The 129,025-nt window shown below is 41.4% G+C and overlaps 2 protein-coding genes across 4 annotated transcripts; both read left to right on the forward strand.

The window, feature by feature from the left end:
• Nucleotides 1-29,874: 29,874 nt before the first annotated feature.
• On the forward strand, nt 29,875-84,443 carry il34 (interleukin 34). Of its 2 annotated transcripts, XM_034236007.1 has the most exons (9): nt 29,875-30,104; nt 32,652-32,756; nt 37,816-38,097; nt 64,357-64,460; nt 65,379-65,456; nt 66,228-66,305; nt 66,643-66,750; nt 79,201-79,384; nt 82,651-84,443. In XM_034236007.1, exons 3-9 carry the CDS (start codon nt 38,040-38,042, stop codon nt 82,707-82,709), a joined length of 669 nt encoding a protein of 222 aa, XP_034091898.1. In that variant the 5' UTR covers nt 29,875-30,104; nt 32,652-32,756; nt 37,816-38,039; the 3' UTR covers nt 82,710-84,443. The 2 variants fall into 2 exon arrangements, with proteins under 2 accessions (XP_034091898.1, XP_034091908.1); XM_034236017.1 differs by lacking the exon at nt 32,652-32,756 and having other exon boundaries at nt 29,877-30,104.
• A 1,828-nt stretch (nt 84,444-86,271) lies between these two features.
• On the forward strand, nt 86,272-121,404 carry lonp2 (lon peptidase 2, peroxisomal). 2 transcript variants are annotated; one of them, XM_034236142.1, is made up of 19 exons: nt 86,272-86,352; nt 86,604-86,842; nt 91,165-91,300; nt 91,910-92,023; nt 104,557-104,688; nt 105,627-105,749; nt 105,837-106,000; nt 106,316-106,410; nt 108,610-108,728; nt 108,862-109,001; nt 110,496-110,637; nt 112,386-112,536; nt 113,114-113,240; nt 116,122-116,261; nt 116,972-117,057; nt 117,306-117,513; nt 119,292-119,482; nt 119,561-119,802; nt 119,898-121,404. In XM_034236142.1, the coding sequence occupies exons 2-18, from the start codon at nt 86,610-86,612 to the stop codon at nt 119,789-119,791; spliced, it is 2,532 nt and encodes an 843-aa protein (XP_034092033.1). In that variant the 5' UTR covers nt 86,272-86,352; nt 86,604-86,609; the 3' UTR covers nt 119,792-119,802; nt 119,898-121,404. The 2 variants fall into 2 exon arrangements, with proteins under 2 accessions (XP_034092033.1, XP_034092027.1); XM_034236136.1 differs by having other exon boundaries at nt 119,561-121,404.
• Nucleotides 121,405-129,025: the final 7,621 nt, after the last annotated feature.

The following is a 129,025-nucleotide window of genomic DNA, read 5'->3' on the forward strand; positions in this document are numbered from 1 at the left end:
AGATAATAAAGACGTGGAATATTTGTCAAAATTGGGGCTTGTTTAACATTTTTGAAAGCATACCACCTTAAACAAATTCTTAAGTAAGGCTCTGTTCGCTAATCGACAACAGGAGAGTTGGTTTTACTTCCAGAATGAAGGCAGGATTTGAGCTTCCTCAATGGCTTGGATAACACACTGATCCACAGTTGTGTTATGAGGTATGAAGAATAAGTACAGAGTGTAACAATCGTTACTTGTAATGCCGGAGCACATTGCAAATATAGACTTTAAACTGATCATGAAACTCACACCCCTTTTTTACCCTTGCCTTTACAAGACTGTGGAAACAAGCCTCCAAGTGCAAATGTGTGGTAATGCAGTGAGATCTTTCAGGACCTTTACTCTGAGACGATCCTTACCAAAAAACTACTTCAGGGTCAATGAAATTCAGGCGGTGCTACCTCAGTCTTACAAGCGTGTCTGACAGCTCCGCCTAAAAAAGTAAGTAAAGTAAGGATACTTAGTTGCATGTGATTAAACAAATATGAAATATAGTTTTATAATCCATTTATGATTACACATCCTTCTAAATACAACACACTTGCCCCTATACCACATGCATTAAAGTGTTCTAGTCACACATGATGTTTGGCAGTTAGACAGTGTCAAAGACCACAAATGGACCCCCAAGGTGGGACTTAAACTGCTCTGTTTCTGCATGCATGAATACTTATTTAAATCTATGAAATTCTTAAGTTAAAACTACCCTTATGCAAATGAAAAGACATGCTTAGGTCATTTTTGAAGGATCTGAAACTCTGATACACGATGGGATTGTATTGCTTTAAGATGCCATGTTTGTTGTCTTAGCTTTTTAATTAAGGTATTTGGGTGAACAATGTGTAAATTGTGGTATACTCAGCCACAAAGTTTGAAGAATTGTGAGTGGCATATAAAAGCTATATTTAAACACCATTTGGTATTTCACCTCAGTGTGTTTTCAGATTGTCTGTGGTATGAGGACTTAACCTACATTTAGGATAACCAACACATACAGTGGGGCAAAAAAGTAGTTAGTCAGCCACCAATTGTGCAAGTTCTCCCACTTAAAAAGATGAGAGAGGCCTGTAATTTTCATCCTAGGTACACTTCAACTTTGAGAGACAGAATGGGGGGAAAGAATCCAAGAAATCACATTGTAGGATTTTTAATGAATTAATTGGTAAATTCCTTTGGTCACCTACAACCAAACAAGATTTCTGGCTCTCACAGACCAGTAACTTCTTCTTTAAGAGCCTCCTCTGTCCTCCACTCGTTAACTGTATTAATGGCACCTGTTTGAACTTGTTATCAGTATAAAAGACACCTGTCCACAACCTCAAACAGTCACACTCCAAACTCCACTATGGCCAAGACCAAAGAGCTGTCAAAGGACACCAGAAACACAATTGTAGACCTGCACCAGGCTGGGAAGACTGAATCTGCAATAGGTAAGCAGCTTGGTGTGAAGAAATCAACTGTGGGAGCAATTATTAGAAAATGGAAGACATACAAGACCACTGATAATCTCCCTCGATCTGGGGCTCCACGCAAGATCTCACCCCGTGGGGTCAAAATGATCACAAGAACGGTGAGCAAAAATCCCAGAACCACACGGGGGGACCTAGTCAATGACCTGCAGAGAGCTGGGACCAAAGTAACAAAGACTACCATCAGTAACACACTACGCCGCCAGGGACTCAAATCCTGCAGTGCCAGACGTGTCCCCCTGCTTAAGCCAGTACATGTCCAGGCCCGTCTGAAGTTTGCTAGAGAGCATTTAGATGATCCAGAAGAGGATTGGGAGAATGTCATATGGTCAGATGAAACCAAAATAGAACTTTTTGGTAAAATCTCAACTAGACGTGTTTGGAGGAGAAAGAATGCTGAGTTGCATCCAAAGAACACCATACCTACTGTGAAACATGGGGGTGGAAACATCATGCTTTGGGGCTGTTTTTCTGCAAAGGGACCAGGACGACTGATCCGTGTAAAGGAAAGAATGAATGGGGCCATGTATCGTGAGATTTTGAGTGACAACCTTCTTCCATCAGCAAGGGCATTGAAGATGAAACGTGGCTGGGTCTTTCAGCATGACAATGATCCCAAACACACCGCCCGGGCAACAAAGGAGTGGCTTCGTAAGAAGCATTTAAAGGTCCTGGAGTGGCCTAGCCAGTCTCCAGATCTCAACCCCATAGAAAATCTTTGGAGGGAGTTGAAAGTCTGTGTTGCCCAGCGACAGCCCCAAAACATCACTGCTCTAGAGGAGATCTGCATGGAGGAATGGGCCAAAATACCAGCAACAGTGTGTGAAAACCTTGTGAAGACTTACAGAAAACGTTTGACCTCTGTCATTGACAACAAAGGGTATATAACAAAGTATTGAGATTAAATTTTGTTATTGACCAAATACTTATTTTCCACCATAATTTGCAAATAAATTCTTTAAAAATCAGACAATGTGACTTTCTGTATTTTTCTTTTCTCATTCTGTCTCTCATAGTTGAGGTATACCTAGGATAAAAATTACAGGCCTCTCTCATCTTTTTAAGTGGGAGAACTTGCACAATTGGTGGCTGACTAAATACTTTTTTGCCCCACTGTATAAGTAATGAGACTGTGTCAGTTTTTTCAGTCCAGGAAAATAAACGTACTTCTTTATGTATTTAAACATCTAATATATTTCTTGGTCAGTGTTCAGAGTTAGCAGTATGTAGATTGTCCCTGACATTCACCTTACACAACATGTCTGGTAGATTTGAGTTTAGAATCAAAAACTCTTGCCAGGAATGTTTTGTTCGAAGTTAGAGGTTTGGGCCCTCATAGAAAACGGTTTCTGTGCTCTGGCTGAATACATGACATTTACAACGGAAATGGAATCTAAATCCTTTTTCACTGCTAGTCACTATGTTTGCAGCTAATTGGACAAGTATGTTTTCTTAGATAACATGATATAGATTTAAGTAATGATGGATATTAATTTAGTTAAGAAAATAAGAGTTAAAGAATCACATATGAGGACCATACGCTTAAATAAAGAATTATAATAGTATGGGGTTCCTCAAGTTTTCAATATTAGGTCATTAGGGAATAAATGATCATATTAATAAATGGAAAAATGAACATGTCATTTGTAATCAATTGTTAAACAATAAACAAAACTCCATTAAAACTATTTTGGAATTCACATGTTTGGAATTAAGGGTTCATTGAGTTATTTATTTGACTTAGAAATGCATATTTTCAAAGACTCTTTTAAAAGATATTTCCCAATGCTACTTTCTTTTTATTTTCATAATGCCTTTTTTTACTGTCTATACTAATAGGAGGTCACTTCTGATGTAAGAGCTTGTTTTATTTATATCATAAGAGTTTTAGTAATGCCTTTCTTAAATGTTTTGCTAAATTGAATGTTTGTATTATTAGTTTGATAAGGTTTGTCTATTTAAGAGTTAACACTGGCTATTACAATCTCGGGAAGACAATATGGAGAACAGCGCATCAAAATGAGCTAACATGTGATGGATGGATTATCTGACCAAGATGTTTACGTGCTCTCTGCCCTGTGCATGCTGGGAACGTCTCAAACCCCTGTGTCAAGCAAATGTAACAAAGAACCAAGAGAGCATTCAAAATCAGGATATCAAAGATACATACCAAATATGCCATGGCCAACGGAGCCACCAGGGTGCTCGCCTTTTTTAATAAAAGGGAAGTTGGTTAGAGTTTCTCCTCACTAAACTAAACATCCAGTGAATAAGCAGTATCTAGTTCTGGTAAGCCAAAGCATGCTAGAGCTCATGGAAAACTTAACTGATTCGTTGTGTCCTGCAAGGATTTATTGAATTGCGATTATAATACCAGCAGGAGAATTAACCCGTAAGCATGCCACTGTCACAAGTTTCTTTTCATCTTCACTTTATTTAATTTCACTCTCATTATAATAGGTCAGTCCAATGTAACAGGCAAAACATACATTCTGTTTTTGGACCTTTTTCTTTATTGAATCATTTGCAGCTGTGCATTCTGTGAACAATGTCTTTGATATGGGGTTATATTTGAAGAGAGAGTATGTTATATAACTGTACTGTTTCTAAATCTGAAATACTTCATTTATCACAGGGGGAAACTGAAAGAGGTTTATTTGACTGTTGTTGGATATTGTTGGAACGGAACAAGCCAGTTACATGTTCAGCTGAAATATAAATTATAATGATGGACAGTAAAAAGGCCAACAGTTAACTGATAAACAAGAAATCCTCCAGGACTAACATCTGCCAACACAATATTACCATTCATAAAAATTACTTAATTATTTCCCCTTTTTCACAACACTTTAGCTCTCAGTTATCTTTTCTAACTTCAAGGAAAGGCAATGCAAGTCTATCTATATTGCAAATTTGACTACCCAGTCTCACGGCATTCCGTGTTATAGTCACAACATTTAATCTATTGATTCGTGTTCACCAACACGATTTTCCCCTTTTTTTCGTGTCACACAGAACGATTTTAAAAGCAATGTATTTCTATTGGTAGTATGTTTCGTGCCTGCAGCACGTCTTTTTGTCCGGTCGGGTCTTGGAAAACCGGAAGCTGTGGGGTTCATAAAAACATTTTCTTACACAATATCAAGCCACGATTATTGTTTTTATTTTAAATGGTATAATGTCGGACTTTTTTTGCCGTCCGTGAGGAAAAGAAATGGGGCTCAGAGCCTCAGAATACTGAAATCTGTATTTCTTAAATCTTTTTTTCCTTCTAATGTGTTATTCTTTTCGAAAAAACACACTGTTATTTTTGTATTTGTACCGAAGGAGTGGCAGACCGGGGTGGTGGTTCCCCTTTTCAAAAAGGGGGATCAGAGGGTGTGTGCCAATTAGAGGCATCACACTACTCAGCCTCCCCGGGAAAGTTTACTCTATAAGGTACTCGAAAGGAGGGTCAGACCGATTGTCGAACCTCAGATTGAGGAGGAACAATGTGGATTCTGTCCTGGTCGTGGAACGACGGATCAGCTTTTTACTCTCGCAAGGATCCTGGAGGGGGCCTGGTAGTACGCTTATCCGGTCTACATGTGTTTTGTAGACTTGGAGAAGGCATATGACCGAGTTCCCAGGGAGTTACTGTGGGAGGTGCTGCGGGAGTATGGGGTGAGGGGGTCTCTACTCAGGGCCATCCAATCTCTGTACTCCCAAAGCGAGAGCTGTGTCCGGGTCCTCGGCAGTAAGTCGGACCCATTTCCGGTGAGGGTTGGCCTCCGCCAGGGCTGCACTTTGTCACCAATACTGTTTATAATATACATGGATCGGATTTCGAGGCGTAGTCGTGGGGGAGAGGGTCTGCAGTTCGGTGGACTAAGGATTGCACCACTGCTTTTTGCAGATGATGTGGTTCTAATGGCTTCATCGGTCTGCGACCTTCAGCACTCACTGGATCGGTTCGCAAACCGAGTGTGAAGCGGCTGGGATGAGGATCAGCACCTCCAAATCTGAGGCCATAGTTCTCAGCAGGAAACCGATGGACTGTCCACTCCAAGTAGGGAATGAGTCCTTACCCCAAGTGAAGTAGTTCAAGTATCTCAGGGTCTTGTTCTCGAGTGAGGGAACAATGGAGCGTGAGATGGGCCGGAGAATCGGAGCAGCGGGAGCGGTACTGCAGTCGCTTTACCGCACCGTTGTGACGAAAATGGAGCTGAGCCAGAAGGCAAAGCTCTCTGTCTACCGGGCCATTTTCGTTCCTACCCTCACCTATGGTCATGAAGGATGGGTCATGACCGAAAGAACGAGATCGCGGATACAAGCGGCCGAGATGGGTTTTCTCCGCAGGGTGGCTGGTGGCTCCCTTAGGGATAAAATGAGAAGTTCGGTCATCCGGGAGGGACTCGGAGTTGAACCGCTCCTCCTTCGCGTCGAAAGGAGCCAGTTGAGGAGGTTCGGGCACCTAGCTAGGATGCCACCTGGGCGCCTCCCTAGGGAGGTGTTCCAGGCACGTCCAGCTGGGAAGAGACCAAGGGGTAGACCTAGGACCAGGTGGAGGGATTATATCTCTTCGCTGGCCTGGGAGCGCCTTGGGATGCCCCAGACAGAGCTGGTTGATGTGGCCAGGGAAAGGAAAGTTTGGGGCTCTCTGCTGGAACTGCTACCCCCACGACCCGACCACGGCTAAGCGGGAGAAGATGGATGGATGGATGGACACTGTTATTTACTCAATAACACACAATTATCCTTGTTTTTATTTATTTGTTTAATTCTATAATCTCTGGCTTTTTTGCCGTCCGTCAGGAACTTAATTTCAAAATAAAGTCATTAATAATATTATGTATGATATTATTTTGTAGTGGCGCTGGGTCATGTTATGACCGTCTTTTCTATGTTGCTGCGGGGTTTTTCCATTGGTTTGGGATTTAAAATATAAAAACAGTAATAAGCCAATAATTAATAAGCCTTATCAGCCATAACTATCAACAGAATTTCGTTGCCAGGCAACAGCTTGGGGTGAAAACAGTATTTCCGGTCTCAAAGTTTTCATAGTAAAACCGGAAGTATTCCCCTCACTGTCAAATGATTTTACAGTGATATCTGCTGCTCATCAACTAAAAACATCAGTTTATCCTAGTTAATTACACAACATTGATAACATTAAAACATTAAATTACGTACAATGCCTTTGTGTTTTTCGCCTTCGATTCGGAGAAACAAATAGTTTTTTCGGAGTTTAGGATGGCTGAAGACACTACACTACCCATAATCCTCAACTATCGTTTGGGACTACAGTCCCTTTGCTTGACAAACCCCGTGATTAGTCTTCAAGCTCTGTGATTGGATGTTGCGCCAAGGTTACGCCAAGCGTCAAACAGCTCATTGAAATGGAATGAAGCCACTGCAGACTATCCAAAATATGATTTGAATGAGTCCACTCCCCCCCACTCCCCAGTACTACACATGCTGGCCAGAGCCCTGATGCTGACTATTGTGTTTCGCATAGGGCTGTCAGTCGATTAAAATATTTAATCGCGATTAATCGCATGATTGTCCATAGTTAATCGCGATTAATCGCACATTTTTGATCTGTTCTAAATGTACCTTAGAGGAATATTTTTCAAGTTTTTAATACTGTTATCAACATATGAGTGGACAAATATGCTTTATGCTAATGTTTATTATCATTTGAACAATGACAAATATTCTCATGAATATTAAACACAACAACCTCTGAACATTACAAATATTCGCCTCAATTCAACCTGGAACCTCTCTCATACAATAATACAATACAAATGGTGTGTGTGTGTGTGTGTGTGTGTGTGTGTGTGTGTGTGTGTGTGTGTGTGTGTGTGTGTGTGTGTGTGTGTGTGTGTGTGTGTGTGTGTGTGTGTGTGTGTGTGTGTGTGTGTGTGTGTGTGTGTGTGTGTGTGTGTGTGTGTGTGATCGTTGGAGCTATGTGCAACTCAAGGCATATGCTCGAACGGGAGCTGCCTGGACGCTGCAATCATGATGCACTATCCGTGCTGAGTGTGCTGACTTTTCGTACAATGTCCCACTGTCTGGCTTCCTGCATAAAGTCAAGTGCTCGGCGCAGTTGTGGCGAAATGTCGCTCCTCTGTTTTCATTTAAACAGCTCCATATTCGTTAGCGCAGCTAGCTAGCACCAGATGCTAACAACAACAATGCACGTAAGGTCTCTCTCTCGCTCGCTCGGACCACACATACACACACCCTCCCGGTCCTCCCAACAGCCAGTCGGTGCCTGCCGGTGAGCGTGGAAGTGTGGTCTGCCACAAGCGGGCGGCAGGAGCGGGGCTGTCAGCATCAGCTTGTAGATGGTATTTTAAACTCGATGCGCTCTGAAACTACGGGGCGGCCGAGGAAAAAAAATACACATGCGTTAATCGCGTTAAAATAATTAGTGGCGTTAATTTTTTTTTGCGTTAACGCGTTATTAACGCGTTAATTTGACAGCCCTAGTTTCGCAACATGTTCTATGGCACGTCTCTACTCTCTACTGGGAATTGTAGTTTTAAAAGACGTTTTCGTTTTCCCCACAATTAGAAGTTGCCAGTATTAAACTGTGTAGGCCTACACCCCTGGAGGTTTAGGGGATAGGAAACACATTGGTGTTTTCAAATTTAAAACATATAATTAATAAATGGGTTAAAATTGCTAGGGCGCCGGGTCATGTTATGACCGTCTTTTCTATGTTGCTGTGGGTTTTTTCCATTGGTGGGTGGAGGACGGGTTTGGGCTGACAGCCCAGGGGCACGGCAAAGGACCAGGAAGGGGTCTCGGGCGGACGGCCTGGGGGCAAGGCAGAGTTCATTGTGGGGGTCTCGGGCGGAGGGCCCGGGGGCAAGGCAGAGTTCGTGGTGGGGGTCTCAGGCGGACGGCCCGGGGGCAAGGCAGAGTTCATAAAGGGGCGAAGGCCACAGCGGCGAATTCAGGGGGCCGAGCATGAGGGCGAAGGCAGCGGCTGGAAGAGTCAGGGGGCCGGGCCCTAGGGCGAGGGCAGCGGCCGGGAAAGTCAGGGGGCCGGGCTCGAGGGCGAAGACCGCGGCACTCAGGGGGCCGGGCTCGAGGGCGAAGACCGCGGCTGGGGAACTCAGGGGGCCGGGCACAAGGACGGGCAAGAAGGCGGCGACGGGACATTATTTTTACTCCACTACATTTATTTTAGTTACTTTGTAGATTCTGATTAATGATGTGAAATATAAACAACCCTTAAAGCAGTCTTTAGTTACACCTGGGTAAAATTCAGTGAAGGTGATTGTCAAGTGCCAACAATCAGGAGAGATATTAGATAGTTGGTGCTTGAGAAGACTAAACATTTATCTGCAGATCTCTATAAAGTATATTAATTACTCGTTATTCTCTACTAATAGTTAATTAAAAACTGTATATAATGGCTATTTTGCACATCCCTTTCAAGATTGTCTAAGGTTTATTGACATATCATATTATACACAACTATGGTATAATTATGCAATGAATGAAAAACTTGGGTCGCAGGTTCCTTAACAGTGCATTACAAGACATCTATCAATATGTGTGTACCTCCACCATTAAACTCTCATATTCTGCACATTTCTTATACTATCCACATACATCTTATAAGAGTATAATTAATATGTATAATATCAGTTAAAATAAGTGATTCAACATAGTTAAACATTACAGGAAAGCAATATATTAGACGTTAAGTACTTTGTCAGGCTTAATATTTATCTGTAGATACCCCCAAAGCTTTTGTCTTATTTAAAAGAAGACCTTAACCTGAAGTATTCTTTAATGTTTAACCCTCCTGTTGTCTTCGGATCAAATCTGACCGATTTACTACTTTCATCAATCATAACTTTTTTGTTTTACATTCGATTGCATTAAGGCTTTATGATATCCTTCACAGTAGACATTTGAACATATACAATTGCTGATCACCACTTTCATAGAATTTTGGATGATTTAGTAAACTTTGTAACACCTGGCACTCACAAACAAACAAACACACACACACACACACACACACACACACACACACACACACACACACACACACACACACACACACACACACACACACACACACACACACACAGAACAATTTGACACATTTCCCGCTCTTATGTGCCCATCCCCCCACATGGATTACACCTGGCACAGGCAATACCTGTTCAGTGTCTATTCTTTGTATATTTACTGCAGTTTTTCATGTATACCAGTCTGATACAATATTTAGTTTGAAAGGGTGTGCAATGAAATTTGGTGATGATTAATGGTTTTTGTGTTAATGTAATAGCAGTTAAAACAGGACCGGTCAAATTTGACCGCGAACACCAAAGTAAGGGGGGGGGGGAAACGAAGACAATAGGAGGGTTAAATAAAGGTTAATTAGTTTGTCTGTTTTGCACATCCTCCTATTAATATCTTTGTACATCCGGCACTAAACTGTTTTATTTTAGAGATCACTTACAGTATCTTCTTGATTTTTTATATTCTATATTTCTATCATTGACCTTCTACTTTCCCCCTATTTTGTCTGTACTCTTGATATCTTTTTAATCAAATATAACATGTTCAACAAAAAAATGCAATAACGTGCTTTAACCACTAGGTGGTGCGGGTTTAAAAAACTGTCAAGTTTAAAGTGTTAAAGGTCCCATGTCGTGCTTTTCTGGTTATTACCCGTCCCCTTGTGTGTTATGTAGCTTTCTCTGCATGTAAACGGTCTGCAGTGTCACGTTTATCATGTCATGTCACATTTCTATGTCTAGGTTTGGTTGTTTTTGCTGTTCTCTCTGTCATGTTTTCCTCCTGGTTTATTGTCTGGTCCTTTTTCCTGTGTTTTTCCTCTTGTCATTAGTTTCCCTGGTGTGTCTAGTTATCTGATTGTGTTCACCTGTGGCCCTTGTGTTTCTCCTCCCCTGCCCGGCTGTTTCTCGTCTTGTGATTACCCCTCCCTGTATTTAGTCTTGTCTCCTCCTGTGTTCAGTGTTGGTGCTTCTTTTGTTTGTGACCTAGTTCACCGTAGAGTGTTTTGTCTGTCCAAGTATAATTAAGTCCTTGAAATAAAGGTGTTATCAAGTGCTATCTGCGTTTGGTACCTGCTTCACTCTTCGTATCATGCAGGGTCACAAACCCTCAAAGTACACCCTGTAGCGAGTAAAACTCTAACACAGAAAATACCTCGTTGGAGATTTTTCTTTTTCCATTTTTTTCTTCCTGGGTACAGTGACAAAACCATACCCAAATGGACCAATCCGTGGAGCTCCTCGCACACACACACTGTCTCAGCGGCAAAACTATGACGCGCTGGGGGGGTGCTAGTGGAGCCTCGCAGCAGCGAAACTGTGGCGCGCTTATGGCCCATCCACACAGCGGCGTGTGTTGAAGCTTCAACGCTTCTGCCCATTCACTTTGAATGGGGTGACGTCACGTTTCGCCGAACTGCATTGTGGGAGCGAAGCGTAGATTTGCTCGTGTTGCTCGCAACGAAAGTTTAGCAATGTTCAACTTTTGAAGCTTCGGCGGAAGCGTCAGCCAATCGAATCATATGCCAGTACAAGCTCTAGCCAATCAAACCGCGTGCTTGTGTGTCCGGGGCGGGAGATTCATGTGATTGGTTGTTGGTCGAGTTTCAGCCTCCCCCCCAGCCGGCAAGCGACAACGCACGCCGCTGTGTGGACGGGCCGTTACACTGTAGGTGTGCCTAGAAGATAATAGGAAATTCAAAATCAGAAAACAAATAATTGATATATGTAATAATAAAAAAAAAAGTATAATAATGAGAAAAAGCAAGCATTAGGAAAATATTAAAGATATAAAAAGCAAAGTAAAATAAAATCACAGATTCAAAAAATAAGCTTGACAAAACAGATTAAACCAAGAAACAATAACAAATGTTGTTTAATACAGTGCGTGGATGATTTATATAACCATTTTGTCCCCTTTATTTCTCATGCAGATTACAATTTAACTGACATTTACTATATGAATATAAAACAATTGAACAGACGTCTTCAATGGGCATTTTCAAAAATTCATTATTTCAAATAATATACATTTTTTAAATGTTGGCGTGAATTAGAACAGCCTCAAGAATATACCTGATCCTATAAAATAATATGAAGTCGGAAAAGCTGATTGAAATTCAGAAAACAAATGAATATAATTACTTAAATATAAATCTAAAAATATATTATACAGTAGTATTCATGTGTTAATAAGACCACTTTTCATAATAACTTCTGTCAATTAAAGTTGGAAAAAGCACAATTACTTATTTACATAAGAAGCTTGAAATACACCTTTACTATTTCTCCTTATTATAATCAATCTGAGGCTTCTGTTTTAGGGTTGAGCTGCCAACACTCACAAGCATAATTGACCTACATTTGATTAATTTTGCTAACTTATACCTTAACTTTTGAGGCAATAAACCTCACCTCTAGTGAGGGGCCCAGCCCGTTGTATAGTTTTCTGTATGTGGCCCTCGGTGAAAAAAGTTTGGGCACCCCTGGTCTACACGGTTCATGTAGCAACAGTTCAGAAAAGTATTTAAAAACTTTAGAAAATCAACAGTAAACATTTTATTTGTGAGAAATCTCACAGCTGGAGTGTGCGAGCACTTTTCTTGGTTTCAAGTCTTGCTGCTGAGGTGTAATTATAAGGTAAAAATCCATGGCATTACATAAGATTCATAAATCCATAAGAATAACATTTCAAAACACAATAAAAGCAAGGTATCAGTTAAAGTAGAATACAATGAGTTACAAAATGAGATAAAATCAAATAATAAAAGACCAAAATTAATCATGCTGTTATATTGTCGCCCCAGTTAAATATAGGAAAAACAATTTAAATAAAGATCAGTTTTGTTTTAAAATGGTTTATAAGTGTTGAAAGTGGAGGCCTATCTTTGGCACCTGTCAGGTGGGGCCATCTGTTTCAAGCATTGTAGCTAAAACCTATACAAGCATGATTACTGCTTGTAGGTTAGTTTGGCCAGGAATCACTTGAGTAATTATAATAATTCAATATTAGATAAATAATATTAGTTTGTTACATTTAGAGTTTGTTTTTAAGTCTTTTGGTAAAATGTTTACGATCGTCTGACTCCCAGCAATAAATCTAATACATTTCTTTTACTATGCCTCATATTTTCTCGAGTGTCAGCTACCAGTTGACACTTTTGGTTTGAAACAAGATATGCCAGCGTTATTTTGGATACAGTCTTACAAGCCATGGGATGACCTTCTGACCCTTAAATTCCATCAGAAATCCCTCTTATATAATAGTTCCATTAAATTATAAAACAACTCCTTTCACGGTCATTCTGTTGCCCAAAATAGACATGTTTGGGAGCAATAACTGCTATCAGTTATGGGAATAAGCTGGGTGTAGAATACAGTAAGTTCATTCTTAATTTTTTTTGACATTTACCAGAATTCTGCAGAGCGACTTTACCAATAACACCCTCCCTCTTGTGAACTCAGCCTTATGTTTTTATTCTGTGCCAGACTACATCAATTCTGATATGAATGTTTTATGATCTTGACAAATGTTCTAGGGATCGATTTTAAAATTGGCCTCTTCATATCGTAATTTTTGGTATATTTTGAAGTTTTTACAGCCAGACACATTTGCCCTAACATCTCTTTTGGCACGACTGTGTGAAGCGCCCTATATTTCCCTGTAGATTAGAGATATTATGTATTTTCTGCATTTACAGCTCCAGAGACCACTCCAAATTGTTATTAAATCTCTACATTTATCCAATCCAATCCAACTTTATTTATAAAGCACTTTAAAACCTCCAGACCAAAGTGCTGTACAGAGAGATACATCAAATGTAAAATCACACAGCTCAGCTCACAAAATATGAAAATAAGTATAAAATCACATAAAACGTACGAACACAAAACAAACCAGAATAAACGTAACAATTACAAAATAAAAACAAAAACATCCATATAGTAAAAACAATAAAGCAAATAAAAGCAACAATCTACTTGGTTTCGAATGCTAAGGAAAAGAGGTGGGTTTTAAGACGGGATTTACAAACAGACAGTGTGGGAGCCTGTCTGATTTGCAAGGGCAGGTCGTTCCACAGTTTATGGCAGCCATTCCATTCCAGTGTCTGTTTAATTCCAACACAGAGAAATGTTGTCAGTAGTTTTTATGGAATACAAATAATTCATTTTTAATTGTACTCAACCCAATACATATAAATATTCAAACCAGAGAAACAGATAATGCTGCAGTGGTCTCTTAATTGAATTTTTTCCAGATCTGTATATAATCGTCTCAGTGAGAGGATAGTTTAATTATTTTAGACATTACCTTAAATTCCTTAGAAACTTTGACTTGATCCCCTTACAAACTGTTTTGTATTTATTGAGTCTTTGCAGGGATATAAACAGAACGGCACAACAACTACAACACAACAAAACAAGATCAAGATACATCAACGAAAAAACAAGTAAATCAAAATGATTGGTTGTCTGGAAGAATTTGAATATTGCTACTGTATTAAAATGATAGTGCATTTGTTTAGGGGTGTAAACAATACAACCTTAATATTACAATATAACTGTTACTTATTAAGGAGTAGGTAACATAACACCAAGCACAAATGACTTGCCTTGTCAGTTTAGCTATCTTAGATAGCAATGCTTATGTTGTTAGCAAACCGGTAAGATTTCTATAATTTTCCTGTTGTTGTTATTTTCCTGTTGCTAACGACATTAGCTAAGTACCCAACTTCTTCAGTTACAGTTAAATACAAATATTAAGATTGTATTGACACTTTTCAATTCAAAATTCATGTAAGGATTTGATAATGTAAAAATACTGAACATTGTAAAGTCAGATATACAGCAAAACAGTCAGGATATCTTGTCCTTTCTTTTTTTTACCATTCTTATTTTTAACCTGTCTATTCAAAGTCCCCCAGCTTTGTAAGATAAGATTACTATATTACTACTAATACTTCATTATACAATTGTATTGCTACATTTCTGGTATGTCCCACTTTTTCTTGAAGTTACAATTCAACATTTTGGGGAAAATGCACATAACTGTGAAGCCCCAAAGCCCCCCTCGGAGAGGGCTTTTTTTTTCACTGTGTCTCAGGCATCTTAATATTTAAGAACCTATTGATGTGTTATACCAGATTAACGGGAAGAATCTCAGCTAACTGACGATACAAACCATTTTTACCAAAACAAAACACAAGTCTCATAAGAAGCATCTAAATGACCTCTGAGCGAACGCACTTTGGCACAGAACTCAAGATAAAAGATACCCTTATTACTTATCGTAGCTGCACATACAAGATATCCGATTAAAGCTGAGGTTCCACAGATTATTTAAGTATTAGTATAATCACTGAGTGATCCGAACTCGAGACAGGGGAAGCAAACACAGACATCACAACACGTACCTTTACGGAGCTTTTACGGGAGATCTTCTCACCGTAGCTGTCAATCTGATCAAAAGACTTGTTCAATGGCATTAAAACGAGAAAAAACGCGGCTGAATCAATTAATCCATAGGTTGATAATGTTTCTGTGGATTTGAAAAAATTATTTATAATCCATAATTCCATTTTTATGTAAAAATCGGAGAGTAAAAGTTAGCTGCTAATGGTAGCCACCAGAGTTATCGTAGCTTCCGGTTTTGGCTATGCGTGAGTCTCACACACACACATTACCAAATAAGGAGTATGTGGTAGTTCCCCTCGATTCCATTGGCTCTGACAGTTAGAAAGAGATGTCAATCAGCAAAATCGAGCAAGGGGGGCCAGAGATATGGAAAATCCACCCAAATGACCCCAGAAGTGTTTTTTGTGTGCTAAATCTCTCTAAAAAGGTCAAATGTCACTTGTTTTGCATCAATCTTGATACAGGGTACTTATTATATGTTGTAGTTTGGATTCCTAAAGCTTTTAGTCTACCATCCCATCATTCAAGGGTGGTTTTTGTAAGGGAAACTTCTGTGTAGCAATGCAGTGGGAGTCACCGACTCAGGAAAGAGACACGGGAAGAGCAGGAGCTTTGATGTCAAACACTGATGGTTTATTTGGAGCTTCGGCCGGAGAATTCACATCACAAGTCACAGCAGCCACGATCTGACTGCACGGTAGAGTTGCCACGTCAATTCTGAAGAACTCTACCCCAGACCGTATTTAGCTAGTTCCGAGAGAATCATCAACATGCTGCATAACAAGATAAAAAAATCATAACACCTCTATCAGCTGACACCAACAGGCAGGAACAGGGAGACAGAACACTGAGAGCACAGCAGCCAAGGTTACGAGGTGCGTGTGCTCCAGTGACGTGCGGTGAGGTTCATGGCTGGTGGTGAGGCACTGACTCTTTCAGTCAGATTTACAAATATTATATTTTGACCTTAATCGAAATGTTCGGTTATTTTCAAAAGCTTTTTTAGTCTAATGCTTCGATTCATTTTAAACAGACCGTTCAACAAAAGGATACCCAAAATCTAAATATTTGATTGTTCTTTCTTAGTAAGATCCCATGCTCATTACAATTGTGGTCTTACCTTGACTTGAAGATGAAGTCCATGCTATCCTTCTGGACAACAATCTCCATTACATTTTTGTAAAAGTCCTCCTTATCTTCCTCTAGTTTCAAAAGTCTAGCTTGTTGTTTGCGTCTGCGTAGAATAACAGTAGCAACAAGAACCTGTGGGCTCACTTGCGCCCCCTTCAGTGCGGCAGAGGTTATGGCTGCCTCTCCTGGTGCTTTTTTCATTGCCGTTGTATGATGAGACCAGCGGGCCTAAATATCATATATACGTGAAATAAGTTATTTAGAGACTATGGATGGCGAGGATAAATGTAATAAAGGGATCTACAAACATTACATTGGTGACATACAGTGCGATGGTGCAGGCATGCGCTTAGGGTCCGCTTTCCAGCCAGTTTCTGTGGGGTGACGCATTCTGAAGAGAGGCCAATCCAGTCTCATAAAAAAACGTGTAATAACTACGTTGGTCCACAACGTAGGACGTAGTATTTCTACAAAAACGCCTCTGAAATTGTAAGATCCCTACGTTTTTTTTCACCATTCATTCCAATGGCTGGCGTCTATGTCACGTGATCTTCACATTTCTCCCTGCAGAAAAAAAAAACATGGCCGAACTTCGTTTTATTCTCGGTGTAAAATGCCTATTTTAAAGTTAGTTTGGCCATTAAAATGCCTTTTGATGTCATTTGATGCGAGAAATATGAGTTGTTATTTCAGATTATGTGTGCAGTGGATGTACATGATCTTTAGTTTGCTAGTTATTACGAAGATTACTTCAGGAAATTGTGTCGATACAACATTTTCATTGTTACCAAGGTGGTTGCTAGGGACGCTGCTATCGATATTATTTCTGTTATGTTGTGTAACTGTTTAATGGTGTTATCTTTATTGCTACCCCCTTCCCCGTCAATGTATAGTGTTGGTCCACAGCGCAAACTTATTAGTTTAACAAAATCCGCATCTAAAATGGTGGTATGGATATGTTATTTTCCCTTGTGCAATTCTCCATTTACTCAACAATAACACGTAATTATCCTTGTGTTTATTTATTTGTTTGATTAATAAACACAAGTTGGAGTCCGTCAGGACCGAGGGTCGGAGCAGCTCATTTGCTTTACAGAATATTACACCCGGAAGTAAGTATTCTCTCCGCTTCGCTTGACAAACCCCGTGATAGTCCTCAAGCTCTGTGATTGGAGAGTGTGCCGAGCGTCGAACAGCACTTGAAATGGGATGGAACCACGGCAGACTGTCCAAAACTGGATTTGGCGTACGCCAGTTTCTACGCAATGTTTGCGATTTATAAAATACTAACTTGACGGGAAAATGTGCGGTCCTCCACGCAAACTCTAACCCATGCGTACGCACTAAGCACAAATACGGGAGAGACGAGAAACTGCGACACTGTTGGCAGAAGGAAGAATGGAGAGAAATATGTGGAAATAATACCATAAATAAAATGTTACCTCTCATTTATCATATATGAAGAATTCATTTTCAAACATTGATTAAAGCCAATCTTAAAATGATTAAACAAATGCCTGTTTGCAACTCCTCAGTGCACACAAAAACATAACTTGGAGAAAGAAAGAAATACGGATATGTTATTTAAAACCACCTCGAATATGCTGTGTTAATGTTATGAAATGTTTTCTCATGAATGATGCGGACAGAATTACGTCTAAACTGACGCCGTGTTACATTTCTATACTGTAGTTATACGAGCATGGTTTTATATACTATCATGTTTAATCATGTTTTATGCCGTTCGCCGCCTACTTGATAAGTCGGTCGTAAAACACAGGAGGTATGGAAACTAAGAACACCATATATGGTAAATTGTACAGCTTATATAACACAACACATTAGTTGTATTTCCTTTAACTGGTGGATTATGGATATATAGTTGCTGATCGAAAGCTGGAACACAAACCACCAAATACAAACAAATAATTCAGATCCAGTCGTCATGACTCCACTCCGGAGGGATTCCCCGATCATTTCTTACAGTTTCTCATCAAGGGGGTGTCTCCTGTCCCCGGTACAAACCAGGTACAAACACACTGCCTGAGGAAGGCTATGTGTATTTATTTTTGTCATTAACCTTTTTCGGACCATTTATTTATTTATTTTGGTGACGATCCGACCTGCATGCTGCTACTCTGGTTCAAACTGCATCCACCAAACAATATGATTTATTTCAACCTCCCCAAAATAACCAAAATCTGACACGGTGTGAGATGTCTTTTTTAGCTGTTCTGTCGTCATTTCCTGCGATCTTCTCCATGCAGTCAGTCAAAATGAATGAATGAATGGGCGTTTCTTTGACTATTTACTGTATAGGCAAATATGGGCGTTACGTGAAGCCCGCAAAAGCTGCACCGCATTTCGAGTCGATTGGGATTTATAAAGGGAAACCGGCGTAGGATGTGCCTTACGCACTTTCCTCGCCGATACGCAATGTTCGGTAAATCGAAAAATGTCGGAAAATGTATGTACCTATTTTTCGGATTTCTACTACGTAAGCAACCTTCCCACGTGAATCCTACGCACGGCATTATACATGAGGCCCCAGGGGAGCACAGGTTCAAACCCCACTCCAGTCAGCATGTCGTTGTGTCCCTGAGACACTTCACCCCAAATTGCTCCTGTGGGGATTGTCCACAGTATTGAGTATGTAAGTCGCTTTGGATAAAAGCGTCTAAAAACATGTAATGTAAAATATTAACCTTATGCCGGCAGAAAGTAACCTTAGCTAAGCATACAGACAGGAGTTCCAATATCAACAATCTTAAAAGTCTGAATATCTGTTATTTTTTATGTTTTTCTCTCTTTCTGTTATTTCTGCTATCATGTCAATATAATGCCCCAATCTCAACGACAGACGTCATTCCTTTTAGTTTTTGCTGCATTATTTTCGCAGGTTCAAACATTGGTCAACGTCCAATAAATAGCATTTAGACATTTATATTTGTATGCTAAATGGTTGAACAGATCATGACAAATCCATCGTCCTTCCTCCAATGTCATTGTGTCCCTGCACTTCTCAGTGGTGAAGTAGTTATTAACTAACATCTGACAAATGGTGTTGCCACCAAAATGTCCCAGTCTGAGTTCCCAGCTTGGTTTGGAAAATTCGGCCCAACAGTAAAGAGGCAATAAAGCACTAAACTGCTCCAGAAATTCCCTGATGACTCATCTATCACGTACCACTGAGGGCAGTGAGAAGAGTGTGATGAAGAGTGTTCCAACATAACAATGTAAACAACCTGTCACGATCTGTCTGTGTTGTGTTTTGTCTTGTCTTTTTCTGTCTTTGGTTTCCTGTTTTATTTTGAAAAGTGTTCACCTCCTGTTTTGCCTGTTGGTTTCTGTCTGTTTTCCCTCCCTGATTACCCGATTGTGTTCACCTGGTGCCCCTGTGTTTTCTCCTCCCTCCTCACCTGTCTCTTGTTTGTTTGATTAGTCATGTGTGCATTTAGGTTCTGTGTTTTCTGTTAGTCTTGGTTAGTTCCTTGTTGTAGTTGGACGTTGTTCACGGGGTGAGAGTTCTGTTTTGTCCAAGTTTGTTTAATTTTAGCCTTGAAATAAAGGTGTTTTTTCTGAGAAATCTGCATTTGGGTCCTGCCTGCTTCGCTCATCCCTGACAGAAGGAACTAACCAAATATGGGCCCAGCAGAACCTTTTGAGCAGGAATTATTGGATTTTTCCTTTTTTTTGGCTAACTGCTCTGATCGATGGAGGGGAGCGTCCGGGGTTCAGCAGCGAGAGGCAGCTCTGGCAGAGGCGCGCCAGATGGCTATAGAGAAGCCAGATTTAGTGAAATTCTTACCTGGCTGGATTTTGGATTTCCTCTCGGTGTGTTATCCCCTGCCTGCTAGCCCCAGCCATGCTGGCTCCCTGCCTCCCAATTCCCATTATGACACCACACGCATCGGTGTGTTCCGTCTGGAGTCAACCCTTGCTTCTGCCCCAGTTCCTGCTCCTGTCCAAGAGTTGTTCTCTGGAACTCGTCTGGCTTTTGGAGGTCCACAGAGCCTCCAAAAGGCTCAGAAGAGAAGGAGTCGCAGGTCCAGGCAAACAGCCCTAGCCACAGAAGCCATGCTTTGGGCTCCAGTACAGGCCCCAGCAGCCATGGTTCCGGCTCCAGTACAGGCCCCAGCAGCCATGGTTCCGGCTCCAGTACAGGCCCCAGCAGCCATGGTTCCGGCCCCTGTTCTGGCCCCAGCAGCCATGGTTCCAGCCCCAGTTCTGGCCCCAACAGCCATGGTTCCGGCCCCAGTTCTGGCCCCAGCAGCCATGGTTCCAGCCTCAGTCCTGGCCCCAGCAGCCATGGTTTCGACTCCAGCCCCTCGTCTCCAGCCGACGCCAGCTCCCCGTGTCCTGTCGGCGTACCGGCCGACGCCAGCTCCCCGTGCCCTGTCGGCATTCCGGCCGACTCCAGCCCCCCGTGTTCTGTTGGCGAACCGACCATCTCAAGTCTCCTCTCAAGTTCCTTCTCAAGTCCCCCCTCGAGTCCACTCTCAAGTCACCTCTCGAGTCCACTCTCAAGTCACCTCTCGAGTCCACTCTCCAGTCACCTCTCGAGTCCACTCTCAAGCCTCCTTTCGAGTCACCTCTCGAGTCACCCCTCCAGTTCCCTCTCAAGGCACCCCTCCAGTTCCCTCTCGAGTCCCCTCTCGAGTTCCCTCTCAAGTCCCCTCTCGAGTTCCCTCTCAAGTCCCCTCTCGAGTCACCTCTCGAGTTCCATCTCTAGTCCCTCCTCTAGTCCCCTCTCTAGTCCCTCCTCTGGTCCCTTCCCGAGTTCCTCCTCTAGTCCCTTCCCTAGTCCCTCCTCGAGTCCCCTCTCGAGTTCCCTCTCTAGTCCCTCCTCGGTTCCCCTCTCTAGTTCCTCCTTGGTTCCCCTCTCGAGTCACGTCTCAAGTCCCTACCCAATGTCCTGGTCCGTTGGAGGTTCTGCTGGGGGTCCTGCCAACTCCATGTCCTGTCCCGTTGGAGGCCCCGCCGACTGCTCCTCTGCTGGGGGTCTTGCCAACCCTATGTCCTGTGCCGTTGGAGGCCCCGCCGACTACTCCTCTGCCGGGGGTCCTGCCAATCCTATGTCCGTGCCGTTGGAGTTTCCGCTGGAGGTCCTGCCAACCCTATGTCCTGTGCCGTTGGCGGTTCCGCTGGGGGTCCTGCCAACTCTATGTCCTGTCCCGTTGGGGGTCCCGCCGACTACTCTCCTGCCGGGGGTCCTGCCAACCCTGTGTCCTGTCCCGTTGGGGGTCCCGCTGACGACTCTTCTGCCGGGGTTCCTGCCAATCCCATGTCTTGTTCTGTTGGAGGTCCTGCCGTCACCTGTCTCGCCGGGGGTCCTGCCAACTCCTGGTCCTCTTCCGTGGGGGTTCCTGCCGAAGCCTGTCCCACCGGCTCCGGTTCCTGTTCTGCCGACACCGGGTCCAGCCCGGCCCCCTGAGAGCCGTGGTCTTCGCCCTCGGGCCCGGCCCCCTGACTCTTCCTTGGATTCTGCCTTGCCCCCGGGCCGTCCGCCAGATTGGGACCGCACTCCTAGGACCCTAACTTTTCGTGACACTGCCACCTAGCAAGTAGGAAACATGAATATGAACGACAATCAGAGTGTGAGTAATGTGAAGTGCTTTTAAAGTTTTATTTGTTTAACATTAAAAAAAAATCCGGTGTCTTGAAATGAAGTGTGATTAGCTAACGTTAACTATGATAGTCTTTAGGCAATACAATCATCTGTTAGCTTATGATAACTGGCACAGGCTACCGGGGAAGTGGACGGCGACGAATCTTGGAGGGTTTTTACTTCGAAGAGGGCTTCCCGGGGTACTTTAGCTGGAGCTGTTTTCTGGTGGCTGAGGGAACAACAGACCCTGCCTCACCCCAGTGAAGAATCCTCAGTGTCCTCTCCACTTTCAGAGGAAGGGTCAGAGGAACTCAAAGACATGCTGGACTCCAGAGGTTATTCCATGTCCATGTTAAGGAAATTGTGCCCGTCTTCTAAATAAATAAAATGTGATTCTGCACTGAAATGCCACACCACTCCGCTCCTCCGCTCCCTTCACTGTCTTCCGGTAACTGCTAGAATCCACTTCAAGACACTGGTACTTGCTTACCATGCTGTGAATGGATCTGGCCCTTCCTACATCCAGGACATGGTTAAACTGTACACCCCAGCGCGTGCACTACGCTCTGCATCAGCCGATGCCAACGACTCGCTGCACCCTCGCTGCGAGGGGGACCCAAGTTCCCATCAGCAAAAACACGTGGGTTTGTTATCCTGGCTCCAAAATGGTGGAATGAGCTCCCCATTGACATCAGGACAGCAGAAAGCCTGTACATCTTTCGGCGCAGACTGAAAACTCATCTCTTTCGACTCCACTTCGAGCGATACAATTACTAACAAAGTACTTATATACTAATAAAGGACTGGCTTATCTATAGCCAGTTGAGTAGCACTTGAAATGTTTGGCTCTATGAAACCTGATGTACTTATATGATTCTGTTTTCTTCAAGTTTGTGTCTTTCTGGTCGAATGTACTTATTGTAAGTCGCTTTGGATAAAAGCGTCAGCTAAATGCAATGTAATAAAAATGCCTCTTGGTCAAACTGCATGTTTATCTTTGGCAGCCAGATGCATAAACACACTGAACAGTTGTTTTTGTTTTTGCGTAATCAAGCACCTCTTCAAAGACACATTTGATTTGATTTGATTTATTTCGAACGTGTAATACAAAACAATTTTTTTTTTAATAATGAAACAAGAGAATTATGATACTGTGGAAACGTAAGCAGTATCAAATTGATAAACTAAATATTATCGACTTACAAATTATATACAGTGGGGCAAAACATATTTAGTCAGCCTCCAATTGTGCAAGTTCTCCCACTTAAAAAGATGAGAGAGGCCTGTAATTTTCATCCTCGGTACACTTCAACTATGAGAGACAGAATGGGGGGAAAGAATCCAGGAAATCACATTGTAGGATTTGTAATGAATGAATTGGTAAATTCCTCGGTAAAATAAGTATTTGGTCACCTACAAACAAACAAGATTTCTGGCTCTCACAGACCTGTAACTTCTTTAAGAGCCTCCTCTGTCCTCCACTTGTTAACTGTATTAATGGCACCTGTTTGAACTCGTTATCAGTATAAAAGACACCTGTCCACAACCCCAAACAGTCACACTCCAAACTCCACTATGGCCAAGACCAAAGAGCTGTCAAAGGACACCAGAAACAAAATTGTAGACCTGCACCAGGCTGGGAAGACTGAATCTGCAATAGGTAAGCAGCTTGGTGTGAAGAAATCAACTGTGGGAGCAATTATTAGAAAATGGAAGACATACAAGACCACTGATAATCTCCCTCGATCTGGGGCTCCACGCAAGATCTCACCCCTAGGGGTCAAAATGATCACAAGAACGGTGAGCAAAAATCCCAGAACCACACGGGGGGACCTAGTCAATGACCTGCAGAGAGTTGGGACCAAAGTAACAAAGGCTACCATCAGTAACACATTACGCCACCAGGGACTCAAATCCTGCAGTGCCAGACGTGTCCCCCTGCTTAAGCCAGTACATGTCCAGGGCCAGGCCCGTCTGAAGTTTACTAGAGAGCATTTTAGATGATCCAGAAGAGGATTGGGAGAATGTCATATGGTCAGATGAAACCAAAATAGAACTTTTTGGTAAAAACTCAACTAGACGTGTTTGGAGGAGAAAGAATGCTGAGTTGCATCCAAACAACACCATACCTACTGTGAAACATGGGGGTGGAAACATCATGCTTTGGGGCTGTTTTTCTGCAAAGGGACCAGGACGACTGATCCGTGTAAAGGAAAGAATGAATGGGGCCATGTATCGTGAGATTTTGAGTGACAACCTTCTTCCATCAGCAAGGGCATTGAAGATGAAACGTGGCTGGGTCTTTCAGCATGATAATGATCCCAAACACACTGCCCGGGCAACGAAGGAGTGGCTTCGTAAGAAGCATTTCAAGGTCCTGGAGTGGCCTAGCCAGTCTCCAGATCTCAACCCCATAGAAAATCTTTGGAGGGTGTTGAGAGCTTCATATGAAGTGAATACTTAAAACGAAAGTTAATTATAAATCATATATGAAGTGAATACTTAAAACGAAAGTTAATTATAAATCATATATGATCAATTATATTCTTGTATGAACCCATAATGAGAATGCTTCATATTTTAGGTTTTTCTATATTTACAGCATAAACAAAACAAAGTGGTTTGTTTAGGTTGAGTGTGTAAGGTCTATGATTTATGGGTGTCACTGATAAGGAAGAGGGCAGTTTCTTCCCCTTTTTTCTCACAGCAGATCACAGGGAGGGGGGCTCCTGCCTTAAACGAGAAACACATTGAGGCCTCAAAAATGGTTATGTCATAGCTGAGAATAATATTTTTCAAGTCCTACAGGGGTCATGTCCTTTTTACACAAACATGGGAAGGTGTGTCTTAGGCCATAGCCAATAGAAGATGTTGGTTGGTAAATAGAGGAGGTGTTTTTTGGGGTTTCGATCCGGTTTTTTGAGCATAAAGAGACTGGTTTTTTGAGAGAGCGCGAGAGAGGGGGGGAAACCCCTGGTATACTCTTTCCGGGTAGGCTCTGTCCTTCAGGGCTGGGTAAATGGCTCTCGGTAAGGTTATCCTGGAAGGCGTTATTAGTACGTACAGGAATCTTAGAACTAATAGCTTTATTTAGGCTATCCTGGAAGGCATTATTAGTACGTACAGGAATCTTAGAACTAATAGCTTTATTTAGGCTATCCTGGAAGGCGTTATTAGTACGTACAGGAATCTTAGAACTAATAGCTTTATTTAGGCTATCCTGGAAGGCGTTATTAGTACGTACAGGAATCTTAGAACTAATAGCTTTATTTAGGCTATCCTGGAAGGCGTTATTAGTACGTACAGGAATCTTAGAACTAATAGCTTTATTTAGGCTATCCTGGAAGGCGTTATTAGTACGTACAGGAATCTTAGAACTAATAGCTTTATTTAGATCTATCCTGGAAGGCGTTAATAGGACGTACGGGAATCTTAGACCTAATAAGCTTTATTTAGATCTATCCTGGAAGGCGTTATTAGGACGTACGGGAATCTTAGACCTAATAGCTTTATTTAGGCTATCCTGGAAGGCGTTATTAGTACGTACAGGAATTTTATAACTAATGGTTTTATTTAAATCTTGGATAGATGAGAAATATGAATTAAGGTTTTAGATAAAAATATAACCCCAGCATGATATGTTGCATATGATTATAATGTGTTAAAAGGTAAAAACCCTGTATTAGTTTGGACCTATTTTTCTTCAAATAAACTGATCTCACCTGTTGGATTGGGACAACTAAAAGAAAATATGTGCTCTCCTCTCCTGCTTAAAAGGTAAGACTGCACCCTGCCACTCACACTTAGGTAGGAGCACACTCCATTTACTGATATCAAAATCCTTCGGGATCCCTTAAACAGATTAAAAAAGAGTTGTCTGAATTGAAACAGCAGTTAATTGAACCTGGTTCTTCGGGGAGTTAATAGAGGTGAGATCTTGCTGACGTTGGTGGATCTGAGCCAAGCAGTAAACTTACATAGACTCAATAACTTCGGTCAGGTCAATTAGTAGGTCAGAGTAATTTACCGGAATAAATTATCAGGACCTCGCCAACTCTAAACAAGAGAGTTGAAAGTCTGTGTTGCCCAGCGACAGCCCCAAAACTTCACTGCTCTGGAGGAGATCTGCATGGAGGAATGGGCCAAAATACCAGCAACAGTGTGTGAAAATCTTGTGAAGACTTACAGAAAACGTTTGACCTCTGTCATTGCCAACAAAGGGTATATAACAAAGTATTGAGATGAACTTTTGTTATTGACCAAATACTTATTTTCCACCATAATTTGCAAATAAATTCTTTAAAAATCCTACAATGTGATTTCCTGGATTCTTTCCCCCCATTCTGTCTCTCATAGTTGAAGTGTACAGGATGAAAATTACAGGCCTCTCTCATCTTTTTAAGTGGGAGAACTTGCACAATTGGTGGCTGACTAAATACTTTTTTGCCCCACTGTATAAACAAATTATCTACCTAATTACACATCCGAAAAGGCGTGGGAAGGAGTTTACACGTATTTAACCCCACCCCTTCTCCCAAAAACAAAATTAACAAAATATACATCTAAATGTATGTCTACATACAATATACATTTACAATTATAATCATTATTAATACTATATATATATATATATATTTACGTTGTATGTCAAATTTGATAAGACAAATATAAAAGACTATTTTTACATCTGACATACAAAATATATTTGTTATTAAAAAACTAAAACATAATAACAACACATTTTTGTTAATAATAATAATTACATTTCTGTAAGGAAAATGTATTTTCATGCATTTTTAGATCGTTAATAACAAGCATTACAATGTCTAAAGAGACTCGCTGTGTATGAGACTCAATACTCGCTCGTTGTACTTTCACCCCCCAGAACTACACATGCTGGCTATATGTGTGTTTCGCAACATGTTCAATGGCGCGTCTCTACTGGGAATTGTAGTTTTAAAAGACGTTTTCGTATTTCCCATAATTACAAATTTCCAGTATTAAACTGTATACATCCCTGGAGGTTTAGGGAATGGGAAACACATTGATGTCTATATACAAGTGATTGGAATATGATATATTAGATTCATAATTTGTAAATTGCAACCAGATCAATGTTGTGGATGTTGTTTAAAAAGTTCAGGTGTTTAATAGTCTTCTGGCCTGTGGGATGAAACTGTCCCTGAGTCTGGTGGTTTTAGTCCTGATGCTGCGGTACCGCCTGCCAGACGGCAGCAGACAGTACAGTTTGTGGACGTTTCACTGTGTGAAAAGAAATCTAAGATGTTGTTTAATTGCTGATATATTTATGATCCACGTCACGTTTTCAGTTTTGGCGGCAGTTCTTCCTGTTTGTCTCGAAGTCTTCTCATCAGGGCTCTATAAGTAGAGAACTACGGCAGATATGTAATATTTAATGCAGCCGAACCGTGTATTACAATGCCGTTATGTGATGACGTTCAAAGAGAAAAGCAAGCACACTCGGAATAAAGTATTTTTAAAAAAAAAATGTTTTCGGATTTCATATTGCATAAACACCATATCCCAAGGTGCATTGCGGCTCAACCATCCAATCACCGAGCTGAGGATCTTGCCTACTCTGTTTCCGGTATTGTTTATGACGGATGCATTTTGTTATACACACAGTCCTTCACATTTTAATTTACTTTAAATTATTTCATGAGGCCTTTTAAAAATGTTTTTAAATATAACTACGGTTCTAGTTGAAGAGTTTGTAAATTAACTTGAAGCCAAGTTGTTGCCTGGCAACGCAATCGCACAACGTCACGTCCGTTAATTCCACAACCGCACACATGGATTAACATCGATTTAATACATTAATGTAGCCTTTGTTTCTGCTAAAAGAGGTGTCGACCAGCTGGGGCAACAAGAAAATCGGCGAAATCGAGTGTGACTATTACAAAATAAATAATTATTATATTAATATTGACAATAACAACCGACCGTCGTGGTACAGCATTTGCTTGGCATTTCCGGGTATTTCTCCACTGGTTGGGTGGGCCATGTTAACAATACCGTGTAACTGTCACGTTTGAAGGGATGAAATCGTGACATCTTCACGTCTCCCAGCATGGTAAATCGTCACATGTTCATGTCTTGCTGTGATACCGGGTTGTTTATAAGTTAACAGCTGGACATAGATACATTACATTGTCTTGATAATGACAATTAGATAAATAAGAAAGGCCCCGGGGCTGCAGCTAGATGACAGATGGCAGCTGATGATCAGAATCAGGTAATCAGTCACTGAATAAAATTAGACCTGGTTCTGGTCTGTCTTGCAGTATATAGGCTGGAGTCTGGAAGGACGTTGTTGGCCGAAAAAGGACCCGTGAAAGACCCCGCACGGGCAATGTGTTTTTGGTTGGACAATAAACCCCTGTTTTGCACCCAAACCCTTCTCCTTCCGTCCCTTTTTTAACCCTGTGTGAGCGGAGAGGCTCACAGTCAGTCTGTTAGACAAATTAAACACTTGAAGTTTTAACGACACTAAAGTGTTGCATATTAGGGTAATGGGTGTTTATCTAACCATTAAACTACAAAGTAAACCCTATGTTTTATTAGTTGTAAATGAAGCCATTAATTACAATGCATACCTTCATATATAAACCCTCATAAAGGCTGTCTTTTTAGAAAGTGTCACCATTGAAAAGATCTTGAACAATCTTACTTATTCCATTCAAGATTATTATTGCAGCTGCTTTTTATGCTTTTCTTGAGCAGCTCCTTCTTCAAATATGACCATTCAGATATATGACTAAATGGAAATAGGCCTACTTAAACAAAGTGACCATGCCCCTGCTCTGCTGCGGGCTTTCCCCTCTGAGCTCAGTAGCCAGTCTGGAGCGACACATGCGGTTGTGGTGGAGGTTTGGCTCTAAACGTTTTGGTGTGATCTGGCTTCGGTCTATGATAATGAAATAACATCCCTCCAACCCACCAAGTATGCTCAGAGTCAGCCGGATATCCTCAATAGGTGTGCATTTAGTGATATAAATATAATAATGTATATCCAAAGATAGATAGACGGACAGATTATGCCCCCAGTCCACAGCCCAATACGACCCCCTGAGAATGGGCTGTTGTTAGCAGATGTAGCAAATCATCTTCCAGCGCGTAAAGAACACAGAAGGGCACAGCGTGGACCGCTACGCGTAGGGCCGTGGCGACAGGCGACTCGACGTACCAACACAAACAAACCCAAAACTTCAAGGACAGATGCCATTCTCTCGGTATGTTATCTCATGTTCTCCTACCACACGGGAATGCAATGTCATGGCTAAAAGCAGCACTTTAAACGCGTTGTAATGCAAAATGAGAACCAATTACGCATGGAGATTTGAAAGCCATTCTTAGTCTTTGAATCGTCTTTTGCCAGATTTTTATTTTTCTTAACTAATTTGTCCAGTTTTTGGGAGTCCACAGTCCTCATTTGCCCTTCCTTGTCCTTGCCATAGCCATAGAATTAGATTTGTCCCCTAGTTCAGGTTGGAATCAAGCCATTATGATAAAACCTTTATACGTTATAAAAACAAGAAATTGAGCCCTACGTTTCTTTAAAAAAAACAAACAGATGAATTAATAAGATGGGCAGCATATAATAACGATTGCGGTGCTTTGCTGCTTGTTGGGAATAGTTGTACAACGGCTGTAAAGCTAAATGAAAGGTTATGGTGAAGGTTGGGTAAACACACACAACAGGTTAAGGCTAGGGTCATTGTTGGAAAATGCAACACATGGTAGGACAATGACATTGGAGTCTCAAACACTTGAATCAGATTTCTTCAATTAAGTTTGCAACAGTGACCCAGACAGAACTTTGATGAACTGCATCTTGTGTTTTATAGATTTAATTTGAAAATAAAGTTCATACTTTTAAATTGAAAATTTACATTAATTTGGTTAAATAAAATGGGCAACTGGAAAAACTTGTTTTTGTTTAGGATATTTTACGTATGTAAATGCGATTAACTGTTGGTGTAATTCAGCTCTGATAAAGAGAAGATGATTATTTTAGGGGCGGACATAGCAACAGAGAGTGATGGCGATGAGGGTGGACCGCAAACAGCTGGAGAGAGGCTCCGAGCTGCTTTTATTTTGAAGGTAGGCTGTATTTATGCGTGTGTGTGCAGTTTGAATTGATTGGAAGGAGCTACAGGTCAGCCGGTTGCGCACATTACGGCACACACAGACAGAGCGCACCCCAACTGCGTGGATGGACGGAGCAACTTAAGGACTTCCCTTCCTCACTCTTAAGGCACATTTATGATTGGATGCCTACCAGCTCGGATTTTCTTCTCATTTATCAAGGGCTTTTTACAACGTGCCAACACTGAGCGGATATTGCTATTGCGCATCACGGGAGCTGGAACAAAAGGGACTCTTCAGGTGCGTGTATAGCCATATGTGTGTGAGTGTGTGCGCTCCTGGGTCTACATTTTTATTTTACTCTTGCTCTCACACGTGTGATTTTGTGTCTGGCGCAGGGAGCTGGTAGCCTTTACTTGTGCAGCAGAAGGTACTTTCACTTTCGTTAGGTGCGTTAATGTTTTATTACAAACGGCTTTCCATTTATGGGGTGATGATATCGTTCCACTGGTGAAATAAACCATGTTGCATGAGCCTGCAGAGAGTTGTGTGACCAGCAGCCACTTAATAGAGTTTCCTGAAGCTATATAGACCATGAAGGATAAAATGAGAGCTTATGATCCCACTGCCTTACAATAAGAGGCCCGCTAGAATAAACACCCGCGTCAAACAATTCCAATACACCGAGAGCGAACGTTGGAGGGAAATAGTGCAGGTTTCACAATTTGGAGTTGTGCGGCTCGTTGAAATGACTGAGACACCAACCTTTTAAGAGCTGCATGAAACAGGTGTAAAGACTCAGTGGGCAATAACCCGGTTTCCAGAGTAGAACTGAGGTTAAAGGACCTATTCAGGGCCGTTTCTTCCTATAGGCGGGGCCCCTTTGTTATTCATCCGAAAAACAAAAAAAGTTTAATTCATACACACCAAGATGAACAAAATTAGTAGAAGCGGGAGGGCTGAATCATATCTTGTGGAAAGTAGCCCTCCCGTGCATCATCCTAATACAGCGGCATTATTGCGTCAAAAATGTATAGAAATGAAGGAGTACAAAGAAATAAAGAAAACAGGAGAAAAAATTAAATTAAAGTTAGGGCAGGAAAACAATAAATGCATATATACGAAAACTAGATATAGGGTCATTTTCTGCACATGTCAATAGCAGTTTCAACTATCTTTTTTTGGAAATTAAAATAGCCTACTATATATAAAGCCAATGAGTGACGTCTGAGGAAGATGAAACATGTAAATTAAACATTGTTGAGAAAATGCTGCATCTCTTGCATTTATTGAAGTAGAGGTGCCTTATTGTTTACCTTTTTAATATCATTTTTTGTAATTTTCAATTGCTTGGTTTTTGTGAAATTAGCCTGTTTTCCTATTAAAGTGTAACAGATTGATGCATCTCCATTCTCCACAGATCATCTTAAAGGCTTCGGAATCCCCCCCATTGTAGTTAAACAACTGTCAAAACTAGGGCCCCCAAACAGCATCTTGCATAGGGCCCCCAAAAAGCTAGAAACGGCCCTGGACCTATTCCCTAAAGGGTTAGGCAGGGTTAGGGTTAGGTGGTGTTAGGAATAATTCTGAATATTCATATTTGTCTTCTTGTTTTAATTTGTATAACTAAACAACTAAAAACAATAGCGTTAGCAAGTAGAATATTTGTGACGTTATTGCAGCGGTAACGTTAGCCGTAGTCAATCAGATTAACGTTATTCTGACAACGAAAGATGTATTTATTTGCTATTTTAGCTGCCTTGAATAAATGTTTTTTTAATCGATAATCAACTCTAGTCTGCCGGCACCGTTTGAAATAATGAGACTGTTAGGGATTAATTTTGTCTTTACTCCTAAGTGTCAAAGAGTAATTCTCCTTACTCCTAAAATATTTGACCTTTCGGCCTGTTGACGTTTTACGACGAAGCCGAAGTCTGTTATCTGTCTTAAGGAAAGGGAACTGTCAGCTATTGCTGACATTATGAGTTTTATGACCGGTCAACTCTCGGTCACAAGAACTATAAAGTCAAATAAGTAATTCAGTACCTCCAGGTGGTCATGTACACCTTCCCCCCAATATGTGAGTTGACTCTGAGTGAAGCTAATTAAAGGTCTGCCAAGATGAGAAGGGATTCAGAATTGACATGGCAACCCACCGGTGCAGTCAGAACTTTCTGATGCTGTGACTTGTGATATGAATTCTCCGGCCGATGCTTGTAATAAACTGCCAGTGTTTGATATCAGAACTCCTGCTCGTCCCGTGTCTCTCTGAGTCCTGACTCTCCATTGCTACAGAAGTTTCCCTTACAGAGACCGTTAACGTTAGCAGCTGTTAGCTTAGCTACCGCCAATTTACGTTACTCATGTAGAATGAATGATTTCTAAGCTCTCGCCTCCCGCCTGATATAATGCTGTTAACAGTTAAGTCTACCTCTTCACACTACATTTGCTACTGTACATGTGCAATAGACCAATTCCAGTTGTGGAGGAAGTTTCATATGATTTAAGTTAAGTAAAAGTACAAATACCACCCTGTGAATATACTATGAGTAAAAGGCCTGCACTTAAAACCTGACTTAAGTAAAAGTATGCAAGTATAATCAGCTAAATGTACTTTAAGTAAAAGCACTCATTGTGCAGTGAAATTGTTCCTGTCAGTGTTTTACTATTTTTGGGATGCTTTTAGGTTTTATATTACTGCTGCATTAATGTGTATGTTGCATTTGACTTCTGTTCATGGTAATGGCCGAGCTGATCTGATTTGCTATCAAAGTTTTTTGTCAGTGTCTGACCCATCCATCAAAATATGACAGTGTAGTTATATTTGTGTTTATTGTTATCTTACAGTCATCTCCAGCCTTCAGGAGTACTCTGGTCCAGTGGAGGCAACCCTACATCCTAGCAGTTGGGACCACAAGAAACAGCTCCATGAGTACTACATCGCGTTGGATGGTGAGCTCCTTCCCTGCAAGGCCAAGTTTTCCCTGTCAGTTTTGATGAACTTTTTAAAGCACATTATGTGTTTGGGATCTCCTATGACCAGGCCTCAAACGGCATGTACACATTTTTGCAGACCACCATCTACAACATTGATGTAAACTGGTTGCCATGTACACTTTTAGATGTTGGTCATCCTGCTCGGTGATTGTTAGTCTTTCAAAACAATATTTTTTGTCAGTTTACTTTGCACATTAGCACTAGTGTATTCCACGTTGTCCATTTGTTGTAACAGGATTTTGGAATGATGACCTCTAAAGTGTTTCCCCAGCCTAAAGAGGCCTAATGAGCAAATGTACACACATTTCCACCTATGACCAATGTATTTTGTGGGTTGTTTGATGTTGCTACTGATTAGATGTTATATTTAAAACATATCAAAATCAATTTTTTTTTAAATAAACGCATGTTTTCAAGAATCTGATGTGTACTTTAATTCCTGAAGTGTTAATGATTCACCCCAAAATTGTTTGTTTGTGTTTGAAAAATGACCATGGAGTACATTTTCTCTCTCAAAGTGTTGAATAATCAGCTCTGCACAGTGACACTAACAGACTGACTAAGAGTACATTTTAACTCTCTGCGGGTTCTAGGTTTACACTGCACGTGTTGGAAAGCACTCAAACCGTGTCAAAAAAGTTATTGTGTATATTTTGAAGTGTTAGAATCTAACTCTTTATTTGGAGTTTATATTTTACACTTTTGACAGTGTTCAGAGAACACCAAACTCTTGGACCTATATACACCCCTAAACTGGTGTTAAATGTACTCTTATAGAGTACAATGTACACTGTGATGTTTGCAGTGTAGGCAGTAGTTTGTAAACGTCTGTAATGTATTGCTCTTTTACTTGTTTAAACCTGAGAAAAGAGCATCAGTTTTAAGACCTGAAGGCATTGATATGACTTACCATTGAGCTACCAACTGCACGCGAAACTCTCGAGACAGTATATTTTATAATAGTAAATAATGTGTGTATCTAAATTAATTGTTAAAATGTGCCAATTTGGACCCTTAGGAATTTGCACAAAAATCTACTTATATCAGAGATTTTTATTTCTCTCAATGCTAAAGTATCAAGGTTGAAATTTCCATTTCCTGCAATGCATAGCCCTCAACAATCCACAATAAATCTCAGAAACTATCACGATTAGTTTATTGCATCATATATGAGTGTTTTTCCCAGTGTTTTCCTTTGACTTTGTGCACTTTCAGAGCTTTTTTCACAACTTAATAATAAAGACATTAAAATGATATGTTATTGAGGATAAGAGTTGAATCTCTCGGGTGGACTGAGCGGATCTACCATAGAGTGGTTGACACAAATTGAAGAGACAGATCACGTTTTGTTCAGCCAGATAATATCCACTTGTCTACCCTACTTTTATAATTTATAACTCTTCAATTTGTTTCAACCACAGACCTAATTTCGATCTATTTTCCAAAATCCTATGGAGAAATTGCATTGGTTTTTGTCGAAGGAACCGGAAGGAGTTTACTTCCGGGTTTTAGGATGCGTCACTGTGGCACTCTATTGGAGAGTAGTCAGATTTATGCACACATAAACACACGTTTGATTCCCTAGTTTAACAAAAAAACAAAACAACCATGACATATTCAGATCCATGCTAACAAGCCTACTATAACTACTCTGCCTCCATCCTCTCTGATATACCCAACATGCCTTGTGATTCATTCAGATAATTTGCACCTTCTTTAGCCTTCGGTTGCAGATTGGTGCTTTCTAGTTTTCTTATTTTTCTAAACTGAGCACTTCAGCTCAGCCTGACACACTGCCTGCGTAAAGCCTTTTTCAAAATGTTGTAATTTATTGTTATTTCCCAACAACTATAGCTTTCTCCAATTCTTCGTGAGATGTCCACACATGATGTAGTTAGACCCAACAGTTGGATTTAGTCATTTCTTGATCCCTACACATTGGCTGCCTGCCACAAAGACTTAAGTGAAACTGTGGAGAGCTGGGAAGAGTTTGACAAAAGATAGATGAAGTTGGGGGGTATTAGAAAAAGAAGAGGAGGTCTTTTAATTTAGCTTACATTTTTTAAGTGAGTTTTCCAAATCATTAACATTAACCAGTGAATATATATAGCCTTGCTCCTGTGTGTTTTCTGCTAAAACATGAGAAGCATTCTTCCTGAGCATTGCTGGATTTTACTTGAGATTCAAACTTGTTTTTAAACAGAAGGAATGCGATGGGTGTGTTGCTCTGTAAGTCTCTGAATCATGTGGGGAATGCCTGTGCTCTCCCTGAAAGCTTCTAATATTCTGCTCAACGGGGATTTACACATATTGGAAACACCTTTTAATATGTTACGCACTCCAGTAAGACACCACAAACCACAGCCTCCAAAAGATCCCAGAAAGGACAAGCTCTCTGAAGGTGGGAACTTGATACATTTGGCTTTTATCTTGATGGTCTTCATGATATGTCTGCTGCCTGCTGTGAAGTTGCACTGAGCTCAAGAGTTACATCTGAAATGACCTTATAGTTGGTCAGTCGGTGCAAGTCTATATTTTGCAGGGGATAGGGCAGACATATTGTATAAATTAGGGGGGTGTTGTTTAACCATATATGTGAAGATGGTGCCCGAAAGTAGGTCCGAGTTTAAGATGTGCCAGTGAGGCTGCACTCCTCAGAACTGCAACTAGATCTTATGCTACAAAATCATAACTGAGAAGAAGTGACTGTAAGGATGGAAGCTGTCTGTGCTCAGTTGAGTTACATGTAAGTATCTGCACTGGCGTTTTGCAGATTGCCTAGTTTAATTAGTCATGTGCCATGTTTGAATGGACACCAAGGCCTTGAGTGATTTCCAGTTTGTGGAGTTGTTGCCTCAATGGTCCACTGAAACACTGAAATTCAAAGTATACTGAGAACATAAATGAGATTTAGGTTAGATAAATTCTTAGTTGAAATATTTAATTCCAAATGTAGAATTTCGGGTTACTAATTACAAGGTTGGGCCTTTCTTGGATCAGGGATTACGATTGACCATGAATGTTGAGATTGTACTGTGCAGATGTACAGTAGATATCAGCTGAAAACAAATAGAAAGATAATATGACAGTCTCACTATAGTGTAAGAGCGCCTCACTAGGAAGTATCTATAGAAAGGATCTCACACACAGTGATTCATCTGCGTCTTTCCAAATTTCCTCACACCCTTGTCGTGACATTGGCATGGAGGTGTTTTGAAGATGAGTTTGTATGGATGCAAGTGTTGTCACGGTTAAGGACTGAGTCCTTTTCCCCCCTACACCTAACATTGTAGTTCTGTTGCCAACATCTGAATACATTTTTTTAGCATTCACGTTAAAGCTTTATAGGATATTTTTGGTCCGTCTGACGCAGTAGTATGGTGAAGACAGGGCCGGCCCTAGACTTTTGGGGGCCCTAAGCGAGCTTTGGCTTGGGGGCCCCCCTCACTCTAGCGCGTTCTCACTTCACACAACACGGAACCAACTTTTGTCTTATGATGTTAGCATAAGCACACATATTGTATAAATAAGCATGTAAACACCGTGGACCTAACATCCTCTAGGGGTGTCCGGGGGCATGCTCCCTCAGGAAGATTTGTTCTTAAATATTGAAGTTAAAAGCATCAATCTGGTGCACTTTGAGAGCAAAATTAAGAGATCTATGGATACATCTCTCAACACCCATATGAAACAGTCAGTGGCCAAACAGCCACATTTACTGCTGCACATACGTTTAATCATGCTGTCGACATGTAAAGCAGTGGCAACTATGCCACCATTTCAGCTGAATTTTTCTCAGGAATACTGTCACATAACATCCATATATTTCTGTGCTAGGTTGATGCTTAGCTAAGCTAACTATGACACATTTTAACTGACAGGACTCAGGATCAACTGTGTACTGTAAGGTAGCTTCTAGCTTCATGTCGAACAGTAAGTCAACATTTCCCAGAGAGCTTTCTTTGAAATCACCAGGTAACTCTAAAAAACATTATATTTAGATTGTATGACAAAGTGTTTATTTAATATATCTGGCTAGCTATAGCTACTTGCTAACAGCTTAGCTTACCCCCGCGATTCAAAGTAACGTCAACGTAGCTGTAATTTCTCCTGGCTGAAGTGCTGGCTCTGGGGTTGTTGTGTGAACCACCACTTGAGAATTGTCGTCTTTTTTAAGAACAAATGTTTTTATGTCCATCTTCAAAAACTCTGAGTCTGAGACTGAAAGTTTATTTTAAACATTGTCGCAGCTCACAGGATAGGTACCTGTCAGCCAATAAGACAGATGTTTATTTCCATTAAACTCTCTGGTTGGTCTGGTGCCTTGCCTCTGTTGCATTCACTGAACACGGGAAATTACAATCCTGCCGTCCTCTCTAGTGTCATGATGAGGTTCAGGTAAAGCACGGTTAATGTATTATATGATTGACTCAATAATATAATACATGACTTTGAGAGTAGGCAATCTAGGCATATTAACAAAATTAATTAAACATACTTATCACGGCGACGGTGTGCTGAGATAAAAAACGGTGTACTGAGATTTATTTATTTATTTTTCATTTTTTGCTAGGGGGCCCTTAGTGGCTGCGGGGCCCTAAGCGGCCGCTTATGTCGCTTAATGGGTCGGGCCGGCTCTGGGTGAAGATAACCATTCATAACGCAGATTTAATCGGTTGATAACATTTAAGATAGGTGATTTTTTTATTTTCATTTACCGACTTCACCTTTCAATATGTGCTGATATAGCCTTTAAAATAAATACTTTTAGTATAAAGCACCACTATGCAGTACAATACTGCCTTACAGAGCCATTATGATTGCTGCAGACTGCGAACCCCCCCAAGTGCATAAAACCAAACTTTTAAGAGTTTGCCGTTGTTCCTTTTTAATTTAAGAAATGTTCAGGCTTGAACTCATCAGTGGGGTGGACTGCCAACTTTTGAATCCATCAATTATATCATTTGCTTATTGTGTTATCCTTGCGCCTGACTGGTTTTGTCTCTTGTTTCAGTGAACATCAGGGAGCAACAGAAGTACAAGAGCCTCAAAAACCAAGATCTGCTGGAATGTTCACGATGCTCAACAATGAAATGAAGACCTAAAGCCAGATAACCCATGTTTGACCCACCGAACACAGACTGAAGAGTTGCAGACACCAGTGTTGTGTGCGTTGCTGGCCCTGTGTGTGTGTTTACACACTGTGCTGAGATTAAAGCACTGTGGAGTCAGGAATTTATGTTCAAGAGCATGGTCCAACTGTCCACCTCAGTCTACCTGCTGGGAGGCCTTTTGGGTAAGACACATTTCTCTTTGTGTGTATGTGTGTGTGTGTGTGTGTGTGTGTGTGTGTGTGTGTGTGTGTGTGTGTGTGTGTGTGTGTGTGTGTGTGTGTGTGTGTGTGTGTGTGTGTGTGTGTGTGTGTGCGTGTGTGTAGTGGCCCATGCCACCATAATTGGCACTAAGCTGTTTTTTTGTTTGATTCCCTGTGCAAAAAATGTATGTGTATGTGTCGGTGCGATACATCGTTTGCAGAAGCTGATTTCTTTCAAGACTTTAGGGTAGTTTTTTTCAGTTTTCCAGTTCCAGGGTCTTAAATATAATGTATTTATAGCTAGTACTGTTGCAGTCTGGTCAGTGACCCAAACAGACTATTCCTAAATGTGTTTTGGCAGCAGTTGATACCATTGTTGCATAAAGTCAAACACTGGTAGTTTGAGAACTTTGTGGCATAGCCATTTAAAAATGTCCCTATATGCCGTGAAAGCAACATTTTCCTACTGTACAATATGCTTATTTTTAGGTTGACCAACGTATGAGAATAGCAGGTTGCTTTTAAGAGAGGCTGCTTGTTTCACCGTCATGTAGATATTATATAACACATCCATGTATTGGTAAAAAAATACAATTGTGGACATTATCGATTAATCTGCTGATTATTTTTACATGAATCAATTCATCCTTACGTTAAGTATTAAACATGAAAGACTTATTGGCATTTCTGAATAAGACACATTACATTTCATTGCAAATTGAGTCAAACTACGTCTATTTTAATATAAGTTGCTATTGCTATTGCTATCCTGGCTCCAAGATGGTGGAATGAGCTCCCCATTGACATCAGGACAGCAGATAGCTTGCACAACTTCCGGCGCAGACTGAAAACTCATCTCTTTCGACTCCACTTCGAGCGATAGAACTATTAACAAAGCACTTATATACTAATAAAGGACTGGCTTATCTAAAGCCAGTTGAGTAGCACTTGAAATGTTTGGCTCTATGAAACCTGATGTACTTATATGATTCTGTTTTCTTCAAGGTTGTGTCTTCCTGGTCGAATGTACTTATTGTAAGTCGCTTTGGATAAAAGCGTCAGCTAAATGCAATGTAATGTATTGTAAAACAGAGAGTCGGCTCAGATATCGGAACCCCACAATGCTGGGCTCCCCTTACAACAAATCCTCACTCTAAATGATTTCCCATGGGAAGTTCAAAAGGTTTCACTCACAGGGGTCTATCACTGAAGTGTACGATGACTCAACACAAACCTTATGCAACCCTAAAGAAAATCAAGGCACTTATTCAAGGTACAAAATATAATAATGAAATGTTTAAGTATTACATTTTATTTTACACATGTTTCATCACTATTTATCTATCATTACAGGTATGTCTTATGCTGCAGCCACACGAGAGCGGTAACGGTCGTATCCGCTACAGTTCTCTATCATATAGACGGTTCGGCCACACAAGGCCGACATGGAAACGCAGAAAACGATAGCGATAACGAGGGGTTACGTATGGTAACCCTTGTTATATAAGCACAGGCGGAGCCCTCTACTGGACTCTATGGGTACTACCCCTTGATCATATCATGCAAGCATTCATCCACTGAGACTTCTATAAAGGTAGCCGTTTATACCTGAATGTGCGCGCATCTCACCGTATAAAAGGAGGCCTCGCCTCCTGACTGTCGTCCTACACCTCTCTTCAGCGAGCGGCATAGGACAGACAGTGCCCCGATTAGAGGGCTCCGCCTGTGCTTATATAACAAGGGTTACTATACGTAACCCCTCGTTATATCTCTCACAGGCTCCGCCCTCTACTGGACTCTATGGGTACAGTGGGTGGAGCCCCAATGTATACACACACGCGCTGTCGTCCAACTACAACCGTTCTATTCCACTGCCCCTGACCGGCTTTCTGGTTAGTAGCCGCTGCACCGCACCCGCAACGGAAACTCTGCCGCACGGTTCCCTCGTCCCTTGGAAGAGGCGGAGAGGTGGGTGTTTTTCATCTGCTGGTGGACTACCGGAGAGATTCACAGCAGGAGCACATGCTTGCCTCGGGGAGGGAGAAAAAGAGCCAGAGCGTCCACCGCTGAGAATAAACAGAAGGGCAACCATGGAAACCATGCGCGGGAAGTCTTCTTTTGCTGTATTTTGTGGCAGAAGTACAGCGCCACTTACAGGCTACTACAGCGTCTCCACCACTTTCGAGCGGTCTCGTGTGAACGGACACGTTTCTGGTGCCTATTGCGTGTGGACGGAATACTTTTTTGATATAGAATTTGGTTCGTTTAAGTTACCGTTCTCGTGTGGCTCCAGTCTTAGGCAGTGCTTGGGTACTCCCTGTAATCAATCAGAGTGAAACCCTGTAATGGAGGGGGAAAAAAACAATGTAATGCTAGATTAAGATTGTCAGCTTTTTGTTTATTATCTGCGTATTTGTCTTTCTGAAACGAGATCAATTCAATCTCTTTTATGATTCGAAAATTATAAAAGTAGGGTAGACATGTGGTTAAACATCTGCAGCATAGGGCAATATCTATCTTCATCTGTAAGAATCATTAATAATTGTTTGGCTTTAAAGCATTCTTTCAAACTTAATTGAACATGGCCATTTCTACTGATCATAATTCCATTGTTGAGGTATACTAAAATAGATTTATACTGTGCAATTTTCCAAACTCACATTGGTTTCTCATACAGCATCTCTGTATAGTATGTGTATTCACCGGGGCTGAAATCGAATAGTCCATTTAGCTTAGGAACCTTCCTAACGGAGTGAAATGACACGGAAGTCCCTCAGTGGCAGCCATGATAAGTGCCGTTCCAATTCTCTAGAATAGATGATAGGAAAGGAGGTTTCAAACGTCCTTTATAACCTCCTTTAGCTTAGGAACCACTGGACCTCCCTTTATGAAAGGAGAGGAGAAAATGCTGCCCCACAATGCCTTGCGGCCGCAGCATTTGCAGTCACACAACAGTCAACAGAAATGATATCATGAAAGTTACGGTGCTTATTAAGCATTTTAAAACGTATGTGGTAAGTTGCCAAAGTGCTTTGTTTTGAACGTTCATCAGTATTATAATCAAAAAGAGAAATATGAACATTAGTTTTTACTGAAATTATCAAATAAAGTCAACATTTCACAGTGTTTACTGAGCTGTGTGGGGGTTGTTCAACTTTTAAAAGATGTTTGAATGGTGATATACACACTGATAGATGTTAAGGACTTACGTTTATAATAAATACATCTGTATTGGTTTTAAGATATTTTCATAGTTCATACAATCATACGTATTGGGATCATTTGTATTAATGTGGACCGGAGGGAGAGGGTGACGAGCATAAGTTTCACTTTCCTTTTTTATTTCAATTCCAACTTTGGTCATGAAGAATATGTTTCTCTGTTGTTCATAAAGCATAAAACAACAGCATCAGAGCACGGTGCAGAGTCCCTAGATTAGTTTACAGTAGTCCCTCCTCCTTATTATACATCCATGTTGTAGTCCGCTGTATAGAAAACTGTAGTTTCCATAGTTTCCCCACAGCAGCAGACGCACATTTATGACGTCCGCTGGCGCATCATAAACACGTCGGATAGTGAAAGTAATTAGGCTTGTTTGAGACCATGGATGTATAATAAGAACTGGATACAGCGTGGGAGGCGGGGCCTCATTCATTCCTATGAGAGCTGCTCATTAGCGCATGATGATAAAATGGCCCAACTTTTGAGAGAGTGAAACGTCACAGATTACCCAGCATGCCTGAGAAGTACCCGTATGTGCACTCATAGAGCATGCGCAACTTTAACCAAAATGCTCTTTCACATCAAGCACGTCAATTTGCGTACACGTAACAGCACCGCGCGTTCATGACAGCATGGTAATGGATTGTTGTTATCATGGATTTGATATGAACGAGGCGGCAGTTAGCAGCTAGCGGCTAGCTAGTAATGATGCTAATGTACACATCAATCGTTATGTACTTATATTACGCTGTAACAGGATCTAGTGATATCCAACAGAGCTTCATTTAGCATGAAATAATTATTGCACTGTATATATATATATATATATTTATATATTGTAGTGCCGTGAAAAGCAAATCGGAGGCGGTGTATTAAGAATGGAGTTCCAATCTTTATTATCCATTACTTTCAGAGAGGTTAACACATGCACTGCTCTGCCTGATGAGCTAGCAGGAATGGCAGCTAAAGCTACAGGTGTTCCCCACTAAAGGGTCCGTGTGGCAACACAATAAGCAAGGTGAATTATGTCCAATAACATGTCACCACACAAGCCCCCCCAGAATTCACACATAAACAAAATCAGCATGGCGGGGAGGAACGACACGCCGACCCCCACGACTCCTGAGTACGGGAGTCGGAAAAGTGACTCCCGCCTGTGCGGCCCCCGGAAGGGGAGGGACCGGAACAACAGGTCTTAAATCCGTGACAGGGGACGAAGCCGGGGGGCGGCCCCGTCGCGGAGGTCGAGCCAGCACCACAGGCTGGTCCAAGTCCAGGTGAGCAGCCTTCACCCGGTCCACCGAGACGTGCTCGGCCTTGCCACCCAGGTCGACCACCAGGTGCTTGTCCCCGTGCTCCAAGACCCGGAAAGGCCCATCATAAGGGGGCTGCAGGGGGCCTCTGTGCGCATCGTGCCGGATGAACACGTGCTCCGCCGAGCGGAGCTCTGCGGGAACCTGGGACACCTGAGTACCGTGCTGAGTAGTAGGGATCGGAGCAAAGGCCTCAGCGGCGTCACGCAGGAAAGCCCGCTGGGCCGACGCCGACCAGGGAGCCGATGCATTTGGGAGGAAATCCCCCGGAACTCTCAGCGGCTGACCGTAGACCATCTCCGCTGTAGAACACTGTAGATCTTCCTTAGGTGCGGTCCTCAGGCCCAGCATCACCCAGGGCAGCTTGTCGACCCAGTTACCGTCCGTAAGGCCGGCCTTGAGGGCCGCCTTCATGGAGCGATGAAAGCGCTCGCAGAGGCCGTTAGCCTGAGGGTGGTAAGCGGTAGTCCTATGCAGCTTAACCCCCAAAACCGCCTGCCACAGCGTTCCAGAGCTCGGACGTGAACTGAGAGCCCCTATCTGAGGAAATGTCTGACGGGGTGCCAAAATGACACACCCACGTTGCAATGAAGGCCCGGGCAACGTCTGCGGCTGATGTCGAAACGAGCGGAACCGCCTCCGGCCAACGGGTCGTTCTGTCCACCATGGTGAGGAGGTAGGAAAACCCCTGAGAGGAAGGCAACGGACCAACCAGGTCAATGTTGACGTGATCAAACCTCCTCTCAGGCACCAGGAAACGCTCCAACGGGGGCCTTCGTGTGGCGGGTGCACCTTAGCGCGTTGACAAGCCACGCACTCCCTGGCCCAAGTCCTCACGTCCCTTTTCAGTCCTTGCCAAACGAACTTCGCCGCTCCCAAACGCACCGAAGGTTTAACGTCGGGGTGTGACAGGCCGTGCACAGCCTCGAACACAGGACGCCTCCAGCTGGCAGGGACGACAGGCCGCGCCAGGCCCGTAGAGACGTCACACAGGAGAGTAATGCCCGCGTCGCCGAACACCACGTCCTCCAAGCGCAGCCCCGCGCTCTCCACCTTCAGGGCCTGGACGCCGGGATCTGTGACCTGGTCTGCCGCCATGCGAGTATAGTCTAGGCCCAACTGGACGGCACCGATGACGACCCTGGAGAGGCAATCAGCAACCAGGTTCGACTTGCCAGCCACGTGCTTAATGTCCGTAGTGAACTCCGATATGTAGGACAGCTGCCGCTGCTGACGTGCCGACCAAGGCTCCGCCACTTTTGACATGGCGAAGGTGAGCGGCTTGTGGTCGACAAACGCCGTAAATTCACGGCCTTCCAGCATGAAACGGAAGTGCCCGCACGGCCAAATAAAGTCCGAGGAGCTCCCGGTCAAAGGCGCTGTATTTGCGTTCTCTAGGCGTCAGCTGGCGGCTGAAAAAGGCGAGCGGCTGCCAAGCGCCCTCCACCCACTGCTCGTGCACTGCGCCGACCGCGTAGTCTGACGCGTCCGAGGTGATGGAGATGGGAGCCGTAGATGATGGGTGTGCCAGCAAAGCCGCCTGAGCCAACGCGGTCTTGACCTCAGCAAAAGCGCCGTCCGCCTCTGCTGTCCAGTCGATCTCCTGGACGGGGGTCTTGCCTTTCAACGCTTCGTACAGCGGCCGCATGATGTGTGCGGCCCGGGCGATGAAACGGTGGTAGAAAGTCACCATCCCCAGAAACTCACGGAGCGACCGGGCTGTGAGCGGGCGAGGAAACGCCGCAACAGCCTCCACCTTCGCTGGCAGAGGTGTCGCACCGCCCTTGGTGACGCGGTGCCCCAGGAAATCGATGTCCGACACCCCGAACTGGCACTTTGCAGGATTGATGATTAATCCGTGTTCGTTGAGCCGTGTGAAAAGGGCTCGGAGGTGGGACAGGTGCTCCTGCACTGAAGCCCTGCCGACGAGTATGTCGTCGAGGTAAACAAACACAAACGGCAGGTCCCGCAGCACCGAATCCATCAGGCGCTGGAACGTCTGAGCGGCATTCTTGAGTCCAAAAGGCATCCGCAGGAACTCAAAAAGTCCAAAAGGCGTTATCACTGCTGTCTTGGGAATGTCCAGGGGGTGCATGGGCACCTGGTGGTATCCACGCACCAGGTCCACCTTGGAAAACACCCCCGTACCGGCCAGATGCGCCGAAAAGTCCTGAATGTGCGGCACCGGATCGCTATCGCTATGTCAGGCGTAGTGGCGTCGTTGAGTCGGCGGTAATCCCCGCACGGGCGGGAACCCGCCGTTCGATTGGGAACGACGTGCAGGGGGGAAGCCCAAGGACTGTCGGAGCGGCGGACAATGCCCAGGCGCTCCATGGTTGCGAACTCCGCCCTCGCTACAGCCAGCTTAGAAGGGTTCAACCGCCGGGCCCTGGCGTAGACAGGAGGCCCCCCGGTAGTGACGTGGTGTTCCACGCCATGCTTAGTGGTAAGCGCAGAGAAGGTGGGTAGAGACAGGTCTGGAAACTCGGCCAACAGTCTGAGAAACGTGTCTGCACCTGACAGCGAGCCTGACAGCCCGTCGTACGCTGCGCTGCCAAGTGTGCACACGAGGGAAGAAAACGTGAAGGCATCAACCAAACGCCTATTCTTAACGTCCACTAAGAGTCCATGAGCACACAAAAAATCCGCTCCGAGGAGGGGAAAATAAATGTCCGCTGTCACAAAATCCCAGCTGAAACGCTGTCCTCCGATGCACAAACACATTGCCTCACGCCGTACGTGCGAATGGGACTGCCGTTAGCCGTCGTTAATCGCGGTCCGTGCCCCCCACGGGCGACGTCTTCACTCGACGCTGGAACTACGCTCCGTTGAGCGCCCGTGTCACACAGAAACAAGCTCCCCGAAACGCTGTCGCTGACGAAGAGGAGCCTGCACGTGCCGCCGACGCTCAGAGCCACGACTGAGCGCCGGCCCCTCCGTTTCCCGTGGGTTTGTAGCTGCACGGAGCGATGCATCTCTTCGCCCTTGTCCCGAAACGTTCGTAGTAAACGCACTCTCCGGCGTCTCCACGCCGGCTAGCCACAGCCGTGTCCGGCCTCCGCCACGCTTTCTTGACTGCCGGTGGGCCGCTGAGCGTCGCGGCTAACGTCTCTGCCCCGGGCTGTTGCGTAGCCAGGAAAAAACAATCCGCTTCCTCAGCCAAAGCACGGGGCTCCGTGACAGGCGTGTTGGCCAGCGCCGTCTGTACCCGGGGAGGCAAGTGACGCAGGAAAATCTCCGTGAATAAAATCCGGGGATCTTCCCCCCTAGCAGATTTAGCATTTTCTCCATTAGCTGGGATGGCTTGCTGTCTCCTAGGCCTTGAATGTCAAGTATCTGGCGGGCCCTCTCCTTAGCAGATAAGCTAAATGTCTTAAGGAGAAGGGCCTTAATCGCCTCATATTTGCCATGATGTGGGGGGGCTGCGATGAATCCCACCAACCTGGACGACGTGGAGCTCCCCAGCGCTGCTACCACATGGTAGTATTTTAGGTCCCCGTCACGGACCTGTCGGCAGGCGAAATGTGCCTCCACGTGTGCGAACCATGCCTCCGCGGCGTGCTCCCAGAAGTCCGGCAGCTTTATGAAAACATCGCGCTCAGCCATGTTCGTTAATTTTCCGGAAACTTTCTCGGAAAAGTCAGGGTCACCAGTGTAGTGCCTTGAAAAGAGAGTCGGAGGCGGTGTATTAAGAATGGAGTTCCAATCTTTATTATCCATTACTTTCAGAGAGGTTAACACATGCACTGCTCTGCCTGATGAGCTAGCAGGAATGGCAGCTAAAGCTACAGGTGTTCCCCACTAAAGGGTCCGTGTGGCAACACAATAAGCAAGGTGAATTATGTCCAATAACGTGTCACCACAATATAGCCTATTTATATACAGTGCAATAAGCTTCTTAGTGCAATACGAAGCTACAGGGACGTTAATAATGTCGGTAATATTAACTTTATTTAATACAACATTTACGGTATGATAATGAATTACAGCAAACATGTGCAATATATCCATTATTACAGCTCCGTGGGATGGCAGTAAGACGATATGGATCCGTTCTTATCCATGGGTAAAGATAAACGCAACTCACATTGGTTTCTCATACAGCATCTCTGTAAACTACGTGGATTCACTGAATTTCACTCTCTGCCTTTAACGGCTCGTTGTAGCTCCAATAGCTCCAGCCCCACCCTCCCTGTGAGCACAGTGTGCTCTGATTGGTCGGGACACGTAACATGAACGTGCCGGGTGGTGCGGTCCCGTGGGTTAGATGCGCGTTCATAATGCAGAGGGAAATAACTCTCAGAATAACGTTATTAGCACATTTTTACAACTTGAGGAACGGATGTTTTTAATAAGGGCTATACAAGTGTTCATACTGGGTAGTTTATTTAGTTTAAAAAAAATTATCCAACGAGTTACAGACCACTCTTTCCCCATGTAAGTCAATGGGAAAAAGTGTTTCCGGGCCTGGCAACCAAACGGAAGTGTAGTACCGCCATTTGGCCAGCACGAATATTTTCATCTGAGTCCGGCGCACTTCCTGGGGGCTTGTTTGAGACGCGTTGCGGCTCGCCTCGAAAGTAGACGAGAATAGCCGATCGCAGCCGGGGGAGGTCTTAAAAAGCTCGCCTGAAGTTGGACAGCTCGGAGTCGGCTTCGTCTTGACGTCTTCTTCTTCTTCTCTCGGTTTTTTGGCGGATTGCAAACAACTTTAAGGTGCATACCGCCACCTCCGGAGTCGGCTTGACTCGGTTTGCATTTATAAAGAATGTACACGTGTTTAATCGTTAATGTACTAAGTAAATACATTTGTTCCTGCTCAAGATTAGATTCAACTGTATTGTTATTGCACATATTACAGGTACTGAGACAACGAAATGCAGTTTAGCTCCTAACCAGGTGCAACAAGCAGTAAAGTGAAAAGTAATGTACACAATAGACAGAATAAAATATAGAATGAATTGAATGATGAATAAACAGTGAGGGGTATGAATACACTAGATATCAGCCTGTGAGCAGTATGAACAGTGTGTATGAATATGCTAAGATATATAAAGTATGAAAACGGTAAGCAGTGCAAGTATAGTATAAAATATATAGATATTAATTTCATGATGATAAACATTGTGGAACAATGATGAAAAATGGGAATGGATGTGGCGACGTAAAACTGACACAAAACAACAACAAACTTTTGCCGAGCCAATTGGAGAGTTTCATCAGCAGCACGGTGTAAAAACCACCAATGAGCGCTCGGCTCGAGATATCAGCGAGTCGTTTCCCATCAACCATTTTGCTTCCGCAGCCCGTGGAGAGGAACTGCGCCGCCTCGCCACGCCTCGCTCTCAAGGCTGCGGGCGTCTTTGTCCCGCGAGATTTCAACGTCTCATGTAGGCGAGCCTCCAGAGCAAGTCGGACAAAATGACTAACCATCATGCAACGCACTAGCAAGACGTTGATCGAAACTGCGCAGGTCTCGCTTGTCTCAAACAAGCCTATTCTCTAAAGTACCACAGTCTCTTCTCCTAAATACTTTTGAATTCTCCTATCCACTATCCCTTAACCCCGTGACGTTTCACTCAGATATCAAGGAATAGACGATAGGGTTAGACGTTAGGAGCTGATTTTTGGATTATCCGACCGCAACCCGGTATTCAGTAGGCTTGTTTGAGACGCGTTGCGGCTCGCCTCGAAAGTAGACGAGAGTAGCCGATCGCAGCCGGGGGAGGTCTCAAAAAGCTCGCCTGAAGTCGGACAGCTACGAGTCGGCTTCTTCTTCTTCATCTTCTTCTTCTTCTCTCGGTTATTTGGCGGATTGCAAACAACTTTAAGGTGCATACCGCCACCTCCGGAGTCGGCTTGACTCGGTTTGCATTTATAAAGAATGCACACATGTGTTTAATCGTTAATGTCAGATATGTACTAAGTAAATACATTTGTTCCTTCTCAAGATTAGATTCAACTTTATTGTTATTGCACATATTACAGGTACTGAGACAACGAAATGCAGTTTAGCTTCTAACCAGGTGCAACAAGCAGTGAAGTGAAAAGTAATGTACACAATAGACAGAATAAAATATAGAATGAATTGAATGATGAATAAACAGTGAGGGGTATGAATACACTAGATATCAGCCTGTGAGCAGTATGAACAGTGTGTATGAATATGCTAAGATATATAAAGTATGAAACGGTAAGCAGTGCAAGTATAGTATAAAATATATGGATATTAATTTCATTATGATAAACATTGTGGAACAATGATGAAAAATGGGAATGGATGTGGCGACATAAAACTGACACAAAACAACAACAAACTTTTGCCGAGCCAATTGGAGAGTTTCATCAGCAGCACGTGGTAAAAACCACCAATGAGCGCTCAGCTCGAGATACCAGCGAGTCGTTTCCCATCAAGCATTTCGCTTCCGCAGCCCGTGGAGAGGAACTGCGCCGCCTCGCCGCGCCTCGCTCTCAAGGCTGCGGACGTCTTTGTCCCGCGAGATTTCATATAGGCGGGCCTCCAGAGCAAGTCGGACAAAATGACTAACCATCATGCAACGCACTAGCAAGACGTTGATCGCAACTGCGCAGGTCTGCGCAGGTCTCAAACAAGCCTACTCTCTCTCTTTCACACCAGCGCTTTTCCCTTTCTAGCTCCGAGCTAGAGCTTTTCTGGTTCAGCTCCGGTTTCCCTTTTCTGCTCCCGCTCTGTTCACACCGCCCAGCACCCGACTGGTGCTGCCGCTGCTGCGTCATGACGTCATCGTTTACATCGCTGATTTGCTCCCCAACGGCATTACGGCGCTCACAACAACAACAACAACAACAACAACAACAACAACAACAACAACGGGGAACTGCGTCGGGTCGATGATCGTGTTGCTTTTAATCACACGAAGCCAGATTAAATTGAATAACGACTTCTCCAACCTTATACTTTGCTCCAGAGTGCCGTGGTTCATTGTTTATTAATGTGTTTCTGCAGCATTTACCGACCGCTGCTCTTCCACGGGAGTTTATTCTCCTCCGTTAGCTCCCGGTTAGCTCACATTGCTGCGGCCGCTCTAAAGTATTCACTGTCCGACTCACACAAGCAGCTGATACATATCCCCAGTTCCCCTTAGCCTAAGTGAATGTGTGTCAGTCTGAATTGACGCTGTTTGGTATCACAACGCTGTTATGAAAGTTTCTCTGGTATAAAATGAGTGATGTTAGCATAGCAACCGAAGCTAAACTGACTACTTGCTATTGCTATCCTATTGTGGCATACACCGTTTTCTACAGGCACATTTTACCGGCGTATTTTTATTATGATTCTACTTGTGATAGTCGGACACGACAACCTGTGCAGCCCATGTATTGATTCCATCCGATAGCTGCTATAATACAAAACAAAACGTCTGCCTCTCTCCACAATGATCAATAACAGTGAACGGATGTTCAAAGTAAGGTACAAATAAACAGAATCACACGAAGCCTGGTTAGTGTTGCCTGACTTTATAAAGTGTGTTTATAAGCACTACTGCTTGTAGGCAGGCATGACAGTCGACCCATGTTCAGGGGAGGAGGGTTTAGTTTCCTGCACGCCTCGACGTAAGAGAGACGTAAGCGACGCCACCTCTTAGCTCCGAAGCTCTTGCCTCTAGACCGACAATTTTTTGGAGCTGGAAGTGAACCCGATTCCGGAGCTAAGAGCCGGCGCCGCTGCGGTGTGAACAGGAAAAACCGGCGCTTTTCAGGCTCCAGCTCCGAGCCGGAGCTGAAAAAGCGCTGGTGTGAAAGGGGCATCTGTCCTAAACGGCTTGTTGGAGCTCCTGCCCCCCTCCCTGTGAGCCCAGTGTGCTCTGATTGGTTAAGTGACGTGCAGCTGCTCGTAAGGCTCAGCGCCATATAGATAGAAGAGTTACGACAACGGAAGTCCAAAAACGATTATCGTCACGTGGTTCATGTAGACGAGGATCGTTCCCCGGAAGTTCATGGCGGGCAATGTGAATGCATTGATAACAGGAGATAGAACTACGATTTTTGGTAATTATTAGTGAATAAAGGTTTTGATTTGCAATATTTATACAACAAATCGATATGTGTATGTATTTACATCAATATGTTTAAAAAAATAAAATAGAATTAGCTAATATTAAGTGATAATATTAGTATTAGTGTGAACAAGGAGTTTACATGTTAGGCTAACAGTGCCTTGGTTAAAGAGCCTGTTGCTGTTTATTTATAGCTTTGAATTCTTTAAAACAAATATTATCTTCTTAAACTTGTATGGTAGTCAGGAGCATCACTTTCTAATGTTTATTGATATATTTAGAGGGAGGGGATCTAAAGTAATGCTTTAAAATTCAGATTAGATTAATTGCTACCATTTTCTTAAATTCATGGTAGTTTCAGTAATCCCATGGTCATTGAGGACACAAGTTATCTAAATGACTAATGTCATCTTTATGGCTTTCAGAAAGGACAGGAGATCGACAGGTGACTATCAAAGGACTAGCAGCAGCAGCAGCATGATGATGATGATGATGATAAATGTGTTGTTTTAGGAACATCCATTGCAAATACATGGAATTCAATAAACATTGAATAGCATATCATGCAGTTTGTCTGTGCCTTTTCCTCCGTGTTGTCCTGGTTTGCTGTGCTGCCTCCTAGTCGCCACCATGGTTTGCTGTGCTGCCTGGGGATGCTCAAATCGCTCCGAGAAAGGAGTATGAATGTACGGCTTCCCCACTGACACAGAGCGGAGGAAAAAATGTCTGGCTCAAGTCAGGAGGAGCAATTTCACGACCAACAGCAAAAACATATGTGATGTAATTATTAGGGCTGTCAAGTTAACGCGTTAATAACGCGTTAACGCAAAAAAAAATTAACGCCACTAATTATTTTAACGCGATTAACGCATGTGTATTTTTTTTCCTCGGCCGCCCCGTAGTTTCAGAGCGCATCGAGTTTCAAATACCGTCTACAAGCTGATGCTGACAGCCCCGCTCCTGCCGCCCGCTTGTGGCAGACCACACTTCCACGCTCACCGGCAGGCACCGACTGGCCATCGGGAGGACCGGGAGGGTGTGTGTATGTGTGGCCCGAGCGAGCGAGAGAGAGACCTTACGTGCATTGTTGTTGTTAGCATCTGGTGCTAGCTAGCTGCGCTAACGGATATGGAGCTGTTTAAATGAAAACAGAGGAGCGACATTTCGCCACAACTGCGCCGAGCACTTGACTTTATGCAGGCAGCCAGACAGTGGGACATTGTACGAAAAGTCAGCACACTCAGCACGGATAGTGCGCAACATGATTGCAGCATCCAGGCAGCTCCCGTTCGAGCATATGCCTTGAGTTGCACATAGCTCCAACGATCTATCACACACACACACACACACACACACACACACACACACACACACACACACACACACACACACACACACACACACACACACACACACACACACACACGCACGCACGCACGCACCATTTGTATTGTATTATTGTATGAGAGAGGTTCCAGGTTGAATTGAGGCGAATATTTGTAATGCTCAGATGTTGTTGTGTTTAATATTCATGAGAATATTTGTCATTGTTCAAATGATAATAAATATTAGCATAAAGCATATTTGTCCACTCATATGTTGATAAGAGTATTAAAAACTTGAAAAATATTCCTCTAAGTTACATTTAGAACAGATAAAAAATGTGCGATTAATTTGCGATTAATCGCGATTAACTATGGACAATCATGCGATTAATCGCGATTAAATATTTTAATCGTAGTTTAATTTTAGCCCTAGTAATTATATTAGGGCTGTCAGTCGATTAAAATATTTAATCGTGATTAATCGCATTATTGTCCATAGTTAATCGCGATTAATCGCACATTTTTGATCTGTTCTAAATGTGTGTGTTGGATCGTTGGAGCTATGTGCAACTCAAGGCATATGCTCGAACGGGAGCTGCCTGGACGCTGCAATCATGTTGCGCGCACTATCCGTGCTGAGTGTGCTGACTGTTCGTACAATGTCCCACTGTCTGGCTGCCTGCATAACGTCAAGTGCTCGGTGCAGTTGTGGCGAAATGTCGCTCCTCTGTTTTCATTTAAACAGCTCCTTATATCCGTTAGCGCAGCTAGCTAGCACCAGATACTAACAACAACAATGCACGTAAGGTCTCTCTCTCGCTCGCTCGGGCCACACATACACACACCCTCCCGGTCCTCCCAATGGCCAGTCGGTGCCTGCCGGTGAGCGTGGAAGTGTGGTCTGCCACAAGCGAGCGGCAGGAGCGGGGCTGTCAGCATCAGCGGGGCTTTCAGCATCAGCTTGTAGATGGTATTTTAAACTCGATGCGCTCTGAAACTACGGGGCGGCCGAGGAAAAAAATACACATGCGTTAATCGCGTTAAAATAATTAGTGGCGTTAACGCGTTAACTTGACAGCCCTAAATTATATACAAACACTGCATTTGCACTTTTTCACAAAACGAAAACCACACCATTGGGAAAGCTTAATGTTTTGTTTAATACAAAAAACAGGGAAAGGCTTGAAAAACACAGAGTTGAGACTCAGGGTGCAGGGTGAGGGTCTCAGTGCAGGTATTCAGGCTCCATTGAATCCCCCTCTGGTTCTTGTGCTGAAAGAGGGAGTAACATACAGAAGAAAGGGTTATACACTACACCTATATAGCACACCTATTGGATGGGAAATTGCCTTGGGGAGATAAGGTGTTTACTTATATTAAATAGTAGTATTAAACTTACCTTGTGTTTTCACTCTCACTTAAGTCCCTCTCCCTTTGCCATCAATCCAAAATCAGCTGAGCTGCAACATTATACAGACAGGTAATAATCAATATAATCACAAGGACACAATATGGCTCTGCTAAAAACACTCACTCTTACACGCACTAAAGTTAAATGTGTCTAATATTTAACTGCCTCCACCCCCGCATACAATCCCGTTTAGAAGCCCCTCTTCTCTAATTCAACAACGTTGGACGAAATGACATTAAGAGAACGGAATTTACAATTAAAAGGCTGTTCAACGTGTGTTGCTAACTTGCTTCGGTATCCTAGCTTAATCTGTTATCTGTAAACGTTCCCTAAATCTACTAATTTAGGGATAATCCACTGACATCCTTTAATACACATGTTAATTTGAATCAGATGTACTGATAATATCCGCAATATAAATCTTTAAACTTCTTCTTACCTTTAAAAGTCCGTCACGAACGGTCTATTATGCTGCAACTCTATAGCTCTGCTAGCCTTGGCGCTAACTTCCGGGGAACGATTGAGAGGCTCCACGATCCGCCATTGCTGTAAAAAAATGGTCCATTGGAGTGAACGGAGATGACATAACTCTCAGTCTATATGGCGCTGGTAAGGCTGTGAGCCGAAGTAAAAACAATAAGTGTGGCTTGATATTGAGTAAGAAAAAGGTTTATAACGCTGTGAGCATGGGTCTGCGGAGAGCATTTCTCCGCGATTCCAACTTAGCAGTCCGAAAAACGTTTACCCATTTAAACAGTCGTGGTAGATACCTTGTTTGTTTTAAACATCATAAATACACAAACAACAATGGTTGTTGTACAGGTTGTGTAGCCGAATCTCCCGCTGGTCCAAACAAAGTAGGAACAGCATCGTTCTTCAGTGCCCTACGCTGTACATATCCGGCATGAATCGCTGAAAGGTTTTGGGAAGCTTTGTTTCGTGAAAGGCTGGCAGAGGGTGTGGCCTCTGGGTATCTCACGTCACATTACCCAGAAAAAAATGAGAAATCTCCAACGAGGCGTTTTGGTGAGGTCAAAGTTTTAGAGTTTTACTCGCTACAGGGTGTACTTTGAGGGTTTTTGACTCTGCAGACCGTTTACATGCATAAAAACCTTCATAACACATAAGGGGACGGGTAATAACCAGAAAAGCATTACATGGGACCTTTAACTTACAATTGCCAAACATATTTAGGTTATGATTGATGTTCAGTCCTTCTAAAGCAGGGGTGTCAAACTCAAGGCCCGTAAGAGCTTGCAAAGAATATGAAAAGTTGGTTACATGCTGCTTTACAGAAGCACGTTGTCCATAAACTACTAGTCCCACAATGCATCTCATTAATTGATTATTTGCCCTAGACTTCTGCTTTCAGACGTAGATAATTATGAAGTTATTACCCTATCCAATAATAATCCAATGCAGAGGCAATAATGTAATATATTTCATGATTTATATATATTATATATCTATATATGTATATATATATATTATATATATATAGTCTTAACCGGTCCTTTGAGTGCAACCTTAATGCTAATGTGGCCCACGATGAAATTGAGTTTGACACCCCTGTTCTAAAGGATACTCCCCGTCAGCCAAGTGTTTTTAGCTGCTATATCTCACATTTTTCCTAAAACTGTAATATATAGTATGAACCATTGATTACAAGGTGTGTGCCAAATTAAATTGAGAAGAAGTATATTTAGATGTGTTTCATGCTAAATACATGTCACATTTTAATTACGCAGGCATTTATTTTAAACTTTGGGCAGGTAAATGCCACAAAACATTTTCTGTTCAATTTTTCTAAATCCGGCTATACTCAACCTTTATCAGTAATATATATCTTTGAATTCCCCAGAATCTTATTACCATAGCATTACAGCCAGTAGAAAAAAGAAGCAGACACAGCGTACTTTACAGATGATTGATTTCAAATGTCCAGACAGCAGCCAGTTTACTACAAACACTGTTGGACATCTGTTATATATTTGTTTAAGATGTTCTGTGGTAATGCCAGAACACAGTGTACAAAGAAAATATTTTTCAGTAAAACTGTCGCTGCATATATAGACCTTCAAGATGACATGCAACTGACAGCTCTGATCATGTATTGCTACACTTACTTAGACTAACATCTGAACAATAACAGAATAAGCTGTTCAGATACTATGCTCTTGGTAAAGCATTTACTGTTTTTTAATGGAGACAATGAAGACGGATGGGTTGCAGCAAATAACTGACAGCTCTTCATGATAAGTTTGTAGATAATGTTCAGTAGGTATTTAGTATACATCATTACATATGGCAGTAATTGTAAATGTAATGGTATACACTGGAAATTACAGTATTATATCTCTTAGCCAAAAATAAACCAAAACAGTTTAAGCTGAAGCTGAAGCTGCTGTGAGAGGTGGGGTCCATAAACTGGAGAGCAATAGTCTATTAGGATTTAATAAGCAAACAGAGTCAATAATTAAGGGTTTATTTTTCTATTTATGTGAACAGAAATATAGTATTTAGTGTGATATAATAACTGGACTTGCATGTTTTCCTGGCCTTTTATAAATGCATATATAATTAGCTGTGCCGTAGCCCTGAACAAGAATGAAAGAAGGCTAAACTTCTATGTTTAGTGTTGGATGGTCGTGTGTCTGAGATGCAGGTTCCCACCCGGCTCTGCATCACTTCATACCAAACTTAGAGTTTTAGAAGGGTGAATTCATGGATATATAATCAGTGATAGATCTTTAAGCCTCCCAAACGAGGCAGCCTTCTCCCACCTACAACAGCCTCATACGTGTGAGATACTGCAGAGGTTCCAAGAGGTCTCTTTGTCAAAATGCTTACACTCTTTGTCAGGGACGTGCACAGACATGTGGAGGGGCTATTGCTCTAAACTGGAAAAAGGTCCTGCCCCAAAAAAAAAACATAAGACCTTTTGAAAATTCTAACTTGTTTTTAATGTAAAAGGTTCATAAAATAAAACACTATCATTGCAAGTGACACTCAGTTGACTTTTATGTCCTACTGCTAAATTCGTCATTCAGGCACATTTTTTGTTTTGCGGTCCATATCTCATTAAAATATATATATATAATATATGTTAGTAACTATTAAAGAAAAAATGGGGACAATCCTGTTCTAATGTAGTTTGCCCTTTGTAACTGCTGTGCAGGCATAGTCTACTGATAAAATAGGGCTTCTATAATTACTTTAAATAAACTCACTAATTAATTAAACCAGTTCAATACGCATTATTCTTATTCTTATCATTCTTTGTGAGCGCAGTGACAGTTTGAGTGAATGTTTTTCCCATTTGGACTGGTTTCTTTGGGTTTTTCTACATTTTAAAATCAAAGAATAATTGGGCCAGGGCACAAAAAGGCAATACTCTTATAATAATGGCACACCAGCCTATGAAATATGTTTTGGTTTATTTGTGAAAATGGCTGTTATGTGGATTTTGGTAAATGTGAAAAAATGTTCTACAGAATGTTTTCCCAAATAAGGCATAACATACAAAACAGGCGGAGGCAGCGGCCATTATAAAATCAGTTGGCATGGCAGCCTATTAGATTTTAAACACTAAAACCCTTTAATTATCACATTATTGAAAACCTGGATAGACTGACTGACAGGCTTGGATTTTCGTCATTTTAGGGGCAAGGCCATTTGGCCTTTGGTGTCACACATTTTTTCAGCGTGCAAAGGCCACATGCCAGGGCACAAAGGCCATTGAGGAACAAATTAGGATTTGGAGCTTACAAATAAATAACTTCACTTTCTAATGACAAAAAACAAATCACTTTTTTAATATCAATAATCGTATCATCATATAGGCCTATGCCTCCTTAGTATTACCGTATATAAAATGAAATACTTTACTTTGAATAATTAGTGTTTGGTATGTTTTCCATCTACTACTTCTCCCATTCACAAATCCGAAATGAAATCTAAAAATCAAAAATTCTATTTATATGTAACAAATATATTCCATTTCAGAGCAGAAGAAACAGCCTTCAAAGGTCAAACTCTGCACATACATCATTCAGCAGTGCACAGCAGGGTGGGATTTTCACGGCGGCCATGACGGCCATGGCCGTCATAGCCCCTCGGTCTGGCCGTTATGCCCCACAAATAATTGTACGTCCTACCATGGCCTTTGGGCCCCTCACACTGTTAAAAGTTGCTTTAAAAGCGTCAGAACAGTGGTTTCTGAACTGAATTATGCTGCGTTCACAACGGACGCGATGCGAATATTCGCATTGCTCTAACCGCTGGAGTTTCACCCCGGCTGTCAGCTGTGTTTACTCAAACAGGACGCGCCGGAGAGGGGGGCGGGGCTTATATCCATGTAAATACTGTGGTGGAAACCAACTACGACCAAATTAACCTATGTTACCGTGATTGAATTGTAATACACGTTTCAAAAATGATGCCGAAGTAACTAAATACTGATAACGGTTAGTAAAAACCATGCTTTAATGCTTTGACAAGTGTGCAGACCAGACGGCTTAGAGTAGACGACAGAGTACAGCTACTTGCAATGGGCCTGGTCTACAAGATCCACTACACCTCTATGGTACCCATGTACATGTCAAAATTCTTCCCAAAGGTCAAGGAATACCATGATCATAACACCAGAGGGAGCTCCACAAATCATGTGAAACCCAGATTTGGCACAAAAAAGGGGGAATACACGTTTCGCAATTATGCCACATCAAGGTGGAACGCTCTTCCCACAACTGTAAAGGAAAGTAAAACTATACTTACCTTCAAAACCTCTCTTAAAGAGCACCTTCGGGGGAGAGCATTGCAAAACTGGCCCCGGTAATGGTACAAATCTCAACCTGTCGTTCAATGGACAGCTTCCCCCCCCCCCCCCGCCATCTATGTATATACTCGCATTTTAGACTCTGTTACTAACTGTATATCTGTAGACTTGGTATGTCTTAAATGTCCGGTTAGGATGTATTAGAACGAAATCTAAAATGAAAATTGTAAACAAGCAATCTGTATGTAAAAAAAACCACCTGTATGTAAATTGTAAATAAGCCATCTGTATGTCAAATATGTCTTATATGTCTTAAATGACATGATGAATTGGAAATGGGGGACCCTGATGTAAACAAGACGAAAGTCTTTCTCTGGTCTGCATCCCCTTAACAATTGTATGTTTTGAGCTGTACTGTACTGTACCCAATATACAAGCTGTTAATAAACTTTTCAATCAATCAATCAATCAAACGGCATGCAAAATCTTTTAAAATGCGCGTTTTGTGAATGGAGATTGGATCGATCAGGCTAAACTAACGTTGTAGCTGCTCCGTCCACACTCACAACAACGTCCTAAAGACAGAATTAAAGCAGCGACTGTATTCGTCATGACAGAGACAGTCTGTGGTTTGTACTTGTTTAACTTTTGTCCAGTTTCTGAACAGATATGGGGAGCTGTGAGTGTGAGGAGTTGATTAAAGACAACACACACACACACAACACACACACACACACACACACACACACACACACACACACACACACACACACACCCACACACACACACACACCACACACACACACACACACACACACACACACACACACACACACACACACACACACACACACACACACACTTTTGCATTTCAAAGTATTGCTTGTTCATGCAGTTGGATTATTTATTCCTTTTCTGAGGACCAAGATGGCCCTGACAGTTGCCCTCTGCATTGTCTCAGAAAGATCATGGCATAAGAGCTGCAACACATTCCAACCAGGCTTGTGGGCTAGCATAGCTATTTCGAGGATTATGTAAGCAATTGCTAAGGCTTGGTTAGGCCTCTGTTTGTGAGATCTTTGTATGTTTTGCAGCGTATTGTGTCATTTTTAAACCACCGACAGTGACTCCTGTCATCCATTCTCCTAACCTGGGCCTTACGCTTTGTGTCTTGAGAAGAAAGCAATCAACTTGTACTCCCTTGGGTGCTTACAGTGGCTTCACCCCATCAAACAAGCCATTTACTCCTGTACTTATAAACAGGATAATTTGTTGTACATCTGCTCTCTATAATTGAGGTCGAGGTCAAACTAAAATATCTCAGCAACCACTGGATGTATTGCCATAAACAGGGGCGGACTGGGAGGAAAAAGTGGCCCTGGGATTAATTGACAGACAGGCCCACTTAATGCGCGGCATGTATCGGCCGGCCGGCAACGAAAGTATGTTATGTTACTTAACAAAAAACCCTATGCATTTAATGTTATTTTGGTCCATTATTCATATAGTAATCACATTACCTGAGCCCTTGAGTTGCCTAGAGCAAAAATAGTTACAGCATATATTTAGTGATTTTAATGTTAACAGATCATTGATGCAATAACATTTGGACCCAATTTGCCTGACTTGACGCATGGAATAAAACATGGGCGTAGGAATTATCCTCAATGTGGGTGAGACAATTTAACAGGGGGTGTGGGCAGGTGGTGGACCTCACCTCCTCTAGGGGGGTCCTGGGGCATGCTCCCCCGGGAAGAGATTTTTAAATGTTGAAGTTAAATGCATCAATCTGGTGCACTTTGAGAGCAAAATTAGGCACTAAATCTATGGATACATCTCTCAACACCCATATGAACAGATTTACTTTTTCTTTCAACATTTATTTGAACAGCAAGTGGAGGCAAAAGTGACTGCACCCAAAACAATAAACCTGCTAGCTAACTAGCCTAAACTCAGTAACAGAATGTGGGCAACACGTTCTTCTCCACAGCCGCGCGACCTCTGAGTCAGACGTCACTTCCCCCTTTTCTATCCTACGGGTACAGCCACTCCCCCTGAACTCCGTTTCCCTGCCAACCCCCACCCCCCTCCCTATGCAAGCCCCTCCCTCTGAACCCAGGGCTTGCTACAATACTGTATACTGTACTGTATACACAAACTATACAAAAACGCCTTTACGCTTTGGAGCTTGTTTATCCATCTGTAAGCAACTGCCAGTTAGGTCTCTCAGTCACTCACTCCTGATCGTTCACTGCACAGTGACAGCTGCTACGGGCCTGATGTGTGAAAGTGAAACTATCTGATAGAATCTGTTATATGATATGTTCTATCTACCTGATGATAGCCTATCAAAACGGCCCAGCCCAGCCCAGTGGGGTGTGGGCCACACCCCTCCAGGGAGTGGTTGGAACACTTACAAATGTGGGCCGGTAGGATTTTGGCCCTCCGGCCCACGCACAGCACCGGCCCACCGGGAAAACTCCCGGTATATAAACATTTGTTAAGATATCCATCATGGCTGGTGGATGAGTATTATTGAATTTGGTGAGCCCCAGACTTTACTCGTAGCATCGCAATGAGGTTGAAAGCTTTGGTTTTTTAAGTAAAATGTGTGTAAAAAATTAAAATGTTGGATTGGATGGATTTCCATGTTTGTACCATTGTTAATTTTGGCATGTATTTTAGATGTAGTCTTTAGCAAAGAGAGAGCGAGAGAGAGTGACAGAGAAAGATGGTTAGGTTAGAAAAGGTTAGAAAAATAAAGAGGGATTCCTCTAAAGTTTTCACTTTTGAATCTTGCCCTGTTTCGTCATCAATATTGCATTTTAATATTGTTCTCGTTGTGTAAGAACATGAAAAGAAAATTACGTTTTTGGTTAAAAAAAAGATTTCATGTTAGCATTAAAGCATTTTTTATTGTAAGCATGTTAAATACAGCCCTAATGAGTCGCTAGTCAGACTAGATTTGTATGCCTCAAACAGACTGACATTATCTTTGTTATAAATTCCAATGGAGCCAGTCACTCGGCACAGCAGGGTTACATAAATGTAGGGTTTCTGGTGAAAGAATGCGTTGTTTGGCAAAAATGGTCAGGCACTGTGTTTGCCAAATTAATATTAGTATCTCAAGCTAGACCTCTTGGATCACATTTCCATGTCCCATTAGTACCATGAACAGATTCCCCATCACTGTATCCCCCTGCCCTGATGAAACCCAGCTGGCTTTGGTCTCATCTCTGCGTAGTCTTGTTCGTTGGTAGCTGAGAGTCCTGGCCTCCCATGTATAAAGATGACTGCAGTGTTACGTGTCACAGCAATGCTGACAGTAATCACAGTTTATGGAGTACATTTGCTACAGGCTATCACTCACTTGGTACATAGGAAGAAGTACAATGCTAAACTAAAGCTTGCCCTTATTTATTACTGTACGCACCTTTGCTATTTTGAGTGCATAAGCGCATTCACACTGAGAAGTATGGCAAATTGCAGAGCATGATGAGTTTTGGATGGTGCACTTATTTTAGTCAAACAGTTTAATGTGGAATGCTTGACACTTTTCACCCTCAACAATGGCTTTCTTGGCTAAATCACTGAAGTTATTCAAGCAACAGCCGTGGTGGTTGCTCCAGTAAACACTGCACTTTACAAATAAACGAAGAGGTGAGACACAGCACATCAAAACTTGTTTGTCCCCTGATTGTGTGTTTTTGGTGAAATCTGCTCCAACTCGTACCACAAACATACTATGAAAAGTTATATTGAAAAGTATAAATAATATAAGGTCTTACAGTGGCAATGAATCTATTCTGACCCTCACGCGTACAACCAAACACAGACACAGTTTGCACAGACAAACATGCTGACATAACGGCTGAGTTTTTACTTCCAATTTACCATTAATATGACTTGTGTTTTACATAGCCTGGATCTCATAAGCGGTCGACATTTTTGCTCAAAGGTCAACTGTAATGTCTGTACTTCTATATGCTGCTTTTGCATGCTACATCTTATAGTGATGAGTTTTCTGATCCATGAGTTGTTCCTTGATCTTCACACACAAAGACTTCCAGATAGTATAGCAGCAGTTTCACACTCCCACCTGTGAGACTTTCTCTTTTCCTCAGTCAACACTCACACAGATGTGTAATACTCTACATTCAAAAGGACATGTGTTTCCTTTTAAAGAAACCTGAACAACACTGTCAGGAGTCTTGCATCCTATTTTTCAGATCACACATGTGAAAATCTGCCACATTCATAGCTGTCGCAGTAGCATTACTAGTTGTTTGACCCACACCTGAAGGGCTGGAGGCTAGATGGTGATCTAGTTTGGGGCTCTTAGGAGGGGACCTGGGGCTAGATCCTTATTTAAGGTGGAGCGGTGAAGCATCTATAGGAAATACTGAAATGGCAGCTAAAAGCATAACAGAAGAGAACAGACTGATTACTGAATTTAACAAGATGATTGGTTCACTGATGTCAGGGTGAAAGCGGATAAGTTGAAGTAAATAAGTAAAAAAACAAGCTAAGCCCCATGACAGCCGGTTGGTTTGACGTTGCAGGATGTTTATAAAAAGAAAGAAAGCTCTACCGGAGTAGAGTATTGCCGTATGCAACAACATAATTATAGTATTAAAGGTCCCATGTCATGGCCATTTCTACTGATCATATTTCCATTGTTGAGGTTTACTAGAATAGATTTATATTGTGCAATTTTCCAAACTCACATTGGTTTCTCAAACAGCATCTCTGTATAGTATGAGTATTCACTCTGTCCTAAACGGCTTGTTGGAGCTCCTGCCCCCTCTCCCTGGGAGCCCAGTGTGCTCTTTGGTCGGAACGTTGCGAGGCTCGTTGCGAGGCTCGTTGCGAGGCTCGTTGCGAGGCTCGTTGCGAGGCTCGTTGCGAGGCTCGTTGCTGCTCGCCGCTGCTGCGAGGAGCGGACAGGCTTCCGGGTCGGCGATACAGAGAGAACAAGCGAAACTCATCCTGAGCACACACAAACACTCACAGCCGAAGTAAAAACAATAAGTGTGGCTTGATATTGAGTAAGAAAAAGGTTTATAACGCTGTGAGAATGGGTCTGCGGAGAGCATTTCTCCGCCATCCCAACTCGTCTATTCCCTGTTGTGTGAGGTGCTCCGCGGATTGGTCCATTTGGGCCAATCCGGTCATTTGTTGTTGATTTGGGTGTTCACACGTCACAGAACCCAGGAAGTAAACAATGGAAAAAGAGAAATCTCCAACGAGGCGTTCTGGGGCAGCATAGACAGGTCTTCTCTGTGTTAGAGTTTTACTCCCTACAGGGTGTACTTTGAGGGTTTGTGACTCTGCAGACCCTTTACATGCAGAAAAACCTTCATAACACACAAGGGGACGGGTAATACCCGGAAAAGCATGACATGGGCCCTTTAATAAAGAATGTCAGGCAATTTTCTAAATATTCTAGTTTGACTCAATTGGTGGTTGATTTAATCGCACTGGAAGTTTGACACGTGTCTGTGGTTTACCAGGACGTTTTAACATAAGGTAAATTATAAAGTGTAAAAAAACACAGCCGTTGCTTGAAAAACGCTAATAATGTCCAGAAAAACGAAAGGCAATGTCTGAATGGTCATATGACCTCTGTTGAGGATCAGTAGTAAAGGCAATACAATAATATTACATCGTTAACACCTTTAAGAAGAGGTTGGGGTATTTGCTGTCAATTTTTTATTACCTTGTTACTACTAGACTTCAGAGGTGCCGGGAGATATGTTTACCCAAGAATGGTAATGTCAGTTGATTGGTCCTCCACTTTGGTAAAAACTGAAATATCTCAACAGATCATTGGATGGATTTGCTGTCCAAATGTCATTCTCCTGGTTGAGATTAAAAATGATATATCTCAGGGAATAATTTTTGTAAATGAATAGAATAAAACCCAGATTATTACCTATAATTCCTGGCAATAAAATGTTCAGGAAAATTGATATGACACGAGACCATAGACGTTTATATTGTGGTTTTGTTCTTAGTTTTAGAACTGTTACACCTGTAGTACTTTAACTGTATTATTTTTACACACATGGTTGGGACATCCCTGAAAGGGCCATGTGAAAAGAGTATACATGACTGGTAATGCAGTTCATCTCATTATTTGTTCTGGTTTCCGTAGGCCTGTTTCTGCTATCGCCTGTTATGATGGCCCCAACACCAGCCAGCATGTGCACAGCCTTGAAGACACTCAACGGTAGCCTCAGCAACAGGCGGCGGTACATGGTGAGAGAGTGATGACACATTTGCAAGCATGTCTCAGTCAATATGGAGGCAAGCTAGCTAATTTGACCCTCAAATAAACACATGATTTGGTTTATTCTAGAGGTAATCTTTTAGAACCTTTCTCTACTTCTAATTTGAGGTTCTTTTGTATGTCCCCAGACAAAAAGATAACAATAATTAATGATAATGATAACGATTAGACATTTTCCACAAAAAGGGAAACCTTGGTTTTCTGTATCAATTAACCTTAAAAGGGGCACTTCAGAAACATTGGGCTTATGCGAGAGACACATTTCTACAGGACAGGTTGCAGAGATAGCTTTAGTTTGAGTCCTTCCATACAGGTTCCAAAAACACTTGTACCTTTAATTCCCATAATGCAACTCGAAAGTATATTTTGTATACCTACTCTGACTTGTAAATGGCCATGTCTTAAAAATTATTCTTTGCACAGGTCTCTTTTTAGAAATGAAGTCAAAGCCCAAGTTAATCATAATCAAAGGACATCAGTATGATTTACCTTGACAAAGGTCGAGTAGAGCAGCAAAGCACATTATAGAACTGTTATCACAAGCTGAGAAGTACTCCAAGTTACAAATAAACTGGTGTGTAACTTTAGTTGAGCTATCCTTAATCGTCATTCTAAGTTTATGACTGCTCTTACGACAATTGGACCACTAAATGAATCAGTACTATCCCTTTATCCATCATGCACAATATCTTGAATGCTGTCTGACATACTTTTAGCAACATTCTCATTAATGATTTTCCAGCACCAACCACAAGTTTATATGTGTACATCTGCTAACTCCAAACATAAATGTAACAACCAAATTCCTGAAAGACAAACAAAGTTTACAGCTCTCTGATTGATGAAAGACACATGCTAATGAATCTCTCCTTTTCCATGTATTACAGAAGCACAACTTCCCCATCAACTACACCATCAGGGTCCATTATGAGGAAGTCTTCAAACTGTCAAACATTAACAGAATGGTAAAAGTCACAATTCTTGTTCTTGATTCAGTGACTTATTTAACTTTCCTGCCAGAGGACTTGGCTCAGGAGATTCCTCAGATGAAGCTTGGCATGTGTCTTACAAGCCAACATGTCAACCTACTCGGTTTTTTCAAGGCTTTGTCCATTCTCTCCCGCTGTCCCAATTAAATATTTTCCCCTAAATATTTTCTAAGAAAATTAAATAAAACTTGGCTGCCACTAAGATGTATTTGTTTGCTCCCGTAAAGTAGTTTGTTGAACATTAACTGTTCCATCTAGAGACATTAAGTCTTTCAAATAAAGATCAGCAGCCAATAAAAGGGGAATAAGAAGAAATACAAAACAAATACTACACTGAAGTGCTGAATCTATAAGACCTTTTGTGTTTTATATATTGCGCTTGCAGGAATTTACACAGTATTTCACTTTCAACCTGGCATATGATTTTGACTTCCCTATATATGTCCAAAAATCTCCTTAACTGAAAAATGTGTATGTTCCTGTAAGTGTCTGACCTTGACTGTGCTGACTTGATAGTTGTTTTCACATTACTCTTCTGAAAGGGGAGACATATACCCCTGAAGGGCTAGATATATCAAAACTTGGTGCCGTTAAGCTTTTTGCATTTCTCTTGTAATAAACTACTTATTACTAACTAATTACAATTCAGTGTATCATCAAAATGATTTTGGATTATCTTCGGTTAAAATTGTTACATAATTATGTTTAACATGATTCTTACACTTCTCTCCTCTGCTGGTCCATCAGAGGTTACATGTGGAGGGATTGGATGAGCTAGTTCTCCAGAGGTTGTGGTTCCAGGTCAACCGAGGCGTTTTAAAAAAGGTAGGAATATTGTCTCCTTAAAGATGCAATTTGTTAAATTTGTCCAAAACCCATGATCATACCATATGCAATTATGTGGTAATGAATGTGTGTAACACAAAGCATGTGTTATCAGTGATATCAATGATGTTTGCCGGGAAACACAACACAAAAAAAGTAAACACAGGGTGCATTTTGTATAACTCACATTGTATGGCAATGATTTGGAACCTGCACATCTCTTTACTGCCAACTTTTCCATTTCAAACAAAGTTTAGAATTGAGAAGACAGTTGAATCCGGTATATGCTGCCTTTAAGTTTATTGTCTTAAAATAAACACGTTTATATTTTTCTCAGATCATCCGGGTTATGCCAGAGAGACATCCTTCACGTCAATACACCACTGAGTTGGAAAGGCGCTTCAGGGATGCGGAAGGCGTGTTTGTACAGTCACATCCGGCTGAGGTAAGCCAGAGTTCATGAATGTGTACCACAGTTGTACCTCTTCAAACTAAGCAATTAAGCCAGTAAGTGAATTTCCCTCAGACTGTAAGATATTTGACAGGAGATGGTTGTCACATTGATCCTATTTATCAATACTGGGAATGAATGTGATCATTCAATCATTGGGAAATGTGGCTTCTATTGATGGTACAACAAGATTTCAGTTAAGCTCAAAGTTTAGTAAATTCTTTGATCTGACAGGAAAGTGCATATGAAAGACATCTTAAATTATTCTTTTGGAATAGGTCCTGCGACTGTTCACTATATTTGGTGAACGGTCCATGTACTCATTTCAAGAAAAATCCTGTAATAAAGTTTCCCTTGAATGCTGACAGTTCTTTCCTGGTGTTTTATCAACATCGGTTATTCCATGTCCTCTTTGACCTCACACTTTGGACTTGGATTTTTCGATAATTAAAATGAATGCATACCGTTGTCCTTTAACAGTCATTTTCCACATACTCAGTATTTTCTGTTGAAGTACATAGTTGGGTCTAACGGACTTTCATTCAAACAAATTCAGGGAAAATACAAAGTACCTCGCTCACAATTCCTCCGATTAAGTTAAACAAGCTAACATTGGAGAACATTGGCTCTTTGTAATAGAGAAAACACTTAGACAATCTGAGAACAATCTTTCTACCAAGAGAAAACAGGACATTTAACATGAGGAAGACATTAATGTGGAGACAAGGTCGCAGACTTGTGTAAGGATACATTCTGACTCGTATAAATTGAAACACTAGCTCTTACAGTTCATACTTAAACTTAATTGAGCAAACTGAATACTATGCATTCAGAAATGTCCTTGTGTTGATGCAAGAGATCTAAGGGATCCTTTCTGCCTATGCTATAGTGTTGTTTAAAACATACCCTTTGCTGGGAGGAAATATGTTCCCTTATTACATTAAGCTTAGAAAGCAATTATTTACCTACTCCACATCGCTGTCACTTTAAATGTTGCCGATTGCTATCATAAGAGATACAATTATCTGGTATTTATGGCCGCAATGTTTATGTATTGCTGTCAAAGGACCCTGAAGTCATCTGCCATTACTAATATGCTGTATACAGTGAATGTTCTTTGTTTGGGGTAGACTAGCCCAGGAAGTGACCCATTACCATGTAATGCTGATTCAATGTCCCCATTGCTAGCAAACATATTAATACGTTCATTCTTACCCTAACCCTGTTTGTCCTAGAGTTTCCCACGTATACCCAGGGGGCAAAGTCATTTTACAGACATGGAATGTTGTAAAAGGTTGTCCACCAGAAATGATATCTAGGACCTTCAAGGATCACAACCTGGGTGGACAACCCGGTTAACTAGCTACTGGAAAGCTACAGTGAGGGTCCAAACAATTCAACCCATATATGAAAAAAAGTCACAAATTCTGTCTGGATCAGATGCCATCATTCTCTTTCTGATTGAATATCTCTGAGACAGTTCATGGTAAAGACAAACTGAACCAACCTATTGAAAGAGCAGAAAATAAGCTTTCAGGTGATGCCTTGATTAAGCCTGTTCTCAATAAGGTCACTAGATGGCGCTGTGCCTTTTTTGTCTCTCCAAAGCAAAATCCATGTCAAGCAATGCACTTGTGGTCCTCTGGATTGTTTGCTGTGTTCAAAATGGGTAAATATACTTAAAAGATTATTTCTATATAACATATCGAAGGGTTTACATTAATATACACAAGGTTTGCTGCCGATGCTAAGTTGAATTGATTCAATGTTTACAGATTTTCAGTTTACGGTCTGGAAAGCTAAAGGCAGCGTAATTCAAAATGGCCGCCACTTTCTTTGCAAAACCCTTTAATTGAAGGTTTTCTATGTTATAGGACAAGGCAAACTGAGTTACATTTATCTGGAAGTTAACTTAATGTCAAATCAATACCCTTTTATTATTTGTGCAAATCAATGTCTTTGTTTTTGTGAACAATATCCTATTTGATCATGAAATAAACAAAATTCCTCGTGGCAAAACATTTATTTCACATACTCTCTTCTTAGTTATTAACTACAAATAAACAGATATGATCAGAAGTTGAACACAAAATAGCTAACAGCACAAAGTTAGAAGGTCATGCAGCAGGTTGAAACGGATGGTGTTTACATCCCAGAGACCATGATGAAAAACAGCGAGATCCTCCATGTGTTTGCTATGGACAATCTGGACTGGAAGAAGAAGACACTGGAGGGTGGGAGTTTGAATGCCACCACTGCAATCATAATTGAAAACCAAAAGATTGTGCGGGTCCAGGAGGGTGCCAGACTCCCCACTTCTACCTCGGACAGAAAGAAGACTCTCTCAGATGTTACTGATCTACCTGCTCCCATGTGACACGTCTCAGCTAAAGACAGGCAGAGGTCCAGGTCACTTGAGCATATTGAGAAGCTAGAGAGTCTGGATACTTCCTCAGATGGCAAAGCTGAAGACCTGTTACTTATGTGGCATCTTGCAAGAATGGTTACAACTTCAGAATGGCTGGTGGCTCCTCCAGATGCAGAAGCAGGACTGCCTGGCTTTTCTGCCTTCTGTGCAGACCTCCACCCACACAGACCGGCCAGTATCATTGGCTATCTTCCTCTCATCCCAGCATCTCTAACTGATCCTGCTGTCCTGAAAGAAGAAATTAAATAGCTGATCAAGACATCGCATGCACTGGGAGACAAGTATACCATTATCATTGGAGATCAGGCTACATATGAACTCGCAGTTGCCATCAGAGACAAGCACAGAGATGAGTTCTGCAATGTAGTCCTGCTGCTGGGGGGATTTCACCAAGCTCATGATGTGGGGGAAACTTCTGTGTAGCAATGCAGTGGGAGTCACCGAAGATTACACACCTTGGAGTCCACAAACACCGAGAAGGAAGTGTTCCAGCGTTCTCACAAAAATAAACCATTTGTGACCGAGAGTTGCCCGGTCATAAAATGGGAACAACAACATATGGCTGAAGCAGCCCCTTTCCTTAAGGGAGATAACAGACATCAGGGTTGGTCATAAACGTCAAAGGGCAAAAAGGATAGATATCTAGGAGTCCAGGAGAATTATTCCCTAACACATGAAGGCTGTTTGCAAGATCATCAGGGATGCAGGTGCAGAGGATATTCTTGTTGCAGCTGGTCTGTTTCAGGAAGGGACTGCCAGAAGATGTTTGGTGAGAAGGCTGACCACTACCACTTTTTTTCCTTGTACGATGTGAGGGTCTAAGGACCTGCCCCTCTGGAGAGAGTGAGAGGTTTTTGTTTTGTTTTCTGTTGTTGTCGAATAAACATGATAGGCCTAAGCCCACAATTAGTATTGTAGCGTCTCGCTGCGGGAAACACACCGGAAGTCAGCGCTGTCATCTGCCCCCAGTAACGTGACTTTGTTTACAATCTTACGGCTGGAAGCAAAGGAAAGCCCTCCGAGTCTGGCCTCATATGCAAGCCCGCCTTAACCAGCCATCAGGCCCTGGGGCTGATAGGTTTTGTAGCCCCCCTATTTAAACAACAAATCAAAGTCATTTATAGCCTCGGCAGGCTCTGTGATCGCACTTCTCCACTCTGCATTATGCGCGCCTGGTCCTCGCCTCCAGATGAGTGACGTATCGGGCCTCCCTCATGTATTTGTCCGGTTGCCGTTGGCTCCCCTCCCCTCCACGTAGCAAGTCCTCGTCGTCCTCTCCATCTCCTCCAACAGATAATGTCCCTCCTGTCTGTTCTTCCTCTCCCACTATCAGAACCAGACGGCCTACTTGGCACCGAGGCCCCGCGGCCGGCACCGCTGCCGCTCGGTACAGAACTAATCTGTCCTTCCTCCTCATCCTAGCCTACAGGTTTAAAATAACCTGTAGGCTTCGGCATTTTTTGTAATGGCTGCTTGTCTCGAAACTCCTTTTCCCTCAACAATTTCCTTTTCCGAGCGCCACTCTCAAACTTTTTCTTCTCCAACATTTTCTCCTAAACAACCTTCATCTGTCACTCAATCACTCGCAATTTGAATAAGTCACATGTGAAACATATTCTCATTCTGATTGGCTGTTAAGTGGTGCCCACTGACTGTTACATCATTTTTGAGAAAAATCTCTGGAATCCATCGATCTGATTGATTAGCGGAGCAAATGATCAAAATACTACGGAGGGAAGATATTTTCGTTTGGATTACTGGTCTGGGGGAAGCTCACGAGTGTGTGTGTGTGTGTGTGTGTGTGTGTGTGTGTGTGTGTGTGTGTGTGTGTGTGTGTGTGTGTATACAGTAGGTGTGTGTGTGTTTGTGTATTTTTGCGTTTGTGTGCATTGTGTTTGTTTCCCGGGGAAAACACTCACGAGAAACACCGGCTGTTGTTATGCCTGCAGTGACGTTAAGTTACTCCGTTCTCTGCTTGTAATTATGCCGTTACAAGCTTCAAAGCTGTATTTATCATCTGAATTTGCCGAAACAAGTTTAATATTCTGAAAGCCATGAAAGTCTGCTAACAAAGCAAACCTGCTGAGCTTCCTTTGTGAGAAGTGGTGTGCGGATGAACAACTGGAACCTGGTCTTGGCCCAACTCATCTCTACCTGGGTGGTGGATTCAAAGAAGAGACTGTGGTGCTCACAGCATGGTCTGTTATGGATGTTCCTGCTCTTGAATCAACACAGCATGAGGCTGACACTAGGATCTTCCTCCACACTCTCTACAGTGTCCAGAATGAGGGAGTTGACAGAGTTGTCGTATATGCCAATCACACAGACATCATTACCACATGCCTGTACTATGGTGCAACGCACCTCAGTGATCTAACAGAGCTGTGGGTGAGAACAGGCCAGAATGCATATACCTGCCTATACATGAAATGGTTGTGGCACTGGGACCTTCACAGTGTTGTGCCAAGCCCTTCATCCACAGTCTGAGTGGTAGAGATACCACTAGTTATCCATATTTCACTGGCAAGAGGGTATGGTTCAAGAGCAGCATGAGTCTGGACATACCTGCACTTGAAGAGTTTGGTGAGAACCCCGCCGATGCCATAACAGATGACCTCCTCAATCAGGCATGAGACCTCACCATAACTGTATACATCCAAAGCTGATCACTTTGAGGGTTCTGATCTGGGCAAACTGAGAGCATACAAGTTCCTGAACAACAAATTGATGCTCCTAAAGCTACTACCCCCAACAGAGAATGCATTTTTGTTGCACCTGAAAAGAACGCACACATCGCCAAGCCATAAATCACAGAATTTGGATGGTCTCGACAATGGATAGTTCCGGTACCATCTACAAAGCCAGCTTGGCCTGTGTCGATGAACAAGACAATCTCATGTGGCTGTCAGAATAAGGCAGTTCCATGCTACATAGGGTGCCGTTGCCAAGGACAGGCAACAAAATGCAGAAGGATACACACTGCCACACTTGAGAGCAGTGACAGCAGCTGTGAATCAGAAAATGAATAGATAGCAAAAAGCTTTCTGGGACACTACCATGAATACCACCATGTGTACATTGAAAACATTTGTACTGTATATTCAGTGTAGGTTACTTTTCTCCCTTTTCTTCTTAAAAAATTCACATTTTTCTAGTTCTGGGCCATGTGAATGATTGTTTTGTGTTCAACTTCTGATCATATCTGTTGATTTTTAGTTCATAACTAAGAAGAGAGTATGTGAAATAATAGGATAATAGGATATTGTTCACAAAAACAAAGACATTGATTTGCACAAATAATAAAAGGGTATTGATTTGACATTAAGTTTAACTTAATGTCAACTTCCAGATAAATGTAACTAAGTTTGCCTTGTCCTATAACATAGAAAACCTTCAATTAAAGGGTTTTGCAAAGAAAGTGGCGGCCATTTTGAATTACGCTGCCTTTAGCTTTCCAGACTGTAAACTGAAAAATCTGTAAACATTGAATCAATTCAACTTAGCATCGGCAGCAAACCTTGTGTATATTAATGTAAACCCTTCGATATGTTATATAGAAATAATCTTTTAAGTATATTTACCCATTTTGAACACAGCAAACAATCCAGAGGACCACAAGTGCATTGCTTGACATGGATTTTGCGAACAGGCTTAATCAAGGCATCACCTGAAAGCTTATTTTCTGCTCTTTCAATAGGTTGGCTCAGTTTGTCTTTACCATGAACTGTCAGAGATATTCAATCAGAAAGAGAATGATGGCATCTGATCCAGACAGAATTTGTGACTTTTGTTCATATAGGGGTTGCATTGTTTGGACCCTCACTGTAGCTTTCCAGTAGCTAGTTGACCGGGTTGTCCACCCAGGTTGTGATCCTTGAAGGTCCTATATATAGTTAAGAATGTCACAAGGCTCAGGACCCAAACGCACAACACCAGAAACAGATCAGGATTAACAAGGTCTTTTAATGAAGGTCAAAACACAAAACGCTCACTTGGAGGATCAAAACTCTAAACAAAAACATCTACATAAAAAATGAAACCAAAAGAGTCTATCAAAAATATACTTAACACGATCAAGGAATGAATGGCAGGCTTGACGAGACAAGACGAACTGGCACAGGACAAAGGGAGACGCAGACTATATACACACTAGGTAAGGGGACACAGGTAGCAATAATTAAGGGAGGGGCTGACAATCACACTGGAGGGAAAAACACACAAGGGCAGGAATGCTCTGAAACGAGAGGGAAAGGTTACTACAAAATAAAACAGGAAATCACAAGGCAAAAGACAAAAGGACTGAACTAAATAAATTAACTTGACACAAATGTCTAGACACCACAGTACCCCCTCCGTACCCCCTCCGGACGGCCCAGAGAGTTCAGGATGGCTCTTGTAAAAATCCTTTATCAGGTTCTGGTCCACTATGAAGCTAGATGGGATCCATTCCCGCTCTTCCGGTCCATAACCCTCCCAGTCCACTAAAAACTGCTGACCCCTTCCTCGTTTTCTGACATTCAGCAGATGCTTGACGGTGTAGACCAGACCTCCGTCAATGATCCTGGGAGGAGGGGGGGGCTTGGAAGCGGGAACCATCTTGCTTTCCTTGACCAGCTTGAGTTTGCTTACATGGAATGTTGGATGGACTCTGAGTGATCTAGGCAGGCGCAAACTAACAGACACAGAGTTAATACACTTTGACACAGTGAATGGGCCTACACATCTTGGTGCCAGCTTCCTAGAGGCTACGTTCAGGGGCAAGTCTCTGGTGGATAACCACACTTTCTGACCCGGTCTGTAAACAGGTGCAGGACGGCGATGCCGATCAGCCGCTTTCTTCATGCGGGCCGAAGTCCTCAGGAGGACCCGACGTGCTGAAGTCCAAATACCATGACAGCGCCTGACCAGTGCGTGTGCCGAGGGAACCATGACTTCTTTCTCTGTCTCGGAGAACATGGGAGTTTGGTAACCGTAGATGCACTGTAACAGGGTCAAACCGGTGGCAGAGGTAGGCAATGAGTTGTGGGCGTATTCTACCCACGTGAGGTGTTTACTCCAAGAAGCGGGGTTTTGGGACACCAGGCACCGGAGGCAGGTTTCCAGTTCTTGATTAAGTCTCTCCGTTTGTCCATTTGATTGGGGATGGTAGCCAGAAGAGAGGCTGGCAGAGGCCCCGATGAGGCTGCAAAACTCCCTCCAGAAACGGGAGACAAACTGAGGGCCCCGGTCCGACATGATGTCCCTGGGAAAGCCGTGGAGACGAAAAACATGGTGCAACAAAACTTCAGCCGTTTCTTTGGCCGATGGCAGTTTAGGCAAAGCAATAAAATGTGTCATTTTAGAGAATCTATCCACCACCGTGAGGACGGTGGTGTTACCTTTGGATTCTGGCAGTCCGGTGACAAAATCCACTGAGATGTCGGACCAGGGCCGACTGGGGATAGGCAGCGGCCTGAGCAGACCCATCTGGGGCCTGGAAGAGGTTTTATTCCTGGTGCAGATGGTGCAGGCGGTCACATACTCCTTGACATCCTTTTCCATAGATGTCCACCAGAACCGTTGCTTGATGAAGTACATGGTTTTTTTAACCCCAGGATGGCAGGTGAGCAGCGAGGTGTGAGCCCATTGAATGACCTTAGGACGCACAGATTGAGGAACAAACAACCTATTTGGGGGGCAACCCCTAGGTGTCGGGCTCTCACCGTTAGCTCGTTTCACCTCCGTTTCTATTGGCCAAGTTACCGCTCCAACCACACCGTTTAGTGGAAGGATGGGCTTTGGTTCCTTGGCCGAGGGTTCAGGATCAAAAACACGAGAAAGTGCATCTGGCTTGGCATTTTGTGAACCGGGTCTAAATTACAAGGAAAAGTTAAACGGGTGAAGAACAAAGCCCATCTTGCCTGACGTGACTTCAGTCTCTTAGCTTTTTGGATGTACTCAAGATTTTTATGATCCGTCCAGACTATAAATGGTTGCTCTGACCCCTCCAGAAAGTGTCTCCATTCCTCAAGCGCTGTTTTAACTGCCAAAAGTTCTCTGTTGCCTACATCATAGTTGCGTTCAGCAGGTGTTAACTTACATGACAGAAATGCACATGGGGGAAGTTTGCTGTCCTTGGCTGAACGTTGTGACAACACAGCCCCAACTCCATCATTGGATGCATTCACCTCCACCACAAACTGCCGTAGTGGATCAGGAGTGATGAGAACAGGAGCAGAGGTAAACAGTCTTTTCAATTCCTGGAAAGCTTTGTCGGCCTGTAGAGTCCACAAAAACTGAACATGGGTTGAGGTGAGTGAGTGGAGAGGCGCAGCTATGGAGCTAAAATGTCTTATGAAGCGTCTGTAGAAGTTAGCAAAACCGAGAAATTGCTGTACCTTCTTCCTGTTGGTGGGTGTGGGCCAATTTGCAACAGCACTGACCTTGCTTGGATCCATCTTGACCTGGTCCGGAGCAATGATGAAGCCCAGGAATGAGACAGAGGTCTTGTGAAAATCACATTTCTCAGCCTTCACGAATAGTTGGTTTTCCAGAAGGCGTTGGAGGACCTGGCGGACATGCTGAACATGGGACTCTTCATCAGGAGAGAATATCAATATATGATCCAGGTAGACAAACACAAAATGATTCAAATATTGTCTGAGCACGTCATTCACAAGAGCCTGAAATACAGCAGGAGCATTAGTTAGCCCAAATGGCATTACTAAGTATTCATAGTGGCCACTGGGGGTATTGAATCCAGTCTTCCATTCGTCCCCCTCCCTTATCCTGACCAAGTGATAGGCATTCCTCAAGTCAAGTTTAGTGAAGATCTTAGCTCCTTTTAACAGTTCAAAAGCAGTGGAAATGAGGGGGAGAGGGTACCTGTTCTTTACAGTTATATCATTCAGGGGAGAGTAGTCTATGCAGGGTCGGAGGGATCCGTCTTTTTTACCCACGAAGAATCCGGCGCCAGCAGGAGATGAGATGAGTCAATGTAATCCGTCATAGATTGTCTTTCAGGACCAGACATTGAGTATAGACGTCCCTTGGGAATGGGGGCACCCGGTAGTAAGTCAATTGCACAGTCATAAGGTCGATGAGGAGGCAACGTAGAGGCCCGAGTCTTACTGAAAACCTCCCTCAGGTTGTGGTAACAGGAGGGAACATTGGGCAGGTCTGGTAAGTCAGAGGAATGGTCATGAGTTACTTCCTTAGTCTCTACCTCACTACCTGAAGTAACCCTTCCTACAGACAGCCCTTCAACTTCTCCTGGTGAAACCAAACATGTGTGATTACATTCTCTTCCCCAATCCTTCACCCTACCAGAACGCCAGTCAATGTGAGGATTATGTCTTTTCAACCATGGGAAGCCTAAAATCATAGGATGTTGGGCGGAGTCGAATACATGGAATGTCATGAATTCTGTGTGGTTGTGATTTATGATAACCTGGACGGGTTCTGTGTGGTGAGTGACTTGAAACAATGATCTTCCATCAAGGGCGCTGGCATTTAAAGTTTGAGCTAAGGGCATGGTGACAATGTTCAAGCTTTTAGCAAGATTCCAGTCCATAAAACTTTCGTCTGCTCCTGAATCAATGAGAACATTCTGTGTTAAGGTCTGCTTACCAAAAAGGAGTCAGCGTACGAGGAGAGTAGTCAGAAGTTAGTCGGCTCACCAGCACCCTCCTCTTGCCTGGGGAGACCCGTCTTTTAGTGAGCAAGCGGCCATCAGGTGTCCACGATGCCCGCAGTAGAAACACAGGCCCTGGCGGAGGCGCCGTTCACGCTCCTCCAGTGAAAGTCTTGCTCGGCCAAGTTGCATGGGTTCCTCTGATGTGGTCGATGGCGTTGTCAAAGGAGGCTTGATCCAGACTCCTGAAGAAGAATCCTCCCCCATCCGGCTGCCACGAGGAGGCCCCCTGGAGCTTGGTGAACAAACTGCAGGATGTTCTCTTTCTTTTTGTCTATCCCATAGTCTATTATCTATTCATATGGCCAGATCAATCACAGAGTCTAAATCTTCTGGAAGATCTAATGGGGCTAAGTGATCTTTGACAAGGCCTGAAAGTCCATTTACAAAGGCGTCCAGCAAAGCCAGATCATTCCAGCCACTGTCTGCTGCTATTGTCCTAAACTCTATGGCATAATCAGACACTCTTTGATTTCTTTGCTTGAGTTGAACTAGAGCTTTAGCCGCTTCTCTCCCTGGTGCTGTACGATCAAAAATCTTTTTCAGGAAATCAGTAAACAGTCTTAGTGATCTGCAAAGGGGAGAGTCTCTGGCCCATTCTGCTGTAGCCCAGGCTGCTGCTCTACCAGTCAAGTGTGTTCTCATGAAAGCTATCCTAGACTGGTCTGTTGGAAAAGCAGAAGGCTGATGTTGATAATGCAGGTCGCATTGGACTAAAAAAGGACGACAGTCACCTGAGTCACCGGAGAATTTCTCTGGAGATGTGAGACGAGAGCATGAAGAAGGAGTAGGTCCTTTGATCACAGGATTCACAGCCTCAGGCAGGCTGTGGCGCAGCAGCGGAAAAAGTTTGAGATCCAGCTTCCAGGTGAGCAAGGACACGGACAAGTTGATTACTTGGCTCTTCACAGATGTTTGGAAGCTTTCTTGACGACCACTCAAGTCTCTCACTCCCTGGTCAATTGATTTCAGCTGATCGTCATGCTGAGACAAAAGCGTGCCTTGTGAGCGCAGAGCTGCTCTGAACCTGTCTGGGTCGGCTGGGTCCATTCTTTGGCCAGTTCGTACTGTTAAGAATGTCACAAGGCTCAGGACCCAAACGCACAACACCAGAAACAGATCAGGATTAACAAGGTCTTTTAATGAAGGTCAAAACACAAAACGCTCACTTGGAGGATCAAAACTCTAAACAAAAACATCTACATCAAAAATGAAACCAAAAGAGTCTATCAAAAATATACTTAACACGATCAAGGAATGACGGGCAGGCTTGATGAGACAAGACGAACTAGCACAGGACAAAGGGAGACGCAGACTATATATACACACTAGGTAAGGGGACACAGGTGGCAACAATTAAGGGAGGGGCTGACAATCACACTGGAGGGAAAAACACACAAGGGCAGGAATGCTCTGAAACGAGAGGGAAAGGTACTACAAAATAAAACAGGAAATCACAAGACAAGGCAAAAGACAAAAGGACTGAACTAAATAAATTAACTTAACACAAATGTCTAGACACCACAGATATCATTTCTGGTGGACAACCTTTTACAACATTCCATGTCTGATTTCCTAAAAAAATTGGGTTTTGCCCCCTGGGTAGTACTTATAATAAGCATACAAATAGTAGTGATTGTAAACCCTGTTGGAGAAAACAAATCCAGGGGGGTGGTAATATACTGTAACAAATGTAATGTGAACGAAATAAGTGAAATACGAAAAGACTGTAAGGGTCAGAGGATATTTGACTGGAGTTGGTTGTCACATTGATTTTATTTATCAATATTGAGAATGAATGCAATCATTCAATCATTGGTAATTGAAATCAGCTTCTACCTGTATTTACTGTCCACCAAAAGTTCAGTGAAAATGAATGCAACACACTCTTTGATCTTGTTGACCAATCTGTGCAGGTATTTTATCTAAAGTCTATTTTTCCATTACGATTCTTGTGTCCTCTTGAAACTCTGTGTTAAACACTGTTGGCCCAGTGGTAGCAGTTGTAAAAAAAACTCTTCCTGGACAACTTTCTTTATGGCAGACATGGAAGGTTTCTCATTTCTCTAATTCCCCTCCTCAACTCCCCTCCTCGACTCCTATCCTCGTGTCTTAGTCCCGCCCAAAGGAGATGTGAGCAGAGGAGTCGAGGAGGGGAACCGAGGAGAGAGGAGGGGAAGCAGCAGGCGTTTAGAGAAATTAGAAATCCTCTCCTCTGAGCGGTCATTTTAAAGAGAGGCTTAATTTAATTACGCAGTGTGAGATAGTATTTCTTAAGAGGTATTGGATGGATACATACTTCAAATGAAGCTACTGACTCACGCTTCTGTCTCTGTGTGCCCAGGTGTTCCAGCAGGAGCTTCCAGAGTCTATCCAGGACACTTGGGATCATTTAACAGAAGAGCCTAGCAGAGTGCCCGAGTCCAGTTGGAGATCTGCTTCCCCGAAGTCTCTCCTGGACAACCTCTGCCACACCATGCACTGCCTCTTCAGTGAGTGCTTTGCCAGCACAGAAACAAAGCAGGACTGTGAGTATTTAAAGAAAACCCTCCAGTGGCACAGGATGTAACCAAGAAAAAAAAATTAAAAACATGTTATTTTCCTAATTAGAGAGAAACACAAGCAGCACATGCTTTGTAAGAACAATTAAAATAAAATACTTCCCTACAGGACATGGTATTATGTTAGATACCTGATGGCAAAGGGTCCATCAACATTTGTGTTCCTCTTAAATTTGGGTTAGTCAAGGGCAACTGAAGCCATGATCTGCCTCTCATTTGTTATTGGTTCCTTTGTAACAGTAAAATATATCTGGCAATGAGATTGCTCAATTCAATATAATTTTTTTTTGTTAGGAGGTCAGAGTTTTAAAAAAACCCCTCCCAATATGAATTAAGTTCTGAGCTATTGAAAAATATGACTTCCTTATAGCAGGAAGTGCCATGTGTGAGAGTCTGTGTCAAGGAGTGAACTCTGAGGCATGAACTCAATTGCACGACTCAAACTCAGACTCGGATAGTGTTTCAAAATAAAGACTTTACTGGGATTTGCACAGTAATGAAAACAAGGAAAACAAAAACACTCTTTAGAGGAAAACTAGAACAGTGATCAATAACATAGATCCGTGAGATGTCCGTGAGGTAAGCAGGAACGTAGGTCATAGAGAGACAACGAACTGACAATGAACAGGAGGGAGCGAACACAATATATACACAGGTAAAGGGGACACAGGTGGAAACAATCAGGGCGGGGAAAACAATCAAGGACGCAGGAGACAGAAGGGGGCGGGGAGCGTGGAGGCCTGAAATGAGAGGGAGAATTAATTAAGGGAATAAACATAAAGCACAGGACAAAGGGACATGACAAAACTAACATAAAGAATAAACTTTCACTATAAGTTTCTTGGACATGACAGTCTGCATCTTCAACATCTAGATGTATTACTGAAAGCCCAGATTTGTAACTTTGAGCATGCATGAGTATTTAAAGTTCCCAGGGGACAAAATCTTACCCCTGGTAAGCCTGTAAATTTATGGTATGCCATACCACGAGTAAAAGATAATGTAGGGCCTATGTCAATGGCCGCCTATTCAACTACATCCCCAGCTTCTGCCCCCATTTAGTTTGAATAGTTCCACCATCTTTTTTTGTTGATGAGCTTTGTTTATTGCTTTTTCACAGACAGTAATGTCGTAGCGTTTCTCTGCATAGGCAAAGAAAGTCCCCCAATTATTTTGAAACTTCTTGGGAGAGGCTTCCAACGTTTATCGTAGTTTTCAAGCCATAAATAAACAACGTTTTTTTTCAACATCATCTCATTAGTACTAGAGGTCTAGACAATAATGTCAGCAGAGTTATCAGATCCACTGGGAGCCTCGGCAAAAGGCAACTGAGGAATGTCGAAAGAGCAGTAATGGCATTAGTTTGGATAAGTGTCCCAGTGACCTCCGTTAGAGTATTGAAAATCGTAGGCCACTAGTTACGCAGACATGGACACAACCAAAACATACTGTATGCACTCATTTGCTGTTGTTAGATGGCATTTTTCACAATTTGGGTGAATATTGTCATAATTCGCACAAGGCCGGCCATTATGAGTGTGATGAACAACTTTGCATTGGATCTTAATTTTCTTTTTTTTGGTTTACTGCTGATTCTGAATGCCAAGGCTGTTGGTATGACTCTGGTTGTGAGTTTGGAAAGCTCCAAACGTCCTTCACTCTGTCAGAGGGGCCCTCCAGATCTTGCATTACTCAAATTGAAACGACATGACAAAACTTAAACTTGAAGGACACATATAATATTTGTTAGAAGGAAACCAGAATGTCTAGGTAGTACTGTGCTACAATAATGCTATGCATGGATTTTCACAAGATGACATTCAGTCAAAGGTGACTGAAGTGTTCCTGGAAGAGAGGTCCCAACATGTGACTCCATTAATCACAACACAGAGCTTCAGTGTTGTGGGTCTCATGTGAGCTTTATTCCAGTCTATTACAGTACACACCTGGAGGAAGATTTCAATAAGAAAGTAAACATTTAAAGCATTAAAACCTTTTAATTCTATATTTTCCATTGTGGTCCATTTCCAAATATTGAATGGCAGTGTGCATGAATCACATAGTCATGTTGCTGTAGCACAAACATCACTATAGCAGCCAACACTTGGCACATTTCAGTGGTAAATGACATAGTTATGAGCATCACGACGGTAAGAAAATAGCTGATTAATTATTTGTTGTAAGCAATGCAGATAAAAACCTGTTGCTTCTCCGGTATTAACCCAGTAAAAATACATTTTCTGTTCAGTTATAATGTGATCACTGTCTAGTATATTGAAAAGGTAAAACATGTCAATATCACAAAAGGCGTAAAATCTACATAATAACCTGCATTTATCATAATTCCCAATCAGAATCAAGTTTAAAAAAACGTTCCTACCGGATATCCTCATGGCGTGGTCTACTTTCAGTAACATGTGTTCACTGTGCTTTTGACCCTCTATATGATGAGGCTCATAGTCACGGGTTAAACTGCGTTCATGACTTTCACAGAGACTTAAGTCACTGCATCTCTACACACTTCAACTAATTACCAAATAAAGTTACGTTTCGTGTGTGACTTTACTGGGAAGAGCTTAATATCTTAGGTGACGTGACAGGACTAACATGACAGGGCTTACAAGTGTTCTGTATTACATATGGGGTGTATGTACTTTTTGAGTGTTAGTCTAGACTCTAGACTAGAGGAACCATGGGGGGAGTGTTCTCAAGTACATTTTGTCACATACAGATGTATGGACACAGTTGTAGTTCTTAGTATGAATTCTAACAAAATTACATTCACGTTTAGGAAACAAAACTACTTGGTTAGATTAAGAAAGTAATCATGGTCTGGGTTAAGATGCGGATATTTGATACAAATGTAATTTTGACAATGTGAATCCGTCAATGTTGATTGATGATTTCACATGTGACAAGAACAGGGTGACAATTCAGTGTTGGGTTGACCCACACAACCTCCTACATGACTCTAAGATTTGCTCTGAGCGTCTAATATGAACAAAAGCAAGATATGCGTTGCGATTATGAAGTACAGCTGTAACTACTTTGTATCTGACTCCTCAAAAAGGTGAAACCTGAGAGTAAAGTGGGGCTGAAGGTAATTATCTCTTAGTAGTCCCAAGGCTCATATCCACATGGAACAGTTTCATTAGGAGCCAGTAGCACATGTGGTAGTAGAAATGGAAGAATATCCATGAAAATAAATAAAGTTTATCTTGTCTACTTTTCAGATTGCAGTGTTTCCCATTGGAAAAAAGGCAAGAAGAAAAATGTACGCCCTCGAAGCTGAGAAGGGGCCAGCGGGATGCAATGGTGATACCAATAAAGGGTTGGTGTCATTATCTCCGTTTCAGCGATAGAGAGAAGAGTGAAAGGACAATCCACACGGAAACAAGAGAGCTCAGTCCTGATTTGTGAAGATCAATAATTATTTCCTAAATATACCGAACAGAGCTAAGATTGTTTTTATGAGAATAAGGTATGATCAATGGCTCTATCACGCAAAGAAGACTCATATTGTAGGTACAGCAGCAGCATTTATGGTGATTTCATGAGCATAATGGACTTTCTGCTAAAATGAAATTACACTTATTTAGGAGAAATTCTCCAACTTTTAGATTTTCCAATTCTGTCACACATGAAGTTTAAATATTTGTCTCTTGATGGCAGCTCAGATTAATTATTTGTTCTTGAGAGATTTGTTCATATATGGACTGAACTGATCATCGATTGGATGTCACTATGACTTTAGGAAAACTCTCCCCAAAAAGCCTGTGATGTGCTCCGGTGGACCTGAATGGTTCGGATCAGAGATCAACATGAAGCCGTAAGAGAGACAATGCATTGGAATGTTATCATATCTAGAAACTTCTGCAGACTTTGTACCATATCTGACTCTTCCACACATCAATGAGCTGGAGCCCGAGCATTGACATGAACTGACTTCAGACCTACTGGCAAACTGTGCAAAGCTTGAAGAGTGACCATTAGCATTTTTAAATGTGAATTAATATCAGTTTCACTATTTCACTTTGTTCTGACTTTAACATTTGGGCCAACATCGATCTTTTTTTATATAAATACATTTGAGGTATCTGACCTTTCAGATTTGGCTCCCCTTCAAATTTCACATGCAGGCTCATCAGAAAATATATATTATGATAAAATCTTTCCCAGGCTCAAGCCACCCAGAGCCGAATAAGCTTTTTCAGGAGGGGATCTTAAAGACAGGCGCTAAAACGAAGCGTTCCAGACAGAGGTTATTACAGGTATAGTTTAATCAGTTTACAGTGTAAGACTTCCTTCTGCCTTCAATACTTTATGTTTATTATGACAGCATAAAAAAATCAAAATCAAATAGAACAATTGCTCTTTTACAACAGTTAAGAGTAATCCATTTTCCGTTTAAAATTAAATAGATATAGAGTAATTCATAAATAACTCAAATAAATGGCATTTACACTACACCATTTTAAAAAGTAATATGGTGTTTCACTTATAAACTTCAGGTATCTGTCCCATAGAACTTAGTGACCCCTTATGACTGCACCAGGTATCTATTTATGAAAGCCAACTATAGGAAGGTAATGGCTTCAGTTTAAGAGTGTACTTACTTTAAGAGTTAAGGATGATGTTATATAGAAAGCAAAGTGTTGAGATTGGGTCTGAAAGGAGCTCTATTCAGGAGAGCTTTAATGATGTAATATGTATTGTTCTAAATGCAGCGTATATTTGTATTACACTTAATCCTATATAACTGTACGGTTGTCTTTTTGTTACCATAAGAGCATTTTAGGTGTGTATTCAAAGATCCCTTATTGTGAATATAAAGTTATATTTTCCCCAAACTGACTGGTAACAGCAGAGAGATGATAACTCCTAACATGTGGATGGTTGTTCTTTAAAAACTGACTTTTTTATATGCAAGATATTGAATTTATTTATTTTTTGGAAATGTATAATGCTATGTGTCAATACTTCAATGAAAGAAATACAAATTAAATAGCTATTTTGTATCAACTAACCCTGTGTCTAGTGTCCAGTCATTATTGATGTGTCTTTCATTACGCTGCCATTATTATTCTGACTTGTCCAATTGTTTTGCATAATAAAATGCAGCTACTTGCAATCTTGTGTTGCTAATATTCTTTTCTAAAACATAGAGGAATCACTAAAGACCGCCTACATAGCTTTAGCAGTTTTGATGTCTCTCTGTTTTGTGATCATGTTGTATTACTTTGTAGTTTGTTCTAGAATTGTTGTGCTTATTTTGATGTTTTTGGTCGTTGAGAATTTATTTGTGGTCTCTTTGGAGCTGTTTTGCATCTCTTTGTTGTCTTTGTTTGCTCGAAAAGTCTGTTCTTGTTTCTTTGAGGTCATTTTTACAATCCTTTTCATGTCAGGATGTGTCACTTTGAGTGACTTTTGTAGGTGGGGAGGTGTGTGGTGCAGTGGATAGAACCTTGGTGTTGGGATCAGGGGGTCAAACCTGCTGTCAGCATGTCGTTGTGTCCCTGAGACACTTCACCCCAAATTGCTCCTGTGGGGATTTCCCACAGTACTGAGTATGTAAGTTGCTTTGGATAAAAGCGTCTAACAAGTACCATGTAATATAGGGGAAGGTTGAGAAGGCACCCTGACACTTTTGGGCCCCTGGGCCTGCTCCAGGTAAGCCTGTTAAGTAAGCCTTTTCCCGCGGTGTGCCCTCTGCCCCTCAGGGGTCCCTGTACCTGCGCCTGGAAGGCAGGAGGTGCGGCATGGTGTCTGTTGAGGTGTCAATTCATCTGATGACCCTTTTGTTTAGCTCTGCAATGTTGGGTGTGGGGAGACCAATCATCCTGGAAGCAATGTTAAAGACCTGCCAATCAAATTTGCAGTAGTCAAATAGGAGGTTCCAATTACTAGGTGGAAGAGGTAGATTCAGATAAAACTTCAGTAAAGTAATATTACTTTTAAAGTAACTTAAGTGTCTTCTGCTAAATGTACTCTATTAAGAGTACTCATTATTAAGCATGTTGTCTCCTGTCAGATGATGTTTGTATTCCTATTGCTAATGTTAAAATGTATACAAATAATTGCTGCACCTGGCCTCAGTGGAGCTAATTTAACTAATTTGTATACTGTTTATCAAATGTATCATATTTTCTGATGTTGTATTTGGTTTAAAAAATCTGATACTGCACAATAGAAAGTAGCTGTCAATAAATAAATCAGTTGTAAATTATATTTAATTTGCGCTTTAAAAAAAGTTACAGATTGCAAGGACAATACTGATCAAAACATGCAAACAAACAAGAAAGAACAGTTGTAAATAAAACAGTGTGTTAAAAGGAATAAAGGCTTTTGGGAAATACACGTTTTAAGAGTTTATTTAAAGGATGCCCCTTTTTTGTTAGCCCCAGACCCTCAGGCAGGGAATTACAGGGTTAAGGGCCATTGACGTTAAAGCTCAGTCTAATGGTGTTCTGTAAAATATGGGGGAGAATAAGTATCCCTAGCAGTAATGGAATTATTATTTATTTGTATCATTATGTAGATTTATATTACAATAATTGAAAAAAAAGATATGTGATAATATTATTTTATTTTCAATTAATATACAACGAAAACGATTGTGTTTATGACAATCATCTTTTTATATAAATTGTGCATATTTTTCTATTGCACAAAAAAAGAACGATTTGCATTTGAAGATTTTTTGTGGAGATAGTCATTTATATTTAATTCACAAATTACGTGAATCTTATTCGTTGCATACATTAATATTGAGACTGATCTGAGTAGGCCTACATGTCGCAACTTCTCTTTGCAGCGTCAATGTTATGCAATAACGTCTAGTTTGTCCCTCTGTACTCACCGTAGCCTGCCGTTAACAGAGAATACAGGAAGTCACCCATGGTGAGGCGAGAGAGAAAATAGTATTCCATTTTAGGGTAAGCATATTGCAAAAATACGTGTAAAAACAAAACCCACTGCATTTATGTTCAGTAACATGATCTCAAAACACGTGCTTAATTAATTTTCACACTTCCAACGTTACTTTATTATGTTTTTGCGTTTATTTTGAAATAACGACTCGGAAGCCATATGAAAACCAAAGGTCTTGCCTGTTTGACAGTGTGCCAGTTTGTTTCCAAGAGTTGTGTGTTATAAAGACAGTGACCCACTTTGCTTGTGAGAACAGCAGACAATGGCCTCCGGTGACGGAATTCAGATACCGAGCCGCCTGCCGCTGCTGCTGACCCATGAAGGGGTGCTGCTCCCGGGCTCCACCGTCAGATTCAGCGTGGACTCTCCGCGGAACATGCAGCTGGTCAGCCAGCGGCTTCTGAAGGGAACTTCTCTGAAAAGCACTATCATAGGAGTGATTCCCAACACCAGAGACCCAGAGCAAGACACCGACGACCTTCCCAGCTTGCATAAGTAATCAACGCTTAGTTATATACATAGATAAAGAGTAAATAGTTATATCCCGAGTTTGATAAGTGGTTGTTGTTGTTATGGATGCATACCAGCTGACTGTACAGGATGTACAACCTGGGACTGGGGACCCCTTCAAACCTTAGGGGTCATGAGAAGTTAAAAAAAATAGTTCTGTTAAGCATTTTTAAGGGGACATAGCTGGGTCATTCTACAGAAAAGGTGGAAGTGCTGTCACTTACTTTTGCAGACACCAAAATACATGACGTTGACCTAATACTCACATTCATTATATATGTTGAATACATAGAGATTGTCTTTGCAATGGTACTAAATAAAAAATGGTTTTATACGTAAATTGCAATTTATTTAAAATGTCAAGTTCAAGGAACTGCCTTGTCACTTTGATCATACATGGAAGTGGAGCCTATAGTTTTAATTTAAAAGATTTTTGTTTCAATAAATAAATCTAATTTATATTTACATAACATTACATACATTAAATATAACACTGACATTATTATTAATAATATCAAATAAATGTCAGTCACCCAAAATTACGTCATTGGTGTTACTGCTACACAAAACGCTTTTATTTTTGAAATAATGTACTGTCTCTGAAGTGCCTCCTGTAACAAGAGATCATTTGAGGCAGTGCAGTGGACAAAGACATAAGGAAAGTCAGATACTTCTTACTTTGTTTGTTAAAGGTGTCATTTTATCTTCAAATTTTACATGCGTTTTTCAAGTCTGTCATTGGTGTTACTCATGTCATAGCCCTACGGGTGAACATTTGAATGAGAAAATGTATTGTATTGAAGAGTTAAACGATTTTGATATTGACTGAAGCCATATTTGGTCTGACACATGGCAGCCATTTTGTTAAAATGGTAGTGTTTTCTCCAAATTGTCTTCTTCCTGGTAACACGTAACACCAGTGACATTCCTATACAAATAAGCTTTGTATAAAGTATAAACATAATAAAAATACTTTAAGCTCTACTTGTTGTGGATTCATCAAGTTAAGAGTTAGTTATTGCTATTTAACAGGTTTTAGATGTTTTTAGAAGGAATATATTTCAGCAGATCACCCACATTCCACCTTTTCTGTAGAATGACCCAGCTTACTATAAATTCTATCTACATTATCGACAAGAGTGGATAAACATTTGGTAACACCATGTCCCAATTCATTGAACATGTAGGCCATGGCATTTCACTGGCACTACTGAGCATATCATGCTAATCTATGAATTTGTTTTCTTTTCTTTATTTTGTCTTTTTAAGATTTCAATATTTTAAAGGTTTTATTAATACACTACTACAGTGTAGTGCAGTGAAAAACGTGGGTTATAGGTTCCTCAACAATGCAATATGAACAAGACATAAAACAAATCAAATAAAAAACAACACAAAATAGTCCAAGCGCAGGAGTTTAGATTCAGGGTGTGTCATTAGTTTACATTTGAATGGTTAACAAAGTTAAACAAATCTGCAGTCATAAAGCCCAAGTAAATCACATTATTTTGCAGATATGTCCACATTAATGTCTTTAATAGGCATATTCCCCACTGCAAATTGGTTTATTCTGTGTATTCTTTGGGAATATAATTGAGGAATTGCTTTGCATTTTTTTTTGTTACAGTTTTGGACGTACTGATTTACATTTGGTCCAAGTTATCTATGAAACTACAACAGAGAGAAAAAAGCTCGGGCAACTTCAGTCCGGCCTTGTGCATGAACCTAATATTTGTTATATGCACAGTTGCATGCACATATTCTGAAAAGAACCGACATTGTGTGATTTGTTCTCTGAAAGTCTACAGTTAAGCAGTGGCCCTGCAGCTGAGTACAGAGACTTTAACCTTTCACCTGCAGTCTACCGGTCAGGCTGGTTACTAAATAGCGATTGTTTATCTATCTCACAGCCACGGTTACTCGGGGAATAACCGCTACATTGGCTTAGGCACTGAACTTGGCATTGTAGCAATACATTGTGGCCATCCACTGCTAGCAAATAGTTTATTTAAAAACACTAAAGGCTCCATGACGCTAAAAGTCTTAAAATAACGGAGACAATCTGATGTCCTTGTGTTGTTGTGGTAGACCTCAGTGATATTGGATTTCTGAAGGGAAACAGGGATTAAAGGCTGTTTATTCAAACATCTTCCCCTTTTAAACAGTACATATGTCTCTGATTTAGAGCCTGAGCCCCTTCAGAGGCTTCTCACTCCAGCCACCATCCTTGCCAAACTGGTGTGATCTTCTCTCTGGTGGCTGTCAGTTCCGCTTCACTTCACATTAAATCGCGGAATCTATGTCCCGCGGCCCATAATCAGTAACATATTGTGTGTGGGTGTGTGTGGGGTTGTTATGTCAGGGAACATTGTCAAGAAGTCTTGCATTGATGTATTGTATCGATCCATAGCTTAACCTGCTGTCCTGCTGTCATCCACACTGACTTTGGCAACTCTAGCCGCTCAGTTCTTAATAATCTATTGGGTTTTAAATCATTCTGATTTTGTGTCAATCATTTGTGGGGTTCCCGCCGAAAACACGTGTTTCCCCCAAAAAAACATGTGTAATTCAAGTCATTGAGGCCCAAACTGTGTGTTTTAAAAACGTGTCAGCATTTGAATGGGTCCCAAATTACCCAAAGGACTTTTATTCCAGCTTGTTATCCTGCAAGTCTTTTATAACAACTGTTTTACTTAACACTGAGCAGAATAAAAGCCTCAGAAGATAGACAGAAGACTCATTATTGGTTACAGGCAGTAATGCTTTAAATCAGGGGTGGGGAACCTTTATCCTCTCAAGGGCCAGTTATTGACCTCTGCTTAAAAATACTAAAATCACAGATTAATTTCGCCTTTCTTTCATGTTGTGCAAAGAAAAAGCAACCTCTTAATCCAGATATTTTATCATGACTCGCGCACGCATGCATGCACGTGCACGGTTGTGGCATGACCACCAAAACAGAAAGATATGGACACAAGATGTGTTCAAATGTATTTAGTTTCCTATCCATGTGGACATGATTTAAGTGGGGGGGAGTTAACCTCCTCTAGGGGGGGGCATGCTCCCCCGGGAAGATTTTTTTTAAATGTTGAAGTTGAAAGCATCAATCTGGTGCATTTTGAGAGCAACATTAAGAGATCTATGGATCCATCTCTCAACACCCATTTGAAACAGAACTGGAAGCAGATTTATTTTTTCTTTATGGATATTTTACAAATCACTTCCCTTTCAAACTGTGTTCTTGTTTATTAATAACAACTTTTTTTTACTGTCATATAGTATTTTATACCTGTTTACTTTATTCTCTTATTTTTTTATAACTATAATGATCATATAAAGATGTGCCTTTACCTCACTGGTTGGAGAAAAAGCTTCTTATATTCGTTAGCATAGCTAGCTAACCAGATGCTAATAACAACAAAGTTATTGACTGTATGATCAGTATGACAGATCGCCACTGGGCTTTCAACTAAAGACACAGTCACGCAGAAACTGCAGCATGTGTACGGCTCCTTATGGGTACTGCAATTTGTGAAGTGCCGGAGCCGTGTTCTGGTGCTCTCCGTCAGAACTGCACCCCTGTCAGTCGAGACATATACCACGTGATGACACGTTAGGCTCGTGTTGAGTTCAAGGACCCTGACCTTGGCTAGGAAAAACAGGCACTCGCTTGTTTAATTTTTTTGCGGTCTAGATTTCTCTAAATTTTTCCTTTTTTGCGTGTGTTTATAAATTACCTCGAGGGCCGTACCAAATTGTCTCGCAGGCCTTATACGGCCCGGGGGCCGAAGGTTCCCCACCCCTGCTTTAAATGAGTTTAAGACCAACAGACACAGGGACCGTTTTATCCCACATGCCATAAGACTGCTGAACTTCCGAGCTTGCACTGTTTTTATTGTTTTTATTTGTTTTATGTCTTTATATATGTATGTTGTATTGTTGGAGGAACCTGTGACCCAATACATTCACTGCACAACTACACTGTAGCTGAGTATATGACCAACCATTGAACCTTTTAATTAAAGTTCATTTGGTCCAGTGCACAACTTTAAAGTATTATTTTGATGTGAGACTCAAATTAAAGACTTTCCCACAATACACTTAAAACCTTAAAGATTATAAAATAGTTGTTTGATCCCGACCAAAACCAAGTTGTAAATCTGTACCATTCACGAAAAAAACATCAGGGCACACTCGTTAAATATAAGATAATGCCACCATGAAGCTTAGGACAAACCATCCTTTCTCCAGTGGGTTGTCTATCATCCCTCCTGTGTCTCACTTTCTCTCTCTCCCTCTCTCTGTAGAATTGGTACAGCAGGTATAGCAGTGCAGGTTGTGGGCAGCAACTGGCCAAAGCCCCACTACACCCTCCTCATCACCGGACTGTGTCGCTTCAGTGTGACAAGTCTGCTGAAGGAGCGACCCTTTGTCCTGGCAGAGGTAAAACAATTCAATATCAAGACAAAGGTATATTTAAGATCAAAAAGGTCTTTCTGAGAATTTATCAAAATGTACAATTTCTTTTTTACAAATAATGTGTGGACCCTTTTGTAAAATCACAGCTCCATTTGCTCCATCCACAAAAGCAATTGGAATATTGTTTATTATTGCCGCGTTTTGCGACACACAGCTTCTTGCAGTCAGCATTCATTGTATTTATCACAAATTAGTACTTTTTACCAACTAGTGCATGCATAGTTGAAAAAAGAAGAAAGCAAAATGTGCATAACAGTGACAAAGAGGGTACAGCATGGGAGCAGCATGGAGTTGAGGAAGGAGGCCAATTTACATTTTAAAGGGTGAAGCTGTAGGACAGGATATATGTGGAATATTGATTGTCATTGTAAAAGTTTCATAGGAATATTGCCATTATTAATATTTTTTTCAATATTGTCAGAAACGAAATATTTTATTATCAAAGGTGCATCCCTGATTTGGGACTTCATTACTAATAGTTCCTCATTTATAGGCAATATAGGATTAAAGAGACCTTTTTCTGAATTTCAAAAGAGACTTCAATAGGTGCCTCTCATTTGGAAAACCTTTCAGGTGGAGCAGCTGGATAAACTGGAGCAGTACATGACCCCAGCCTCAGAGGGGGTCACACCAGAAGATGTAGAGCTGGGGAAGCTGTCCCACAAGTTCTACCAGGCGGCTATACAGGTATGTGTGTGTGAGGGTGTTCTTTGTGTGTATGTGGGACTGGAATAGAGGGGTAGTAAACAAGTAAGGCAAAACAAGACCCAGAGCCCTTAACAAAAGAAGAGGATTTGGTGACAATTCTCTGTCCTAGTCAAAAACAATGGTTTTATTTTTGGTGCATATTAGAGCTAGGAAAGAAAAGTAATATTTTGTATAATATACTATAATCATTTTATTCAACTGATAAAGTGAATTAAATAAGAGGAAGAGAATAAGCTCATGTATACACTGAACTCAGTTCAGTATGGGTTCCACAGTTTGCCAATGAAATAAAGCAGTGATTTCTACATTTCCAGGTTAGGTCCATCAACCCAGAAAGTCTCTATCTTTTCACAGATCGCATGTAGTTCATGTCATGGTTCTAGATCTATCGGCAATACAAAAGTATAACGCATGAATTAATTAGTATAAAATTAAGTTTGTTTCTATGTACTGCAACATAAGAGGGCTGTTTGCATGTTGTTGGAGATTTGGAGGGATAACTGGTCCGCTTTTCAAATCTCCGCGCGTTCCTATGAAGCTGGTTATAATACAGGAAGGAATCCATATCTACAAAGTAACCGTTAACAATAATCTACTTTAATGGCAATATGACAATGCAATACAATCATTACAATACAACATGATATATTACAGTTATATTGCAATGCTTAAGGAGTAATGCCGGCTTACTCCTGCTCTAGTCCGCATACTGCATGAGCTACTTTCACCCGAGGGCAGCATGTGAAGAAGAGGCCGAACGCCAGGGATCCACCGGATATATACCAGAGTAAGAAGGAGGGGTTTGGTGTTAGGTCAGCTGGTCATCTTTTCAGGTCATCTCATTGGGAGACGCAACTCTGGCCAGCAGGAAACCAAACAGGCTCACTTTCCAACAAAAGGTCTCAAGGCCTGCATACCCACACCTCCCCCACAGAGCAATAAAACCCTGTTTACTCCAACCAGCCCAGAATGTTTATAGCCATTTGTAGTCCTTACATTTATGAAAGGATAAAACAGAGAAATCAATATAAAACACAAAAACAGGTATTGTTTGAACAGTATTCACTTAACTGCTACTATTGATAAGCACCAGAGAAACCCAAGGGACCTCTCTTAACATCACAACCACTGTAGCTCGTTCTAAGTTGAATGCAAATCAGGACATGCTCTCACCTTCCCCCATCTTCCTTTGTCCTCAAAAACACATGTCAACAGGCCCCAAATGCAGCTCACAGTTTTACCCAAATTATTCCCATTTTAAGCTTATCCATAGTTTGCTAACATGAATAAATACAAATATAACTCTACAAATCCCCCTTTTTATCTCCTTCTCCAGAGATAAACTTAGACAAGGCATTTTGAAATATACCCACGGTCATTCTTTTCTACTGTGTCCGTAAATCCATCCGAAGCTGGTATTCAGAGTACTTGAAACCTTCATGGAGACCGAACACCACTTTCCATGGCAGTGAAGGAACCATGAGGGGGTAGCTGAGTGCTAGAATCATCACCCCCCCCCCCCCCCCTCGGAGGAATAGCCCACAAGGACAGCTAATAGGGAGGGGGAGATGCAGCTTTCCCTTCACGGGTAGAACTGATCAGAGCAAAGTAGACTCCTCTGCTGTGCCGTCCTGGCTTGCCGTGTCTTTGTCCACCCAATCCGCTGACAGCAGCTTCTGGGCTGCCTGCTAGAGAGATGTCTTCCTCCTCCTCGTCCTCCGGCCCGCTGATGGCGGCTTCCGGGTCGATGCTGTAGAGATGTCTCCAGGGTCCTCCTTCTCCGGCCCGCTGATGATGCCTCCCGGGTCGATGCTGTAGAGATGTCTCCAGGGTCCTGCTCCTCCAGTCTGCTGCTTCCGTGTAGTCCACGTCTGCCCGGGCCACGTCCGTCCTGATGTCGTCCCCTGGTCCTAGCAGGTGGTTTCCCCGCCGCACACTGGCTCCCGTGGTACGAGCTGTCCCCCTTTTCTCCCAGGCAGACGGCATAAGAGGTCCGCTGGGTCACTCGGTCGGGGTCGGAGAGCCTGGGGTTGAGCCACTTTGTCCTCGTGCTTCTCGGGTCCCCCTTTTGGCGCCGGTGACCTGTGTGGAGAAATCTGATACAACTCCCTCAAGCCTACGCTCAGCTGTTTTGACCCACTTGGAGCCTGTTGGTGGGGTGTCTTGAAACAACAGCCGTCTGTGAACAGGTTTTCCAAATTAATTGTAGCCCTCCTGTCTGCCAGTGCAGCTTCAGAATCTTAATACTTGGATTGTGCCAACTAAATAAGAACCCCAACATCTTTAGGTAAACTAAATAACATATTTCAATAGCTCTGAATTTCTGACAAGCATCCGTGTTTATTTTTAAATGAAATCCTATTTAAAATCTAAATATAATATGAACTGCTAATGTTTCTGGCAAAGAAACACACTAATGTTATGGATTAAAAAACAACCAAAATCACGATGCTAACAAAGTGAATGATTTCCTGGTGATACTGCTCTTACCTGTCAGTGCTTAGATATTATCACGCTGAAAAATGAATACAGAATTCCAACAAACTGTCATCAAATGTCTTTCTATTATAAATTTAGATGAAATGTATATCCCTATAATGACCTAAACAATAAAGTATATGGCTTTTACTTCTTTACCAGGCTAGTTACATGATGTTGTCTAAATTAAATTCTGTCTCATTACATTACTATGTTTTAGCTTAACTTAACTGTAATATGTTCTTTCTACATTTCAAACCTCAGTTACTCTAATGTCTGTTAAAATATTACAAAATTGTCTCATTATCACAGGTCAACTTCTTCGGTTTCACAGTAGCCCCTTGGCCACTGCTTCTTTGTTACCTGCTATAATTCAAATCAATATTTAGAAACATCTCAACATTCATCAAACAGTATCTTATCCCCAGATATGGAGCAGGTTAATTACATTCAATGCTCAATCCTTAAAAAATGTAAATTGTGAATTTTACAGCCATGTTGACATTTATACATTATACTTACTCACTCCCCCCTTTTACACATGAAATAATGTGTAACAAAAGCCTGTAATGGGAGGGGAACAAAAACTGTCAGGTAATTGGTTAGGGACATAACGAACATTATTATCATTATTTCCACAGTGAACACTTCAGTGAAAAGAAGTGTTCCTCTCCGTCCTTCAGGCCTAAAAGAAACAGAATCTTCAGATTGTAGTTTTACATTTGCAAACCGCCAACTCATGTGAGAGGAAAATATCACATGTGCGGTTTCCTCTTTTTGTGGAATTTTTAGGAAACCTCTCGTTTCCCTTGGAGCTCCAAAATAATATGTTAGTCCAAAAACATGCTTGGTTAGTTATTGTTTTAGAATCATGCAGTTACACTGATCACATGCCGGCATTCATTCACTCACACTGTCTGGTTGTCATGTCAAGTTTGGTCAGGTTCACCCCAGAGTCAGTCATCCACAGTGCCTTGTCAAGTTACACTGTCGGTCAGGGTCAAAGGTCAGTTGGTCTTCGTCTTTTTTGGCCATGTGTCGTGCTCTGCAGAGACTTTGACATTTCAGCATAGGCCAGTATCCTTTGTCTACAAAAATATGTCACGATTTCAACTATAATTTTCAAGATGATTCTCACTTGTCATTGGGACTTCCGCCTCCCACTTTTCCTGAAACTTGGTACAAAACTCACTTCCTTCGAGTACCACTACTAATTAAAATGTCTAATGATCTATTTCAGAAACTTTTGTCCAATAACTATTATCTTGAGTCAAAACATTACTAGGATCTGTGTCGCTCTGCATTTCATAGCTCATTATAATTCTGGTCTACTTAAAAAACGATGTTAAACTCTTTAGCAGTGTGTGGAACCCTGGGTGTCCGAACATGCAACAATTACTCCCTCCTTTATCAAGGATTTAAAACCGAAGTCTGGTAATAACTATGCCACAATGGTGAAATCAACACTTTAGATTGGAATTTAATATGTGGCTTGGCACTAGCCATTAATACAAACAAAGATTTGTCCTATAGAGTGGTTCCTAAAACTATCCTTTTAATGGTGATCAATATTGTAACCAATGAGATCACTACTTTATTCACACGTGAATAAAAATGTCTTAAAGAATGAATTGTTAACATGATGAAAATATTGAAGAATATGGTTCTACTCTGTCAGTGTGTTTTAGGATGATTATCATTTTACTTTAATAGTTTCCTCTTTACTGCTATTTTTAATTTACCAAATGATTAATAAATCTTTCTGTCTTTACGTATTTATGAAGTTAATTCAAGTTATTTAAATGTGCGTTTCGTGAATAAGTGTGTTTATGTGTAACTCACTCATTCCCGTTCTCCTTTCCTCCTCCCCTGGTTTTCTCAAGCCGTGACCCCGGCCTCCTCACTTCTAATCGACCATGCCAACTCCTCTGATTCTGTCTTCTCTTCAGTCCATCAGCTGTTGAATCCATCCGCTGTAACTTTTGTAGGCCGCCATTGGCCCAGTCATATCTGCAGCCCCATCATGCCACTGTTGTTGCACTCCTCCTTTACAGTCTCTCTGCTGTTTTTATGGAGGGCGGATTCTGCTCTCATGTCTATTGTGCCAAATCTCGCCGCGCAGTTTGGAACTTCATGTCCTGTTTGAGGGACCGATGGGAGTTTCTCTCTGTATGTCAGCATGCTGGTTTGGTTCTGGATGCCACAGGTGGAGATAGTTCTGGCTGCAGTCTTGATGTAGTCTTGTTGTTGTTGTTGGTTCAGCTCTGGTTCTCTGTCTGTACGATGGAGAAGGAGGAGTCTCCTGTTGGGTTAGGTCTCGTCTGCTTGGAGGGTCGGGATCAAAGCCTTTCTAACTCAGAGGGGGAGTCCAGGTCCCGGTACACATTACCTATAAGAAGTCTAGCCCACTGATGTTAAATAAATCCAACCCTTTCCACTCTGTCTCTTTCTAATCATACTATCTGTCTTAGTTGTTAAATGCCATCTAAACAACATAATTAATGTCTACTTATGATATTACAAAAACTCACTCCAAAAATTGTTTCATCCATTGTTACATATTTACCCAACACAACTCTGAAATACTTACATGTTTCCAGCATCACATATTCCACACACTATGAAAGAACATCTCCATATCTTCTCTCATTTTAAATCCCACTGTTACTTCGAACAATAGTAAACCTGCAGAGCACACCAATCGGATCACAGTAATGAAATTTGAATCAAGTGTAGGCCTATGTCTTCTTTCTGAACATTTATTTATATTGTCTACATTTGCAAACAGTTCGAGTGTAAAATGTGTTTTGCACAATGTATTTACACTCTACAGATTCTTGAGTTTACTCATCTCCTGGTGCTGTCGTTGTAAAAAATGTTCAATCCCTTATTGTTTTGTACCAGTTTACCAAACAATACCGGCCAGCAATGTAATGATTAAACTCTAAGCTCGCATAAGTTTCAAGGGTGTGATACCCCCTTTCAGCCACTAGATGGCAGCAGCAGAAGTTTCAAGGGTGTGATACCCCCTTTCAGCCACTAGATGGCAGCAGCAGAAGTTTCAAGGGTGTGATACCCCCTTTCAGCCACTAGATGGCAGCAGCAGAAGTTTCAAGGGTGTGATACCCCCTTTCAGCCACTAGATGGCAGCAGCAGAAGTTTCCAGACAAAGGGAAACGCTCTACCTTGGTTTAATATATAACAGACCTCTGGCTTTAAGCTTTTAGCATTGGTCTGTTATTTAAACCCCAGTTTTAAACGGCGACTCGATCTGATATATCGAGTTTTCAGGTTTTGCCGTGCAGGATTCAAACCTCGCATTCACACAAACTGCACCATTTCTACGCCACTCAGGAATAAACACCTGCAGATCCGCGCCAAACTGCTCTATTTAACGTCACGCAGGACTTTCGTCTACCTGTCGATCCACGTTTACGTTTTGTATATAACTTTCCTAACATAGTAAAATATGCATTGTATATTCCATTTAAACTATAAAAACACTGTGAAACGCCTACAGACAATCCTAAAGTTTTAGCGTATCCAATTACAGACAGGCGACTTTCATCGTCTGCTTACCTTATTTGCAAAGTTGCAGAGTCCTGCTGATTGTCTGAGATGTTTGAAAGCGTCTGAATTCTTCCTCCGCTTCGTTATAGACGTCGGGTCACCATTTTGTTGGAGATTTGGAGGGATAACTGGTCCGCTTTTCAAATCTCCGCGCGTTCCTATGAAGCTGGTTATAATACAGGAAGGAATCCATATCTACAAAGTAACCGTTAACAATAATCTACTTTAATGGCAATATGACAATGCAATACAATCATTACAATACAACATGATATATTACAGTTATATTGCAATGCTTAAGGAGTAATGCCGGCTTACTCCTGCTCTAGTCCGCATACTGCATGAGCTACTTTCACCCGAGGGCAGCATGTGAAGAAGAGGCCGAACGCCAGGGATCCACCGGATATATACCAGAGTAAGAAGGAGGGGTTTGGTGTTAGGTCAGCTGGTCATCTTTTCAGGTCATCTCATTGGGAGACGCAACGCAGCAGGAAACGCAGCAGGAAACCAAACAGGCTCACTTTCCAACAAAAGGTCTCAAGGCCTGCATACCTACACCTCCCCCACAGAGCCATAAAACCCTGTTTACTCCAACCAGCCCAGAATGTTTATAGCCATTTGTAGTCCTTACATTTATGAAAGGATAAAACAGAGAAATCAATATAAAACACAAAAACAGGTATTGTTTGAACAGTATTCACTTAACTGCTACTATTGATAAGCACCAGAGAAACCCAAGGGACCTCTCTTAACATCACAACCACTGTAGCTCGTTCTAAGTTGAATGCAAATCAGGACATGCTTTCACCTTCCCCCATCTTCCTTTGTCCTCAAAAACACATGTCAACAGGCCCCAAATGCAGCTCACAGTTTTACCCAAATTATTCCCATTTTAAGCTTATCCATAGTTTGCTAACATGAATAAATACAAATATAACTCTACAATGTACATAGCATCCGGAAAGTATTCATACCCCTTCACTTTTTCCACATTTTGTTATGTTACAGCCTTATTTCAAAATGGATTCAATTCATTTATTTTCTCAACATTCTACACACAATACCCCATAATGACAAAGTGAAAACAGTTTTAAAAGAATATTTGCAAATTAATTAAAAACAAAACACTCAAATATCACATAAACATAAGTATTCACACCCTTTACTCAATACTTTGTTGAAGCACATTTGGCAGCAATTACAGCCTCAAGTCTTCTTGAGTATGATGCTACAAGCTTGGCACACCTATCTTTGGGCAGTTTCTCCCATTCTGAGTCTGAGGTCCAGTGCGCTCTGGAGCAGGTTTTCATCAAGGATCTCTCTGTACATTGTTGCATTCATCTTTCCCTTGATCCTGACTAGTCTCCCAGTTCCTGCTTCTGAAAAACCTCCCCACAGCACAACCCAGTCTCAAGGCATTTCGTGTTCACCAACACGATTTTGAATCTATTGATTCGTGTTCACCAACACGATTTGCCCCTTTTTTTCGTGTTGCACAGCACGATTTTAAAAGCAATGTATTTCTACTGCCTGCAGCACATCTTTTTCTCCGGTTGGGTCGAGGAAGACCGGAATCTGTGTGGTTCATAAAAACATGTTCTTACTCAATATCAAGCCACAGTTATTGCTTTTATTTGAAATCGTATAATTTCGGACTTTTGTTGCCGTCTGTGAGGAAAATAAATGGGGCTCAGAGCCTCAGGATACTGAAATCTGTATTTTTAAAATCTTTTTTTCCTTCTAATTTGTTATTCTTTTCAAAATAACACACTGTTATTTACTCACCAATAACACACAATTATCCTTGCTTTTATTTATTGGTTTAATTCCATAATCTCGGGCTTTTTTGGCGTCCGTCAGGAACTGAATTTCAAAATAAAAATAACCGGAAACAGACGTAGGCATTTTGAGCGATTACCCAAGATCCTCAGCTATGGTTTTAAGCTTGTTTATTGGATGTTTTAGCCGCAATGCATGCTGGGATTTGGTGTTTATATGATATGAAATCCGGAAAACATTTTAAAAGAATAAAATAATACTTAATTCCGAGCGCTCTTGCTTTTCTCTTTGAAAGTCATCACATAACGGCATTGTAATACACGGTTCGGCTGCATTGTATATTACAGATCTGCCGTAGTTCTTTATTTATAGAGCCCTGATGAGAAGACTTTTGGAAAAACTGAGAAAATGCCGCCGAAACTGAATACTTGATGTGGATCATAAATATATTCAACAATTAAACAACATCTTCAATTTCTCTTCACACAATACGTCTCCTTGCAGTATCAACACTAATTCGGCTGACTTTTACATTTGATCTAATTCACAGATGAGTTATATTTACACCATAACGGTGCACAGCTGATATAAAAGGACTGTAGTTTTTAAAGATATTACTGATTTTCTTTGAATGTAAGAATGTAAATACTGAGTCTGAAATAGTATAGCAATATGCTGTACAATTATGTGAAAGCATGCATAAAACTACACATCTTCAGAAAACAAAAGTGTCCTACACTAATAATACAAAGTTATTATGGCTGTGTGTACCTTGTGTGCACCTCCTAGTGGTTAAAGCACGTTATTGAATTATTGTGTTTTATTTGATTAAAAAAATATTAAGAGTACATACTTTCATAGGGGGAAAGTATAAATATAGAATATAAAAAATCAAGAAGATACTATAAGTGATCTCTACAATAAAACAGTTTAGTGCAGAATGTACAAAGATATTAATAGGAGGAGGTGCAAAACAGAAAAACGAATGAACCTTTATTTAAACATTAAATAACAGATTAAGGTCTTCTTTTAAATAAGAAAACAACTTTGGGGGTATCTATCTACAGATACATATTAAGCCTGACAAAGTACTTAACGTCTAATATATTGCTTTCCTGCAATGTTAACTATGTTGAAGCACTTATTTTAACTGATATTATACACATTAATTATACTCTTATGTATGTAGATAGAATAAGAAATGTGCAGAATATGACAGTTTAATGGTGGAGGTACACACATATTGATAGATGTCTTGTAATGCACTGTTGAGGAACCTGTGACCCAAGTGTTTCATTCATTGCATAACTACACCGTAGTTGTGTATATGATATGTCAATAAACCTTTGAAAATCTTGAAAGGGATGTGCAAAATAGCCATAATATACAGTCTTTAATGAACTATTAGTAGAGAATAACGAGTAATGAATATACTTTATTACTCGTTTATGTTTAGTCTTCTCAAGCACCAACTATCAAATATCTCTCCTGATTGTTGGCACTTGACAATCACCTTACCTGAATTTTACTCAGGTGTAACTAAAGTCTGATTTAAGGGTTGTTTATATTTCACATAATTAATCAGAATCTGCAAAGTAACTCAAATAAATGCAGTGGAGTAAAAATACCAGGTTAACCTCTGAATTGTAGTGGAGTAGAATTACAAAGTAACAATGAGCTGTCATGTGGGTATTAATGCTGCGCATTATGGACACAAGCGATTTTCACCCATTTATTAATTATATGTTTTACATTTGATAACACCAATGTGTTTAATACTGGCAACTTCTAATTGTGGGAAAAACGAAAACGTTCAGTAGAGACGTCCCATAGAACATTTTGCGAAACACAATAGCCAGCATGTATAGTTCTGGGGGGGCGTTCGATTCCAGTTTTGGATAGTCTGGCGTGGTTTCGTTCCATTTCACACAGCTGTTTGACGCTCTGCGTAACCTTACGGGGACTGTAGTCCTAAACGATAGCTGGGGATTATGGGTAGTGTAATGTCTTCGGCCATCCTAAACTCAGAAATGTTGACAATCGCAATGATGCTCGAAATGTCCCTTATAGGCCTACGTCTGTTTCCGGTTATTTTTATTTTGAAATTCAGTTCCTGACGGACGCCAAAAAAGCCCGAGATTATGGAATTAAACCAATAAAGAAAAGCAAGGATAATTGTGTGTTATTGGTGAGTAAATAACAGTGTGTTATTTTGAAAAGAATAACGAATTAGAAGGACATTTTTAAAAAAAAATACAGATGTCCGTATTCTGAGGCTCTGAGCCCCATTTATTTTCCTCACAGACGGCAACAAAAGTCCGAAATTATACGATTTAAAATAAAAGCAATAATTGTGGCTTGATATTGAGTAAGAACATGTTTTTATGAACCACACAGCTTCCGGTCTCCCACGACCCGACCGGAGAAAAAGACGTGCTGCAGGCAGTAGAAATACATTGCTTTTAAAATCGTGCTGTGCAACACGAAAAAAAGGGGCAAATCGTGTTGGTGAACACGAATCAATAGATTAAAAATCGTGTTGGTGAACACGAAATGCCGTGAGACTGGGTTAGACAGCAGGATGCTGCCACAACCATGCTTCACTGTAGGGATGGTGTTGGCCAGGTGATGAGCGGTGCCTAGTTTCCTCCAGGCATGATTCTTGGCATTCAGGCCAAAGAGATCCATTTTGGTTTCATCAAACCAGACAATTTGGTTTCTCATGGTCTGAGAGTACTCTAGGTGCTCCATGGGGGCTTTCATGTGCCTTTGGCTGAGGAGTGGCTTCCTTCTGACCACTCTACCATAAAGGCCTGATTGGTGGACTGCTGCACAGATGGTTGTCCTTCTGGAAGGTTCTCCCATCTCCTCAGAGGAACACTGGAGCTCTGTCAGAGTGACCATCGGGTTCTTGGTCACCTCTCTGACTAAAGCCCTTCTCCCCCATTGCTCAGTTTGGTTTGGGCGGTCAGCTTTAGGAAGAGCCCTGGTGGTTTCAAACATCTTCCATTTGCAAATGATGGAGAGCACTGTGCTCGTTGGGACCTTCAATGCTGCAGACATGTTTCTGTACCCTTCCCCAGATCTGTGCCTTGATACAATCCTGTCTCTGAGGTCTACAGACATGGCTTAGTTTGTGCTCTGATATGCACTGTCAACTGTAAGACCTCATATAGACAGGTGTGTTCCTTTCCAAGTCATGTCCAATCGATTTAGTTTACCACAGGTGGACTCCATCAAGTTATAAAAACATCTCAAGGATGATCAGTGGAAACGGGATGCACCTGAGCTACATTTTCAGTGTCATAACAAGGATCAAATAAGCAAAAACTACTACAGACTTTTTTTTGTACATGTTTTTAATAACATATATACGCAGCCCCTTAAGGGCCATGAAAAAGAAAACACAAGATACTTTCTCGTTCAAACAAGTCTCTTTTTTTTCATGGCCCAAAAATCAATGCCTTGTCAAAAATGATTTCCCTTAGCATTAGGCCTACATATTCTCCTATAAAATAAAAGAGAATAAAAACAATTTGCAAACAAGCCAAAATACATGTAAGCCTGCTGGCTCAAAACAGAACAGCGATGGCTTCTTTTTCCACACTTAGTGAAAGGGGCTGATGGTTTCTTACTGTGCTAAGGGGAAATATTTTCACTTGGATTTTCATTTGGACTTCAACAGACTTTTCCGGTGAAAGTGTAATAAATTCCGGCTGACTGAACGACTGCGCCACGCCAAATTGTTGAATGTTGGCAGGGAGAATTTAAGAGTCTCCGGAGCAGCCAAAGAGAACCAAGACTCAGAAAGACTCAGTCATTTGATATACAGTACCAGTCAAAAGTTTGGACAAACCTTCTCATTTGAAGTTTTTATTTTATTTGAATTGTTTTCTACTTTGGTCTGATAAGTCCAAATTTGAGATTTTTGGTTCCAACCGCCATGTCCTTGTGAGACACAGAGAAGGTGAGCGGATGGTTTCTGCATGTGTGGTTCCCACCGTGAAGCATGGAGGAGGAAGTGTGATGGTGTGGGGGGGCTTTGCTGGTGACACTGTTGGTAATTTATTCTGAATTCAAGGCACACTTAACCAGCATGGCTACCACAGCATTCTGCAGGAGCCAACAAAATATAAATCATATTCTGTTTACTAGATCATTCCATATGTGTTCTTTTATAGTTTTGATGTATTCAGTATAAATCTACAATGTAGAACACATTTAAATAAATAAAAAACTTCGAATGAGAAGGTGTGTCCAAACTTTTGACTGGTAGTGTACATTTATCACACATTGGAGACACAGGGGGGTAACATGTATCAGAATCAGGTTTATTGCCGAGTAGTTTTACACATACAGGGAATTTGGTTTGGTGTAAAACGGTGCATGCATTAACACAGTAATAACATTACATTGTAAAAAAGGATCAAAAATAGAACTAAAAATAGTTTTTAGAAACCTCAAAAATATTCAATAAGGATAAATGTTTACAGGAAATATAAATATACAAAAAACGATGAACTATTGAAATTATGAAGAATTAGTGTGACAAATAAAATGCGTAACATAACCTTGGAATAATAGAAAAGTTTGATCGCTTTGAACTGATTTTATCCCTGATCATTAGAAAAATGGTGTCACTAAATCTTACACCAATGTGTTTCCATGTCTTCCTGTGTGTTTAGTTGTTAGGCATGTTGGACATGTCTGTTCCAGTGGTGGCTAAGTTCAGGCGACTGCTGGACAGTCTGCCCAGGGAAACTCTCCCTGATGTGGTAGCCTCCATGATCCGCACCTCAAACAAGGAGAAACTCCAGGTGAAGTGAACTGTTAGCTCTGTGTTTCCCATACATCAAACTAGGGCTGCTCGATTATGGCAAAAATCATAATCTCGATTATTTGGGTCAATAATTGATATCACGATTATTAACAACGATTATCCATTTACTTTGAAAACATCAATTTATTGGAGATTTTTTTTTTGAACATTACGTTTTTAACAGTTGATTACCCTGAACTTTAGGTATAACTAAACTGAAAAGCAAAAAAAAAAAATAATAATAATAATACCAAAATAATCGTTTTATTTCGATTCGTTGTTTTCGTAATCGTTGCAAGCCATAATCGTAATCGCGATTAAAATACGATTAATTGAGCAGCCCTACATCAAACTCATTACTTTGATATAACCGTACGTGACTCATGGTTTAAAGCCTGTTTTCAATGTGGTATCAGCATTTTGACATTTTTTGTTTTTGTATTTTGTATACACATAGTCAATCACTGGAAACATGTGTGCAGTGTTTCTTCATAATTAACTGTACCTGCATTGGATCTGTAATGTCACAATGTTTTTAAGGCTACCATTAGATAGTTGCCATTGAGAAATTATTTGAATACTGGTACATACTTTTTCATATTGTAATATTACTTACTTTACATTTATATAATTTTATTATTTCTGCATTTGCTTTCATATTGTGTCACTTTCACCATTCTCTTGCACTATTTTATTTTTAATTTAAATTATATTATATTTATAATTATTTTATTTTAATTTGTATTTTTTTATATATTTTTTTGATATTTTTTTAATATGACTTTTAAAATTAATTGTTATGATTTACCTATATTGAATGTTGCATGCTTGGAGGAGCCTTTGGACTTTGAAACATACAGTAGAGTAGGCCTGCGTTCAAGATTTTCTCTAAAATGAATCTATTCATGTTTTTGTAAATCCATGTTTGCTTTGAAGGTCCTTGATGCATTAAGTTTGGAGGAGCGATTCAAGAAGGCTCTGCCCATGTTGACCAGACAGATAGAGGGACTGAAGCTGCTGCAGAAAACCAGAAAAAAAAGTCCTGACAATGAGAAGACGGTAACAAAACGTTTGTATTTCTCCTTTTCCTTTCAGCAATATCTGTATTTATATATCTGCTCACGACTCTGTGTCTCATCTGAACAGGTGTTATCAGTTCGTAAAGGTGGAGTGTTCCCGGGCCGGCAATTTAACCTGGATGAGGAAGATGAAGATGAGGATGGCGATGACACTGCAGCCTTGGAAAGGAAGCTCCACAGAGCCAAAATGCCTGAAGCTGCACTTAAAGTTTGCCTGAAGGAGCTCAAGAGGTAAACTCACATTTATGAGTCCTGACATTTTTGATTCCACAGTTCTAAAAAAGCAAATATTTTTGGTGAAATAATGCCACATGCTGATACTTTCTTTTAGATCATGTTTTGATTAATTTAATTTAAAAAAGGCTCTTTTGAGGCCAAAGCTTGTTTTTTGTTTTTAAACCCTTTGAATATCCTTGATCCCTTCAAATAATTTCTTAGATGTGGTATTGTCTCGAATACTTAGTCTTACTTTGTTTAATGTACGATTTTACTGATGAGTCCACAGTCTGACCTGTATTACATTTAAACTCATACATGTGTATTCAGATTAAAAAAGATGCCTCAGTCCATGCCTGAGTTCGCCCTGACCAGAAACTACTTGGATCTGATGGTAGAGTTGCCATGGAGCAAAAGCACTAAAGGTAAACAAAGCTGAAGGCCACATTTTTTCCAGGTCCAAATGAAAAATATGTCAGATTCCTCAGATTCTGTAAGAGATCTCTGATACTACATTAGTTATGCCTTTGCACCGTGGCAAAACAGTTAAGATATATCATGGGTGTGTGATAGCTTTGGCATTGTCAGAAGCCGTCATTTTGACTTTAAATTTACGTTAACATGTGTTCACTGAAACACTGGTGATAGCTGGGTTGAATATATCAATGTTATCACTTTTTTTGGTTGCAGTTTTTGCTTTGAAGCATGTCAGCTGGAGGACTGACCAAATTAGCCTTTGACAGATTTTAATATAAATGGTGATTATAATTTGTATTGAATAAACAGTTGTTCTTTCAAACACAGGCATCTGGATTAAGTTTACCTCTCAAATTCATAAGAAGGGAACTTGCTAATGTATATTACTAGTGTTTTCATTTATTTTATGTAAGACTTAAAGTTTAACCTGTACTTATCATTACTTTTTTATTTAGAATTCAATTAAATTACGACATGTAATATGAAAGGTGTTGCTTGATTTACTAGGCTCTGTAGTTCAGCTCAGCTGTGAGTGTTTTTAGTGTCTTTCAGCTCATTGTTTTGGTTGTAAGGCCCAAAACCTTGGCCCTTTTGGCTCACAGCTCTCATCCAATCTCACCCAGTTTCCAACACAGCTGTTTACAGCAAGAATTCTCAGTACATGTAAAAGTTAGCAACTATCTGTTAACATATCTGAGCATTTAGCTGCTACAGATCCAGATATTTGTACACAATAGTTGGCAAACTCAAGCTGAATACTAGACCTACATTCATCATGTTGTCAAAGACACAAATCCATCTGAAAACGAATGCCTTTTGCACAACGAGGGATTTAGCCAGAGTACAGACGTAATCACATATTTCACATAATTTTCTAATATGTTATTGATAATAACAAACACATCACAATGTCAAACTTGGCTTTATGATACATTTTTTCGTCATGGCAATTCCAAGAACTTTGAATCCCAGAGAATTCACACGCTCAAAATTTACTTCAAAGAACAATTACAAATGTTAGGGGTGTTGAATTAACTATGCAGAAGTCTTTTGCTTGTTTAGGTACGAAAAAGGGGGGTGTTGCAGGTGACACAGACAAGTTATCCACAACTTTTGTCATAATAAACATTAGCCTAACTCATTAGCACATAAAACTAACTGGGCTAATGTTAGGCCCCGTCCACACAGAGACGATATCAGTTTTATCCGCTAACGTTCTTTATCGTATAGACGGTTCGTCCACACGAAGCCGAAATGGAGCCGCGGATTCGGAGCCAGAAAACAATACACTTTGAAAACGGCTCCCAAAGTGGGTAAGTCTGGAGACGAAACGCTTGCGGCTCTGTGTGTACGCCCTATACGATAATTTCCTGAAACGATGACGCCATAGCCCCGCCTCTCTCCACCTCTCCTGTTCGGTTCACCCCCGCGTCATTGCTGATGCGTTTCGCCAACAACAACAACAACAATGGCGGATCACAGGGTTGCGTTCGTGCTCCAGACGCTACTGACCATGATACAGATTTTAGTGCAAAATCTACAGCTCCTCTACCACAACCATCAGCAACAATAATAATATAATATAATAATAATAATCGTCATCGGTCTTCTTCGCTGCTTTTGGTGTATTTTGTGGCGGACTTATAATATAAATAATATATAATGTTAGTCCGTATTAGTGAACTAGGCAACTTATTAGCCATAGCAGCTTTAGAAGGTGAACACATGTCTGTGTTGTGCTAACAATTTGTTCTGCTGCCTCTTACTTGTCAAGAAATGCAGTTCAAGCAGCTTTCCAATTCAATAATCCTATCAAACAGTGTACCATAAATGATTCATGATCATTTATTTGTGGTAGAATATCAGTAAGAATATCAGAGCCGCTGCCGATAAATGTTACAAATTGACATGATAATATAATTGTGGTAGACTCTGCTTGGCCTTGTCTCTGCTGCTGACCACAGAATGCCTGAATAACAAAAAACCTCTGAACACGGTTCAATTAATTTATGGGTCAGAGGTCACAGCCAGAGTATGTCCTAAGGGAGGGTTGTCTCTCCTTTTCTTAACAAAACATTCTATTTGCTTTCTCTTTCTTTCTTGGAACTCATCGACATGTACCCAACATGCACACGCACAATCATCAGACTGCCTGGACATCCGAGCCGCTCGCACTCTATTGGACAACGACCACTATGCCATGGATAAGCTGAAGAGACGTGTGCTGGAGTACCTGGCTGTGAGACAGCTGAAGACTTTACTGAAGGTGTGTCTTAAAGAATTGTCAGTCTGTTAGGCATATGATTATATTATTAAGTATGATGGATTCAAACTGCCATCCGCCACAACCCTGTGTCACATTTTTTGCCTGTGAATTCATGCCTCTTTATTGTCTTTAGGGACCCATCCTCTGCTTCGTGGGGCCCCCAGGAGTAGGTAAGACCAGTGTGGGACGGTCCATAGCGAGGACTCTGGGCAGAGAGTTTCACCGCATCGCTTTGGGAGGCGTCTGTGACCAATCGGACATCCGAGGACACAGGTATCACTCTACTAGAGCTTGAAAGTGAGGCAAATAATCCACGTGCTAGGAAATCTCAATGTTTAGAAATCATGGACTTCATGGAAAAATGTACTTCAGATGGGTTCTTTGTTCTGGAGCGGCATGTAATCCTGGAAACTTGATTCAGGACACAGATAACTGGAACGTTGGCAGCATGCCACTGCATAATAAGTGTATTGTTTGGCGGAGCCCACGTTGTCTCTGTGGATTTTGTTTTGAAGCTCTTAAAGTATTTGGGTTACATTTCGAACATGACACTGAAAAAAAAAAAAGCTATTTTGTTTCCCTTATTTCTTTCAAGTTTTTCCTAAAAGAGTCTTGTTGGAGTATTTATCTAGCAGTTTAACACACTGGCTCAAGATGGATCTAAATCCAGCGTGCCTGGGAGTCAACCTGTGTGTAATTTAAAAGACTGATGATTAAAACACATGTGCATCGATAAAGGTTGTGCAGATAAGAGGCTGCAGAGCTATTACATCTGTAAACAGCACATCTCTTACGGAGCCTCCAACTCCAGACATGCCCTTTTCAGCGTTATTATTATGTATTGCAATTGTTGTCTCTTGAAAAGTAAACCAGGTTTTCAAATGACAACATCAGAGGCATTGATCTAGAACAGTTCAATCAATTGTGCCGTAACCTCAGATAGGGTTCAACCGGGGATACAGCGTTATTTTCTGGTAAAATGACAACTGGGTGGAATTGAATAAACTTTGATCTGACAACCAAAATTAATTAATTAATTCAACAAAACCATTTGTGGAATTAAAAGATTACTGTGCTGTTTTGCTCACATCAGGGAAAAGTATTCTGCAAAACAAACAACAAACTATCAGTTTATTTATGGACTCACGCTCACACAGTATCTGCTTTTAGGTAAAAAAAGAAATCATTAGAGTGCGTCCGTCTCAACATTTATCTTGCCTTTGATCAGAATGAGTCTTATCAAAACACAGACACTCTGCTGTGTGTGGGCACGGGTATATAGTATCAGGCGGGATTACTAAGCGACCTATTGGAGCGTGTGTGTGCGTGTGTGTGCATGTGTGTGTAGTTTATCTCAGGTTGCAGCAGGGCTGATCCCTGCATACAAAAGTCAAATGGGACTGAGTTTCGACACCTTCTCCCAGCCAGATGAGAAACATGTGTCAGGCATACTAACAGAAGGAGCGCAAGGGATACAGATCAGTTTGTCAAGTTGTTCAACTAAAGAATAAATAATATGTCAGGTAGACTACTCCCGTTGTTTCTTTTATATCGTTTCTTTGAACCCCAAATCCTGCCGATTTCATGCCTCGAGCTCACAAATACTTGCATTTATCACAGACATTTTTGTGCTAGAATTCCATTATTATTGATGCCTGTTAATGCAATGCATACTCCTAGGATCAGTTGACCATGCAAAAACAAATGATATTCACCTTGACACTTTTCTCTCGTAATAATTTACACAAATTGTGTTCCCTCCTCCAGGCGCACGTACGTAGGGAGCATGCCGGGCCGCATCATCAACGGTCTGAAGACGGTGGCCGTCAATAACCCCGTGTTCCTCCTGGACGAGGTGGACAAACTGGGGAAGAGCCTGCAAGGAGACCCTGCAGCGGCCCTTTTAGAGGTTAGCTCTGTCCCTTGAGCATTCTCCTCTTTATTTTTATCTCAAGCACAGGGGATCTCGGTCAGGTTACTCTGTTTGTGTTTATTTTTCAGCAGAATTACAGAAAAAATACTGAATCGATTCTCATGAACAAGGGTAAAGCACTTGCCAAGTAAGAACCCATCAAAAACTAGAGCGGATCGGAATAATGGTGCGGATATATAAATGATGTTTCATTTTTGTGATCCAGTTTGCGGGATAGGGAATATTCTGCTGAATTTATGTGATGTTGGATTCGTCCCCTCAATTAGACACAAAAGTTTGGAAACAGTATCTATTTTAAACACATGCTTAAAGGGGCCCTATTATACTATTTTAGAGTTTTCCCTTTCCTGTAGTATATTATAGTTTTTGTGCATGTAAATGGTCTTCAAAGGCTAAAATACCAAAGCGCTCCAACACATTGTACATGATAGGCTTGAGGGCAGGACATTTCTAGGCGGTTGACCAATCACAACTGAGCGAGCCAGCTAACCAATCAGTGCAGACTGGGCGCTGGTTTCAGACAGAGGGTGAAAAGAGGTTCAACCTCAAGACCATAATGTTCTCAATCAAACTCATTTATTACGGCCCTAACGTAAACAACGTATGTTAACACTGTCACGCAGAAAAAGGCAGACCTGACTCGTCTTGTAATAGGTTGAATAACTTTAGGGCAACTGTATTTCAGACGACCTTTATCAAATAAAAATATGCAAAAAAAGTCAGAACTTCATTGCTAAGTTTAATACATTTTTGTTAACTTAATTAAAGTGAACATATTGGAGTCAGAGGAACGACTTCCCAACACTGGAAATGGCTGATATATTGAAGGATCCACAAAGTACAAGTATCTTGTTTTCTGGATCTATAAGAAAGTAACTTTTTACTACTATGTGACTAAACTGGTAAATGGACTGTACTTATATAGCGCTTTATCCAGACCCCTCAAAGCGCTTTACATACTACATGTCGTTCACCCATTCACACCCATTCATACAGAGCAGTGTATGTTACTCTAGGACCTAACATGCATACACATTCACACACCGTTGGCCATGCCATCGGGAGCAACTCAGGGTTAAGTATCTTGCCCAAGGATACATCGACATGTTGACTGCACGGGCTGGGATTGAACCCACAACCTTCTGGTTGAAAGACGACCGCACTCCCTCGCAGCCACAGTCGTCCTATAAATACTTAAAACTCCAATTACTTTCCACAGTCGTTTTTCTAGTATTAGGTCTGTCTAATATATCGTAGAAAAACGTATTTGTTTTGTATTTAAAAGATATACTCTGAAGATATATCTTTAACTGTTGATATGTTTATTTTCTATTTAATTTAATTTTGAATTCATGTGCCATGCCCTGGTACATGCGGCTGGGATGAAACCAATGGTGTGAATAAAGCATATCTAATCTAATCAAGGAAGAAAAACTGGTTCCTTCTATAGTTAAACATATACAAAGACACTTACTGAGGCAAATATCTTATCAGTCATGGTGACTTCTTCTTGGTGACATTTAATAAAAGAATGCTTCAGCTGCAGCCTTTTGATGCTGTTATCACTCCTCACGTTTGAGTTAACCCTTAAGAGTCCCTGGGGCCATTTTTCACCAGAGATGATTATGCTAGGCTAAGGTTAGCTGGCCCTCTTTCCATGTAAATTAATTAAATGAAGTTTGATACTAAACACACACTGAAACTGTCTCTATCTGTGCCCTTAGGTCCTGGACCCGGAGCAGAACCACAGCTTCACTGACCATTACCTCAACGTGGCCTTCGACCTGTCGCAAGTGCTCTTTATTGCCACAGCAAACACCACAGCCACCATCCCCCCCGCCCTGCTGGACAGGATGGAGGTGCTGCAGGTACCAGGTGGGTTCAGGAGCTCTAAGAAACCCTTTTAGCACTTTCCATTTGATCTTGGATCCAGACTCTAGCTCTGGTGATGAGCTAACCCCATAGAGCACCCGTGTAAGTGAGTTTTCTGTGATGTAGGAAACAGCTGAAGAAATCTTGTGTCAAGCAAATTACAGTTGGATACATCCAAACAAGCAGCACATCATTTATGACTAATAAGGTTGATTATAACTAACCAATGTATTACTGTTATGTATTATACAGCTTAGTTGAATACTCGATTCTGATTGGTCAACCTGGATATTCTAAGATCTGTTCTTTTTCGATAGCAGCCCGTTGCTAAACATTTTTTTATCAGAAAACACTTTTTAAATATTAATTTTTAAATATGTGGAGCATATTAAATATTGGCTTCATGATGGCTGAACTGTCCCACGTAAAGAAAAAGAGAAGAAGAAAAAGCGCAATAGAAGGAAATAAGTTAAAAGACCTGGTGTTTGGCTCGCTGTGCTTTATCCCTTACATATAACAATAATGATTATGTTTAATTACTGTCTTCAAACACTCTGATTGGCATGTGTGTGTGTTTCAGGCTACACTCAGGAGGAGAAGGTGGAGATAGCACACCGTCACCTGATCCAAAACCAGCTGGAGCAGCATGGGTTAACCCCTCAACAGCTGCATATACCACAGGACACCACACAGAATATCATCAGCAGGTAAACGCACACACGCATAACATTTAAATATAATAACAGACACATTTGATTAAATCCTCACATCATCTGTAAATGGGATGGTTGACGTGTAGGGGATTTGCAATTTGCCCAGTGATTTAGTTAGTATTAGCGGTCACAAAATACCTCATTAGTGTAGAGATCCTGTCCAGTGGTCAGTTACCAGTGGTCACTGTGGCCAATGCATTTACAGGTGCATCAGATTTTTTTCTACGACAGAAAACAAAGCATGCTTCAGAGCTGATGTTACACAGGAATATCAAAAAACAAATAACACTCAATTCCCAAGATTACATGCACTTGATTGTTGCATGTTCACAAGAGCATGTGTACGTTGTGTATGTGGCGGAGATCTCTAGGATCTGAGGCTTACTTGGAATCCCACTGGTCATCAGAGTGTGTCATTAAGTTGTCGAGTGGTTTGGTGACTATTTGTCTTGAATGCTGACCAGTGCTTCTCTGTCAGCGCAACCTTTTGATGAGAGAGAGAACATCTTTAAACCAGATGTATGTTGATCTGTAAGCCTATGCCTGAAACACATCAGTCCTCCACAGAGCACATCATGCCTTTCACCATGGATTCTGTTCCGGTGTTGATTTTTATTAAAAGTCTTGCTTTGGATCTCGTTCAGTTATTTGCGGTGTAATACAGCATACTGTTAGTTAAAGTGGCTTTGAGGTTTTTTCTTTTTTTCTATAGTGTGTTATATAGGGTTTTGTGCATGAAAATGGCCGGCAAAGGCTAAAATCCTCTCTCTCTCTCGATTATAGTCATACTTCAGCGACATAGTGACATCTCTACTGTGCTTCTATTGGCTAGCGCTCCAACACAGTGTACATGATAGCCGGATCAAAGTGCATGTTTAAAAGGAAATGAGCCCACATTGAGATGCCGCTGACAAAAAGGCTTCCGCTCTTTTCACATAGTAAGCACTACGATCCCCGCAGAGCCTCTGTGCAACACACTCCAGTCTGGTTACCATAGGAACAGCCAACAGCACACAGCTTGGTGCTCATCCTTCAAAGGAGACTCCCTTTTTGCTGGCTAGACCTTTTTAGAAGAACAAATAGTAAAAACGGAGAAACAGAAGAGGTTTGGTGTTGAGTGGAGTTACTGAAGTAGTTTAGGATGTAATTCAGGGCTTCAAGTATGTCTGCATATCAATCCAGTTCATTTTGAATGCGTCATTTATGTTTTTACCCCAAGTTTTCATTGATAGGCTCTTGGATAAATTCCCGTCTATGGACGCACGTCGTCAATAGACTGGTCTAACTAACTACAGTCTAAAAAGGTTTTTGAACTCTGCAATGTTGTATATTGTTGAGTTTTTTTATTTGAACATTATATGTTTCTATAAAATATTACTGTTTTATTTTATCTTGTATTGGACATTTTACTTAAAATTCTTACGTTTATATTCATATTTATATTCCATTTTAATGTAACTTTTTATGTTTATATTTATCTTATTCTATTTAATTGTATCTTTTATTAGACATTTTAACATTTGACTTAAACACATTTTTATTCAACCTTTGAGACATTTTAATTTATTTTCTTATGTTTGTATTAATATCTTTATTTATGTACTTATTTTTTAAAACCAAGCCACTGTCAAAAAAAACAATTTCGGTGATTATGTTTTCCTAAAGTAGCAGTAAAAACAATTAATCAGCGTTTTCAGGCCCGAGCGGGGCACTACATTTGTTACCAATAACAGTTTGTTGAACTTTGACCTGTCTTAAAAAGTCTTAAATATGATCAAAAAACAAGAAAGCTCTTAAATATGATTTAGAAGGTCTTAAAGGTCCCATGTCATGGACTATTTCTACTGATCATAATTCCATTGTTGAGGTCTACTAAAATAAATGTACATTGTGCAATTTTCCAAACTCACATTGGTTTCTCATACAGCATCTCTGTATAGTATGTGTATTCACTCTCTGTCCTAAACGGCTTGTTGAGCCTCCCTATGAGCCCAGTGGCCGTCTGCGAGACAGCGAGACACAGCGAAACCCAGCCCGAACACACACACACACCTGGCTGGGAGTTTGTGTGTGTGCTCACACACAAACTCACAGCCTCGCCGCGTCCCGCCATCTCAGGAGGAGGAGAAATCGGTGGAGCTGCAGCTGAGAGAAGATAGACTGTATGTGTGTGTGAGGAAGTCCGCGGATTGGTCCATTTGTCAATTTTTCCAATCCACGGACTTAACAACATCGGGGGACGTTTGGGTCTACGTCAACCCTAAATAAAAGCGAAGGTGTTGTGGACGCTAAATACCGTAGCTAAACACCAATCCTACAACAGCAACGATGAAAGATTGTAGCCAAGGGAGCAGAGCTCAGAAGATAGCTCTTGTCACACACACACACACACACACACACACACACACACACACACACACACACACACACACACACACACACACACACACACACACACACACACACACACACACACACACAGAGAGAGAGACACATTCACGGTTAGGCAGTTTCTTTTTTTCTGCTTTTTTCACGCTAACAAAGTTCTGTACTGTTATGCTGTTGTGTTCAGTCATCGTTCTTATGTTGAACGTGAATACATTTACTTTGTAAGTAATTATGGGATGTATTTCTTCTTTCATAGCAATTTCCCTTCATACTTTCTTGCTAAAAGGTCTTAAATTCTATTCAAAGTGGTCTTAAAAAGGTCTTGACTTTGAGTTGGTGGAACCTGCAGGAACCCTGTGTTTGTGTTGCAGATCACACCTCTGACTCACGCTGATCACTGATGCTCAGCGACAGCTCCATTGAAAACTTCACCCCACATCATTCATCATTTCATTGATCATCATTTGTGTGTTTTTGTCCTGTTAAGTTACACCCGGGAGGCGGGCGTGCGCTCCCTTGAGAGGAAGCTGGGGGCGATCTGCCGGGCCGTGGCTGTGAAGATCGCTGAAGGTCACACAGTCACAAAGACGGAGGCTCTGAGCCCGGAGAACCCAGCGCAGCGGGGGGGTAAGGGCACGAGCTCTCTGCCTGTTCTGTTGTGTCTGTCGGGAGATTAGATTGGCAGCAGAGAGATAAATGCTAAGCAGAGCACCCTCCCTCATTACATATACTAACACATTCTCCGATTAAAGTCAATCAATATACATCAAATGATTCTCTTATTAAGGATGAACTTTTCAACCTAGACCCTTTTAAGACGTTTCACATAATTCAACTACTAAAATATTTCAAACAAAGGGAAACAAACAGAATAAAAGTGTAACTAAATTGTCGTTTCCATTATTCACTTAATGTAGACAATAACACGTGGGAAAAGAGGATCCTTGTTGAAAAGAAGCATTGTTTCTCTCTACAGCCTTTACAATGTCAGCTTTTATTAGATATTGCTGGAAACTGAAGAGAAGACAAGCACATTAATAGAGTGGTGCAGTGACGAGTCCTAAAACCCGGAAGTGAGTTAGCATTTTACCGCGGTAAAACGGTTCCCTCGTCTCAGAGCCAATGGGATTTCTCCATAGGATTTTGGAAGATAGCTGGAAATAAGGTCTGTGGTTAACACAAATTTAAGAGATGGATCACGTTTTGTTCTACGACAGTTTGTTGTGTGACTGTATTCTAAGTAGCAGCTGAGAAAAATGTTCTTCTATTCATGTATCCATCTTCTCATACAAAATATGACATTAACATAAAGCACTAACTTACCTTCCTGTGCTCAGACATTGCCGCGCCGCCAGAGATGCCCATCATGATCGACCACGTGGCCCTAAAAGACATCCTGGGGCCCCCTCTGTTTGAGATGGAGGTGAGCAGGAGCCATCCACATGTACATACATCTGCAGAGATGACCTCCAGATATATTTAATGTCCTGAGGCTGTGTGGTATTTCTACACAGCTCATGAATATAAAGAAAATGTGTCTCACAGCTCCGCAACAGCTGCTGTACATTAAGTGAGAATATCGCAGCAGCCACTTGATATCATCAAACAGTATAAAGTGAAACACCAAACCCGCTTTTCCCTTTTTGTGTGTGTGTGCGCGTGTGTGGTAAGGTGTCTGAGCGGCTCACCCTTCCCGGCGTGGCTGTCGGTCTGGCCTGGACGCCGCTGGGGGGGGAGATCTTGTTTGTAGAGGCCAGTCGGATGGAGGGGGAGGGCCAGCTCACTCTGACAGGTCAGCTGGGAGATGTTATGAAGGAATCCGCACATCTGGCTATCAGCTGGCTCCGAGCCAACGCTAAGACCTACCAGCTCACCAACAGTGAGTGCACACAGACACAGACTGTACATCACTTAAAGCAGACCATTTGGTACGGCCCTCGAGGTAATTTATAAACACACGCAAAAAAGAAAAAAATTAAAGAAATCTAGACCGCAAAATAATTAAACAAGCGAGTGCATGTTTTTCCTGGCAACGGTTTTGATTGATTGATTGATTGAAAAGTTTATTAACAGCTTGTATATTGGGTACAGTACAGTACTGCTCAAAACATACAATTGTTAAGGGGATGCAGACCAGAGAAAGACTTTCGTCTTGTTTACATCAGGGTCCCCCATTTCCAATTCATCATGTCATTTAAGACATATAAGACATATTTGACATACAGATGGCTTATTTACAATTTACATACAGGTGGTTTTTTACATACAGATTGCTTGTTTACAATTTTCATTTTAGATTTCGTTCTAATACATCCTAACCGGACATTTAAGACATACCAAGTCTACAGATATACAGTTAGTAACAGAGTCTAAAATGCGAGTATATACATAGATGGGGGGGGGGGGAAGCTGTCCATTGAACGACAGGTTGAGATTTGTACCATTACCGGGGCCAGTTTTGCAATGCTCTCCCCCGAAGGTGCTCTTTAAGAGAGGTTTTGAAGGTAAGTATAGTTTTACTTTCCTTTACAGTTGTGGGAAGAGCGTTCCACCTTGATGTGGCATAATTGCGAAACGTGTATTTCCCCTTTTTTGTGCCAAATCTGGGTTTCACATGATTTGTGGAGCTCCCTCTGGTGTTATGATCATGGTATTCCTTGACCTTTGGGAAGAATGGTGATGGTCCTTGAACACAACACGAGCCTAACGTGTCATCACGTGGTATATGTCTCGACTGACAGGGGTGCAGTTCTGACGGAGAGCACCAGAACACGGCTCCGGCACTTCACAAATTGCAGTACCCATAAGGAGCCTTACACATGCTGCAGTTTCTGCGTGACTGTGTCTTTAGTTGAAAGCCCAGTGGCGATCTGTCATACTAATCATACAGTCAATAACTTTGTTGTTATTAGCATCTGGTTAGCTAGCTATGCTAACGAATATAAGAAGCTTTTTCTACAACCAGTGAGGTAAAGGCACATCTTTATATGATCATTATAGTTATAAAACAAATAAGAGAATAAAGTAAACAGGTATAAAATACTATATGACAGTAAAAAAAAGTTGTTATTAATAAAGAAGAATACAGTTTGAAAGGGAAGTGATTTGTAAAATATCCATAAAGAAAAAGTAAATCTGCTTCCAGTTCTGTTTCAAATGGGTGTTGAGAGATGGATCCATAGATCTCTTAATGTTGCTCTCAAAATGCACCAGATTGATGCTTTTAACTTCAACATTTAAAAATAAATCTTCCCGGGGGAGCATGCCCCCCCCCCTTAGAGGAGGTTAGCTCCCCCCCACTTAAATCATGTCCACATGGATAGGAAACTAAATACATTTGCACACATCTTGTGTCCATATCTTTCTGTTTGGTGGTCACGCCACACTGTGCACGTGCATGCATGCATGCGCGAGTCATGGTGAGATATCTGGATTAAGAGGTTGCTTTTTCTTTGCACAGCATGAAAGAAAGGTCAAATTAATGGGCTGTGATTTTAGTATTTTTAAGCAGAGGTCAATAATTTGTGCGGCCCTCGGAGGATGTTGAAAAAATGTAAATGGCCCTTGAGAGGAAAAAGGTTCCCCACCCCTGAGTTAAAGAAATACTTATAATCCGCAGCTAGGCTAATTGACGTGCACTTGTGTGTGTTTGATCAGTGGTGGGAGGGCCAGACCCTATGGAAGGGACGGACATCCACCTCCACTTCCCTGCTGGAGCCGTCACCAAGGATGGCCCTTCTGCAGGTGTTACCATAGTAACCTGCCTAGCCTCGCTGTTTAGCGGTCGATTGGTCCGATCAGATGTCGCCATGACGGGCGAGATCACGCTGCGAGGGCTGGTGCTGCCTGTGAGTTCTCAATATGTAATTTAAAGACAGAATGCATTTGTTTTTCAACTTTAAACACACCTGATTGGTCTGTTTCAGGTGGGGGGGATCAAAGACAAAGTTTTGGCGGCACACAGAGCGGGAGTGAAGCGCGTCATCCTCCCGAAACGCAACGAGAAGGACTTAGTGGAGCTACCAGCTAACGTCAGAGCCGACCTTGACTTTGTCATCGCCGCCAACCTGGATGATGTTCTGAACGGCGCCTTCGACGGAGGCTTCCCGGGAACAGCCGGCACACACACACAGCCTCAGCTGAGCAGCAAACTGTAACACACTGAGGAACACACACACACACACACACACACACACACACACACACACACACACACCCACACACACCACACACACCAACACACACCCACACACACACACACACACACACACACACACACACACACACACACACAGTGAGAGTCTGAAGTGAGAGAAGCATGTTGTAGTCCAACAGAGGAGTGCGTCATCATCCTCGACTTCTAGGAGTGTAGGGTTTTTCCCTGATTTGTCAGTGTGCACAGCTGATATACTGAGAAGTCCGGTTGTTGGAGGAGTATGAGGGAAAAAACAAGAGGATTTATTTTACATTTTGAGAAAACTGCCAAACTTTCAAGAATAATGTCAACATAACAGTGTATGCGCTAACACTGGTACTTTGATTTATTCCCAGAAAAGTTCAAACTTATTCTCCAAATGGCTAATACAACTATTTCCTACATGGTTTTGGACTTTATTCTCCACATTTGGAATGTATTCTCGAAATGCAAAATAGATCAACAATTTCCCTTGTTTTTTTCCCTTTTATGCTTGGACCTAATACTCCTTCGAACAAAGCATGATTTTCCTATTGAAGAGATAATTTGAGGTAATTGCTCCAAATTCCCATTCAAGCCCTGAAGGAGAATTAAATTGACTCTGAACTCTGTTATGGGAATTCTTAATGGTGTCATTGGCAGGGAGGATTCTGGTAGCGTCACCGCTGTGTTGGGATTCAGCCTCACTGCTGTGTTGGGAGCATTAGTGGAAGGAATGGGAACGTATTGAATTAGAACATTGGCTAGCACCTAAACCACTTGCTGATTTAGTTTGATTGACACAGTGTGGGCTGAAAAGTAAAGGCAAAGCCACCTGCTGAGCTGGCGTGTATGTGATGATGTGTTCTGTTTGTATTTAATCACACATTGGGAACAAGTCTGATTTCAGCTTCAGTGGGTATTGAAAATACATATTGTGATGTAAGAGCACATTTTATAACAACTAACAGAAAAGGCTACATTTAGTTTGATCATATTATGAATACTCAGGCCTCAACAATGCTTCTGGACAAATATGTTGAGAGAATCCAAAATGCCATTTTTGTGGCAGAATGAATTGGACTCAGTAAAAGGAACTTGCAACACAAATGTAGTGAGAGGTGGTGAGACTAGTTATAACTGAATACATACGTGTCTAGCTAGAGGGCTGGGCAGCTCGGTTTAAATGCGGTCGATAAGTTTGTTTAGCAACTAGTGTCAGCTAAGTCATCTCGTGAAGAAGTAAGAAAAAAAAGGGTTTTATTTTTTAAAAAGAAGAAGGAATAAAGTTGTATGTCTCCTTTTGGCATCTTTTTCAATTATTATCTAAAGATATTTTAGATGAATGTATTCAGTTATAGTTCGTTTCAGCACTGTTTCAGTGCTCTGCTCTGGAACCACAATACTGTACTTAAGGGGGCTGTCTGAAGAATACATAACAAATCCCTGAGATGAATGTGAAAGATGTAGAACACTAGTAAAGATTTTTAAATCAATGCAACTCCAATTTCTTAATGAACAGAATGCAGAAACAGTATGTCCTATTCAATAACTACAAATAATGAGTTTAATAAAGTTGCTTGACATTTTGAAAAAGTGCCTTTTTTATTTCTTCACATGTTTTTGTGTTTCACTAACTGCATTTACCTCGCACAGGATGATCGTATCCCAGCTGAATTCACACTGAAGCAGAATTTCTTTGGTTTTGATTTTCAACTCTGCTACAGATGTGATTTTCTTCTCCTGCAGCGATCTAATGCAGAACACCAGCGTGCAGTGTGGTTTGATATATTCGACAGCCATGAAAAGATTCATGGACATGCAGAACATTTTCACCAGATACATTCGACCAAGCCAAGAACATCAAAAGAGTTGTATGGGTACAACAGATTTTACACTGCGCTTGCGTGCGTACTAGAAATGAACTTACTTGCAGCAAAATATGTAAACATCAGCAAGGCAAGTTTATTTATATAGCACCTTTCAACACAAGGCAATTCAAAGTGCTTTACAAAAAATGAAAGAGATTAAGAAAATGGCATTTAAAATCAGTCATTAAAAAGAAAAGCTAATAAAATAAACATTAAAAGAAAAAGTACATGGATAAAAGTTACAGTGCAGTCTAAGATGTGAATAGTTCAATTAAAAGCAGCGACACAAAGAAAAGTCTTCAGCCTGGATTTAAAAGTAGTAAGAGTTGCAGCGGACCTGCAGGTTTCTGGGAGTTTGTTCCAGATATTTGGAGCATAATAACTGAACGCTGCTTTACCATGTTTAGTTCTGACTCTGGGGACAGAAAGCTGACCAGTCCCTGAAGACCTGAGAGATCTGGATGGTTCATCATTTAGCAGGAGGTCAGAAATGTATTTTGGGCCTAAACCATTCAGTGCTTTATAAACCAGCAGCAGTATTTTGAAATCTATTCTTTGACACACAGGAAGCCAGTGTAAAGACTTCAGAACAGGAGTGATGTGATCCACTTTCTTAGTGTTAGTGAGGACTCGAGCAGCGGCGTTCTGAATCAGCTGCAGCTTTCTAATAGATTTTGTAGTGAGACCTGTGAAGACACCATTGCAGTAGTCGAGTCTACTGAAGATAAAAGCATGGACAAGTTTTTCCAAATCCTGCTGTGACATTAGTCTTTTAATCCTAGATATATTCTTTAGGTGATAGTAGGCTGATTTAGTAACTGTTTTAATGTGACTGTTGAAACTCAGGTCAGAGTCCATGACTACACCTAGATTTCTGGCTTTATCTGTTGTTTTGAACATTGCACACTGAAGCTCAGCGCTAACTTTTATACGTTCTGCCTTGCTCCAAAAACCATTACCTCAGTTTTATCTTTGTTTAATTGGAGAAAGTTCTGACACATCCAGTCATTGATTTGTTCAATGCACTTACTCAGTGTTTGAATTGGAGCATAGTCTCCTGGTGAAATTGTTACGTAAATGTGTGTGTCATCTGCATAGCTATGGTAACTTATTTTGTTCTTTTAGCAGGGATATTTTGTATCAATGTGAATAAATAGTGAACGTTCTTGTTTATTTTTCAACTGATACAAGCAAAGATAATGTATAGTATGCTGCTTTCAGGTCCCTGTACTGTATGTGTTTGTGTTGGGGGGGGGGGGGGGGGGGGGGGGGGGAATGCATTCAAGCTGCAATAACTGACTTTGGCCACTTGGGGTCAGCAGTGAGAAGCTATTATCACTGGCATCCCTTTTTGAGAAAATGAAGAAAGTAGCCACCTTAACAATCTGCAAGGGGACATTCCATCTTGTTTTGTTTTTGAGCAACAGTTGCTTATTTACACAACAAGCAGGATTTATCTATAGTCGTGTTGAAACATACTTAAAAAGAGAATTGCGGAAACGATGCATGCACCAAACAGTAACCTTTGTCCAAAAACCAAACTGCGCTGGAAGTTCTTGTAAAGGGAGTCAGGTTAGGGTTCATCACTACGAGCGACACAGTGTATTATTCACACGGGAACATGAAGGAAAATTGCCTGAAAGGAGGCCTCAAAAGTGGCTCCAGGCAGCAAATAACAGGAAGTGTAATATGTTATCCTGGTCTGGATGTAGTAAAACAATCAAATAAAAGACAGTTCTTGACAAAAATGCATCCCATAAACACCCATCTGCAAACATATGGGCATACACTCACTATCATTAATGGAAAAAGCACTCTTAAGGTTTGCAGTGCACTACTTAAAAGATAAATAAACATAACATATTCAACCGTTGTTAACTGTTTACTTCAAACTGCTGTAAAGACCTGTAAAAAGCATATAATTCAATATCACTCTTACATACTTAGACTTTTCTCTTTCTCAAATTTAATTTTGAAATAATTCGTATTTTTTAAATGTATTTTTAATGATTATTATGTTTACAGTATTCAACAGTTTGCTCTATTGAGTAACTTCAGTAGGTTTTCATTGTTGCACTAATGAGTGACTCACACTTTATATGTAATCATCATTAGTAACATTCATAGTTCTCAGTAATACTAAAAGCAATATGTTAGATAACGTTATGAATTCATATGCAGGTCATACTGCATAGTATAGTATATTTCCTGTAGACATTTACATCAAGTGATAAATCAAGTTTTTGTTAGTTGTTTTTTTATTACCCCTTACCCTTCTTGAAACATTTATACATTAAATGTTTTATTAAATGGTACATTCATGCTCCCCTCAAGATGGATCAATTGAAATCACTCCAGGAGTGTTTGTCTTTAACAACATCAAAATGCCAACTCTGCACACAAGTTATGTCATAATCTAAAAGGCTTTTTGTTTTGTTGAGCATTTAAAAATTTTGTTGGGGGGTGTGATGACGATGTTGAGCCTCTAGGGGCTGCTATTTAATCTCAAAGGAGATAACCTAACAAGCCCTGCAGATGGTGGAACAGTCTGTGTTTGTGTATGTGTGTATTATTCGCCATACTTTACCACAACATATATCATCATTAGGCATATATCCTGGTCTTAATTCATCACATATTTGTCACAACGTTTAAAAAATAAAGAAAAAATTACTTAAGCTCGAGTACTACTACGGTATTTGTTAGTGGCTATTTTAAGACGTCCATGTTCATGTAGGCCTACTACGTGTGTCGAAGTGAGGAGCATGCAGACACACCCAGTATTAGGTCTGCCCCTCACCACACATCTCCCCTCTGGTGAATGGAGGACTTAAACGTAAAACATAATTACCCAGAGGCCCCTGGGGTAGAGAGAACTGGCAGCATGCCCACTTCACATTATAGCGCACAGCCCCCATACAGAGCTCTTACAGTATGCCCTTACATCAGACCATATCGTAGCTGTGGGTCCCTGCCACTGGCCCCCACTGACCACATTAAACAGGAAAGTGTGTAACACGTTTGGATTTGTCTCACGCCCAATGTTGCACGTGAACCTGTCCACTCCTTAGTATACAGATAGTTTATCGGACAGTGTCGTTGGACCCAACACTGCCAGTCATGTCACAAAAACAAATACTGAAGTGATAAAACTCCTTTGACAATTCAAAATATATTATTTAACCCTTTAACCCTAATGCACCCCTTCTAAGGGGACAACATGCGTCAAAAATGACCCGTATTGACTTACAATGTTATTTCATGTATGGCTGAGTGTTTCTTAGCTAGGAAATCCATTTATTTAATCATTTAATATTCCAAGTATTCATTAAATATCTTGTTTTTGATCACCACACATCATTATTTTCAATCAACCATTTCAAAATATGGAACTAAAACAGTTTTTTTGCTAGTCAATAGCCAGTAATACATCGGTGATAACAATGATAAAAAAAAACATACTATAATAATAATTTTGTTAAAAAATAATTATTTTATCAGTGATTTGGACAAAACAATACATGTGACTGGGTGGTGTGTGTGTTTGGTCTTTTTAGCCCACATCTTTCCATTGCCCCTGTAATGTGCTTTTTGAGGTGGGGCGTGCCCTCCATGCGCCTCTTCATTCACTATATTGACAAAAGTATTGGGCCCACACCGACACATTACACCTACAGGAGCTTTTATGACATCCAAATTCTTAGGCATTAATAGGAAGTTGGTCCCCCCCTTTGCAGCGATAACAGCTTCCACTCTTCTGGGAAGGCTTTCTACAAGATTGTGGAGTCTGTCTGTGGGAATCTTTGCCCATTCATCCAGAAGAGCATGTGTGAGGTCAGACACTGATGTTGGACGAGAGGGGCTCTCCATTCTAGTTCATCCCAAAGGTGTTCAATGAGGTTGCGGTCAAGTTTCTTCCACACCCAAACTCACCCAACCAGGCCTTGATGGACCTTGCTTTGTGGGGCTCAGTCATGCTGGAACAGAAAAGGGCCTTCCCCAAAAAGTTGGAAGCATAGAATTGTCCAAAATGCCCTGAAGCTCAGTTTTGGTGCTGATATTAATGCCAGAGCTGGAACTCTGCAGTTATTGGGTCAGCAGAGCTTTAACGCACTATGCTCCTCAGCTCCCCCCCCCCCGCTCTGTAACTTTACATTGTCTGCCACTTCGTGGCTGAGTTGCAGCTCCTAAAGCGTTTCCACTTTGCAGTAATACCACTTACAGTTTACCGTGGAATATCTAGGAGAGAAGACATTCCACGAACTGACTTGTTGCAACGGTGGCATCCTATTACAGTACCACGTTCGAATTCAGTGAGCTCTTAGAACGACCCATTCTTTCACACATGTTTTGTAAAGGCAGACTGCATGGCTAGGGGCTTGATTTTATACACCTGTGGCAATGGGACTGAACGACACACCTGAATTCAATGAGTAACCCTCCTTCGTTTCCCCCCCTTACTTTGGTGTTCACGGTCAAATTTGACCGGTCCTTTTTAAACTGCTATTACATTAACACAAAAAACATTTTTAAAAAAACACCACCAGGCCCAGGCCACGCCAACCAAGCACAATGCTGTAACCACACCGCCAGAACCCAATCGACTCATTTATGCTTTAAATAACTCTACCTGTACAGGCTTGCATCTATCTTGTAGTCCAATACTAACTGCACAATATTTACTGACACTGAGCTGTGAACATATAACACTGTGCAGACGTGCAACATTCTGCTGCATTATAATTCACTATTTGATATAACACTAACATTCCTGACAATAGATCTCAATAGTCCATCTTTATGGTGTACATGCCTTTTTAATAACATTTTGAATGGAACATTCAAAAATCAAAATAAATATAACTTAAATATTACATGACCTCTTAAATTAAAATAAAGTGAACATTAACACCAATATTATCATTTATAAAATGCTATAACAAAAAAAATAACATAAGCAGCAGATTTTAAAATTAAATATACCAACTACAAAATAAGCGGGTATTAAAGTGTAAACGGACAACAAAACGGAAATGGAAATGAAAAGGCCTGATGGTGGTGCTAAATCAGAGCCTATTACCTGTTCTCAGTCTTTTTCTCATCATGCATCTTTGTGTAGTGATCCAATATCGTTACCATAGCCTTGCCCTTTAACAGTTATTACGAGCCCTGGCTCAGCCTTACTCACCAAGAGCCCAGCGCCTAGCCTTCTTACAGGCAAAGTCACTGATCAAGTCCTTGAAGTCCAGCTTTCTAGCCAACTGGCTTTCAATGGACAGCATGGCAAGACTGCAAAGCCTTATGGGGGGACAGGGCTGCTGAGCCTAAAGATGGATCTGTTGGTCCTGGCACCAGGGGGAGGGACAACTGATTTAGTATGAATAGCTGCTAAAAATGTACCTGCATTTATTAAATGTCAGCTAAAAGAGGAGTGAAATGAAAAACCTCAGCATTTCTGTGAAATACAATTATTATTTACAATGGACTACGCTTAGCTAACAGACTAATTTCCACCACTCATGGACCACACCCACCTTTTCTTTTGAAAAACTCTCTCTCTTGTCTTTCTCTCCTTTCTTTTCTTTTTGAAAGCCTGACTTTGTTAGTCGTTGAGACATCGTACACACGTAAGTACTAGCATCCCTCCTCACATGCTCTCACTCTCTGCTAGAAAGAGCACTGCGGTGCCGCACAGCGTTTGGAGGCAGGACCAAACCATTACATATAAATAGGGGGGTTTCGAGGCTTTGGATAATTAACTTTTGGAAGAAAATAAGTTAAATGAATCGTAAGTTTAGTGAGTACATCATCAATATGACGTTATATTAATGTTAATTGTTGATGATTGATGAAAGGTTACTTAAACATGTTTTCTTAATGTTCTAAAAATGTTTTGGGGCCCCTGTCAGTCACGGGCCCTTAGAATCCCTAACTTTTCACCCCCTTACGGCGCCCTGTGTGTGTGTGTGTGTGTGTGTGTGTGTGTGTGTGTGTGTGTGTGTGTGTGTGTGTGGTGTGTGTGTGTGTGTGTGTGTGTGTGTTTGTGTTTGTGAGTGCCAGGTGGGATTCACATGGGGGGGGATTGGGGACATAAGTTGGGGGGACACATCTAGAGTATGTGTGTGTGTATTTGTGTGTGTGTTTTAGCTGATCCGGATGGTTACTAATTCCTTTTCTTTATGGCGGTACACCATGGTTGTTACAAAGTTGACTAAATCATCCAAAATTCAATGAAAGTGGTGATCAGCAATTCTATATGTTCAAATGTCTACTGTGAAGGATATCATAACGCCTTAATGTAATCGAATGTAAAACAAAAAAGTTATGATTGATGAAAGTAGTAAATCGGTCAGATTTGACCCGAAGACAACAGGAGGGTTAATACTTTTTTCATATAGTGTATGTGGCATGACAAGCTCTTTGCCCAGCTCCTTGATGAAACGCCGCCGTACATTGGTCACACCACCCATGTAATCAGGGTGTTGTGCAGTAAAGATGGAGTAGGCAATGAGGGTGGCAACATCAAGCACATTGTGCCAGAGCACCATGGGCCTCCTCCATGTTCTCCACTTGCATGTGAACTCCGGCACCAACCGTTCAGGGAACCATCCGATCCATTGTGTCCACTCCTGATTTGTTATGTTATATTACTGAATCACTTCTGGTTTCTTCTTTACACTGTTGTCATCCACTGCTCTGTCCTCATGCATGGTGCTCAGGAGGACAACAGCTTTCCCCTTTTTCGGCACATAGCTCACCATGGTCATGTTGCCAATGAATCCAGATTCTGAGCTATGCTTCTCCCTCAATTTGGATAGCTTCATGACAGGCGGTATGTCCGGCTTCTTCTGGCGAAGAGTCCCCACAATGGTCAGGTTCTTCTCAAGGAGCTTTTCAGCCAGAGGGATACTGGTGAAGAAGTTGTCCATTGTGATGTTGCGATATATAATAATATTGTAAACTAGCAGCATTTGGCCAGATCCTTCCGTGTAATTTGACATAGACATGAAGTCTCTTCCTCACTAGTAATGGATGACAAGGTCAGGTAATGTTCAAATATGATATACTGTTATCTTTCACAAGTTATCAAATATCTTCTTAGGTAGAAGAAGTGTAAAATAACACTTACATGAATAAGAAGTGCAAAAGCAGCATGTTGAGTTGTGACAAGTTTGGCATGTGAAATGTGGTCAACGGGTTTAAAACATGTTCCTAACGGCAATCGTTTACAAATAAAGCTTCCTATCAGATTCCTTAGTGACTATATATGCTAGGTCCAAATCAGTAAAATAATATTTATAACTAAATAATTATTATTATAGACTACTAAAATTTATTATAGTATA

This window comes from Gymnodraco acuticeps, unplaced genomic scaffold, assembly GCF_902827175.1.
Source record: "Gymnodraco acuticeps unplaced genomic scaffold, fGymAcu1.1, whole genome shotgun sequence".
Taxonomy (NCBI): domain Eukaryota; kingdom Metazoa; phylum Chordata; class Actinopteri; order Perciformes; family Bathydraconidae; genus Gymnodraco; species Gymnodraco acuticeps.

Bases quoted from the DNA above. Each gene is read 5' to 3' on its own strand.
- il34 (XM_034236007.1), top strand. From the start codon at position 38,040: ATGTTCAAGAGCATGGTCCAACTGTCCACCTCAGTCTACCTGCTGGGA. The intron at 38,098-64,356 runs GTAAGACACATT...TGGTTTCCGTAG, and splicing joins CCTGCTGGGAGGCCTTTTGG to GCCTGTTTCTGCTATCGCCT. The intron at 66,306-66,642 runs GTAGGAATATTG...TATTTTTCTCAG, and splicing joins ACCGAGGCGTTTTAAAAAAG to ATCATCCGGGTTATGCCAGA.
- lonp2 (XM_034236136.1), top strand. From the start codon at position 86,610: ATGGCCTCCGGTGACGGAATTCAGATACCGAGCCGCCTGCCGCTGCTG. The intron at 106,411-108,609 runs GTAAACAAAGCT...CACAATCATCAG, and splicing joins ATGGAGCAAAAGCACTAAAG to ACTGCCTGGACATCCGAGCC. The intron at 108,729-108,861 runs GTGTGTCTTAAA...TATTGTCTTTAG, and splicing joins AGCTGAAGACTTTACTGAAG to GGACCCATCCTCTGCTTCGT.